Consider the following 144,179-nt stretch of genomic DNA (forward strand, 5'->3'; position numbering starts at 1 on the left):
TGGAGCAGAAGACTTACTGCACAGGTCTTTGCCTCCCTGGTTTCTAGCATGGCGTCTTGTGCATTGTGCACATTCAATCAACATTTATTGAAATGGTGAGTGAAACTTAAATCCTGAACTCCTGTATGCACGTTGTAACCTCTCTGGCCTATGTGAAGTCACTTCCCACCACAGCCTTACTTCCTGTGAGGTGAGCCTGTGTACCATTCAAGCTCCATGCAATCATTCATACCATTTCATTGCTATGAATTACCTGCTGCTATGTAAGTTCTACCTCCTTCAAAGCCTAGCCTAAGTCTCATTCTGTCCACAAATGGGTAGATTTCTTGACTTCTCCAGCCCTCACAGATCTCGATGACCTGTTTCTCAGGTCTATGACCTTTATTCAAATTAGTCTCTAATGATTCATTCTTCTGTTGTTTACCTCCTTTTAAATCCCTGGGTGATTTTATTATATATTTACTTATCTTTGACATCTCCCATATGTTGATACCACCAAGATCCTGCATCTCTAGCTCAAAATTTGAAGTTTCACAAGTTCTCAAGCTCCAAAATGTTTAAAAATCAGATCATATTCTTAAATTTTGAAGGTATGTTAATTGATTTTTTTTGTGATGAGTCTTTTTGTTGGCCTTTTTTTTTTTTTTTTTTTTTTTTTTTGTGGTTCATGGGGATTGAACCCAGAGCCTTGTGCATATGAGGCAAGCACTCTACCAACTGAGCTACATCCCCAGCCCTGAGTCTTGTTGTTTATAGCTATATATCAACATATGTATGGATGGAATGATATGTTGTCTTAGATTTATTTCAAAATAATATGGAACATGATGAAAGGAAGGGGGTGCTATTCTATTTGCTAGTGCACTTGTTCGAAGTTTTATAAAATACACATTTTAAAATACATGTTTTCATAGTCTTTCTCTATCATCACCTTCCACCGCTCAAACCTGACCATCCTTTGCATAAATGCATCATTGTCCCCACAGTCTCAAATTTCTGGGACACTCTCTGGGGGGAATGAGATTGACATGTGAAGGTGAGTCAGTTCATCTGCTCAGGAGATAAGTAACCAAGATGATCCTGGTACCAGGTCAAGTAATTAAAAAATATATATATTTGAAAGTGAAAAAAGAGATCACCTGTATTTTTAAAGAAAACCTAGAGAGTTGAGAGTTGCCCCTTTACCCTATGACATCCCCAATTTCGTGATGCTCTAAAAACAAGATAGGAGAAACCCCAAATCCATGGTCACATTGTTTACTTTACTTGAATCACCTTTCCCTCCTCTCTACTTAAGTTTCACTCAAGACTTTGCTAACCTTCCTCTTTTGTAGCATTCCAGTCTCTCATAGGCAGAATTAAATGCTGCTTCATCATTATTCATACAAGACTTTATGCCTACTTCCTTTTTTTATATCAGTGTGAAACATAGTTATTCATTTATGGGTTTCAGTAATAGTGCTACTGTGCATAGAGGACTCATTTAGATCATATTCTCCCAAACTCTAAGCTCGGATTTCAGGGACCATTTTCCTTTCCTCATTTACTATACTTTATTGAAGAAAAGTAGATGTTCCATGAAATTCTGAAAATGAATCAGATAGAATCTAATTTCTTTTTACATATTTCCCCTTGTGTCTGCCAATACCATCATTGGAAGTCTTCTTTCCTGATATCTTCCACTCATGAGTGCTCCCTCTGCCTCTGAATGCAGAGGTCTTTGTCAGCTTCATAGCATACTCCCTGGTCTGCTTTGATTTTGGTGAGGTGCATCCTATCTCCTTTGCCGTCCAAGACTTGTGAGAACAATGACCATATTGTTTCCCCTTCTACACTCTACAGTTCCTGAGGATACTTGTAAATGCATTGAATTGAATATTTGAGTGCAAAAGACATAAGAATCCCTGTTTCTTATGTGTGATCAGCAATACTGAACATTGGTGTCCATGATTTGCCTAGGTTCATAAGCGCCATTATTTTTAAAGGGAATAAAAAGGTCTGTAAACAGACCACCTACATTCACAGTGCAAGTATTCACATGTTCTTCAAGGTTTCCAGAAGTATACGTCAACCATTAATCTGTTAATGTTCACAAAGACACAATAATTAAAGATTTGTACCTCCATTTTAGAGTTGAAGAAACAAGCTACATTTAAAGAGCAATTTAAGAAACAGAGCTAAGAATATCCCAAAACTTCTGAATCAAATATCATTGTCTGACCTTTTTGTAACACAGCTGCCTGTGTGTAAATGATAATAGACGTATCTAAGACTTATCCCAGGCAGGCATTTTAGAGGGGCATGATAACACCAAGAATTAGACCTCTCCTGAAGCCAGACTGTGTTCAAATCCTGACTCTTCCTAGCCACATGACCCTGAAAGTCTCAGTCCATTTAGTGCTGCAATGACAGAATACCACAGACTAGGAATTTATAATGAACAGTTCTACAGCCTGAGAAGTTCAAGACCCAGAGCCCACTCTACTGCATCATAACATGTCAGAAGGCATCACATGGGTGAGAGAAAAAAGAGAAGGCAGAGGTCACCTTCTCAACAAATTCACTTCCTCATGATGTTAATCCATTCAGGAGGGAGCCCTCATGACCTAATTACAGAGAGGCTCCACCTACCAACATTGTTGAGCTGTGGATTAAATTTCTAAAACATGTACTTTGGAGGACACATTCAAACCATATCAAAAACCTTTCTGGAGAAGGAAAAAAATCATTTTGTGAACGGAAGCAGTGGAATTAATGAAAGAAGCATAGAAGGCCATTGTGGAGTGTTTCTTACTATCTAATTTGCTCACTTTGTGCCTAAGTTTCCTTATTTGTAAAACTACGATGACAATAATAACCTCTGTCTATATGCTGTACAAGGTTAGATGAATATATATACATAAAGCATTTAGAATAGTACCTTGCACTCAGTAGGCACTTTATGTAGTGGTTTGCTTTCATTACTGCTCGGATCATTTTTTAAAAATAAAGCAAATGTAACGCATTTTATGGAGTAGAAAAGGAAGAACTATTCAACAGTTTTTAGGGATCATTTTTTGAGACTAGTACTAAGATATTCATGACACTAGTATCTAAAATCTCTTTTATATTCTCCATAATCTTTCCAAACATTCTTAGTTTGCAAAATCAGATTGGATATTGTACAGAAATAGCTTTTCTCATAATATTTCGGTACTTTCAGTTCCATGCCAGTTGGAATTTGAAATACCTTGTATGCAGAAATTTGTAATTATGTGAAAATGAAACAATCCAAACTTTATTTATTTCCGGTGGTGTTGGTTGACATGTGGAATAAATCAAAGATTGACGTTTACTTGATATCATTAGACCATGAATTAACCACCTCAATAACAGGGAAATATATCAGGAGCTACAGTGATGTCTGACTGTGAGAGAAAAATCAGCAAAGATGTAAAGATGACATATAACTTAATCATTTGGTCTATAAAAATCTGCTGAGGACTTCATGTACCAGGTAGTGTTCTAGAGAAGGCACACAACCCCTGTTCTCTACATCAGGTACACCTACTAGCATAAGGAAACAGAAAATAAACAAGTAAACAAAGAATAATACTGTGGAAGGAGTGTCCAGTGTGATATGACCTACTAGATTGTGAGGGTAGAAGGGTGACTTTACCCTCTACCTCTGTGCTAGGGTAATCTGGGACGATTTGAGCAAAAACCTGCAAGACCACAAAAAGTCAGCCACCCCACTCCCCAGAGGAGAGTATTTCAGACAGCAAGAAGAGCGGGTACAAAGGTCATGTGGTCTAAGCAATTGTGGACCAAGTGCAGATGAGAAAGAAGGTTCCATTACAGGAATTTAGCAAGCAGAGGGAGCAGAAAAGCTGAGGCTGGGGGCAAAATCGGAAGTTTTATTTATGCAAAACCTTCTAAGCCATGCATAAAGTTGAGTGACATTGTATTATGAAAAACAGAGGAAAGAAACACCACCCATAAAGAGGAATACTACCAACTACATTTTTCATTGTCGTTTGTTTTTTGCTCACTTTTTATTTCTCTCAGTAAAATTTCTGATTTGGTTCACATGTAGTTAAAATAGCTTACATCAATGACCCAAAATACATGTGGTTTTATGTGACATTCTTTCCTTTTAGGATAAAAGTAATACTACTCATTAAAAAAAAAAAAAAAAAAAAAAAGGTTGGAAAATACAAGATTTCAAGTAAAACATAATTTACTCACAACCCAAAAAATTAACTATAAATGTTACTAATTAATATGTTAGTTTATTCCTGAAGCCAACTTTTGTTTTTTAAAGTTCTGTTTGTGGTTATCTACCTTTGTGAACTGAGGTTAAATGAAAGAGGCAACAGATTCAGTTCAGAAAAACAGAAGTACCAAGGTCATACTAGTATCAAGTTCAGAGGAGTTCAGATGGAATTGAGCATGTTTTGGCTTAAAAGGTACAATCGATCAAAAGGGGGAAAAAAAGGGAGTGGGCAGTACAATGTGACCAGAGGTGTTTCAGTTTCAAATATTGCTTAATCCATGGAGATAGATAGCTCTATCAATAAGACATAAGGTCCCCTTTCACTCTGGAAGCAACAGCCTTGAGAGAGAGGGGCCCTTGAGAAATTTGCCTTGTTCTGATGGACATGTTGTGCAGGAGGTGACAGAGGTGGCAGTAGAACTGGGATCATGTTTCAGGGCCCGACTGGGTCCCAGCTAAGCCCCAGTAGAGTACAAAACCATGGAACTCATTCACATCAGTGAGATCCAGTGTTCCATAACTATCAACATCATATTTTCCTCCTCTCCCTTTGGTTCTCCTTCAATTCTCAGACTCAGGAGCCTACAGGTTTCATTCTGCTTTGTGAGACAATACAGAACCTGCAGACCTCACAGTCCCCTTCTGTTAGGCAGCATCAGACTCAAGCTCCAGGGGCTCAGAACATAACATCCTTCTTTATTTAAACACTAGAAATGAGCAATGACATTGACCATAAAGGCCCAGCATCAGTCAAGTCTTTGAACAAGAGGACTCTATCGACATTCATTCAAATAAGAACATGCTGATTCAAAGAAACTTTTGGGAACCAGGGATGGAAAATTCAAGGTGGGGAAAATTAGGTCACCCTTGATTGCTCTCTTGTTTTTCACTTCATTCAATAATGTGACTTTTTCCTTTTGCAGTGCCTAGTGTCCAAGAACCCATTATTATTTAATTAAAAGTACCCTATTGCCAGGTGCAGTGGTGCACGCCTGAATTCCATTGGTTTGGGAGACTGAGGCAGGAGGATCATGAATTCAAAGCCAACCTCAGCAAAAGTGAGGTGCTAAGCAACTCAGTGAGATCCTGTCTCTAAATAAAATATAAAATAAGGCTGGGGGTGTGGCTCAGTGACCAAGAGTCCCTGAGTTTACTCCCCCCGCCCCAAACAAAAGTACCCTATTGCTGAACTGGCAGCGGGCCTCCAATATTATAAATGATGCTATAATGAACATCCTAGGTAAGATGCTAATGCTTTTCTAATTGCCATTTTTATTGAAGATAAATCCCTAGGCATAGACCTAGTAAGATCAATCTTCTGAATATTCTTTAGGGTTCGTGACCCATATTATCCAACTGCTCTCCCTTCCACAGTATTTAAGAAGATCCTTCACTAAACTCAGAGTATTAACTATCTTTGAAAAATATTTACTGGCATTAATTTTAATAAAGTTTAGGATATATGTCAGAGTTACTTTTTATTTTTCTATTTTTCATTACTTCTAAAGAAAAATATCAAAAATAGGATTCCTGATAGAGTTAAAAAGTACATAAAATAATCAATCACAGTTAAAAAAAATAAGAACATGTAGTTCTAAAAACGAACACAAGATCAGCCCACGTGTTTATTTTCAGCCACTGCTTCCTTAGGCCTTTCCAGTGACCATGGGCTAATACTGCTTTTGAATTCCACATGGTCAACTCTTGACTATTTTTGATCAGAGAAATTCCTAGACCTTATTTAGGCACCTAATATATTTAAAGTAACCTGAACTACGCATCGACACTATGTATTGAAGTTATGAAGAAGAATATCTTGGTAAAGAGTCTGCTTTACGCATGGCTTAAACACTTCGACTTGCAATCTAAACTATGTTTCTTTCAGTTAACTATTTTTAAATGAAATTATTTACCCTTTGAAATATTTTGGAAAGACTTCATGTTACTAAAATATAGAATTAAAACTGCCTCCATTCTGTGGGATTTCAACTGAAATTGGTTAAAAAAAAAACATTTTTTTTTTCATAGCCAACAAATCAGACAGTTGTTTTACTTCTAATATTGTGTTATTCTGTTCATATTGGTCATTTCCTTTGTGAAATCATAAGATAGATTGATCTGTCTTTCCCCATAATACCTATTTTCCTTACTGCCCATCTGACTACCTGTAATTTATTTTATACATACTCTTCATTTAAACTTCAAATATTATAAACAAGGTTGATGTATTTTTAACCATAATCCCTCATTCTAGTACTGCTTCACAGAGGCAATCATTGCCATCAAGTTAGTGTGAATACTTCTAGGCTATTCTATGCATTTGTAAAAACCTATAGTTAAAAAGAAAATATCTAATGCTCTTTGGTCTTCCTCCTTTATAGAAGTGGTGTAAAATGCCTACCACAAAATCTGATTTTTTTCCTGTCAGGGCCTCTTTCCTTTTAACTGCTGCATATCCTACACCACAGGTCATGCATCTTTCCTCTCTGTACATGGGCATTTTGTTCATCTCTAATTCTCTGCTGTTAGAAACAAAGCGTTTGCCACAAGCAAATTTGCAGATCCTCTTTTTGCCCCTAGACAAATGGATCTGAAGATGGATAATATAAAGTGAAAATTCTGTACCTCGCATTACGGGTATTCACATTTTAATAGACATTCTATAAAATTTCCAGAATGGTTGTACTATTTTTGTTCTCATCCATTGACTGAATGTACCCATTTCCCACACCTTTGTGCATCCTAGATTTTATCAAATGTTTTTATTTTTTCCAAACAATCAAAAGGGCTGTAAACAGTGATGTTAGGCATCTTTGAATATATTTATTGGTCAGTTATATATTTTTCTTTCATAAATCATTGGTTCATTTTCTTTGCCTAGTCTTCTACCTGATGGGTTAACACTTTTTATTTCTCTGTGGAAGTTTATATGTATTCTGGCTATTAATTCTTTGTTATGCACATTGCATTATTTCCTTCTGGTGTTTTTAAAAATTTTGTTTATGCTCTATTTTCTAATTACGAGTTTTAAATGTGGATAAATTCAAATTGCTTAGCCTGCTACTGTGTCTTTCTAATTTTTAATGAGGAACTTGTCAATCTCAACATCAAGAACTAATATACTATAGTTTAGTGTGATACTTTTATTTATGCTTAAATTATACCCATCTTAAATTTACTTTTATGAACAATATGGGATAAGAACTATGTATTTTTAAATAAGTCGGTAATTCTCTCAAGGTTTTTTGTTTAATAATATGCTATTCACCTGTCTATTTAAAATGTCATTTTATCACTTATTAAATAATCACATATGCTTCAGTCTTTTTATTCCTGTTCAGTTCCATTCATCTAAATACCAATTCCTGTTCCAGTACTATATACTGCATGATTTTTAATAGAATATATTCTAAAATATGTTTGATATGTAGTAGACAAGGTCACCTCTTCTTGGTTTTCTTTTATAAATTTATCTTGCTTCTTTTTACATATTACCTCTTTATGAATTTTAGAATATGTTTTAAGTTTCCATAAGACATTCTTCTTATTTTTTAATTAGTATTATCTTTAATTTATAAATTATTTTGGAGAGGACAGCTTTAAAACCTTGAACCTTCCCATTTATAAACAAAGTGTTATTCCCCATTCATTTGTGTTTTCAGTAAAGTTTTATTAGGATTATTCCTAAATATTTGATATGATTATGGTTATTGTATATAGAGTCGAGGAAGTTACTCCATATTTTTTTTTTGTTTTATGAAAACAAAATAGCATTGTTACTGTAAAAATAGTATTTTTATGATTATAAACATGTTGAATTCCTTTGGAATACTCTTTCAAAACCAAATGAGATTATCAAACAGTTATTCCTTCTTTAATATATTAATTACAGTGAAAGATCTTGCTTTTCCACTGAAAGATTTCTGATGTTGAGCCATCTTGGCATTTCCAAGATAAATCCCCACTTGGGTATGCTGTATTTCTGGTTTTATAGTGAGTTTCTGGTTTCAATGTGTTGTTTTATTTAAACATTTTGTATTCATAGTCTACCTACTTAAGGCAGAAATTTCCTATTCAAGAAGATTTGTTTATACTTGCTCATAAAATAATCTGGGCCTGGAAACTGATAGAGGCTGGTGGGAGGCAAGTCACTATTTCATTAGGGTATCAGTAACTGTACTTTTGTTGTGGGGGCCTGTTTACTTAGGTTTCCTGTTCTTCTTTCACCAATTATAGTAGGTTTTAAATTTTCTGTAGCTGTAGTCCTCTTTCCAACTATTTTTAAAAATCTGTTTTTTCTTAATAATAATTTCAAAGGTTTATCTATTGTATATGACCTTTCAATGAATTAGCTCTTATTTTTCAAATCATGAAAGTTATGTTGTTTTATTCATTATATCTATATATTTACCTTTATTAATTTTTTTAAAATATATTTTTGGTTTTTTTTGATTGTTGAATTAATAGTTTAGTTCTTTTATTTTGAATCTTTCTAATTTACTAGTAGATGCATTTAAGATGACAGATTTTCCTCTGGGCATAACTTTTGGCTACGTATCACAGGTTTTGATATTTAATGCTCTTATTTCAAATCAATTCTCAACATACATTTTTCAATCTTTGCTAATACAATTTTCATTTTCTTCAGTAACCTAATAGGCTCTAGCTTTATTACTCTCTTTATTCCTTGTATACTCAGGAGAACTGTAATATTTATTCCCCAAAAATAAAAAAGCCAGACAGTCTAGTATGATCATACAATATAACTAGTATTTCATTCCTGTGAACACAAATTCTTATGCTGGTACCTAGAACAAATGTTATGCATTTAATGGCCTCTGTTCTTGCAAAGAGATGTGACACTCTGAGAAAAAAGAACAAGGGCTACTTGAAACAAATTGAATTCAAAGGCACCAAGCAGGTTCATATTATTAATACCTTATTTCTAGGCTCCAGAAAAATGCTGCTTCTAATTAGTCTCAAGGTCCAGTAAAATCCCTTTCACTGATTTGGGTTTTTTAAGATTAATGGTTCCTTCCCGTAGACCTTGTCAAATATGAAACCCTAAGTTGGTAAGGAAGTTTTTTGGACTGGAAATATAGGAAATAATTCTCAGTGCCTGGGAAAGGAAGAGTTGGTCAGATGGTGTGAAATTCAACCGTGGGACTCATAATCATTGGCAGGTTATGCTGCTTCTAACAAAAACATTTGTGCACACTCATATCCTCTCTTTCACCACCTTAACTCAGAATTCTGCTAATGTAACTGTCAACGGTGTTTCACACAAAACCCAATCTTGCAGACATTTTACTTTTTTAATGTTTTGATGATCACCTTTCAACTCAAAGGATGTCAGAACTAGAAACTTCAGTTTCACAGTGCATGGACTTTCTGTTTCTCCTTTCCATACACCTTTCTAAAGATGATTGGTTATGAATGAAGTCATGTTAGCACCATGACTTTTTCACCACTGAAATTTTTTTGGACTTTATTTTTATTTTTTATTTTTACAGACTGCATTTTTATTCATTGTACACAAATGGGATACAACTTTTTGTTTCTATGGTTCTACATGATGTAGATCCATACCATTCATTGTAATCATACATGTACATAGGGTAATGATGTCTGTCTCACTCCACCATCTTTCATACCCCTGCCCCCTCCTCCCTCTTATTTCCCTCTACATAATCTAAAGTTGCTCCATTCTTCTCTCACCCCCACCCCCCATCCCCATTATGTATCATCATCCACTTATTAGGGAAAACATAGAGCCTTTGGTTTTTTGGGATTGGCTTATTTCACCACTGAATTTTAAGAACTACCTGTCAGACTACTGCATAATATCACGAGCAAGTAACATGTATGAAATATATAAACCCACCAAGCAGAATAGTACTCCTTCCCTATTGATATATATCTGAGAAATCTAACAAAACATTACACAGAATACTTTCTACCTACTTTAAAGTATTTGGATTAATTCTTCCTTTCATTCTAAGATAAGTAATATTTACATTTCCATGAAGTTTTAACTAAATTTGGCAAGCTGCAGAAAGTTCAAAAGTTTGTGAAGGTTCAGAAATCTTTTATTTTATTTGGATTGGACACTCACTTTTTAACCTTAGCTATAAAGCTTCAGTGGTCTATTTCCCACTTAGAACTCACCAGTCATTGTACCCTACGTAAGAATTGGTAAAGTAAATGTGACACTGGAGTTATTGATGTGATATTGTCTTTAAATGAAGAAAGAACATTTACAAAAAATTCACCATGCCTGTAAAGAATTTTTTGCATTCTGAGTAGTGGAGGTAGATTGTAACTCTGTTTATTGATTTTAATTAGATAACTGCTGGATTCTCTACTTAACCCTTGACCCTATGGTTTTGTGCTAGCTTATACAAATTAAGCATAAGTATCAGGCTTAATTTGTAACTATTAATGGTTGTTCTAAACAAAGGACTTTCATTTTAAGAGTAAATCCTAGATTAGAAACAGTAGCCATCAGCTGGCAAATAATAAATCCCTGTCAATAAATATTAAAAGCTTTAAGTAAACAACTCTATGTGAGTTTTCATTTAACCAGAAACCCCTGTCTTTTATTTTTATTAATATTACGGGTTTTTTTTTAACCAAGTTAAAATGTTTTGTATTTTAATTTCCACTTGTGTAAAACGTTTTGCTGCCTTAACTTTTAGTCAAGACAATGACTGAATACCAAAATGAAAGTTTAATTTCTTCCACCAAAGTCAAAGAACATGATCCTTATCTTCAGGTGAATTTTCAGTGTGAAAGCAAATTATCTTAGACACAGTCATATCCTCTATGGTTTAATAACCTAGTTTTGATGAAAAAGGTTGCAGTGGTGTCCAAGGAAACTTGTAGGTGTGAATTAAAATGTCTTTGCTTCCTTAATGTAAACACTTCCTCCTATTTTCCTACTGTCCACTTATTAATAGAGGTAAATTTTCTTCCTTTCAAAATATCTTGGTATTGTAGGATAGATGAGGGGGAAACTGGGGAGCAAACTGGGAAGTACTGGAGAATGAAATTGACCAAATTATATTCTTAGGTGGATGTATGAATATGTAATGACAAATTTCACTATTATGTATAATTATAATACACCAATAATTTTTTTAAAAAAACAAAATACTCTTTATAATTTAACTGAAACCTCAGCCTATCTGCCTTCCTTCCACCTGATAATTTTATATCACAAACCCTACCATAGAAAATAACATGGGAAAAAGCATTATCTCTTCCTCAGTCATGATTGACATTGGGTTTACATGAAGCCAAGTAAACCTAAAATTGATAGAATCAAGCAAAGTTATGTCACCGTCTTCCACTCCCCATTTTTCTTTCTTTTTTTTAATTTCAGTTTTTGTACACAAAATAAATTATGACTGAATTACATTTACATGGTTCACAATAAAAAAATCTACATTTTAAAAAAATCTAAATTTCATCCATATTTTTGGAAATGTATCATGATCAGTCATTAAATAAAAGCTAATATTAATAGAATTTCATAATGAGTCTGTAAGGGATAGATACTATAATTCTGAGTTTTGTTTTGGAAATAGGCATGGAGAGGTTAAACGACTAAAGTCATACAGATGGTAGTTAGTGAAAACCAAGATTCATCTGAAGTATCTAAATCCAGACACCAGGCACTCAAACATGCTCCCTCTTGCTCACACTCTCCCCCTCTCCATATATTATGTGTGTGTGTGTGCGCGCACACACACACACACACACAGATATGATCTACAGTGCTTTATTTGACAATCCTAATGATGTTCAAAGTAAGCACAAATATGTGTTCTCTAGAGAGAAGAGAACTGAAACAGTGAGAAGTTAATTAACTTGCTCAAGTTTTGCTGGTAGATGAATTGGGAATCCAAGCATTTAGCTGCTGACCATAAATTAATCACTGATTCTCTTTCTGTGAAAAAAGATCTTAGCAAAAACATGCCATTTCTAATAATAAAAATCTATCTAATGAAGACACATTTGCAGAAATTGAATGTAGTTTTTTTGGTCAAAAGTTATTTTTTATCTGTATTTCCAATTCTTTTCCATTGGCAATTTCCCCAAACTGGCAAAATCTGTGAACATTTGCATTGTACAAATTCTACATGGGTTACAGATTTACCCTCAGTTAATCATGCTTAATGTGTTTACTAGTCCTTACATTTACATTTGGATTATTTATTCTAAAGAAGAATCAAATAAAAGAGATGATATATTTAAGGACTAAGAATGGAATTAAAATGGATAGCAACTTCAATCTTAGGAAAGAAAAAACAAACAGAAACAGGAGTTAAAATACAGAGTCTGACCACACCCAGGATCACATTCACATTGTGAGGTGCTTGCTAATTGATATAAACATGCCATTGATGACAACAGAGTAATTCCAAACATAGTCCCCATAATATTATGACTATAGGACCAGTAATGAATTAGTCATTGTCATTAAGCAGTTGAGAGGACCATAGTAGTTTTATCCAGTGTGACTACTTGATTTATGTTTGTCATCACCTCCGTTCTGTAAATACCATGTTATCAGGGACCAGGCCTGTTTAAAATCACTAGTGTATACAGGTAAAACAGGTAATAGGCTTGTTTTAGATCACTAGTGTATGCTCAGTGATGGGCGCAGAGAAGAATCTCAATAAATATTAAATGAGTAAATAAAAAATACAGATGTAATAATGATTGACTTTACATGGAAGTCTAAATTCAATCCCTTATACAGCAGATTTAAAGCCTAAATGCACCAAGTGTAAGTCCGGCTGTCTAGCAGATGGACCAGTGTAGTACTGTAACCCTCACCTTAGTGGAATGGCTAAGTCATGGCTAGAAAGGCAACTGTGACCAGAGCTGGAAGAGCCTAGAAACACTGGTCTGTTTACTCCCTGACTCAAAACCAAATAATCACTCCCTGTCGGCAGCTTTGACACAGTGGATGGCTCCTTCCTTGACACAGTTTCTTGACTTGGCTTCCAGCACAAAACACTCTCCTGGGTTTTTGCTCTAGCACTGTTCACTCATTCAGTCTCCTTTGCTGGTTCCTCCTCTTCTTCTCAACTGCTCATCTTTTCATTCTTTTAACAATGTCTTTATTTTATTTATTTATTTTTAGGGGTTAATATCTGAAATTTACTCATTTATTTTTTAACCTTATTTGTTCTTTTTAGATATACGCGACAGTACAGTATATTTTTACATATTTACACAAACATGGAGTATATCTTATTCCAACTAGGATCCCAGTACTGTGGTTATACATGATGTGGAGATTCACTATGATATACTCATATACGTACATAGGAAAGTTGTATCAGATTCTTTCCACTATCTTTCCTATTCTTATTTCCTCTCCCTTCCCTTTACTCCCCTTTGTCCAGTCCATTGAACTTTTATTCTCTGCCCACCCTTGATATGTGTTAGTATCCACATATCAGAGAGAACATTCAACCTTTGGTTTTTTTGGAACTGGCTTATTTCACTTAGCATGATAATCTCCAGATATATCCATTTATCTGCAAATGTCATGAAGTCATTCTTTTTTATGGCTGAGTAATATTCCATTGTGTGTGTGTGTGTGTGTGTGTGTGTGTGTGTGTGTATAAATGTGATATATATATATATCACATTTCTTTATCCATTCATCTGTTGAAGGGCATCTAGGTTGGTTCCATAACTTAGCTATTGTGAATCCAGTTGCTATAAACATTGATGTGGCTACATCACTATAGTATGCTGATGTTGAGAACAGGGTGATATCTGTGCAGCTAACTGTCTCAATCACCCAGATGCAGGCAATACAGGACAAACAGGACTGCTGGGCCCCTGTGCTTACCAAGGTTGTTAAGAGATATTTGTCTGAGGAATGTGCAGCTGCCTGGAAACCTTATCTATCAAGGACTGGGGGGGGGCCTAGCCCCGACTCATCTCCTGCATAGTTCACCCCTTCCCTCCTCCCTTCTTCCACTAGGATCGTTCAGTTCTGGCGGGACCCAACAAGAATCAAATAGATTGGCAGGACCCAACCAGAGGAGGACTAATGTTTAGCTGTTCAAATGTTAACCAATAATGTACAGGTCTTTGTGTGTGAATGCTTGGAAATCTCTTAAATAGAGGGCTTTCTCGCCCCTCGGGGCCGCTCCCCACTCAGCCATTGCAATGGTCTGAGAGGCTGGTTGTGGTCCAGGCTCGAGCTTGCAATAAAACCTCGTTGTGTGTCTTGCATTACCGTGTGTGCACTTTGACTCTCTGGGGATCAGTTGATATCGGGGACCAGTCGATATCAGACCCTAACACTGATTTTAAGTTCCTTGGATATATACCAAGAAGTAGTATAACCAGGTCAAATAGTGATTCCCATTGCTAGTATTTGGAAGAATCTCCATATTCCTTTTTTTTTGGGGGGGGGTGCGGGGACAGGTACCAGAAGTTGAACTCAGGAGCATTCCACCACTGAGCCACATCCCCAACCCTGTTTTGTATTTTATCCCCCAACAGAATCAATTGTCTAAAAGAATAAAAAGACAAGTTGTCAATAGAGAGAAAATATTTGTTAATCTACGTATCTGACAAGGGACTTGCATACAAAATTTAAAAAGTAACACTCAAACTACAATAGTAAGAAAGCAACCCAATTAAAAAATGATTGTAAAAAACTTTACCAGGCACTTCACTAAAGAGGATATTTAGAAAGCAAAGAAGCACATGAAAAGGTGTTTGACATCAATAGTCATTGGGGAAATACAAATTAAAACATGGTAGTTCACCATGACACATGTTTAAAGAGCTGAAAAAAAAAAAGTAATGAGATCATCAAATGCTACTAAGGAAGTAGAACAGATCATACATTGCTGGTAGGAAAACACAGTTGTGCTGCCTCTCTGGAAAACCATTTAACCATTTCATATCATGTTAAACATATATTTTAGTAATTCTATTCATAGGTATTTACTGTAGAAAACTGAAATCTTGTATTTGCACAAAAATCTGGCATGTGAATATTTATAGCAGTTTTTTTTTTTTTTTTTTTTTGATGATTAACCAAACTAGAATCAGCCAAAACATCATCTACTGGGTGAACAGGATAAACAATTCTTGGTTTATGTATATAATGGAATACTACTTAGCAATAAAAAGGAATGAATATGCAACAGCATGGTTGAACCTCAAAGGCATTAAGCCAGTTCAAAAGTTATAAGAGTATATTTTTATAACATTCTCAAATAAAACAAAAAGACACAAAAACCCTGGGTTGATGGAGAACAGGTCTGTGGTTGCCAGGAGAAAGGAAGGTGGAAGAGGGGGCAGGAGAACATGACCATAAAGGGACAACATGAGGAAGTTTGGGGTGGTGAAAAATGTTATGTATTCTATTTTACATGAATCTATACATTTGTTAAAATCCATAGAAATATATTCAATGGACAAAGGACGATTGTGAATTTTGATGGACTCATGCTCATACATGTATTTAGTTATACTTTGGTGCCATTTTTTTCCTTGGAAAAAACATTTATATCTGACAGTAGATGGAAAATTAGAAACTGGCCCAAACTGACATTACTAGTAAAGTATTCAGGACTACATTAACTTGATACAATGCATTTTAGTATAAATCAGTTATCTTACTGAAAATTTTAGCTTCATTTTATTTTTGTTCATTCCACAAATATATACTGAGTGTTTACAATGGACCAGGGAGTGTTTTAGGTCCTAGAGGTGGAACAGGGAGCAAAAAGGCAAAGTGCTTGTCCTCACATATCTTACTTTTTACTGGAGGCAAATATACAAATAAATAAAAAATTGAAAAAACAAATTTGTATAGAAAATGCAAGGGGAAAAAAATACTGTGAAGAAAAAAAGCAGGATAAAGAGATAGAGAATACAAGTGGCTGGGGAATGGGAAGCATTGTTATTTTAAATGCTCTGGTCCAGGAAGGACCATTAAGAAGGTGACATTTACTGGGTTGAAGACTCCCCAGGGTGAGGGATCAGTCAGGATGTTCCAGACAGAGGGGAGAGTCAGGACAAAGACCTGAGGGGCGACTGGGGAGTTCACAGAACAGCAGGGAGACAACAGCAGCTAAAGCAGAGTTCAGGAGGGAAACCAAGGCAGGGTTTGGTGGCTGCGGGCCACGTCACACAGGCCTTTTAGTCCATTTGAAGAGTGCATGAGATGCTAAAGCAGTGGAAGTCTCTGACCAACGAGACACAATCTAAAGTTATATTACAAATACTTGTTCTGGAAGTTAGGTAGAGATTAGATCTTAGGGTGGCAGAGAGAAAGGGTGTTATTAAAATAGACTGAAAGATAACAGTGGTTTAATTCAGTGTGGAAAGAGAAGGATCAACAAATTATCAGATTACAAAATGCATTAATATAAAGACTTACATTGAAGAAACATTATAGTGTAATAAAAATATTAAAATGCTAATTTTTTGTTCCTTGACTGCTTAGTTGCCATTCCAAAAATGACATTTATTTTTTTCATTTTGATTTTATTATGAAATTATTGTATTATTTGCATTATTAGGTTAAAGAGATAATCTACTTTAAATGGAAAGATACAGCACATATTAAGATCTATGTAGAAAACCAAGGTCATATTTTGGAAGTGATGTTTATCAGAAGGGAGATTTAGAAGAAATGAGATTGGTTATTTTCCCCTTGTGTCTTACTACTGGAATTATTTGAGGATAAATAGATCTTTAGAATAAGCAAGACAAACAAGATCCTCCTCATTGCCAAATCAGTGAACTTCTCAAGTTCAAAAGGACTCTTCAGCTATTGCCTAGAGTCATTTCCTCATTTTTGATGACAGCAAATGAGTGGTTCATTTTCTCTTTTACAGTGTTATGCCCTTTAGCTAATTCTGAATAAAACTGCAGCGCTTGTTTGGTGAGAATTTTTTCAACATTCCATGCTGAACATATTCACTGTTCATAACCAGAGCAGATAAGTTCAAAGCCTAAAGCAGCTTCCAAAACACAAATGAAAAATAAAACAAAAATATAACTATGTGAGATATTCATATTAAGTAGTCAGACATCTCTCTTGAATGCCTTACAGCTTTGATTTTACCTTTTTACTGACAACCCAGGGTAGGTAATGAGACTTTCAGAAACAAGATTCTGAACAGCCCACTCATGCTTCTCAGGGTAAAGATCAACTCATGATTTAAGACTTTTACTAAAGGCCTTATCCCAAAATGATAACTGTGTGAAGTAACATACTTGGCAATTAACTAGATTTAATCACACCACCATGTATGCAGACTTCGAAACCTCATATTGTATGTTACAAAAACATCATACCTGTTAATGTAAAAGAATGAAAGTTAAAAAAAAAAAAAAAAAAACTACCTTAGAATTCAATTGTTCTTTCCACAGATCAACACGTCTTCTAGTGTGCTATTCACCTGACATATGGAGAAAAAGTCATGTAAAACATAGAATAGTCAGGACAAATGTTTGATACTGTCAGCATAAATAGTGATCCCCGTTTCTCCTGGTTGTATTTGGTGCTAATTCTGGTAAGCAAAATAATGTCCAATCATAAAGCTCAGCTACTTGAAATTCAAGCATAAAAATCTTTTCCTGGGGCCGGTTTGTCTCTAAAGGCTACTGGTGTCTGTGTGTCAGCATTCTACCATGACTTCAGTTTCACATAGACGAAACTCATGCATAGACCATATTTATCAAATTATTTCTTATCATGGTCTCATTGAAATGCAAAATGGTTAGTGCTTGGAAAACCATATAAATCAATTATCCTAATCTGGAGCTTGCAGACCGAATATCAAATCAAATTTTAAGGTCTTATTTTATCTGCATGTATAATTGAGAGTGCAGAAATATGAGTCTGTTTAGAATATTTTGGTTGATAAATTATAAAACAATACATGCTTATGAGAAAAATTTCCTATTTTCTCAGGTATGAGTAATTTCTATTGAATTTGTCATCTTTATTTATGATAAAGGTAAAGTAGGAAAGAAAGAAAATATAAGAAAGGAGGCATTCAGATTTGAAGAATGAGTGTGAGAGGAGATGATATGGGAATTCTAAGTGGAAATCCAAAAAGGATCAAATGTCTGAATGTGATAGTTTAGGAGAAAAGTGTGGGCTAAAGATGCAGGCTTTTACTAAAAGCATGTTAATGGTAGAAGAAGCTATAAAAGTGGAAGAATAAAGACATGTAAGGAAAAGTCCTGGGTATGACAATCCTGGGTAAACCCATAGATGTTGCATTGGGATTGTATTTCTTAACACGAATGTCACATCACATGTGTTGTTATCCAATGTTGATAGATTTATATTACAGATAAGAAAGGATTAACTTAAAACATTACAGTTAATTATTATTCCTAAAACAGACACAAAGGAAATAACCTCTCTAGAAGTGCCTTTGCACTTATAGTTCTCTTTGCTCAGGATATTTCCCAAGATCTGCCCATTCAGCCAGGTTCAGCTCATTTGCCATTTTCTTATGAGAGTTTTCCCTGTCACCTAACAATAATATTTTCCTCCTCCTATACCTCTGTTATAGCACATGGATTCTACCTAGTTGAAAATGTCTGTTCTCCCTGCTAACCTAAAGGTTCCTTTAGGACAAGACTATGCTTTCTTGCTCTTGGTATTTATCAGTCACATAGTACATGCCCAGTCAGTGGTGGTTGTGTTGAAATTCATTGATTTGAATTCATTAGAATTGATTTTCCTTGATTGCTGGCTTTGCTAAACATTGTTTCATTGTAATTTTTTCTTGAATGTTTCATTCATTTGGAAGAAAGAAACTAGACACAGAAACTTACAATTGGATCTGGCCATTTCATGAAGTCATTATAGTTGGACAGATATTTCTTTGTCAGTATCTTTCCTCAAGACTCATGCATTTCTTAATTCTGTACTCTGAGATTAGTGGCTAATCAATTTGTTTCTTAATTTAAAACAATTTTTTTTTTTACTTCTTTTGTCTCCTTAAGTCTACTCAACATTAGTAAAGCAGTTCAGTTTCTTCACAAATACTATATATAGAACATTCATTGAGCAATATACTTTCTTTGCCTAGCCTAACATTCTTATTAAAATAGATTATAACCTTCACTTTTAAATGTACAAATTTTAAGTTTCAGAGATTTTCTTACTGTGGCTTTGAAGAACATATTCTGTCTGCACATTGCCTTTGGGAATATTTTCCCTTCTCTTTCCGTTTCTGCTGTAATTCACGTAATTTCCCCTAAATTTCCAAGTCTGACAATGAAACAGTCTTTCACAAGGAATGCAAAACACATAAGCTCATTATATTTATCAAAATATTGTGTCTGTTATACCTAACCTATCAGAATTCTATTCCTTTTCTAAAATGTACATAGATATACTTATTTTATATATGTATAATACTTCTATGATGTATAAATTTTTAGTAAGAAAAAATTGGAATTTGTTAAATTTTTGAATTTCCAATGCCCTTTCTTTTCATTAACGTTTTCATGTTTACATATTCTTCCTGGTAACAAATGTTACATTCCTTAGTTTTTCTAGTGTTCTAAAAACATGTTTACTTATAATAAGTAGTTCATATTAATTTCTGCATCTCAAAGGTAAGAAGTAATTGAGTTTGTGAAAATGTCCCAGCATTCACATGCTGCTTGTGAGCTTCACTGTGTTTGCTTATTCTCCTTTCACAACTTCAGTTCATTATGGTGATTTTAATCAAAAAGTTTACCTTTCAAAATGCTGGAAGGTGAATAAAATTCAAACCCTAACTCTTTGTAGAACATTGCTTGGTGCTCTCTGCAAAGTTCTAAAGAATTTTATTTTTCTTATGTTGTTTAATTATATTTACCTATTGATTGTTCAGTTGTAAGACAGGCCCTATGAATTATAATATGCATGTTTCAATTTTTTTCTGAACTCCTTTTAGTAGACGTGGTTCTACTCTAGTTGTTTTTAAGCACTTGAAATCTGGGTACATTTTTTAACTTTCTAATTGGAGATTATATGCTGAAAGCTTCCGAGAAAGTAGACCGAAAATTCAACTATGTGATTTCCTCATTTTATAAAACAGTAGACACAGTTTTGACTGAAAATACCAGTCATATCGGGGGGAAAGGATATTCGAACAAGAAAGTATAGACACAAACTCATTTTAATTTCTGTCCATCGGCCTTCACTGATTTACCAGATTACCATGTATAGCAACTTGCCATTCTGTGGTTACTCATTTCTAAGTTTGTAAATGTCGAGAAATGCCCGACTATCACCTTGGGCTCCAGAGTGTGATCATTTTGTGTGAATGTGGTTTTATACCTAAATGAGTCACTCTGCCAAAAATCTTCAGACTATCAGTCTAGTCTAGACATTTTAATCTTAGTGACTGAAACCCAACCTTGGCATAAGAACATCATCATTAGAAAGACAGTGTAGGTGTAGGATGGTTCTGTGCAAATACAAACATTATATACTTAAACCCACAAAATCTTGTCTAGTCATTTCCTCTGATAAACCTTTCCATTTGCCCGTTTGTATTATCACTGTATCAGCAACTGCTCATCAGTAAACCTCATATCTCTAGAATAATCTCTGCCTGTCCTATTGATATTTCCAGCATGTCCTGTGATGCCTGTCTTAATAGTTTCCATAGAAAATCTGCTGAATGAACACTGACTTCAAGAGACTCAGGGGAGAGCCGTCCTCTACACATCTCTGATGCTTTCATCTAACAATTCTTTTCCTCAGTATCCTCCCTGTTTCTTTAGTTTCTAGGTATTCATCATTCACTTTCACAATGTTCTCCTAGTTGGTCATTCAGCAGATAGGATGATAGGAATGATCATATAAATGTCACTCTTGTTAGCTTTTTGCTTTATAGGACAATCAAACAATTTCAAGTTACTACTTAAATTTTGGGCAGTATCTTTGGGAACATGAGTCAATTAAGACTGAATAAATTTGCTAAAGATGGTCATAGCAATTAACATGGAAGTTTGCAAAACTGTGTGTCAGTTTTACCCCAAATTACTCCTTTGAGCCTAAATCTTTAGAAGATTTTAAGAGTTTGGAATCAAACTTGTAAATACATTGCGACTCCAATATACTACTATAAATCCTTTTGGAATCATAAAGGGTAGCATTTGGAAGGGTAGAAACAGGATGGAAAGCTCCTATTTATCTAGGGAGAATGTCCTCTGAGGTTTGAGAATTGAAAAGAAAAACTCCCAGGGCTTTATTGAGCCCAAATCAGGGCTCAACATAGTTTTGCTTTACTTGCTCTCTTCTTTTTACTAAAAACTGATAAATGCCTCTAGAACCCTTCTCCAGTGCTGGGGCTTGCTTTAGTTCTGACTTATCTATACCCATACTGTAAGAACCCAGAAACCACTCTAGACAGGGGAACTCACATAGGAGGGTTTATTAAGCAAACAGAGTGTCTCCCTGCAGGGTAAGAGAGGAAAAGAGAGAGTGCGTGCACACAGGAGAGAGTGTGAAAAGCAAGGAGGAGAGAGAAAGAAAGTGAGTAGGAGAGGGAAAGCATGAATGTGAGGAGAAGAGAGAAAAAGCATGAAAAAGATGGCAGGGAAGCTATCCTTAAGCAGTCAAATTCCACGGGTTAACAGGGGACCAATAACGGAGAAGGATACTTGCAAGCTGACTGATGAACCAATAGCTAGCTAGGATGTTCACAGACTGACAAGAAGTTGGGAGGCAGGGAAATGACTGCAGCATAAAGGGTGGGGGAGCAGCTTTATATTATATTACACATACAATATCATCTGCTGGAAAATTTTTGGTTTAAGCCTGCCAAACATAATGTGGTAGAATCTATTCATGACAAAGAGCACCTGTAATAAGAATAGAGAATGCAGTCCTAGCCACTAGGATCAAGGTGCAGACTGGGTTACATATTCACCCTCTAGTGCTCCACCAGAGGGATTCTGTGGCCACTCACTTCCTCAGACACAATTGCCATTATGTTTTAGAGTCACTTGCAGCAAATTCATGCACATAGCATTGGTATGCCACAGCCAAATCCTCATGGTGTAAGCATTCCCCTTCATACCCACAAAACTATAGGGAACAGAAAGACCTTCAGCCTAAAGAGCTGAGGTGGCGACTATCTGGGAAACATTCCACTGTGCATAAAGCTGGGAGAGATCTGCACCCATCCAGGAGTAAATATTGCTGGTAACTTGGCCTTCAACTTGCCAGGCCAATCTTCACTCACCCACCACATCCTCTCTTTGATAGGCAGGGTTCCATACAGGAACAAGTCAGCCTGAACCGCTCCTTCAAACACACAAAAGTATCAGTAAACTGTGAACAATTAAGATATCTTATTTCTTCCTGACCTTCACTTAAAACTATTGTCAAGCAAATAATCATGCTTTCATTTGTGGGAAGAAATTTTGTTAAATCCTCTGTTGATCATTTTTCAACTTTCCTCTTTTGCCCCCTTTGTCCAAATTTTTGTTATAGCATCTTTTACCTGACTTTTAGTACCTTATATTTAACCAAATATGTTGGAAAAAATGTCCACCCAAAGAGGTCCATGCCCTAAACCCTGGAACCTGTGAATACATCACGTGTGTGGCAAAAGGGAATGAAAATTGTGGGTAGAATTAAGGATACTTATCATCTGGATTTAAGATAGGGAGATTATCTTGAACTACATGCATGGGCCCAATCTAATTACATTCCTTAAAAAGCAGAGAATCCTCCCTGGCTTTCTGCTAAGAAGGAGAGATATGATGATAAAAGAAGGGCCAGAACAATGTACCTTGAAAAGGATTTGACCCACCTGCTGTGGTTTAAATGTTCCTGTCCCTACAAAGTTGAAGTTGAAACTTCATCCCCATTGGGTTGGTATTAAGTAGAGCCTTTTGGGAAGCGATTAAATGATGAGGGAAGAGCCCTTATAAAAGAAGCTTCAGAATTAATGAATGCCCTTTTAAAGAGGCTTCAGAGCTGCATGGTCCTTCAATCTCTTCTGTCACAAGAGGACACAGCATTTGTCCCTTCGTGTCCCCTTTGGTCATGTGAAATGTAGCAAGAAGATACCATCTTGGAAGCAGGAAGTGCAGGCTGTCACCAGTCCTTCTGCTGGCAAATTGATCTTGGACTACCTAATTTACTGAACTATGGGAAAAATTTTTTTCATAAATTATAAATTTCCTAGTTTATTTTGTTATAGTAATGGCAAGAGACTAAGACATTACTATTGCTGGTTTTAATGATGGGGGAAGGGAACCACAAACCAAAGAACATGAGAAATCTCAAAACATTGAAACGGGCAAGGAAATGCATTCCCTCTAGTGTCCCCAGAAGGAATGCATTCTGATGGAGCTTAATTTTAGTCCAGTAAAACTTGCATTGGACTTCCAACCTATAGACCTATAATAAATATCTTTTACTTAAGCAATTAAGTGTCTTGTAATTTCATACAGCAGTAGTAAGAACCTAGTAAAAGAACTATCAAACCCCCCAAATACTAAACAAAAGAAATTTATGATTTTTAATAACATAATTCTCTGAGGCCATAACTTCTGGAGCAAAGAAAGGAGAAGGCTCTCCCTCTCAATTCTCTTTCACTTGAGAAACATTGTTCAGTTGTTAGTCAAAAGAGCCTAAGTGAATAACACTGCAGTGAATGCAGGCGTGCAGATGTCTCTGCAAATTTGAGATAGTGATTTATATCTTTTGAACATATATTCAGAATTAGAATTGCTAGAGCATATGGTAACTCTATATTTCAGGCTTTGAGGAGCCTCCACATTGTTTTCAATGATGTTGTATTAGTTTGTGTATTTTGGATACTAATCCCTTATTGCATATAGGGATTGCAATATTTTCAGTTATTTCATGGGTTGCATTTTCATTTTTTCATTGTTTCCTTGACTCTGCAGTAATTATTTTTACAGTAATATACTCTCAGATGGTTATTTTTGCTTTTGTTGCCTGTACTTTGGATATCAAGTCTAGAACATCATTATCAAGATCAATATCAAGGGACAATTTCCCTGTTTACTTCTAGGAGCTTTATTGATTTAGTCTTAAATTTCATCCTTTAATCCATTTTGAATTGATTTTCATATAAGATAAGAATTCAATGTTTACTCTTTTTCATGTGTATGTCGTTTTTCCAACATTCTTGCAAATTACTTGACCGTATATGTGACAGTTTATTTTTTGGCTCTATTCTGCTCCATTGGTTTTGGTCTGTTTTTATGCCAGTACCATACTTTGGTTAATTCAGCTTTGAAATATAATTTGAAAATAGGAAGAATGATTTCTTTAGATTTGTTATTGCTCAGCATTGCTTTTGCCATTCAGGATCTCTTGTGATTCTGGATGAACTTCAGAATTGCATTTTCTATTTTTGTGAAAAAACATTGAAATTTTGATAGGTACTACATTAAGTTTATAGATAGTTTTGGGGAGTAAAAACAATTTAAACAATATCAATTCTTCCGATCCATGAACATGGAATATATTTCCATTTATTTGTGTCTTCTTCAAATTTTTAGCAGTATTTTAGTTTCTGATGTACAGATCTTTCAGTTTGTTGGTTAAATTTATTCCTAAATATTTTACCTTTTGATAGTACTGTAAGTAAAAATTTTTCTTCTCTTTTGGATAGTCTATTGTGAGTGTATGAAATGAAACTCATTTTTGTATGTTAATTTTGTATTGTGCAGTTCTACTGAATTCATTTATTAGTTTTATTTATTTTTGGTGGAGTCTCTAGTGTTTTCTATATATAGGATTATGTAATCTCCAGAGACATTTCCTCTTTGGATGTCTTTTATTACAGCAGTGTTACTTACCCACAGGTGAACTTATCCATGTTCTAAGACCTGAAACCACAGGTTGGAACAAATTCTATATATATTATGTTTTTCCTACATATACATACCTTGATAGAGTTTATTTTAAAAATTAATCACAATAAGATATTAACAATAATCATTAATAAAATGGAACAATTATAAAAATATACTATAATAAGGTTATATGAATCTAATGGGTGGGTAGCGTATATAGTGTGATTACACTGGTCAAAGGGATGATTCATGTCCTAAGTGGGATAAAGTGGGACAGTGAGCAATTTCATCAGGATGAAACCTTTGGATTTCCTCAGAGATCACTTGGGACATGAATCATCCCTTTGACCAGTGTAATCATGCTGTATATGCTACCCACCCAATAGATACTTAGTGGAAATCTCAGTTATTAGATCTGTCATGGTATCTCATCAAGTAACCCTGGATAGGAGTCTAGTGCTAAATAAGTCACAAATTATTCACCTCACTTCATCTAATCATTTAGTCATTGAATCATGTCACATCATCACAAGAATGATAAGTGCAATAAAATATTTTGGGAGAAACATATTCATATAACTTTTATTATAGTATATATTTATAATTGTCCCATTTTATTATTGGGTTATTGTTAATCTCTTACTGTGGCTAATTTATAAGTTAAACTCTATCAAGATATGTATTATGTAGGCAAAACATAGTATATATAGGGTTTGGTACAACATGTGGTTTCAGGCATCTACTGGAAGTCTTGAAACATGAATTCATTCCCCTGTGCATAAAGGATGCTGCTGTAATCCATAAATAACAACTCCTAAACTCTAATGGTTATGATGAAACTTCTCTAACATGTGGTACCTGTTCTGCTTTCCAGACTTGTTTCCTGATATAATAATGTTCCCTGACCCCCAACTTTGCCCCCAATAAACCTATTTAACCTGTAAGCATTCAAACCTTTCTTGTATCCTGTTGATTCCATATATAAAGAGCTTGATGTTTTCCTTTTTAAATTTAATTTAATTTAATTTTTTGGTGTTGTAGACCAAATTTAGGACTTTGCAGATGCCAGGAAGCTATCACTGAGTTACACTTTCAATCCAAACTTGATATTTTTCACAAGAGGATTCAATTTTTAGTCCATCACTCACTATACTTGACTTGTGACAAGTCATTTTCCCTCTTTCCTTGATTTCACCATCTTTAAAACTGGGAACTAAGATGCATTGCTTACTTTACAAGACAACGGTCAGGGTCAAATGAGAATTATGGTCACAGTACATTTAAGCTGTAAATTAGCATCTGGACAGTAGTTATGATGAATGTAGCCATTCCTCTTCCCTGTTATATACTTAACTACTAGAAGTAATTTTCTTACCTTCATTTTAATGTCTCAGAAGTTTCACAAGAGTAGACCCTCAACAAATGTGTGCAGAATTGAATTAAAACATCCCAAATTTTAGGCTCCAGTGATTAATTACTGAGTCTGCATCACTAAAGGTTTACATAATGTAGGGTTTTAGAGGACAATAAAATTCTCACACCCTTCAAGTAAATCTGAAAGTAAGAAGTTTGCAGATAAGAAATTCCATTTCCTTAATATGCATTCTGTTTTTAAATTTTATTAGGTCAAAGGAAATAATATTATTGCAAGTTTATTTTTACTACTTTTCTAATATTGTTGCTGATAATAATCCTATTTACAAGGATCCAAATGAGATAGAAATTTGGGGGATATAGCAAGAGCACTAAGTATCTAAAGGAAAAAAATATTCCCATTAAGCTATAGAACAAACAACTCATAAATAACTCATGATTCAGACAATGGAGGCTACGGGACAGAAAAGGACCAGAAAGTAAGTATACTAAACAGTCCATAAATTGCTTTGCAACTTTCCAGTTCTTTATAAGTATATATATATATATTTTTAATATAGCAAAACTGGAGCAGGACAATGGAAAGAGACTATTAACCTTGTGAAGCTTGGGGCTAATGTTTGATTGAACCATGACACCTGATTGACCACCCAACAGCCACAGGCAGTGATGTATGCTGAAACTTTCATACCAAACCAGATTCCCTAGTGGGGAAACATGGTCTTGATCACTGTTTCCCAGCAACAAGATGCCCAGCCTCTTCGGAGTATACATATTCAACCTAATTATGTACCCTCATTCAGTAAAAACTTGACCTGAAGCCATGGCTGCATGTCTCACTCTTGAGATTGCACACAAACTGTCTGACAGCGTACACTTTCCCCTTCCACTTTCTAAAACAGCATTTCCCTCTCTTTGTTAGACCCTGACTCTTCCTTTCCTGTGATGGAGTCAAGAACCTGGAAGTTTCAAGTAAGGGTCTCCTTTGCTTCTGGAAACCTCCTTGAACCCTCAGTGGACACTATGAGCTACCTGATATATAAAAAGTCAATGACTGCTCTGTAGATATTTTCATAACTTTAGCATTCATAGGATCTACATAGAGTTTTAACATTTATAGGATTCATGGGGAGGTTTTCAAGGTGCATTTTTCAGACTGAGGGGTAGAATCTGAAAGGAATTAGAGAAAATGAAGACAGACATTTCCTTTGTTTTCTTAATTGCGTCATTGCATTGGTGTCATGGTTACCTTTCGTTTCTTCATGGTCCATGATGTTAGAAGGGAAGAATCAGAGAACACAGATTTTTGAGGGCTAAAAGTTTCCATCTAGGCCATCAACTCCAAACTCCTTAATTTACAAACGAAGAAATTGAGGCATAAAGATGATACAAGAATGGTCCTGTGGCTTTAAATATGAAATTGGCAGATTAACTTTTTGCTGAAGGACTTGACGGTTATTTTCAGGTATATATTTCCCTAGAAAAGCAGACTCTGATGTTTCTGTCACTTAAAGTGGTGTCTTTTTTTTTTCCCTAGGGAGTTTCTCCAGTGGACAGGAAGTGATTTTCCTAGCGCTACGAGTAATAGCCTCTATGCTTTGTCAAGGCAGGCGGTGCAGCTACAATACACGGAACAACACCCTAGTGCCCCTGCAGGGTTAATGAGCACCCCAAGGCTACTAATTTATCATAAGGGAGTAGCTTAGAATTCAGAAAGATTAGATTCTTCTTTATTATATCTCCTCCTTTTTAATTTTGTTAACCTAATGCCCTTAACATTTCCCACCATTATGCTTCTTTCCTTCTTCTTAAATCCACAGTCCTTGCACGAGCTGTGCATGCTTACCACCTCCCTTAACCTCGCTCCACTGCTTCATCACCTTTCTTCCTGCTTTGCATATGCCAGAATTCTGCATATCAGGGACTTTCCTTCTAGATAAATTCAAATATTTTCTTAATCTCCCTTTTGATTCTATTCCTAGGAAACAAGTTTAACTATTGCCCGGCTTGAATCATTTGACTTCTTTAAGTTCTGAACACAAACTTTGTGACTACCACTGATCATCCCTGTAATTACAGTGCATCCACCTGTCCCCCTTTTCTGTGGGTGTTCCTAAACCTTCATCAGATTTTCGTTCTTCTCTCTTAACAAATTTAACTATTTTGATGCTTTCAATCATCAAGTCAATGTTAACGATTCCCCAAATCTTGACCTTTAGTCCTGATCGCTCAAGAATATTCTAATCTTATAATTCCTGTTGTTCTTTTAAATCTCTTGCAAGTGTTAATTTATATGCAAAAACAGCCTGTCATCACACTGACTAAATCATATTCATCCCCAATCTACCATTTTTAAAAAACCTACAAATTTCTAATTTTTATATGTCAACCATAGTAAATTTTGCTCCTACTTCAAAAATATATTTGAAAAATTATAAAATTTTCTATTTAATTCTGGGTTTTCTTAGTGAAAGCTTTGATTTCTAGCCTGTTTGTCATCGCCTGAGTCTATGCCTCCATCTGTCCCTCCATCCACCCTCTATCATTTCCTGCTCATTCTTCTTCCAGACAAACTTTATAAATGGTCTGTACAAAAACCATCAGTGCCAATTTTCACTTGATTAAGTATGCCAAGTGTTTTTGAGTATATTAAGCTGTTCCACCTAGTTGAATGGCTAGTCCTTCCCTGCTTTTACCCTCACTTCACTCTAATAAATCAAACACTGTGCACCCAGGGTTGTGCTCTGTTAATAAAGGGTGAGCGTGTGGTTAGTTTATCCTAACCAGCTGCACTGAATCCTGTTTGTTCTTATTGGGGTAGGGAGCAACTCCCAAAGAAATAAAGAAGGTGGAGGAAAAAGATCCACCACAATGACAGTTTATTTAAGAATGTCCTGATGGCAGGGTCATTCTCACTCTTAAGTAGCATTAATTCATAATCTCCAGTTGTCATTTTAGATTTTGCCAAAGAGTTACACAGCTTCAGCCAACAGAGAACACTCGACTGCTCTACTTAGAGAAACTAGCTTAATGCCAAATATATGTATCATTCTGTGGACTTTATAACTGCAGCCTCTTTGAAAAGCCAAGTGTGGATAATCATGTCAAAGAATGGGAATCTGTGTTGTAATCCCTAAAGAATGTTAGCAATCTATTATTTTTTTCCTTCATTTTTAAATCCTGTTGTTTCATAAGTTTATTGATTTTTTGACTCATGGATTCATTCATTTGACAAGTATTGTTGAGCTACTACTACTGGATGCCAAATACTTAGTTTGGTTCTGAGAATAAAATGTTAAATATGCGAGACCCAGACTCTGCCAGAAATAGCAATTACAAAGAAATTTGTGGAGCATCTGGAAATTTGGGGAACATCATGAGGAAAGTAGAGAGTACTGTGCAGGCATGCGGCCTTTGGTATCACCAGTTCCCTTCTACTACCTGTCGGGAGTGAGATCACAATCAGTTTGCTTAACCTTTCAAAGGCCCATTTCCTCAGAAGTAAAATTCTGGTCAATAACAACATCTGATTAAAAGATTTGTTATGTGAATTAAATTTTACCAAGCATTTAGTATAATATTTGATACATGGTGAGTATCATTAAATGTCAATTGCAATAGTAACACAACTGATCTTATGTTACAATTTTATTATGTTAATTTTCACTTCTTTAAATTCTTTTTGCCTTATTTCTGAGGAGCTATATTTTCCACTTCTGATTCAGTCTAATGAGACAGATACACATTAAACAAATCATCACAGGAAGGAAGTACAGGATCACAAATGGTCTCAGCATCTTCATAAATATATTTAAGGAAAAAATGTTCATTTATCACAGCAAAAACAATAAGGTTTAAGTTATGAATTTTAAACAAATTAGTCCCAATATCAGGAAAATATTATGCTTCTTTCCAGAGCTCCAAGTCCTAAAATAAGAAAAGAATAAAGATTAATCTTAAAATTTAGAATATGTTTCTAATAGCCTTCTCCCTTGTTCTATGAAGTAGCTGGTAAAAAATATTATTAATTACAGTTTTGTGACAGGCTACATTATACACATAACAATTTAAATATTGTCACACCTTTCAGATTGCAAGTCATGCTCAGTAGTGGGTTAGCATTAGGAATATTCTTCTATTTTCAGTCTAACAACATAAATCACAACATAGTGTTGTTGTTGTGTTGGCCAATGAAGGAAAGCAGGTGCAGCAATAAATACACTTATGATTTGCTTCATTTGTTTCTAGTCTTAGTGCAAAGTGCTTAAGGAGATGAATTCTGGAATCTGTCTTACATGTGAGACTTGTGTCCAATTACTCATACATACTTTCAGCACCCAGGTTCTTCATTAAGTGGGGTTAGTAATAGTGTCTACCTCAAATGGTTACAAGAAAATGTGGCACACACTGAGAACCCAGACTCTTAAACAAAGAAAAATGAACTATTTGAAGCTATTTGGGCTTCTGATTTGCCAGAAGGGAGTTGTTAGTAGGGGGTTCACTGGAGGCAGGCCTTTCAGTGAGTCTTGGGAACCAACAAAGAACTATATGACAAATCAAGGATCATACTAAGTCATGCCTAAACTCTAGCATTCTTGCTTTTTTCCTTATTCTTCCTGTGTAAGTTCTATGTATTATCTGAATGTCTTGCTTATCTTGAAAACCTTGCAATTTAATATAATGTCTAGCAAATGTTAGGGTCTCAACAATAACAACAAAAATGTTGAATCAAATATTCATTAAGGCAGAAGAGTTTTTTTAATTTTTTTTTCCTCCTTACAAATCAGTACCTATTGCAAATTTACAGATCAATTCAAAGAGAATTGGAAATTTCTAGTCTTAGCTGCCACACAGATGAATTTTCAGGTTAGTATTTATTTTCTCTAACCACTCTAACATCACTTATACACCCTTAACAAATCTAGCTCTAGGATATGACATAGCCGGTTTCCTGAGCTCATGCTTCACTGTGGATATAGTTATTGCCAATTGTTGTAATGTTGATATGGAAAAAGCAACTACTGTATTTAGCAACTGTTCCAGTAAAGCATTCTCCAGCTGTCTGGGAGTCACAATCCATAGTCTTAAATAGATAAATATGTCATCAGTTTTATTAGCTTCAGGCTATATGTGTCATCTGTTGGTTTTGGATGTGGGAACTGGTGTGGGCAAATGTTTTTCTCAAAATATATTTTTTAAAACACATACAATCACTTGTGTATTAATATCATTCCACAAATTCAGAATCCACAAATAATTTATATTTTAATTATATAGTTCATCTATTATATTTTCATTTCAGATTCCATAGTGTTCCCATGATAGTGAGAGATGTACAGAGGTCTGTTTGACGTATATCATTCCTTAGTTGCCTCTGAGTGTGTGGTTTATGAAGAGTTTCAGTGGAAGAAGGAAAGTCTTAAACTACTGGGAAAACCATTATTTCCATTAAAATGAGAGATTAAGGTTTATGCAATCAATATAATATATTCAAAGCACTATAAACACAGCTATTCTAACTTGAAATAATTACAGAAAACAAAGTGGAGAAAGAGGAGAAAAGCCATATTGAAAGATTTGACACAGGAAATGCTAAGAAGGACACTAAGCTGTGAGCTTCCTGGTTCACAAGAGCTAAAGGGAAACAAGACAGTTTAATGTTTGAAGCAACGATTTCTAGTTTAGTACTCCTTAAGGAAGAGTAAGGAAAAGTAGTCAGGACCTGGGCAAGTCTCAGCTCTGAGTTAATCAAAGCAGCTCTGCATTCACCTGTTTTGTACATTGGGATAATATTCAGGCTTTAGAGTGACCACAGTCTATAGGTCTTTATTTGTTGTTGTTGTTTTATTTGTAATATAATAAATGATTGATCTAATTTGAAGACTCATAGAGTTTCAATGTAAAAACAAAATGTTTTTTTTCCCTAGTTCAGACTATTGAAAGTAATTTTAAAACTATGGAATTAAAAAAAAAAAGTTGTTTAGAAAATACAGAGGCACACACAGTGACGTCTCCCACAGATGTTTCTCATTGTCTCAAGTCCAGGGCACAACACTGAAGTGTGATCCTGTAAAACAATTACATGTGGAGGTGCATTGATATGATGTAGGTGTGTTGTTCCTAGTGATTAATTTATAGTTTGTAGATTTAGAAGATCAATTAGAATCAAGTTTTATTTTGTTAGTTTATTTTATTATTGTTTTTATTTTTGAAAAGACAATATAGGTGACAAAATCTACATAATAGATGATAAAAAGTATCCATTGTGTCCTTTAATTTCTCTTGACACAGCCACTCTTTTTTAAAAAAAAAATTATCTATAAATGGACACGGTATCTCTATTTTATTTATTTTTATGTGGTGCTGAAGATTGAATCCAGTGCCTCACACACACTAGGCAAGCACTCTACAACTGAGCTACAAACCCAGCCCAACACAGCCACTCTTAAATAGCTACTCATGGAGCTTCCACAAGTATGAGAGGAAACACTGGATACTTTTCTACTTAGGGGATAAGAGGCATGTATGCATAAATGGAATATGATGAGTGTTAGGTAAGTGATTTCAACAAGTGTTTTAGGGGAAGGCTGCACAGGGAGGTCATATTTGAAGTAATTATGCAGTATGTTGAAAATTTTGGGACTTACAGGAGATTTAAAAATTAAAAAAATTTCCCTCCAGTGTTCATATTTTATTGAGAATTGAGGCATCAGACACAGACAAATAGAAATATGTTAGTTATGTGCCTGATAAAACGATTAGAGAAAAGGGTTTTACTTCCATAGCAAAACAGTTTGCAAATTCTCTCCCTGCCACTCCCCTTCCCAGCTTTGTTTAGAGACAGCCAAAGGAGTTATAAGTTGAGTCTAAAGAACAGACTGTCCCAGAAAGGACATCTTTCATGAATCTGGGGCACAGAAACAAGGATAAATGGGTAGGATTACCTATTATTTAATCTGGTTGAGAACACAGGTCAATAGATGTTACATATTATCATGTAATCCATTTTCTATCTTTCATCTTTCATTAAGAATAAGAAAGAGGTGAGGCCAGGTGTGTTACTAAGACAGCGTTCCTTCTTTGTGGAAACATGAGATGAGCAGAAAGGAAGTTCCGTAATCCTTACTTACAAAAAATTCAGGTGATCTGAAGGAATCATTTAACAATAGATAGAAGCTCTCCTGGGTCAAAAGCAAAAAAGAGTAATACATGATGGTTACCTAACTGGTAATAAATACTATCCAACAGGAGAAAAAAATGAATGTCCGTAAGTTATATGGTCAAATCAAGAGCATAGGGATACAAATTTGCTAAAATGGAGAGAGACAGAGACACAGAACACACAAATGGGAGAGAGTGCTTGATGAACATTTAACAGGTCAAGGAGTGGGAAGAGGGGAAGCTCTAGTTTGAACTGTCTGCTGATTTCTATGGTGTAAATATACCCACTATGGCCTATTTTAAGCTATCAACATGACATACCTGAACACAAAGCTGAGAAGAAATGTGTACAGTCGGCTGTCACAAATGGATCCAAGCCAGTTCCAACACACCCAGGGAGGAGGAAATACTGAAGTGTGAAGACTTGAGTGCTTCAGGAATGTTAATGGTGTTTTTGGAAGTAGGGTGGATGTTTTTAGTCAGCTTTTTTGATGCTGTGACGCAAAGACCTGACAAGAACAATTAGAGGAGGAAAAGTTTATTTGGGGGCAATGGTTTCAGAGGTCTCAGTCCACAGAAGGCTGACTCTATTCCTCAGTGTGTGAGGTGAGGCAGAAAATCATGGTGGAAGAGAAGTTTAGCACCTAAAACCACAGACTGGTTTTTGGTTTTGTCATTGTTTATCATTATATTTTAAGCACTTTCCTAGAACGTAGTGATCACTGTGTGATTTTTAAAACAATGATTTGTTCATAGTAAAGACTTAAAATAAAGAAAATGGAAAAATATCCCCTGAAAAGAGAATTTAATTATCTGACACAGAGATTATTTATTCCTAAGAGTCTGAGAAAACTATGAATCAGCCACATTTTCTGGTTCTTCAATGTTGAAAACAAAATACTTACCTTTGCACTCATGGTGAATGTAAAATAAAGCCACTCTAAATACCTGCCTGGATGACCAGTTGGCTTCTTTACTGCATCTGTTATGCAAATTACAATTTACTACCAGTTACAGATGGAGCATTGCTAATCCAAACACCTGAAATTTTAAATGCTCCAAAATCTGGAAATTTTTGAGTGGTGACATGGTGCCACAAATGAAAAATGTCACTCCTGATTTCAGGCACAGTTTACTCAGCATCCCCAGGAGGAAAAAAAAACAAAAACCAAAATACAAACCTCTTAGACTCCTCAGCTGTCACAAATTTTAATGTCCACAATTATTAAAAGTATCATATAAAATTACCTTTATTAAAAAGCTTCTTTATAGCAAAAGAAACAATCAAGAACATGAAGAGCGAACCTACAGAAGGGGAGAAATCTTTGCCACCCTTCCATTAGAAATAGCATTAATTTCCAGGATATATAAAGAACTCAAAAAAATTAACACCAAAAAACCCCAAATAACCCAATCAATAAAAGGGCCAAGGAACCAAACAGGCACTTCATAGAAGAATAAATATGAATGGTTAACAAACATGAAAAAATATTCAACATCTCAAGCAATTAGAGAAATGCAAATTAAAACTACCCTAAGATTTCATCTCACTCCAATTAGAATGGCTCTTAACAAGAATACAAGCAACAATAGGTGTTGGAGAGGATGTAGGGAAAAAGGTTCACTCATACATTATTGGTGGGACTGCAAATTGTGTAACTACTTTGGAAAGCATATGGAGATTCCTCAGAAAATTAGGAATGGAACCACCATTTGACCTCTTCTCCCACTCCTCAATTTACACCCAACGGACTTAAAATCAGCATACTATAGTGCGCAGCCACATCAATATTTACAGCAGCTCAATTCACAATAGCTAAGCTATGGAAGCAACCTAGATGCTTGGATAAAGAAAATAATATAATGAATGGATAAAGAAAATGTGGCATATATACACAATAGAATATTACTCAGCCATAAAGAAGAATGAAATTACGGCATTTGCTGGTAAATGGATGGAACGGGAAACTATAATGCTAAGTGAAACAAGTCAATCGCAAAAAAACTAAAGGCTGAATATTCTCTTATAGGTGGATACTAACATGCAGTAAAGGGGTGGGGAGGGAAGATACAAGTTTAGTGGATTAGAGAAAGGGAAATGAAGGAAAGAGAGGGGTATGGGAACAGGAAGGACAGGAGAATGAATCAGACATAACTTTCCTTTGTTCATATGTGAATACATGATCAGCAAAACTCTACACATCATGTACAAATGAAGAATGGGATCCTAATTAGAATAAGTTATATTCCATGTATGTATAATATGTCAAAATACACTCTACTGTCATGTGCATCTAAAAAGAACAAATAAAAAATTAAATTAAAAATTATCTTCAGTATATGTGTATTAGCCCTATATTGATACTTAAAAGAATTTCATGTTTAGACTTGGAATCCCATCCCCAAGAATCTCATTATGTATATGCAAATATTGCAAAATCTGAAAAAATCTTAAATCCAAAACACTTGATCTCAAGCATTTTGGATAAGGTTTGCATAACCTAGAAATGCTAATGGTTCCAAGTATATATCTCTGGCTTAACTCTCTCTCTCCTTAGTCTTTAAAATCATTTTCCAATTGCCCATTGGATATCTTTTATATTCAGCAGGTATTTATACTTAATAAATCCAACGCCAAGTTCACCCTGCCTGCCCTGAAACACATACATTCCTAAATTCCCTATCTCATTAATGGCATCACTGTCTGCCCAGCTATCAAGAAGATAACACCAAGAAAATTATGGGAATTGTCCTAGAAGTCTTCTCCTACAACTGTTGAGTATCAAGTACTACCTATTTTATCCACACAATACTTGTCAAATAACTCCGATTTTCTCTTTCCTTATTTGTATGTCTTTAGTTCGGGCTTTTAGTTTTGTATTATAGTAAGCTCCCTACTGTTTATATATATATTTTTTTGCTATTTATTTCCAAATTTTTATGAGTTATTTTGCCAAATATAGTTTGTATAACATCACGGTCACTGATAACTATTCAGTGTAAATACACGGACCTCACAAACACTACAAGATGTGTTCTCATAGTTTCACCTGATTCAGTTTGTATGACTCTTTATGCTCTGTTCCCAGCCTGTTATTTCAAGTTTCATCTGACAATACTTCTTCCAGGATAAGTAAAGATATTTTAAAAAAATAAACCAAGAAAGAAAACCAAAAACATGAGTCTGTCCATTCTCAACCACAAGCCTGAGGCAGACATTGCAAATTAACCACAAACTTTTCACGTGGAATATGGATATAAATTCAAACTCTCATCAATCAGTCATAGCTTTCAAGCAAATACCTACAAACTCATGGGAATTTGTTCATGAAATGCAGCATACTGTGTGTGGTAACTCATTTCTACCTCATTCCACATTTTTACACCATAACTATACTTATAATTTCAGGAACATACTGAGTGTGTTTATGCCATCATGCCTTTGAACATATTGTTCCCATTACCTGAATTCTCCTCCCCTTTACTACTTTTTTTCCCCTGCTTTTCAGGTAAATTGATATTTTATCTTTCAATGTTTTTTCTTAGATATTACTTTTTCTTCGATGACATCTTCATGTACCCCTTCCTGAAAGCACCCAGAAACCACTCCAGACTTGGGAACTCACGCCTGTCTGCCTGCTGGGAGGGAGGGAAGGAGAGAGAGAGAGAGAGACAGAGAGAGAGAGAGAGAAACCAATGGCTGGCGAGGAGGTTTCAGGCTAACAACGTGGACCAATTACTGGCTAGAAGTTCCTGGGGCTGACAATCTGGGTTGTAAAATGGTGTAGGGGAGGGAGAATATGGCGGCAGCAAAATACCAGATCTGATGCCAATACCTCCCACCCCATGGAAACTAAACTCTTTCTCCTCTATGCATTATCTTATTTACATGCTGATTCCTCAACCAGATTAAAAGGGAAATTTCGCTCAAAGAAAAAGTTTCAAAATCAACTCTATTTTCTTAACAGGTAATGCATTTCTTAGGACACAATAGGTTCGTAATAAATGATTCCACAATTATTAAAATACACAAAAGCATGCACACAAACCTGCCACTAGCACATCCCTTTACTCCCAATTCAGCTCCTCAGACCGATTAATTTTAGATGTGTTAAGGAAGAGAACAAAACTCAGTTCCAACTTCAGTCCCTATGATAACTTTACGACCAGTTTAAAAAAACAACAACAACAAAAAAACAAATGGTATGCCTTTACGCCATGTACAAACACAGAAACAACATGTATACCATTTGTTTACAATAAAAAAAAAAAGATGAATACTTCAGCACTTCCTACAATGGATTAAAAATGGGTTAATTAACAGAGTTCAAGCCCAAAGAAAGTAGAATCTAATCAATCAATAAGAATATCCTTAATATCAATAGGAACTAGTTAGAAATATAAATCTAAATCCCTTTCTTCTTTCTTTCCATGTCTTTTAAAAAGAGGCAACATGATTGAGGCTGTAAAGTATGGAAAACTTTTTTTATTTGTTCTAAATAGTTGTATATGACAGTAGAAAGCACTTATACATTTTGATAGAGCATACATAAATGGAGTGTAATTTCTCAAATTTCTGATTATACATATTGTAGGATCACATCGGTCTGGGCAAAACAGAAAACATTTTTAAATAAGAAAAAGAAATATATGCATACTGGGAAGGTTTTTTTCTACATTTATATGTATATTTTATATTTATCTATAATGCTATGTCAACAGAATTTTTTCATAAGCTTGAAAATTAGAAAACATCATTCTCTGAGTATTTTATATAATTGCCATTTTAATAGTGATGAGAAACATACATTTGAAAAACAATATGGGTACAATATGCTTTCTATAATGTCTACTCTCAGAATGTGACTAGTGTGCTTGGAGGAAATCCATGTTATGCTAGATCATAAAGTTGTCAACACAGCAAGAGGATTTTCCTTACCCAATTTAAGGCTGCCAGATAATTGGTTTAAACTAGGCTTTGTAGACAAAGATCTCTGAATAATTATTATCTTTGATTTGTATCCCATATCACCAGCAACAATCCTCTGTTCTTAAAGATATTAACCAGTAATACAACTTATGTTTATATATATTACAGTATGAACTTTCCTCATTTATACTCTCCTTCCAAGACTCATACATTTTATTCTATATTAATCCTTCATTTCTTAAACCAGAAGTTCTTAGGATAAGTTCATGGTGTTCATGAACCCCTAGAGTTGCATGTAAAACATATATATGAACATTTCCTTGAGAAAGGATACAGTTTTATTAATTTTTTAAAAGATTTTTATGTTAAAGAACATGCTCCAATAAAAGTTGCCTTCCTCCCTGTATTCTCTCCTGAATAAGATTCTTTTTCATTATCTGCTCTGTATGTACAATCACTACAACTCTCAGAGCTTCATTTCCCATTTATATGTGGCTGATATCCTGACACAGAGCCAACAGCTACCATACACAAACTCATAAGTTCCAGATCTATATTTCCAAATACTACTGAACGTGACTCCTTAAGTACATAATGAAATCTCCAAATATCGATCGAAGGCCCTCACTGCATTTGACACTCTAGAGACAAGGCAGTCTCTGCCTTCAAAGACTTTTTATGTAACTGTGATTTCTGGGCACATAACATATCCTAGGAATTGTGCTAAAGATTTTACCTGCATCATTATGGCATTATTACAGCATTCGCACAACATCTGTGAGTTTCACAAATGAGGAAACTGAGGTTCAGGGAGATTATATAATCTACTTAAAATTGCCTGCCTACTCAGTCAGAAGGACTGAATTTGAATTGATTTTTTTCTGTCTCTCGGGTCTGAGAGGTTTCACTGCCTCTCTCACAATAGCAGTTCACGGTTGGAAGCAGCTCATTGCAATGATGTACACACCAGGATAAACACAGGATTGTCTCCTACTTGGAACCCCTCTATGATATCTTTAGTTCTATTTATAATTTGGCCTCAACCTACCTCTCAGTCCTCGATTGACAGCACATTTCCCATCTCATTCTAGCATTAGTAACACAATACAAAGGAAAACTGTCCTATGGAGGAAATGTTAAGGTGATATATTTCTAGTTTCCTTGCTTGATATAAGAATTAGTTTGTACAGAAATGAAATTTCAGAAAAGACATAATAAAATGCAAGAAAAGAGTTGGAATAAGTCTGATAAAACTAGTGACAATCTGTTTAAAAAGAAGATGGCAACAATTAATATTGGAGGGTGTCAATGCACTTCAATGGAAGAAAGAAATAGTCATTTTAATGGAAGTTCTGGGACAATAGGATACCCAGATGCAAAAGAATAAAATTAGACCGTTACCTCACAAAATGTACAAAAATAGACAAAATGTAGGCTATCAACACATTAAAATATTATTGTCACATAAGAAGAGAATGAAGTACTGATATGTGCTATGACATGGACGAACTTTGAAACATTATAATAAGTAAAAGAAGCCAATCACAAAAGTCAAATATTCTATGATTCCACTGATGTGAAATTTTCTAAACAGGGAAATCCAGAAGAATAGAAAATAGACTGGCAGTTTCCAAGAGATGACAGAGGAGGAATGTGGAGTGATTGCTGATTACTATGGCATTTCTTTTGGGCATGAAAATATTATGGAATTAGATAGTATTGATAGCTTTATAACTTTGTGAATATACTGAAAACCACTGAATTGCCCTTTAAAATGGCGAATTTTACTGCACATGAATTTTATTTAAATTTTTAAAAAAATACCTGTTTCATAGGGTTAATATAAGACAAACAGAAAATAGAGTACATGAAGTGCACAGCACCTATATTTGATAAATGCTAATCCTCATACTTTTAAAGGACCAAGTAGAAAAGGTGGATTTTACTCATTTTTGAGAATTCAAAATAATTAGTTTATTAGTTAATAATACTTGGAAAGTAGATGCAAATATAATAAAACCTTTTTTGAATATTTCTTATAGGGCTAATGACACAAAAGGATAATGGACCACATTAGTCACATTTTTCTGACTAGGACAACTGCTGCTAATGTGATTACACCAAACTGATTACACTCATTTTAAGTATCACTACAATAACACACCTAGGGATAAACACAGCACCCCATCCAACAGTTGAATAAACTAATTACTAAATTTCTGTTATGACTATGTTGGTTGCTATATCACATAACAGATGTTTAAAAATACAATGCAACCACAATAATAATGTCATTTTTTGTATCATCATTAATACAGCCACTACCTGCAGCAAAAAAATTATTAGAATTAAATTATGGCAGCCTATAGCCTTTTCACAGGTGTAATAAGTAGTGGTGAGCTTTTAAATTTAAATGGTAGTGCAGCACACTGTAAAAGTCACTTTATGTCATAAGAAGTGTATGCAACTGCATTCCTGAAAAATGTACATGTTGCTCTAAATGTTTAATGTGTCCTTGTCCAAAAGAGAATATAATTTCATTCTGATGACAAGTTGATGTCACATAAACAAATGTAATTTAGGTAAGATAGTTTTAGGAGATCCTGTTCCATAGGTTATGCATTTCTAAGGAATAAATCTTTCTCAAGAAGATCATTTCAAAGGATATTTAATACATTCATCAAAGTATAATGATGAAGAAGCAAAATCAGTGTTACATGGTTCATGGGAGGGTATTCTATAAATGTCAGAAGTCAGAGAAGACTATAATCATGCGAAGATCCACAAAGTTTTAGGTGAATGAAAAACAAAAAACAAAACCTAAGCATACCCAATCTCCTGAAATAATTTGTCTCATCCATGTTTCCAGGTTTAACTTTGGTTCTCCTATGTTGGGTAGTCACAATACTAGGAAAAGAAACAAAAGGAAAGAAGGAAGAGAGGGAAGAAGAGAGAGAACAATGTAAGAGGGAAAAAATAGAAGAAATCAAAGAAAAACCATATGAGGAAAATAAAGGAAACAGACTGAGGTTTTGTATTTAAAAAAGAAACATCATTAGCAAATGTAAAATAGTTCACAGGTGACTTTTTCTTCCTGATCCAATGGTAATGCTGTTTTGGCAGATTTCTAGTATATAACCAACCTGAATAGAAAGGTCTCTATTCTCTACAAGACTGAGACTCAGTTAGATATATAGTATACAACATGTTTATTTGCCTTTATTCTTTAGACACTATTCTAAAAGTACTTTTACAATACATGAGTATAACAGACATTTGAAGGAAGTTTCTTTTTTTTTTTTGGTAGAACTCAAAATCCCTAAAATGTAAGAAATAAGATTGAGAGGGTCCTGTAGGTTGGTGTTTTCCACCCACATTCCTTATGCCAACTGTGGCACATCCTCTCCTGGTTCTCTGTGTTTTGGGGGCAAGACTCACAGTTTCTCCTCTTGGGAAATTTCCTTGTGATTTGGGGACTTCACTGTATCCAAAAGGTGATCTTCCCTTCCCTCCTCCAAAGCAGAGCCCAGATTTCTTACTTTGGGAGTTGGTGGGACCCTCTCTGATGCAATTTGAGTTCCAGAGTTGCCTACAGGATCCAGCTGTCACCATACTCCTTGCTCTATCCTATCCTGTTTCCCTTTTCTTTTTTTCCTTAATTTTTTTTTCAGTTATCAATGGACCTTTATTTATTTATATGCAGCTCTGAGAATCAAACCCAGTGCCTCACACATGCTAGGTAAGCGCTCTACCACTGAGCCACAACCCCAGCCCGTTTCCCTCTTTCTGAATGCACCCCCTCAACCAAGCTTTTGGGAATCTAACCTAAAACACAAAGAAAATAATGTTCCTGTCACAAACACTTTATCAATTGTAATTGTTTCTGAAATTATGTTTTCAAAATGTATTTATCTCAGCATATTCTTTTGGTTTGAAGTAACTGTATTGGCTTCTAAGATGTAAGTTAAAATCACATGAAATCTGAATCAGAACTGAATATACCAGCAGAAAAATTTAAGTTATTAAATAATGTTTTCCTGTACCTTTAAACCTGTTGATCAAGACTTCCTTTCACTGCCTTCAGAACTTTCCCTAGTTTTCTCTCACCTTCTCAAGTCTTGTTGGCTGGGGGAAGGCTTACCCTTCAGGGATTAGTTCTCACTTCTGGGCATTCTCCCTAGGGGCTTACAGAGTGCCACTTACTTACATCATCCTGGATTGTCACACTTCCTGGGGATCCTGTGCTACATTCCTCCCACCCTCTGCAAACCTGGTACATTTTCTGAAAGCTAGGCAAGGACTAGATCTTTTTTTGTATGTAACCTCCATTTTCAGCATGGTGCCTGGAGGTACTTAAATGTTTTTAGAATGAAGGCCTCCTTTATGTCTATGAAGTGAATATTATACTATATTCTCAATGAAATATTCTGTTTCGAGTATATAAACCAAATTACTTAGATCAAAGAAAGAAAATGTCTTCCCATTTTGAATTATAAATAATATATCAAACTTGCTATTGACCACTGAAAAAGAGACACTATTGTTGAGAAAAGTTGGGAGTGATCAAATCACAAGATAAAATAACGAGAATGTGATTTTTAGGACATTTAATATCAAGAATAAAATATTCATGCTATTTTTGGATTAAGTATATAAATTCAAATCAATACATATTGATTAAACACTTCATATTTCACCAGCACATTTTTCAATTACTTGTGGAACGTGGATTATTAATGAAAAAGTCATAAACAATACAAGATAAAATCTAAGTTAACGTGAAGAATATATGGCACATACAAGTATTTTTTGAGATGGATCTTATAGGATCAGTGCAATTTGAGTAAATGGAGCATAAGTTTTCTTACTAAACATGATAAAGAGTGAAGTATGCATTTGACATAGGCAGTAAGTCATAAGAAAATTGGTCTGATTGAAGTGGAGGCCATGGGTTAGGGAATGGGGAAGCTAAAATTAGATAAGAAAGTAAAGTTAGACTAGATGATAGGAAATATTAAGATGATATTTAAAATTGATTGATGAACAAGAAGAAATGACCAGGTTGTTGAGATGCAAAGTAGCATGTTTACTGAGAACAAAGAGTTTCGGAATAGTGCTTCTGCTAGTATTTAAGATCAGATGGGAAAATTGGAGGTAAATCTGAAAGTTAGGAACTATTTCATTAAAGTTAGAATTTGTCAGTAATGACATGAAATCATGAAATAGGATTATATGATGGAATTGTGTACATTTGGAAGTAAATAAGCTTTCTATATGAAAATTCAATGTGGTTTATTCTGATATATGTGCATATATATATACTAATATATATATGTATATATATAGCACATATACATATATATGCTATACACATATACTAATATTATATTAATGTTATTAGAAAGCAATGAGTAATTCATGTAATTCTCTTACTTTCTAAATTTACCTACTGAGAAGAATTGGAAATTCAAGTGAATTTAAGTAAATTAAAGACCTGAGATAGCAAAGGTTAGAAATTTAGATGTCTAATTATATATATAAATAACCAGAGAGATTTATGGGAAAGAAAAAGATGAGTCCTTACAGGAGAGGCAGAATATAAAAGTCATTTCACATCTAAAGGACATAGAAGCCACAGGGAGAAATGGAGACAGAAGTCACAAGTCAGGTCAAAATGGAAAAGCAAGTCAAAACATAATTGATTTTAAGAGTTTTGATGCCTTAGTGGTAGCTGGGCATGTGGACTGGTGTAAAGGTAAAACATCTGTTCGCTCCACCGACAGAACAACAAATACTTATGAAAAGAAACCCATAGAATAAAAGGAGGGTTAATTTATATCTTAATGTATGAGGTAGAACACGGAACAAAATTTTTCAATTCTGTTGAAAACCTTCAAGTATGTCAACTCACTTACATTTAAAGAGTTAGCCATTGTGCTTCTAATTATAACCACTGCAAAAAAGTAATAATAGTAAAATATAAAATCAAAGTAGAAACTATCCATTTCCGTGATAAGAAATATACCCTAATGAATACAAACTCATGAATGTCCATCTTTCAAAAGAGCAAGTAATATTAAATATAGCTATTGGGCTTCTCAAAGTCCTTGTAAGGTAAGACAAAAATTTGCTTATGTGTGTCAACTAGGGTTCAGCAGGAAACAGAATAAGCTCCAGGTATTTTAAGTAGACAGAGATTTACTACAGGGAATTAAAAGCTTATAAAATAATTAGAAAGGCTATAGATAGAGGCTCTACTCTGGGCATCCAGGAATGTTTCCACAACACTGTAGAATTATTAGGGAAACGATTACTTCTGCTTCCATCAGAAAGGTGAAAAATCCATAAGTCACTATGGTATTTACTGGAAAACATAGGGAGTCATCACTGTTTCACCCCAAGAGCTTCTCAAACCCTGCAACTAGAACTTCAGTGCTGGAACTTCACAGAAGCACTTATCATGCTTCCACAATCTCAGCAGAAAACAATGGAAACAGCAGGAGATGACAGCCACTTGACTTTTGCCTTCAAATCTTAACAAACGCCTCTAATTGGCTGAGCCTGATTTGCATTTGGAAATCTGGGAAATGCCTTCCAGCCTCTGCAGTACAGAAATACATACTGTAAAAATGTAAGTATGGTTACCAATTGGCTATACCCATCACAGGAAGATTCAAAGATTTTGGAAATTTCTTATTCAAGGTCACAGAACTTGCAAGTGCGATAGCAACAATCCGGGATTCAAAGATGTTGGCCACTTGCCCAGTGCTCTTTCCACTACATCAGTCTACAGCACTGATTACTCTCTGAAGACATTTGCCAAAGGAGACATATTTTCAAATCTTGTGCTAATTATATTTTTCACTGAAGCATTAATTCAGGCATCTGTGAATATTGTTACCTTTTAGTCTCATGTCAAACCTACTTCTTCTTCCAAACTCAGACTTAATCTTATTTTACAGTACTTACAGTTAAACCAACACTGCTAGGGTTTAATACCTTTGAGTATTTTTCTCAGCAGGATTGCTGCTTAATCCATTTAATGTCAGCACAACACAAACCTTCTTATTAAAATGGGGGAAAGGACGTTATTAGAGGCTGTATTAGTGGCTTTCCTTCTGCTGGGTAAAGCTTACCAATATGGCAATATTTGCAATCTTTTCTTTATCTTAATTTATGTTTTCTGCTAAGCATACACAGAAAAATATTTAAAAGGAAAAATTTGAGATGCCAAATCATCTTGAATTTTAATCATACATAAAAGAAAAATGGAATGGAGACTTTTTCAAGCAACTCTTCCTACATTTGTAGTTTCATATTGAAATAAAAAACATAGCATATGCAAATAAAATACTTGGATGAAATGGAAAATTTAATGCATCAGTAATATCAGATTCTTGCTCAATTACATCATAACTTCCATTTCAAATATGATTTCAAATAACTTTGGGGAAATATTTTATATGTGCATTTAATGATCAAAGTGCAAACATTCCTAATCTATACCTTAAAAGAAAAATTTAAATTATCGTATACTCTTCTTTTTAGACTTTGGTAACAATTCTAGGTTAAAAATTAAAGAGGCAATTAAATTCATACAAAGGAATAAATGAAGGGCAGATAAACCACTACAGATAGTTATAAGATTTATATGCTCTTTAAAAAAGGAAATAACAGAAGTTGTTGGTAGAAGTAAAGCTAGTAGTTTTGTATTAAGTATATAGAAAAGAATACACAGTAAACAATATATTGTGCTTAAGGATCAACTTATGAAGATCAAGTTACCTAAGTCTTGAATAGTTTAGGTTATATCAAAATCACGGATAGTTCTCTCAACATATTAATTAGAGATAGAGAATTTTAAGTTTATAACAGTTGGATACTTTTTTTTTAAGTCAAAAGGAACTTTTATATTCTGCATACAACAGTGAAGGTTATTATTTTCCAGAGATAAGTTTGGGGGGATTACTAGAAAAAGTAATTGAGCCTGAGGAAAATCTGAACATTCCTGTTGCAGGAGCTCACCTTTTATAAGGAACTAGTGTTTTCACTCCTAAAAGATACCGTATACATTATACATGGGTTCATTTGTATATGTAGCATATACACAAATAATTGTGGAAGTGTGTTAAAGAGATCACAAGAGATGAGGGGTTTTCCTTTGTTGTTTTAGGTAGGTAAATCATAAGTTCAATTTAACTTTTACATTCGAATTAGAAAATAAGTAAATAAATTAAATATTACAATAGCATAACATTAAATTTTTTTCTTTGAAAAATTTTCACAGCCAAATCTATTATTTGATAAATGATCTGGATAATATCATTTTACAAATAGGTCAGTATTTCAGTTATCCCAAATATATAGTATTCTATCAAAACTGATCAGAAACTATAAGCTGTAAATTCATAAAAGCTAAAGGAAACTTGATAATGATTTTTATATATGTATATATATATACATGATTTTACCTATATGTGAATATATATACATATGTATGTATTTCTTTGCACATGCTTTATAAACTTGCTTTAAGACAGTCTGTTATAATTCAGTGTCAAAACATTACTTTTATTATTCTTTAGGTAGATGAAGTTTAGACTGGGATTATTTACATTATAAAATATTTACTTCTTCAGATACTATATTAGTTCTTATTAATAAGAACTAATTAAAATTTACAACATTTGTCATTCCTTCTGTATTTGGTTTCTTTCTTATTGTCTGAGTATACATTAAGAATAAATGTAGAAAATATGGAAAATCAAATATTAAAGTTCTGTAGTGATAATATACTTGCTACTTATTTCTTTTCCTGAGCACAATTAACATGGAAACTAGCAATACAGAACCCAGGAATTACTTGCTTAAACAAGTCATTGCTATTATTTATCACCAAATTATCCATTATTAGTCACTAAACTATATAGTTTCCCAGCAAAAGTTAAACAAATTGCTAGAGACTTGACCCTTAAAATGTAATGACATAGAGTGCTTAGTTTTAAATAGTATAATATTTCACTTTTAGTACTGATATATTTTTCTCCTCTTTTGGAGTATGCTAAAAAGATGAGGAAAGAACTGTTAAGTTTCAACTATTCAGTATTGTTTCAAGTACTGCTGAAAAGAATACCTTCCTTAAATTGACAGATAATGACGACACTTAGTAATAAAGACTGAAAGCTTCTGTGCCTAAAAACCACAACCTGCTTTATTACTGGTTAATAGCTCGAGTATGAACAAACTGACTTTTTAATCTGCTGTATCTAGGCTGTTTCCTTTATTAATTTTTCATGTAGGGCATGTTTATAGATACTTCAGGAAATTCTTTCAGAATGTCAACATTTTATGCCCTAAAATAGACAAATTCTATAATTGAAACAAAACGGTTTGGGGGATTGTGTTCTCCTATACTGACTTCCATTTTCTCATCATTTTGTTAATAATGTATTTTTTGCTGAAGTTAACATTTGTCTAAGCTCTTTGAGAGTAATTAAAAAGAGTCAAAGTTAGCATTTTATTTCTTTTGTATATTTTACATATATAATCAAAGCACTCTAACAGGATTTAGATTGGTGTTTTTCTAAAAGAACATATGTTGACTTTTTTCCTGGTGCTTTGTTTAAAAAGTCATATAAAAGTTCAGCATAAATATAAGCACTAACAACAAGTATTTAAATGATTAAATAATAAAGGAAATGATACACAAATATCTAAAAAATAAATATTTGAAAAACCCTGGATTCTGGAGTTTAGACAGGAATTGTTGACATTATAAAATAGTCTACTTATTTCTTCAGATACTATTATACTCCAAAACAATTATTCACATGACTTTTCCTGAAACACATTTGCGTTATGTGATTCTTTTTAAAATTATTATTATCACTATTATTATTGTTGTTATCATTGCTGTGCTGAGAATTGAACCCAGGATCTCACACGGACTAAGCAAGCACTCTGCCACTAAACTACATCGGGTGCCCTATGAGACGCTTTATATATAGACTTGGATAACCAGAATGGATTTAACCCAAAGCAGTGATGAAAAGAATCTAAGAGATTTGTCTAAGAATTTGAAACAAATTGAATGCTTTTAATCCATTTCCATTAGAACTCCTTACTTCTGTAAAGGCAGATGGGAATTCTAAGTTCAGGCAGGAAAGTCACTCAGCTAAAGCATGGAGTTTTACAAGGGAAATTCTTACAGACTGTTTTAGGAGGGAAGGGTGGAGAACATGCTATTTTACAGGACACTCCACCCTCAACTACATCCCCTTGATTAAACATGTAACCAGATCTCCTTTATCATTATCAACTTACCAATCAGGTAATGGCAGATTTTTCTGATGCTTGGTAAACAGTTTGACTGAGGAGGTTCTAAGGATATTACTTATAGCACCTGTTTTGCAAAGCACTAAAGTGAAAAGATTTACTAGTGGTACGAGTTAACTTTTTTTTTTTCCCCAAAAGGTTAAAAAAAAGTATTACTTTAGTAGGTAAGTCTTATAAATCCTGACTACTTAGGTATTATAAAGTCTTAGAAAAGTCTATGATTATATACAAAGATAATGGATAAAGGAGATATTTCCAATGTATAAGAATAAGTAAAAATTTTCATAAGTTATTAGAAACTATTGGTGTTTTATTATTTGTAACAGACTATATAATACAGGAAAATAATTAGCATAAACCAAACAAATTCTTGAAATTTAACTAGGCATATATTGTTCATCCTATGAATCCTACAAAATGGAGATTGTGGTTTCTAACTTTGTTCTTAGTTTGAATACATACAGAAACTGTGTGTATTCTTTCATTTGTCTTCCATCTCTTTCCTGAATTTCCTGATTAAGTATCTTCTCCAACAGAACCAAAATACAACTATCACCCTAAGAATCCTAATTCCCAAGATAACCCAGACAAATCAAATCAAGACATATATAGAGCCTGGGCAACTGTATTTTATAAAGTTCCTAGGTGATTACAATATGCAACACAGGTGGAGAACTGTCTACAGAGTGATTATATTTAAGTTAAACATTTTTTAAGAAAGGACACATTGTTGGGCAGTTTTAATATACTAAAAATGTGCTAGTCTTTTAAAGTTTATCAAATTTTGAATGTAGATTTGAGACCAGCCTTTCATAGTAGTTTACACTTACTTAAAATTTTTAAAAATCAAATTAATTTGCTCTTTTTAAAATAATTGGATTTGATCTTCATTTGGCTTATAATGATTTAAAGTGCAGAAAATATTGTTATATATACCAAAAATATATTTATCTCTAAAGTTAAATGACTTTACATAAAATTATATTTATATGTATCTTAATAAAATGCAAAAATCAGATATGAATCTTAGCATGAGAAACATAAAGTTTTTAAATAAAATTTCCCATAATCAAAAATCACATTGATGATAAAAAGAGGTCCAGAAAGCAAAAATCAAAATTTAACTTAATGCATGTTGACATTTTAGGAATATTCCCTAAGTAAATGAAAATAATTTTGACTATTCCTATATTTTATTGCATATCTCTGTCACAGTTAAGACTAAAATCAGTCTAAAACATCTTTACACAATTCTTCAACATCTGTTAATTACTTACTTGTGGCTTCTGACTGTGATATTGTTGTAGAATATCTAAGCAAGAAAAGACAGCATTAAGCATTAAGAACTAGCCCTTAGATGTATATGTCTGTGTTAGAGTTGTAAGTGCTAGAGTCAAAACAACTGATAGGTAAAGTGGTTGTTTTTAAGGAATGAACTAAAACAACTCACAATGAAATAATATCTTTTAGACTGGAATAGAAGTCAGAAGATCTGGATTATAAGTTTTATCTCCATGAGCTTGAGATTTCTCACCTGTTAAATGAGGAAATTAACTATTTTAAGGTTGCCAGACTTTCTTGGTTCATGGGATTCTTAACATCTCAGTAATTTTTTCATGGGTACAGGCTAGAAAAATTACTTAATAGTTCCATTTATTAGATAGTTAGATTTAAAGTCACGTATGTCTATCCTAACATAAGTTATTTTAAATAATAATATACATATATTTAATTTCATTTTATTACTAATGAGATAAACATCTCTGTTGGACACTGTACAACTTTTCAAATCTTCAAATCATATTTGAAACCACCATCTTCATTTCCTCTTCCATAGTAATTTCCCTGATAATTGACTTTATCACAACTTAGAGAAACCCAGCTTCACAAAGATCTAAAGGAATAGAATATAATTTAATGAATTTCTGAACTACCTCAAGCTAGTGGTTTGCATAGAATCCAACTGATAACACAGTGTTGGTGTTGAAATTTTAAAGCATCTCATGATGATAGTACCCCTTTTGAGTCTGTGTTGGTACACCTAGGGAACCTCAGTACATAGATTGGGATACATGGGCTATGATTTCTAAAATACTTGATAGCTGGGCATGGTGGTGCACACCTGTAATCCCAGCAGCTCCGGGGGCTGAGACAGGAGGAATGCAAGTTCAAGACCAGCCTCAGCAATTTAGCAAGGTCCTAAGTAACTTAGTGAGAACCTGTCTCAAAATAATAATAATAAAAAAAAATGGGGCTGGGGACATGGCTCAGTGGTAAAGTGCCCCTGGGTTAAATCTCCCAATACCAATAAATAAATAAATAAATAAATAAATAAAGTTTTAATGTGTGATATAAGATGTAGACATAGAGTCTGAGTTAAAAAAGAATTCTGAGACCCACGGGTAAGGAGCTGTAGGATTGAAGGAGACAAAAAAGAAGAGATATATTTTCTTTCTTCTTGGAATAACCTTCCCTCTTCACTTCACCTATCAAATGCCTACCCCTCCTTTAGGACTCAACTCAAGCTTCTTCAGAGAACTTCCCCTTTGTCAAATCTACCTATTAAGCATACTCAGACGATTTATCTTGCAGCACTTACCACAACTGAAATTATACATTTACTTGTGTAGCTATTCTCATCTTTCTATTACAATGCAAGTTCTAAAAGGACAGGACCATGTCTGATATCACCACGTATCACATAGTGTCTGGTATATTACAAGAGTGAAAATATTTTGTTCATCAAAATGAATGCATACAGGGGCTGGGGTTGTAGCTCAGTGGTAGAGCACTTGCCTAGCATGTGTGAGGCACTGGGTTCGATCCTGAGCACCACATAAAAAATAAATAAATAAAATGAATGCATATATTGTGACAGAAAAGGTTTAGCAGTTGTTTTCCTTTATACTAGAACAGTTGATACTTATAAGTCCTAACATTTCTTTTTCTCATTTAGCAGGAGAAAAGAAACCTATAGACATATAGCTGCATCTGAAATTTCAGAAGTGAAACTCATTTCAACTAATTAAAAGAGTGGCATTCTCTGGTTAAGGCAGTCAAGTGTGCGTGAACCCTCATAAGCAAATAGTTAAAAGAAAAAATTATGTTGCTACTAAAAATTGATCAGGGTGAACTTAACAATCTTAGTAGATGGTCACAAACCATACTTTGAGAATTATGTTCTGGTAATTAGACACAAAAAGCAATAGTTTCTAGAAAGTGCCAGCTCATTTTTTTTCTATAAATAATTTTTACACTAAAAACTGGCTTTATTAACATACTCAGAACAATGTTAAAGGGAAATTCACAGTGTCACTACTGAAACGAAGTGCATTCTGGAAATTTGACTGACATTGTATTTAATCCTAGCTATTCAAGGATCTATTACTTAACTGAAGCTATATTATAGAAGCTACCATGATATTACTTCTGGATAATGAAAACAGTTTTAAAGTCAAATACAGAAAATAAGAGCAAGGAAGCAGGAAAAAATAAAATAGACATCGATTGAATAAAAGGCTAACGACCCTAAAAAGGGTAGACATTAAAAAAAACCTGAAACATCAATTCATTGAATCTAGTACATAGAATATACCCCTTTTCTAATGAGGAACTATAAACTACAGAATTAATAAATTATGTTTTGATGTGCATTTTTACTATGCTGGGAGGAAATTATTCTTTTATACTTTATGCACTTCAGATAGAATGGCTCTGCAAGCTTATACAGAAATGAAGAAATGGAAAAGAAGGTAAGATAAATTGACTCTGTGCCCCTGGAATTGCTAATCTACTAATCCATAAACATTAAATTCCCCCTGTATGCACTGTCTTTTTGGAGATTTGCTTTTTTGTATTTTTTCTTTTTGCCTTAAACTAAAAGCTGGCTCTCCAGCTCTCCAGAAGGATATTATTTCCTACAAGCCTTCCCAGATGGTATGTAATTATTTTCTCTTCTGACATAGCTCAGATATAGGGTTGATGTTTACCTTCCTGTTGCTTCTTCCCAGATTATTTTTAATTTATGCTTCTAAAATTAAAACAATAACTATAAACCACAATATACACACTTCCTTTGAAGCTCATGCTAAAAAAATCTCCAATCACATCTTCATCTTTCTGATCTAAAATTTACTGGTCTAGTATATCTCACTCATTATCCTTTCTTCCAGTGGCTTTAAAGCATGGCTCCTCAAACTTTATATGCAGTTGATTCACCTCAAAGTACTTGTTACAGATTCAGATTTTGACTTAGTAAGGACACACAGATTCTGCATTTCTTATAATTCCCCATTAGAAGCAGTGGATCATTTTTAAGAAAAAAGCACTTAGGAAGTTATATCCACTATTATCTAATGTGCTATAGTCCTAATCTCCTATACTTTGATACTCATTCCCTCCTGCTTTTATTATCAATATCTATTATTCCTTCACTGCCCCTTGTCTTTCTTACATAGTCAGTTTCTCAGTCTCTTTCACCTCTAAAGTCTCACCCACCAAAAACGAGGAACAAAACCAAAACAACAACAACATCATCATCATTATCTTCATCACAGGGTCTTGCTATGTTGCCCAAGCTGGCCTCAAACTCAGGATCCTCCTGCCTCATCTTCCCATGTGGTTGGAACTATAGGTGTATGCCAGCATGCCTGGCTTCAAAACAAAACACAAAAAATCCCTCAATTCCCCTACCTACCATCCAGTGTTTTTCCCATTTACCACTAACCTTTTAAAAAGAACTATTTGACAAGGATTGTTGGTGCATGCCTGTAATCTCAGCTACTCTGGAGGCTGAGATAGGATAGTAAATTCAAGGGTAGCCTATGCAACCTAGTGAGACATTGACTAGCATGCATGGGGGTTCAATCCCCAGTACCACCTCTTCCCTGCCCCCGCCCCAAAATAAATCATCTGCTTGTAGGTACTACTTTCTGAATTCTGAATGTCAACAATGTACCCACTTCAATGTAACTCACAGACCCATTGCCTCCCAACACAGCATTCACTGAAGTCATCCATGACCCCCGGTCAAGAGGTAAAAATGACATTTTCATTTCTCATTTTATTTAAACCTCTCAACAGCATTCAACATGGTTCACATCTCTCAACATTTCTGCATATTGTCCTCCATGACACTATAGTCATCTTACTTTGCTGTTACCACCTAGGAACTCTTTTTCCAGTGTGTTTTGCAGGACCATCATCTTCTACCCAGCCATTAGATACAGAATTCTAATATGGGGCTCTTTAATTTTTTAGGGCTCAGTTTTACTCATTCTTTTCTAGTATACATTCATGAAATTTTAGTATACATACATGGCACCTCCAAATTCTCTTGCCTAAATGTAAGTAACTTCTGAATTTATGTCTCCAGCTTATACCTTTTCTTTGACCTAATCTACTCAACATCTTCTCTTAGATGTCTGAAGGATACCTCAAACATAAGGTTTGAAGCTTAATTAATAATTTCTAATTCCACCAGTAGATGTCATTCCCCAGCCGGATCCATACTACAGAAAACTATGCATTTCATTCTTGACATATCCTTTTCCTTCCTGCAATGTATCCGCTCATCTGACATCTCCCAGATATCTACCAAATCTATTATATTTCTTTATCTCCATCATGACTGCCACTCTAGCTTTGGTATTTTCATCTGTTGGCTGGGCTATTGCAATGGTTTCCTAAGAAGCCACCATCCATTTCACTTTTCTTCTCCCTCTTTAATCTGCTCCACAGCCTGTAGATCAAGTGATTTTTCTGAAATACAATTTGATTATTTCTCCTCCTCTCTGCTCATCCTGAACTTCTTTTAGTCCCTCATACTTGCCAGGTTCTTTCCCACCAAAGGGTCATTACGTATACAGAATGTTCTTCCCTTAAGTAATCCTATTCAGACATCAACTCAATTATTTTCTTGGGAAAAGCTTTCTTTGCCTCAATGACTGGCAAAATTTATCCACTGGAACATAATACAAAATCTTGTACTTTCCCATTACATTTATGACATTCCACATGTTCTTAACTCCTGAGAGCCTGGTATATTTCTGGTTTTGCTTGCTACTAATTTTCCAGTACTAGAATTATTCCTGGCACACAGTAGGTGTTCCCACAATATCTTTTGAATGGATTAATGTATGAAAGGGAATGATACTATAATAAGCGAAAGAATTCTGAATGAGTTGACATTTGAGCAGGGCACTATCTTTCTTTCATTATTGGAGAACAGGTGGCGGGAACTGAATTGTGGATAATGCAAAGAACAAAAGTAAATCGTGTTTTCTAGATCCGTGCACAGTGGTAGAGGAATTTAAGATGATTCCTAGGTTGAGTGGAGAACATTAGGGCCAATGATAGGACAGCTAAAGAATACAATGAGTTCAATTCGTTTGTTGCACTGAATTTTAGGTGACAATCTCACAAAGTAGACTGATCTGAAGATACTTTAAAATGTGATATTTTAAAATGAATATGGTATAAGATATCTAGATAACCTGGGTGCCCTCTGGCTCTGTGAGCAAACATATTCCTTGTCTCTATTCACTATCTTGTTAAACGGAATAGTCAGAACTCTTGGACCCAGTCCATTATTTTCGCTCATCCCCTCTTTCCTTATCCTTTTCTATCATCTTCTATACTTTCTTATCTCATTCCCACTGCTATTTCCCTCAGCTTTCACCTGGACTATTTTGTCAACTTCTTAACTATTCTCCTTGCATGCATTCTTGCTCTCCTGTAATCCAGTTTGCAAATTCCTCCAGGAGTGACTTTCCAAGACACCATAATGTCACTTCCCTGATTATAATCTTTAAAAGACTTCCATTATCCATAGAATAAAATCAGAACTTTTCATCAAGACTTTATCATTTGTTTCTAGAATTTCTGAATATCATCTTCAGTTTTTTTATTCAATTCTGTATCAGAGTCCTTATTCCAGAACCTGTTCTCCAATCATACAAGACTACTTAATATCCCCAAATACCTCACATCCTAGAATGCTCTCATGCTTTCTTCCTTCTAATCTTACTGAAATCTGACTGAGGAATATACATTGTATTGGCTAGTGTAGAGACACACTTAAAGGAAAAAAAAAAAAAAAAAAACCAAACGACTCCTACTCTTCAACGCAAATGCGGCTTTCTGAAGAGTTCCTGCTAGAACACTTACAGTTCCCTTGGTTATCTGTCAGCTCACTGAAATTCTTAATAAGTTGGCAGATTCAGTATCAAATAAGTGAAATTAAGCTCACAACCTGGCATCCTTGATGTAATAAAAGATATATGGCTACAAAAAAATTTAAGTGTAATTCGTTGACACCCTTTTCCCAGTTGGAAAATAGGGCCATAGGAAAAACAAAAACAAACAAAAAAAACCCTCCTCTGGACCTCACGAAGATGGCTACAGGAGGGCGTCGTTACGTCCTACGTCATCACGCGCTGGGATGAGGGTGTGACCCTCTAGGGAGACGGTGGTGGGGCGGGACCGAGCAGGTGGGCGGGGCTACGAGGGATCAGGGTAGGGCGGGGCGAGGCCGGTGAGGGGTCGGGGACGCTTCTGCTATTCAGCCGGTGCGCGCGACTGCGGGAGGCAGCGTCGGAGGAGTCCACTCGACGCTTGGTCCCGAGAGCGTGCCCTGGACCGCCAGCTTAGTCCAGGAGCAGGCGTATAGCCGAAACGGAAGCAAGTGGCAGCGAGGACTGGTGGCCGGTGCCTGAGCTCCGCGGGCGGGAAGCACCCAGGATCGGGGAAGCCCCGGGAGCTGCGCTGCGGCGCCTCCCTCACCCTAGGGGCAGCAGTGACGGTCACGGGGCGCGGCGCCACCGCGCGCGACCCAGGCCAGGATTCTAAACAGACGCCCAGGCTCCTCCTCCGTTCGGGCCACCTCACCTTCGGGTAGCACCACGTCGCCTCCGCGGGTGTAGACGACACCTGCGCCTCCTCGCTCCGGGTCTCCGCCCCTCGCCCTTCCCCCCCGCACACCCCCTCCCTGGAGTGCCAGCCCGGGCAGCTCACCTGGACTGGCTCAGGCTGCGGGAGCCCGGCGCGAGGGGCGCGGCGCCCTAGTCACTGTCCCAGGAGGACGCAGGTGGAACGAGTGCGGTTTTGTGGAGCGCGCCGGCGGTCGCCGCCTTCCCGGCCGCCACAGAGTCGGGGGGACCCGGGCTGTTTGTACCGGTAAGGAGCTGCCGCCGGCTGGGCACCATGAACAGCAGCAGCGCCAACATCACCTATGCCAGTCGCAAACGGCGGAAGCCGGTGCAGAAAACGTGAGTGTCCGAAGCGCGTCCTCGGCACGGGGGCTGGGCGCTCAGGCTCGCTAGTGCGGGAGGCGCCCCTCCCCGCCCCCAAATCCCCGCGATCCGGGGGGATTAGGTTCATTCCCCACACAACCCGCCGAATAGAGTTGAAGGCCAGTGGAGAGATCCAGTTCTTGGATTCTCTTATTTCCAATTTTTGCATTAAAATAAATTGCACCCCGGTTTACCAGAGCACATGCTCCCTCTGACATTTGCAACTCTGTGATCTCTTCTTTGGTACTAATTTGTTGACAGCTTTGACCTGCTTTGTGGTGCTCCTGGATTAGTTAGCCTAAACCTGTCTCGAAATCCCTCTCCACTCTAAATATCCTCCTGGGTTAGGTTAGAGGACAGTCTTAATTCTGATTCTTGGTAGAAAGCTTGGTGAGGTGAGATATTTTAAAGAGCCAAACACGTGCTGTCTTGAAGGAAGATGCAAAGTGCTGCTGAAGGTATTTTTTCATCCACAGCAACTGGCTTTATATGTTGCGCCACCGTATTTAATTATTAGGCAGTAATTTTGTAGTGACTATGTCGTTAAAGAGTTACAGTGATGGGAGCGGGTAGGAGTGTGCAGTGGGCAGGTTCGGCGGGAGATTGTATTCTCAGCCATCTTTGGGAGCTGCTTTCTTATCACTTTTGAGTTGATTTTAGGGTCTGTAATGTAAAAGATTTAGAACTGGTTTTATTGAGAGAGAAGTTTTCATTCTTAATATCTACCTGTAATTCCCTTTTACCTTACTTGAAAGTTTTGAATTTTTCTTTCTTTCTTTTTTTTTTTTTTTCTTTCTTTCGGCTTGGGGGGGTTTATTTTGGTGGAATATTTGTATGAGATGACAAATAAATATTTCAGAAAATCGTTTTCAGAAAAAATGGGCGCTTCAGACAGATTTCCTTTTGTGAGTCGTATTGATGAGTTATTTTAAATTATTGTCTGAGTTTCATCAGCATTTTTCAAATTTTCTTAAACAATTTTAAGAACACTTAAACTTTCATAGGAAATCAGAAGTGTGCTTTTCACTTAAAACTTGACTTAATTGTCACTATATGGGAACCCAGAAAAATAACTGTTTCAGATTTATACAGTATTTAAAGCTACTTATTTGAAGTTTCATTTTTGTGGAATTTTAATTTTCTTTAAAAATTTTGGTTCTTACAAGTCTTCAGATTAAACTTATAATTTTGCAATAGCAGAGGCTGCCCACTATAAATAGATTGGTTATAATATAGAAAATTTATAGTACACTGTATCTGACAGGAATATTGTCTAGTCAGCAATTTTCCATCTTGGCAATTCTGAGACATTGGTTTACAGTATTTCTATTTTGTAAAGTAAATCATATTTTTCTAATTTGACTTTGCCCTTGATGGTTAAAACTGAGAGCCATTCCATATGCCTGATCCATGTGTTTATTAATATAATACACTTAGCATATTTTATAATAGGCTTTTGTGAGTATGGTAAGATAATTTGAAGCCCTGAAGGGTTTTTAAGATACTAAGTTTCAGTCGGTAGGTTCCAAAGAACATAGATTGCTTTATAAACAAAATCAAATACCTTAATATTCATTATCAAGTTTAACATTGGAATTTCTAGTGAATATTTTATAAAAGATTTTTCCTTTTAATACAGTACATTTTTCTTTTGAATGAGATATTCTTTTTATTACATTATTTTAATGTACTTCCTTAGACCTTATTTATATTAATTTATTTTATTCCGATTAGTTATACATGATAGAATGGATTTTGATAGTTCCTTAGACTTTAATATCCTTGTATTTAATACTTTCTTGTACTATAAGTATTCTCATTCATACACATTTTATTATAGATATTTATTTTAGAGGTTTATCAAATATTTACCAATAACCATGCATTGCTTCTAATTATGCAGATGTGTTAAGTGTCACCAGTTTGTTCTATAAGAAAAGCATAGTTCTGGCATTTAAATTATCCAAGTGGAAGTGTTTTAAGTTATATTTACCTGAATAAAAAATGCAGTTAGTCAAAGTTTGCTCAAAGAATGAGGCCATTAAACTTGATAGTAAATTCAATATGAATTTTTAAATTAAACTACTAAAACATGCCAACCTTGGGAAAAATACATATTGAGTTGAAAATGCTATTCTGATTTGCTCTACTTTGACTCCTTAAATGATAGCCGTTTTATTTTATGTACAGAGAAAATGTGCTATGGAATTCATTATAGAACTGTTAAAAAGGTGGCCATTTAGGTTATATTAATCACAGTTTCCATAGAGTTTTGGAATAAAGTAAGTCACATAATTTTAACCTGAAACTCTTTCAGTCAATTGAATTTATTAAGCAAAATAAACTCCCTCTAGTGGTAGGTCTCACATTGAAAATTATTTTTATTAGTAGGAAATACATTTCGCATGTATTAAATTTAATCCCACTAAAGCATCTTGTACATAGTACCCTCTGAATAGATGTTTCCTTTCTTTTTGGAGTAATGAAAGTTAGGAAATTATAGAATCTGAAACAACCTTGCATACAATCCATGTTCCTACCTTCAAGAAGAAAATCTCAAAGACAATATTAGGAGTAGAATCTACTGTAACTCTTCTTACAGAGTTGTTCCATGCTTAGTAAACCTCCTCAAAAAAAAGAACATTTTTATTTACATCCTGTTCTTTTATTCTCTTTGGAGTTGAAAGAGTTTTGTTGTATATGTGTGTTTTGTCTCATGAAGAGAGTTGAAAAGCCCACTATAGAATTAAATAGCATCTGTTTTTCATCTAGTGACAATAAATTTGAATATATTTTTGAAGTTTTACTAATACAGAAAAAAAATGGCATTTCAGTTTACCACATTTCTAGAAATTTAGTACTGAATGTCGGCAAAGAATAGGTGTGGAGTTGATAACTACAGCACTTAGAGATGATCCCCAGCAGTAGTGGGGATTAAGCCAGACAGTGCGAGGTGAGATGTCAGGACTGGAAGTAACTTCTGAGCATTGGAGGATCCTCTGTTAAAATGCACCCTGATGAAAGCTTTTACTTCATTAACATACTAAAAAAAGTGGATATAAAAGCATTGTCTTTCTTGCTATTCTTGCTAAATTTGCAGTTCCTTCTCCTTAAACATCATGAACCCCATTTGTACAATACAAACTCACTGAGATTTTATTACTTCCAGTATATTAGCCTCATTAAACGTTTCATGTAGATGTAGTGTGATGCCATTTTCTAACAAGCATTTGAAATAAAAAGATAGGTCTTTTCAATTACATAACTATTTCTCCATCATCAATTTTCTCAAATAGCTTTATTTAGAAAGTTTTATATGTTGTGGCTATGGATGCTCTCACACTTTGAAACTATAAAATGAAGTAAGTGGAAATGTTTATGTATAGGTAACATTAAATGACAAAATGAGAAAGAAAACTTACTGTGTAAATTGAGAGCACTGGATCTAAAGTAAAAGATGAGTTCTAATTTCCTCACTGTTATGATGTAGTCAAGTTTTATGAATAAAGCAGAACATTCTACTCCTACACTACCACTATCACTATTAAAACTAGCAGAACCTCAGCATTTTATAAATTGTGAAGACTGCTAAAGATACAGATGAGAAAGGACCATAAGTTCTATTCTTTAAATAATTTTAGCTTATATTTTCATAGAACAATCAATTCTATGACACAGTGAGAGGTAGTAGATGATTGTGTTCTGTTTCAGATGTGTCTGAAATGTGTCACTTCACTGGTAAATAAACTTAGATACCACATTTTTGTTCATGAAGTTAATCAAGGCAATTACATAAAAATAAAAACCATACAAATCTTTTATTTATTCATTTATTTTGGTTCTGGGATTGAACAACAGGGGCCCTTTACTACTAAACTACGTCCCATCCTAGCCCTTTTTATTTATTTATTTTTTATCTTGAGACAGGGTTTCTTAGGGCCTTGCTAATTTGATGAGGCTGGCATTGAACTTGTGATTCTCCTTCCTCAGCTTCCCAAGTCTCTGGGATTACAGTAGGTTGCCAAAGCACCTGGCAGAACCATGCAAATCTTTAACAATAGTTCTTTTCTACTTCCACACTTCTTTTTTTTTTTTTTTTTTTTTTTGCCTAGTGGTTTAACATAGCAATCAACTGTTCATTAGCACTTATTCTGACACAAAACAGTGTTGTATACATACCACTTTATTTCATTTTATAATAGTACCAAGGGAATAATATAGATAGGGACCTGAAGTTTAGATTCAGAATTGGTTGGATAGTACATGAAAAACACGTTTGGATGGTGGATCCCAGGTCTTTTGGTTCCAAAGCTTATGTTCTTAACCAACTTCACAGTATTGTCTAGTGAACAAGTTCAGCGATGCATGTGGTACACCCATGTCCTAGGGATTTCCTGTTGTCCACTGTTTCTCCTCAGATAGCATTGTGGCTGAAGTAAATTATTTGCCATTTCCCATCATGATTTGTACTTGCTCATCCCATGCTTGTGTTCATGTCCTTTCCTCTTAGAGTCTCTTTTTCCTATCTTGCTGATTTGCTTCCTACCTCCTTCGTTTAAAACATTGTTTATAATGGTTGCATAGTCCTCTATTCCATGATTTCACTGTTTTAATTTGGGGGGAAATTCTGTTACTCCAATCTATTAATATTTTAACTAGTATTTTAGAGAACATCATTGAGATATATAAATTCTTATGCTAATTATTAGTTATTTCCTTAGGAAAAATTCCTATAATGGGAATTTTGGGGTAGAAAGATATGTATACCTTTAAGGTTGAACGAAATATTACACTCTAAGAGGTAGTGTCAAATTAGTTGTGAAAAAGATTGCTAATAATATTCTAATTGGCAGTCTGTGGACATGGTTATATCCTTTCATTTTTGCTTGAAAAATATTATCAAAATCATAAATATACAGCCAGAGAATTGAGAAGTTGTGCTCCATTTGTGTACAATGAGTTGAAGTGAATTCTACTGCCATGTATAACTTATGAAAAAATTTCATAAGCAAATAAAGGTGGAGAAAGTAATTGCACTTATATGTTGGGTTTACACTTGTATATAATAGTAGGGATATTTAGGTTTGCAAATTTCCTATTGGAGGTGTCCTTTATATATCATTTTTAAGTTGTTTTTCAATTTGTTCTGTTTTCTTTTTTATTGAAATATTGTTTTAAAAAGTTGCTATACTTTATAATAATACATGCATATTTAAAAAGTCAGTTATATATATATATATTTATCTGTAGTATGTGCTTACATGCATAAACGTGTGTGTGTTTATAGGCTGTCTTAAATTAAGCAATTTAGGCTTTGTCCTTTGATGTCTTATTGTGGTAAAGATCTTAGCACCCTTTGAGCTCTCTTTAACCTTTTTCACCTTTCTCTATGATGGCAATTTTGAATTAAATTCACTTTCATTATTTCATTATTTTTGACTACATATATATATATGTGTGTATATATATATATTACTTATTTACTGCTGAAATAAGTAATATGCTTATTGTCATATGCTGTGATTACATTTTCCTTCCAGTTCTGTGCTAACACTGATTTTTTTCTACCTGTTTTCCATCTTCATATTTATTTGCATCTAGGTTTAGCTGTTTATTAGGTTTATTAGAGACAGTTTGTGTTTCTTTCTCTTTGTTTTCCTTATTTTGGTGTGATTTTCTAGAAGAGCAGGATAGTTGTGGGAAGTTAATGTATTCTACTGTCATGAAACCAGAAATGTCTTGCTTGTATTTAACACCTGATATAAATGCCTATATCTTCATCTAAGCATCTGGATCATCACTTTTATAGCATATAAATTATCGAGCAATATATTATGCTTATTTTGTCTTGTTATAGAATGTATTTCCTTCTGGTAGGAAAAGTAAGCCCTTTAAAGATAGAATCTTCTTTTGTCTTTGTAGCCATCAGAGCACCATGTAGTACCATACACATAGTAGGCATTTGAGATTCACTAATTTAACAAGTTTCTACCACTTAAAAGTTTTGGGGTCATGTTTTAGTGATTCTGGTATGACAGATCCAGATTTATGTAGGTTCAAGGGGTATTTTTTTTTTTTAAAGGTGAACATGCATAGAAAAATGTAGGTAAGGGAACATTCATAATTTTTTTTAATATTATGGGAAGAATAGTGATCCCTAGGGCATATTTCATTTTTCTGGTTTTTATTATTAATGTGTTGTGCTAGAAACTATGCTTTTTCTTATCTCATAGGGAAAGCAAAGAACCCATCACAACTAGAAAGCAGCAACAGGATAGTGACAGAATTCTAACTTATTCAAAGTGACTTCTAGCCAGAAATTTCAGAAATTTTTGTAAATTATGTTTTCTTCCTATGGGGAAGAAAATATCCAGCAATATTTACCATAAAAATGAAACTTGACTTTATTTGTGGCATATATCACCTCTATAATATTAAAATAAGCACATGATTTATAAACACTTGAGCTTCTTTTTCAGAGTAAGTATGTATGCACTGGCGCTCAGGGGAGAAAGTACAGAATAACTGTGGGTTAAGAATGGGCTTCATTGGATGTAGTTTGTTTGGTAAAGGGATTGTATTGAGGACTACTTGATATTTCCTAGCTAGTGGATGGAAAGTAGGACCATCATAGATGCTGTGAATAAAGATATACTGGTAGATTGAAGCAGCGGTAGTAGAGGAAAGAGGTGTCAAAACAAGCTCCTCAGTACTGAGAGCTAATTTCTAGTTAGAAAACATTACTTTAATTTCATATGATTACTGAAACCATGTCTTTGCATGTCATTTTTGAGACTTTATAATAAATATATTAAAAACTTCAATTTAAATTTTTATTAAACTGGATTGTCAGTTTTTTTTCTGCTTTGCTTCAAACAGTGGGCACAAATGATGGCTAACATTTAGATTGGGATGTTGCAAAGGCTTTGAAGATAGCATTCAGATTGTTGTGGGACATACTGTTGGGCCTCTTACCACCAGTAGAAACTGTGTGAAAGGTTTCTAAAACAGAAGCATGGCATGCAGTCAGCCTGAGCCTTCATTTCACAACAGTTTTGATTTACAAGTTGGGACAGAATTTTGGGGTTAAGGTTTAAAAAAAAAATAGTAAGCTGCTTCTTTGCCTCATCAACATCTTACATAGTCTCTCTCATTTCAGATTTCTGATCTCTGGATCTCACAGTGATGTTTATTTATATTTGAATGTAACCTTTTATTTAGACATTAGTTGTGATTATATTGTATAGATTTAAAGACATTATGAAAGTAAAAACATTAGTATAACCCATGATAACTGCAGTTGGTTATTTACGGTTATTCTGTGCAGCTTTCATTTATGTGACTATATATGAAATATTTCCACAAAATGATTCTGAATATTTCTCACCAAATCAGTACCAAATGAAGTACTTTAACAATCCATTTGAAAGCTTGAAATCTGGTGGAAACATACAGCAGATTTGAATTGCTGAGTCTGGGGAGTAATTATTGACCCTGACCTTACTTAATTTAACTCTGTGCATTTCACTTTCTTCTGTGGCCTACAGATACCCTGGTTCTTCTCTAGTCTGTCTTATACTTCTCCTGGGTGATAAGGAGTGATAAAGACAGACATTGCTGCCTGCACCTCTTCCTCAGGCCTATACCTAAATGCGAGTATCACCCATGGCACTTTACTCCTTATTTAATACACCTCCCATTAGGAAACAGTTATTTTTCTAAGCTAGAAAACCCCAAGTCCTTTGAAACCGCTCCTCATTTAGTGTTTTCCTCTCCTTTACATCCCTTACCAACTTAGTTCTTTGAACATTTGAATCTGGGTTGAACCTTGCTTCAAGCCACTCCTTTCTTACCATCACTGCTTGGGGGCAGGCTCTGATCATTTATTTTTTAAACACTTCTGCCTGGCAAACAAATCGAGAATTCACTCTGTATCAAGTACTGTGTTGAGCACTGGGGCTACAAAAATGATGTTTCCATAGTAATGTGAGGAACAGACAAGTATATAGAATTAAGTTGCTCAACTCTTGACTTTTGGAAATTTGATTTCATGCTAAATATTTCATAAGGTATACAACCATATATTAGAGACGTGGGCAGTTTTGCATTATATAAAGGAACAACCTCCGAATCTACTGCAGGGTTGACTACCACAAAAAGCTGGCACTAGACAGATAGTACAATAGACAGATAGTACAATATAGAGAATGCTTTAGAGCCACCGTTGTTTCCCCTGTATCCTATCAGCTTGTCTTGCTTCAGTGTTTGTGTTACTTTCTTCTCCCCAGTGTTTCGTAATCATCACTGGAAAGTTGCCAAGAGTGCAGGACTAGACTGTGTACACATTTTCAATTTATGTGAAGTTATTTGTATAGAGTATTCCTTAACATAATGGATGTGTAAAACATTTGTTCAAGATACAGAAGTTCTTTGGGAGTATATAATCCACTATAAAGCAGGTCAAGGAAGACTTTTTATAAAAGTCTTAAGCAAGGACTTGAAGTGGGTAAGATAGAACAAAGAAGTTGCCTGAACGCATCAAAGTGAATGTTGTTAACTTTAAGATTAAATTTCTTATTTCTGGGATGTAATGGACAAGGAAGTCTGATGGAGGAAATGAAGCCAGAGGGTAGACAGAGGCTAGAAAGGTTATGAAGAGTTTCATGTGCTAAGCTAGGGAGTGTGGACAGTTCAGAGCTACTGAGAGGTTTTAATCGGAGGAGTAATATGGGCAGATGTATGTTTTGGAAAGAAATTTCTAGTGATGAAATCCTAACTTTAGCAATCCCTGCCCTGCTTTCCATATTCTGTATCACCAAAGGCAGCTTGGCAAAACAGAACTGATTGTGCTGATCCCAGCTCAAAGCTTAGGATGACTCCCAGACAGTTTTTCTCCCAGTTTTCTGTGTGGACTTTGAAGAAACCTGGTGTTTTCTCCATTTTGAAAATGTTTTCATCAGATGCCCACACACTCCTCCTTCATTTCATACACACCTGGGCTGAAACATCACGTCAGGGAGACTTTTCCTGGCTGTCAAAATCAGCACCTCCATCACTCCCTAACTCCTTACCCAGCTTTATTTTTCCTAATACCTGGAAAAACTGTATATTTGTTCATTTATTTCCCTGTCCTCCAGCTGGAATTTGTGCTTCATGAGGGCAGGAATTCTTGTCTGTTTTGTTCACTACTAAGTGTTCTACACCTGGCTTGTGGTAGATGTTCAAGGATTGTTGAAAGAAAGTGGCCACAACAGTCTTCCTCTTTTTTCTTTCAGTCTGTGCTTTACACTGCAGACAGGGACTTCTGCAGTACCTTCTTGTACCTCCTCATGAAATCCTATCCATATTTCAGGATTTGGCCTTCATGCTGCCTTTTTCTATAAAATCTTTTTTCTTTAGAAAGTTGTTCCTTCTACTTAGCCTCCACAACATTTTTTGACTGTGTAGAAATGTTTTCCTAGGCTATGTAGGAAGTGATAAGTGGGAATAAAGTATTTGTTAACTATTAGTTTTAAACAGTAGAGAATTATACAATGTGGTAAACAAGCATTATAAGTAAAGGTCGAAATTCAGTAGTTGGAGAAATACAGTAAGTAGGTGTGATTTGAATTTGATTATAAATGTAGCATGATTATAGGAAAATAGGAGATAGTATTGACTCTTATCTATGCACTACTTTTGTTACCCCTTTAAAAGTAAAAATAACATGAACTATTACAGAGAAAAACAGAAATAAGGTACTGAAGAAATTACTTGCTAGGGAACAGAGTAATTAACATCTTAAAATTCCATGTTTACTTTTAGTCATCTTTGTACATAGAATATTTTCCATGTATATCATTTGAAATATAAATTATCTAAAAATGTCTTGATTTTGAATCAAATTAATAGCACTATACCCAGGCCATTTTCTACTTTTTAAGAAATATAATTCAATATAATTTCATTTGGCTTGTCAAATGTCTTTAAGAATTCTTTGGAAAGGTGTAGAGAGATATAGTCTAAAAATCACTTTGGTTTTATATTGTCTTCTCTGTTTATATTTCAGCATGGGTATCAGATGATCTCTGAATTGAGCTGAAGTGGGGTTTCATTGAACTTTATAATTGAGATACAAACTATGAAAGCTAATAATTAAGTGGAGTTATTGCCCAGTCATGAAAGCAAAATTTTCTGGTAATCACAGTTAAACTCTAATATTTGTCATTGAACAAATGTGAATAACAATGGTTGAATTTATTCCTGTTTTAATATTTGAGGACCACATTGGATGGCTACAGGAACATCTTTAGATACCAGGAGTGCTTGGGAAATCATTACTATTGGAGTGATTATGAAAATATATAAATAGAGGGAGCTGGGAATGATGAAGATAAACTTTTTAAATAGGGTTTACCTATTCATCTACAACATAAATGATGCTAGGATACTTCATGTGGAAGATAGCAAAGGAAGTGTGATTTTCACATAATTTAATATACATTTATTTTCTTTCCTCAAAAAATGACTGTCTTTCAGTGAGGGAAAATAAATTCTAGTAGACTGGTCAGTTGGGAATTACAGCACTTCGTATGTATGAAGTTTAGTAAGTAAGTGTTTTCATATGATATATTTAACATTTTTCCTATGATGAGTTCATAAGCTTTTAATAAAACATTATGAAGAATTTTACCCTTTCCCCTGTTTTTCTTAATTAAGATATAAAAGGAAGATTTGGGTAAGATTTATGTAAACTTGAAGTAGATTTTTAAAGTTTGTTTCATTAGAGAAATATTTAAGAGATGTTATAATGTGATAGAAATTTTTGTTTTATATTTTTAAAGGATTTTTATGGTATTTTGTTTGTTTTTCAGAGTAAAGCCAATCCCGGCTGAAGGAATCAAGTCAAATCCTTCCAAGCGACATAGAGACCGACTTAATACAGAATTGGACCGTTTGGCTAGCCTGCTGCCTTTTCCACAAGATGTTATTAATAAACTGGACAAACTTTCAGTTCTGAGGCTCAGTGTCAGTTACCTGCGAGCCAAGAGCTTCTTCGATGGTATGAGAGCAGGGTTTAATTTTTCTATAATAACTTATAAAATATTTATATTAAATATGACTATTTCTGTGTTGATAACTGTAAAAAGTAGCTATTTGTGGAAAAAAAAGTTTTGTTTACTACTATATAGAGAAAACTTAGGTGACAAACCTGAATTTAATTATTTCTAAAATCAGTTTTACAGTTTCATTCATCAAACAGATGCAGCCACTTGAAACAATGTTATGGTGCCTTTGAAATTCCATGTATCTAGAAGTTATGCTCCAATTATATGTTCAAGTTCTCCATCTTCCAATTTGATTTTCAAAGCCACTCTCTTTTTTAGAAGGCAAACATTATTGCTGGATTTTTTGTTTTTGTGGATATGCCATTTCATTTATCCTTTCAAAACTATATATGTATTTCTACTCCTTTGTATTAATGTATTTACTGCCAGAAAATATAATTGAAAGTTTTTCTCTTCATTGGAAATAGCTCTTCAGTGTAGGAATTAATAGAATTGTATTTCATTCTCCATTTTGCCACTGACAAACTATTTGACTTTAACTAAATCAGGTCGCATCCCTGCATCTCAGTTTACTCAACTATGAAAGTTAGGGTTTGGAGGTAAGTGCCTATATAGTATCTGTGACTTTTTAAATATATAGTATTTCATAATCATAGAGTGTTTTAAATGGACGTTTTTGTTGAAAATAATTATTTCACATTGAACAAATAAAATTAAAAATTTTAAAAATTTTAAAATAAAAATTTATTTTTATTTCACATTGAAGCAATTATTTTCAATGTGTTTTTTAATGTCTGAATATTTATTAAATTGTCTGTTTTTTTAAATTTTTAAATATTTTAAATTTTTTATTTGTTCTTTTTAGATATACATGTCAGTAGAATTTTTTTGGCACATAACACATACATGGAGTATAACTTATTCTAATTAGAATCCTATTCTTGTGATTGTACATGATGTGGAGTAACCCTAGTAGTTTATTCAAATACAGGGCTAGGAAATTTTTGTTCGATTAATTCTGTCCTTCCACCCCCTGTCTTTTGTTCCCCTTTGTCTAATCCAGTGGACTTTGTCTTGTAAAATAATTCCTTATTTTCTCTTTTATCTGTTTATAAATTTCAAATAGATTTTTTTCAGGGAAATTATCTTTTAAAAATGTTGTTTTACAAAGTATAGTAAAAGAATTAATGAGAAAATCCAAGTGACCTATATACCATGCTTCTCAAACTCAGTGTGCTTGTAGTCACCCAGAGATAATGTACAGATGCAGATCCTTATTCAGTAGGTTTCTTTGTGACCAGAGATTCTGCATTTCTAACAGACTCCCAGATGATTTGATAGTGCTGGTCTAGGTCACTAGGCAATACCTAGACAATACATTTACAGATACCTGAATTTGTTATTTGTGTTTAGAATATTGCAAGACAATTTCCCTTTAGATTCTAATTTATATGATTTGATGTGTTTAGTCTGAGCATTTTTTTGCTTGCTTGCTTGCTTATTTTGTTTTTTCTTTTGGACAAAAACTTGTGGTCTGGGCAGTATACACCAATTTAAGGATAGTGATTTCAGGAAAGATTATGTATTCAAAAATTTCCTAGTAGACACTGTTTTCTCATATTTGTATAAAAAGTCTTTGAATATTCAGTTTCATCTTATCAAATCCTTCATCTTGGAGATTACTTATGCAGTATGCAGTGATGTGTCCATGAGTGTGTGTGTTTTAGTTATCTAGTCTTTTTGTGATATAGCTGAAACTAGAACTCAATCTGGATTCCTTATATTGTTTTTCCTAACCATATCTCAGTTATTTCTTTTTTCTGGGAACCCTTATATAGTAAAGCTCTGAGGACTTTTCACCTGGATCTCTAGTTTTCAAGAGAAGTACCTGGAAAGCAATTATCAGCATCATCTGGGAACTTGTTAGAAATGCTAATTCTTGGGCTTCCCCCTAGACTTATGGAATCATAAATTGCTTGAGGGGCCAGGTGCATGTTGAATTTTGGGAGCCACTGCTGTAAATTGAAACCTTGCAACCAGGCCCAGCTTCACCGAATTCTATCCTGATCTTTATCATTTATCATTTATTCACATAATGAACCTACCGCTTCATTATGTAGTGGGGAATTCCATCCCATACAAGATGTCATCTATGCCATTAGAAAGTTTTAATGTTTGAGTAACAAGTAATCATACAATCTTGTTTGAAAGGAAACTCAGGTTTTGCTATCAGTAGATATTTTGCTAAGAAAATACATGTATTGAAAACTTAAAATATTTCAACTTAGTTGGAAGTCTTTAGTTCTTAGATTCTTAAATATTTATTGACCCGAGTCATTTTTCTTTTCCTTTATAATAAGGAATCAAACTATATATATGGAAAAGAGAAAAAAACTTGAAGATTTTCCCTATTTAGAAGTAGGGGAGCAGAACTGAAGTTGTTTAGAATAATCAGTGTGCCATTTAAGTACTAACATAATTATTACCCTCAAGGTAGATGTGTTTATGTAAAGATGTAGAGGTACACATATGTACATTTAATGCATGTTATATATGTACATGTGTAAACACACACACACACACACACACACACTTATGGTTAGCCTGGTGTCCTGTCATTTAATGCCTCAGAGGAGATTGCAGAATCTACCTTTAAAAGAATGTTATATTGATAACAGGGCTTACAATGGAGTTCTTATTTGTTAAAAAGTATTTTCTCAGCTCTTCATTAATGAGTTTTTTTTTTAAATTCTGGTTTAGTGTATTTGACAGTAGGATCTTATTACCTATTCATTTAATCCCTTTATCAATTTTATTATCTTTAATTTTAGATCTTTAGCAATACTAGTTCCAGACTTCAGTGTGCATGAGAAGTACCTGGAAAACTTATTAAAGTACACATTATAGGGTATACTTCTTATATGCTGATTCAGTAGGTTTTATGTAAAACCCAGGAATCAGTATTTTAATAAGCATGTTACAGAGTCTGTGACAGTGTCTTAGTCTGACCTTGATTATCCCTTAAGTAGTTTTAAATAATCATTTGCTTTCCTTTTGGAAGAAAAAATCTAAACATACAAAATTTTAGGAAGACTCTAAATGTATTAGCTTGGATTTTAATGGTGTACACATACCTGATATAGTGCCTTAGCTTGTTCAATACAGGAATGTAGAGTTAGATGGAAAGCCAGGGAAAAAAAATCGATTAAAAAGTGAAAGAGATGCCAAAGTCTCCTCCAGATCACTATTGGTCTGGAAAGACAACACAACATTTTAGAGCACAAAAAGAATAAAATTTTGAGGTTTACCCTTACAAACTGAATAAACACTAAATGCAAACTAGGAGATTTGAGCATGCTGACAGTGCTTGGGATTTTGTGTCCAGTTGAACCCTTTCTCCCACTGTTAGGGAAACGGTATATAGAAGTGAAGGAAACTCAAAATGAATAACAGGATGCAAACAGGGGGTGTGTAAATTCCTGCGGAAAGAACAATATAAACGAGTAATCATACAATCTTGTTAGAAAGGAAACTCAAATTTTACTACAACAATAGATATTTTTCCAAGAAAATACATCTATTTATTGCACGTTTAAATAATCCAACTTGGATGGATCCTCTTAATCTCTGGAGCCATGACTATATTGCTGTTACTGTCTGAAAAGCAACACTTCAGATTTAAGTATAGTGTTAATATTTACCTACTTCTAATTAATTGAAAAATTCTAAAATATAACTTTGAAGTACTTGAATAGAACTTAGTCATTTTTCACTTATGGCAAAGTTCAAAGCAGTCTGTTTGATACTATTTGAGTGTTAAGTTCAACCATCACATTATCTCTGAGGTGGAAAGTATTTAAAAAGTTTAGATAATGACTGTGATCAGTATTGGTTTATTTACAGAGATGATGATTTTGGTGGTTTCAGCCTATCCTTTGAAATTGTTGGTGTCAAGGGAAAGAATTGTTTCTTCCTATGTTGTGTCTCTTAACAATTGTCAGACAGTTGACATTGGGCTTATTGACCAGTCTAATGAGTATGACAATGTTTTATTCTTAGTAAGAGTAATTTCAGTATATATTACATTTTTAAAATTAGGTTTTTATTACCTTTGGAAATGCTCATCATCATGTAGGTATTATGTTCAAATTGTTCTGCTTTTTTGACAGCAACTCCCAAAATTAAATTTTGGAAAGCAAAGTAAACACTTGGGCGTTACTATCTTTGCTTTTAAAAAAACAAATATCTAACAAGATAAAAAAAAGGCAGAAATAGGGGCTAGGGATGCCTGGGGCCCTGGGTTCAATCCCCAGCACCAAAAAATAAAAAAAGGCAGAATTGTGTTTCTTTCTGTGACAATAGTATAAGTTACGTGTCATGTAGAATTTATTAATTCGGTAAAATATTCATAGTAAAAATTAAAATGTAATCATTAACTGTGAAATCTTTTATATCTTCTTTTATACCTGAGTCGTGGGCTATTTTTACAACATCTTTCTAATTGAGATGTATGAATTTACTTTGTGGAAAAGAACTTACAAACAAGAAAAAGATGATGATTTTGTCTTGGTTACCTTTAAGTGTGACAGAACTGAGTTTGAGGATCTGAGTTTCTAATTCTAAAGCCCTATATTTATAACTGTCATAAGAAATAGTTTCTGCTTAAGAACTAGGAACTGCAGAACAACATCTGAGTCTTGATTCATTATGCATGCTTAAAATAATCCCACTTTATAAAGTGTAAAGTTATCGATGTGCTAGAATATTTTAAATTAATGAAATCTAAAACTGCAAAAGGAAGGGAGGATACAGTTTACTTATTAGATGTGATGTTCTAACAGTTATTAGGTGTGATGTTAGATGTGATGATTGAACTTTTTTTTTTTACCTCATCTATCATGGATCTTAGTGGAATTTATTTTAAATTAAAAATCACTAATCTTTTTTTGTCATTCTTTTGCAGATTCTTTGTTTATTCCCAGTTCCTTAGGTTTTGAAAAGAGAGGATTGTGTTTATTAATCTTCAGCTTGTGCATTTATGTGAATTTCATTCCTGTATCACTTTAAACTAGAACAGTGTTCTTGAAAACTATATGTATATGGCGTTTGTGTGTATATGTGTGTGTATATATACATACACACACACACACATATATATATACACACACACACACGTGTATACAATAAGAAGAAACTTCAACAATCAGTAAAAATGAATTAAATAATAAATTGCTCTCAAGGATTGATGTTTCCTTAAGTCTAATGGATTTATACATCTACTTCTCATTCATGTAAAATTCTGTCACACAGCAAATGTGGTTTCAAATTCTAGGAATGTACAAAGTAGGTTTGTTTGCATAACAGTTTAGCATATTTGAAATCATTAAATGTTTGTTGAGTTTCATTCACTGTTAGCATTATTGTCCTGGAGATTGTGATTTAACCATTTATTCACATTCTAAGACATGAAAATCTAATTATGAGATTTATGATAACTTCCATATGTAAAGTTAAATAAATCTAGAAGTTCTTTGAGATTTTAATTTATGGACTTTAACAAAATCTAACATGAATAAATAAAAGAATAGTAACATACTCTTATTGAGTGAGTATTCAAATCTTGGCTTTTATATTTAACATTCTGACCTGATCAGGAACTTAATCTCTCTTTTCCTCAAATATCCCAATTAACATTATACAGTTCATTATGTTCTATGAATGAGTATAGTGTTTCATGATATAATTTTATACAAAACACTTTCATTCTTGATTGTGTTTTATTTGTTTGCTTGCTCGCTTGCTTTGACATGTATTTAAAAAAACACAGTGACAAATACCTATCTGAGATTCAGACTCAACCTAAATGGGTTGCATTGTATCTTGTACATTTTGTTTCTTTCCTACCTTAAATTTACTAATCTATAGGTTCCCTTTGATTGTTACCTCATGTTATATGGTTCTAAGGTCATTGATTGGCCATGAAGAGGTTGAGTTAATCATAAATTTTTTTTTAATTTTTTTGATTTTTTATTTTTTGTAGTTATAGATGGACAGCATGCCTTTATTTTGTGTTTATTTTTATGTGGTGCTAAGGATTGGGCCCAGTGCCTCACATATGCTAGGCAAGCACTCTGCAACTAAGCTATAGCCCCAGCTCCAGTCGTAAATTTTTGCCTTTACAGTTTTCATTATTTTTAGGGAGGACCACCATTGGGGTTGGTATAGCCAGTCAACTTTTAGAAATCTGTCTTTTTCTTAAATTTTCAAATACAGACATTTAAATATCTATTTTTATTAATCTTTGACCTTTTGTGAGGCATCATGAACTGTTTGATAGTGTTTTAGAAATTGTATTCACATATAACATTAATCATTTTAAAGTTTGTAAGAAAACAGGTACATTACCACTGATCATTTTTTTGTTAATAGTATTTATGCATTATTTTTAAATCCTGCCCTACAGCCCTTTGACTTTGATCAATTTATTTTAGTTAGTAACTCAGACTCATTTCTTTGCTCAGAGCTGGAGATTTAGATTTTGGAGGTTTTGAAATATAGTTTATTAATATTTCAACCATGAAAATGAATAAATTATTCCTTTGGAGATCATGTGGACTAAGAGGAAAAATGTCAAAGCTAAGATATTCTAACAATGGACAGAGGTGGGGAAAGCAAATCTGTGGAGTAAGAAACTGTGCTAAGATGCTAATGAGTTTACTTAAGATGCTGTCATTTGGTATGTCAAGTTCTTAAGTTAACAGGGCCAAAGAGAAAATTGTCCCTGAAAATTTAACCAAATGAAATTAAAGTCATGCTGAAGAATAAATACAAGAGAAGGTATTTTCTGGTCCTTGGTTGTCATAAAATCATTCTGTTGTCCCCATTGGGAGGTTGAGAGATAGGCAAGCAGTCAAATTGGATTAGTTGACTTAATTAACCTAAAATTGTCCATACTTCTTCCTGTTTGTTGTTTTTATTCCCCCCTAACCTGAAGTTTTCCCACATGATATGGGGACACCTTTTATTGTCAGTTTCACAGAATATGCTATTGTTAGTTGAATTCTTGATCATGTCTGATTACAGGTGCCTGGTTTCTGTGTTCTAAGGCAGCATCCCATCTCTCACCTCTGCAGGTCAGGAGGAGAGAGTATCTTGTAGTGAGAGCAACTGGTGGGCAGGAGATGCCAATGTCCAGCTTACTGATTTTGTGACTTCCAGTAAGACCTTTAACCTCACTGTTCCTCACTCTTCAACCTCTCAGCATGGATAATAATAATGCTTGCCTGCCGTTTTAGGTTTGTAGTAGACTAGTCCTAGACATAAGAGATCCGTGAAGTAAATTTTATAATTAAAATGGTATTTGTCACATAAATTATAATTATTTTTTGCAAAATACTGTTATTTTACTTGTTTTAATGGAGAATTTTCTTCTTATTGTAGTTGAATATGCATGGGGGCCTTAAAGGACCTTGTATATAGCATCCCAGAATCCCTTTTTTGAATTCATTTTGAATTTTGATTAGAGATGAAAATTTGCTAATGAACTCTTCAGATTTTTGGTAAAATATGTGGTAATTTACTTCTCCATATTGTTTTGTTTTATAAGAAATGGCATATATCAAATTTAAACACTTTGCTCAGGGGAAAAGAGACATAGCTTACTATTTGGTGAAAACATGAACTGTGGATATAGAGTGCTGTTGTGTTATTACCCTGCTTCAGTCTTAAATTATGTGCTTTGGTTCTGTCTTTGTAAAATTGTTATTAGAGTTATTTTTCCTAATAAGTATCTTCTTTAAACATTAAAATTTTAATTTAGTAAATATGGGGAAGTTAGATCCAGAATATTTCTGTTATTTCCTGAATTCTTATAAGTCATTATTTTCAAAAGAGTGGCACCTGGTCCTCTGTATCACTTGGGAGTTGTTATCCATACAAATGTGGGGCTCCATCCTGAACTTAATGAATCAGAAATTGTAGGGAATGGGGACACAACAACATATTTAATAAGCTTTTCAGGTAATTTTGATGCCTTGCAAAGTTTAAGAATCACTGTAATAATTGATTAGTTATATTCTGTTAGAGTGCAGTTTGGACTCTACTCTTCTATATGTGAAAAGTTAAATACAACTCATTCCCACACTGATAAGCTCAGTTAACTGCTCTTATTGGTTCCATTAATGCAGAAGTAAAATAGTTACAAAGGAACTGCATATAATTAAATATGAAACTGGAAGAATATTAAAGTAACATCTCTGAAAGTCAGTTTTCACCTGAGAGTTACAATAGGACTAACTTTTAAGGGATTTTTCAGAATGAAAATAGTGGATTTTTTTAGTTTTGCTGCAGAGACAATCAGTCTACAATCACAAATGTGTAAACTAGTGTTTGTGTTTTTAAAAAATTGAATTTACTTTCATTCCGCATTGATGATAGAAATTTGTAGGCAAGAAAAAAAAATCTGTCAATATTATCAGAAGCTATTGACACTTTAAAGATATAATCTTTGTTTCCTAGGAATTTAGCAAATAACGTTTTTTTTTAATTTTAGTTTCTTCCTTCCCTCAAAAGAGAACACTTCATTTTCAAAGGAAAAAAATGTATTAAAGTGAAACATGTATTTTTTACTCCAAAGTATGTTATAGAAACTGTTTAGGTACACTTAATATATTATTTGGAAATTATTTGTGTATACTCATTCATATCAGACTGAATTGGGCATGTTTTCATTTAAGAAATTTGCATTACTTAACCCTTTTTCTTGTACAAAAGTTTATGTATTAGGTTGAATTTTATAATAAGTCCCTGCTTTGCTCTCTTTTATTCTTGTATCAAATGGAAATGAAATTTAACTTTCCCTGCCAAAGTAATAATGGGAATGACAAATATTGTAAAATGAATTGAATTTATATCAGTGATTAGGGATTAAAAAGGCATATGCTTTTCCTTGGCAAAATTTATCATGGAATCTCTCTGTTTAAATGCAAACTATAATAACAAAATGCAGATATAGCTACCACAGTCCAGTATTTCTTCCTCATGAATTTTCTTTTTTGAACAATGCAAAGCATGTTTTCTAAAGAGGAGTATTTGGCTAATGGGGAGAAATGGACATCTGAATTTAGATGTATAAGGAAGTAAAGTAGCTTATTAAGAATCATGGATATGGCTAAGTACATGCAGGAATAAAACTTTAATCATTTGAACATGGTGTATTTGTTAATGCTATAATATATTTATACTCTAAATCCAATCATCAAGTAGATTAAATTCTTATTTGTATTAAGCAATTGCTTCATAGACCTCTCAGTGAGGAAATAGTTGAAATATATTGGCATTTCACTATCTGTATGTTGCACTGTCTGTATTCCTTTCACTTGGGAAGGTGGGATGTATCCCACTGATGGGAAACATTTTAATAAATGTCTGTGACAGTACAACAAATTCTTCCCAAGTAGTAGAATTAGCTAATGACTTGATTTTTAGATGTTATATTTTATTTCTATCAACTGTCGTATGTTTACTTTCAGTGGTGTAATGTTTAAAATGTATTAAACATCCTGTTATGCATATGATTTATATAAAAGTTTGCAGTTTTGAAGTACTTTCAGATTCATATCACATAGTCATCATAGCAGTCCTATGAGATGAGAAAGTACTAATGTTAATCATGACTCCTGGTGTTCAGTTTATTATAAGTTTTCCGTGATGGTTTCAGCGTGTGTAACTCAGTTTAGAGTTCGTTATCTCTGTCTCTGACTGTCATTGATTGATTCAGGCAGTGCCCAGGTACTCTACATACTATTTTATCCTCACACGAATTTAAGAGGTAGCATTGTCCTCACTTAAACACGAGGAAACTAAAGGTGAGAGATGGTCAGCATAGTGAAAGAAATCTGGGAGGAAGTTGAAAAACCCCTACATGCTGGGATCAGGCTAGTTGGGGTTTTGTCTACATTCTGTCACTTAAGGCTCTGTTTATCGGGGAAAGAGTCTTAACCTTCCCTAAGTCTCAGTTTCCTAAAATATTCAAAGAAAACAATGCCAGTGTCATAAGGCATTAATAGATATTAAATAAGACATAATGCATGGAAAGTACTGGACATAGAGTGTGTGCCCAGAGTCATTTGTTGCTACTGAATAATAAAATCAAAGTTTTACTCTGATGGTCAGAAACAGCCCTGTGACAGAATTCACTGTTACTCTTCTATTGCTTTACAAGCAAGGCAAGCAATATATACATGAAAGTGAATAGTATAAATATAGCTTCTGATAATTTAAGAAGGAAGAGTAGTAGATATAAGATCAAGAACAAGAGGGAAAGCTTATGGAAGGGTAAAAATCGCATAGTCTGGGTCGAGAAGCCAGGGCAAGTTCTTAAAATGTCCCAGTTGTGTTTTTTAGATGGAACTATCAAGGGAGGGCACCCTTCCTGAACTCATCTTTGCCCCATATTTGCTTAAATCCTTTACTAATGACTAACAAGAGCAGCAGAAATACTTACTTGTGTGTTTTTTTTGACCTAACCTTCCCAGCGATGACTCCCAAAATGCACTTATGCACTTGTCACTTTTCCTACTTAAGCTATGTATAAAAATACATGTGTGTGTATTGCCCTTTTAACATTTAGAATTATAAGAATTGTTTTATATGGTTACATTAATATTAATTTATATTAAATATTACCCTTTCAACTTTTAAACTTTTAAGAATTATGTAGAAAGAATTTGCTCTTTATTATTTTTCACCCATAAGTTCTCATAATACTTTAAATTCCATTCTAGTACTTAATATTTTAGCATTCTTTTTTAGTTCTTCATTTCCTTAGCTTATATGTCCTTCTTAAATGGTCTCATATCTAATTCCATTAACAAATACCTTAGTACAAGCCCCAAAACAAATCATAAGTTATTCTGAGGTCAATAGTCTCTTTAATTTCTTATTGGGATGGTCAAGAAGTTATCTCCCAATGTTATCTTTTTTCTCCTATCAGTGACTCTACTTGGAATTGACATCAATTCCATTGATTAAAATGATTTTAAAGATACTCCTATTGATAATCTAGCCATTTAAATTTGGCAGTTATCATCTATCCATTTTTAGGGTGATTTTGTAATGTGAAGGTGGGGTTGTGTTATTTTCTCTTTAACAGTAAGTCTTATTTGGTGTGACTTTAAATCATGCCCCATACTGTAGCAGCTGGAGAAGCAACAGAGTTTAGTTAACTGGCATTGTAAAGTTTTAGTAGATTCAAGCCAATTTGGCCATTAAAAAGCAAGAAACAACAACAATGTAACTTACAGAATAGAAAGGGGGGAAAGACCATTCTCTCTGCTATCTTTCAATGAGAAAAGTTTAATTATTTCCTTTGGTCTTGATTAATTGTTAGATCAGTTTATTTCACCCTATTTTTTGACCTAGGGAAATCTGTTCTCTGGCCTTTTCAAATTCTTACATTCAGAGGTCAAATTCTGGTCTCTTCTTTCAGTGAGATGTCTTTCAACTTCTGCAAAGACAAGAACTTGGCATAAGATTCTGGTATGACACATGCATTGATTTACCAGAAAAGACACTGCAAACATGAAAATACTTTGTGTGATGCTTTACTGAAACTGAGAGAAAAACCTGGTTATTAGTAAATTGAGTTTTTCACTGAGCCAGACTTTTTTAGCATATAAAAATCTAATGAAATAAGGAGTCTTCAGAGAACTGCCAAGGTGGTTTTGTTTAATGGTTTCTTTTATTTAAATATCACAATATATAAAAGGGTCAGAAAAATGGAAAGATAAAAATTTGAAGCATTGAAAATATTATACTTTATAATAAGGAGATTGTTAAGCACTGGGAAATACTACTAATAATTAAAGCTACAGTTTACTGAACTGTTCATCAAGTATGTGTCAAGAACCTCACATTTATTACTCTTCACAGAAACCCTACAGGATGGATTTTTTTTAAATTACCACTTTCATTAGGAAATAGGCTCAAAGAGTTTACACATTTGGTAAATAGCAGAGCTAAGATTTGTGCTCATCATTTACCAATAGCCATATGCTTTTAAATGAGTTAAAACTTGGAAATGTTTGATAAAATGCCTAAGTAAAATGGTAGCTATAATTATTATTTCTGTTCAGTTGTGCTGCTTCCCAAACAAATGCATGGGTGCGCACACACACTTATACACACATAAAGCAAGAGAGCATTACAACATGCTGCCTCCACTATGCCATCAAACTTCCCTTATATCTGCAATTTACAGGCCATTAGAAACCGTAATGAAGGAAACACCATTTTACAAGATGTAATACTTAGGAATAAATGTAAAAATAAAGATGCCTATTGTTTTTGTGAACAACATTGAAGCCCTCTAGCAGGACAAAAAAATCATTTTAACAAATGGGAAAGCGTGTATGTTCTTGAATAGGATAATTCAACATCATAAAGATATGAATGCTCCATGAGTTGATTTATGAATGTAACATGAACCTAATAACAATATTAATAGTCTTTTACCCAAAAACTAGACTAGTGGATTCAAAAATTCTTAGAGATACATCTCTTAATAAGAGACGATTGATTCTTTTTGTTCACGACTAGTTCCCTGATATTTAGACATTAAAATTATTTTTTTAGGTTACAGTCTGAGGAAATTTAGTCTCATAAATAAGTGAATAGGAACAGGTTGCGGGGAGGGAGAATACTTATGGCAGCATCATGCAGTTCTTTGGAACTTCTAAGTTATCTGGTAAAAATCATATAGTAAACTCATGAGAAACTTTTTTAAGTCTATCAGCTGACAACTCGATTAGCTCCTTCAGTTTTTCCATTAGCGTAAAATTAGAAACCACCTATTGTGAAAAGGATTATTTACATCATGATTGTTCCTGTAGACACTAGTATTCCACATTGTCTTTTTGGTGCTCAGAGGTTTTCCGTTACAGCTTTTAATAGTGCTTATTTTAAAATCTACTTACTATGTCTTTGGTTTTGTTCGTTTTTTTTTTTTTAGTTGCATTAAAATCCTCTTCCACTGATAGAAATGGAGGCCAGGATAACTGTAGAGGAAAATTCAGAGAAGGCCTGAACTTGCAAGAAGGAGAATTCTTACTACAGGTAAGTATAGTACCTTAAAATAAGAGCAATTGAAAATGCAAGATTCACCAATTAATATTTATTTATTCCCAGTTCATGTAGCATTTGTGTGGTGTTTTTGCTACTTTATTCTGAACTGCAAATATAGTAATGTGTACATGACCAAGTGGGAGTCATGTGAAGTAGATTAATTAGAGGTCACCCTCTAATCACTTTCCCTGTTAGGTTCTACAAATAGGAAGAACTCTAGCTTATTTTAAAGATTTTCATTTAAGACATTGGATTTATAAACACTTCTTCAGGAATGTGGCTCAATTAAAATAGCTAACTACATTTACTTAATATTTAAAAATTATTCTTAACCCAAATGTATGTTTTTAAATATATTTTATAATTTATATTTAGTTTTAGTAAGTGTGTGTGACTTATTAATATGCTATGTAATTTTTCTCAACAACTGCAAGCCTTCTTTCTATGCTTTAGGCCTGGGAGAGTTTCTAATAGATTTGTCTGTAAAAGCATTTTAAATAGATTTTTTTTTAAAAAATATAGTGTTCTTCTCTTAGAACTGATAGTATGCTAGATTCTCAGCATTCTCAGATATTTATTTTGTTGAAGTAAGATAGACTGAAGCTGTGTGCTAGATCTAATTATCATTATTACATAATAATTTACAGTTCCATCTAGTGAACTGAGTGGAAGAACTCAGTTTACTATTGTAAAAAAAAGTTGACGTTAAGTTTTGGTAATTTCATAAATTCATTCACTGAATGCTGCAGTCTAGCCCAATAATGGGTGATGTTTTTAGTACTCTTCTGTAATTGTGTCCAAATTCCTGACGGCAAAAATTAACTCGGCTTCCATTATCTTAAATAAATTGAATATATTGAAACATAATTCTTCTTTCAACACCCAGCTGAGAATCTTTGTGTTTATATTGACTGATACATAAACTCTCTATTTAGGTCAGAAGAAAACATTCTAATAATTGCCACTTAATGTGATGTATAACACATTTGGAGTTATATAGAAGGTGATAATAAAATTCTTTCTTTCAAGTGAATATATGAACTAACTGACTTAACAGTTGGTAAATTGGTTTAAATTATGGTTCAGTGAATTTAATATTTTCCTAAAATGTTTAGACAAACTATAATATATCCTATGCCAATGAAACAGTATAAGAATAATACTAATGGAAAAATAGAGATTTATGTATTTGTTTATTATCCTAAAATAGGAAACCTCAGGCAATTAAAATAAGTCCACCTGTTATGAATTGTGTTGGGTACCATTTTTAGACTGCTGGTCAGTAGAAAGCATCACGCAATGTGATTTGCTTAGGGCCATGCTTGTCTGTGAAGAAGATGGACAGAAACATTGAAGATGTGAAAATAGCATATTTCATTGTATACAGTTATCATAAAGCCATCTGCTTCATATTTTTAACCTGCAGTTATCAATAAAATGTGGATAGTACCAGAGGTGCAATACACCAAATGACCTGACACTTTAGATTAGAAATATTTTTCTTTGTTTTTAATAAAGGCAAATAAAGAAATGTTATGAAATATTTTATGAAAAATTTAAATATTTTACTTTCTAGATTAGCTTAAACTTATGACTATTTTGTAAAGAACAAAATGAAATAATAAATTAATTTTGTTGCTATTATATTAACTGTTATTTATACATTAACTGTTATTTTATACATTTAAAACAAATCCTATCTGGTGCTGTTTAAAGCTCTGCTTTTTATAATCCTATAACTTCACTTTTTGGTTCTCAGGAATGAAAATTACATATAACAGTACCAATTGTAGTTTATTTTTTATTTATATACTAAGGAAACCTTAACATGATTTTGAGATACATTGGGTAAACTTTTGTGACTAAGACTGAAAAAAAAAACCTTTTTATTAATATTTACCAAATTAGTTCCTTCTTTTGGTTTACTCAGATAATAATTCAATATAAATAATGACCTTGTTTTGCATGGTATTTAAGATCATTTGAGCTCTATGAAAAATTGGTATGCCTCTATTCTTTTGCTTTTTATTTTTGATAATTAACATTTACCTAAAAGAATTTGATACTGTATCCTAATTTATTCTTTTGTCCTCTGGCATGCACTGATGAGTTTCACTACTGAATTTGTTTCATTGTGTAAAAAAGCTCTCCAGAATAATATGAATGCTATCAGTGAGCAGTATTGTCTAAAAAGAAGGTATTTTAAGACAAAACAGTACAGTAATGGAAGTATATACTGTTACTGCCAACCAAATTTAAAAACATTCAATATGGATATGTTTATGATGAAATATTCAAGTTTCCAATCTGTGGAATCTTTATCCTGGGAATATTGTCAGGTTTTATTTATGACCTCTATAATAAAGGACCTTAGATGCCAGCTGTAGTTAAAGAGTGAGAGCCAGGCCACAATCTGCATTTGATAACATGTAAAGGCAGCATATTGTGATAGACTATAGAGTCAGACTGTGTTTAACTTTTTTCTGGCTTTATGACCTTGGGCCAGTTATTATATAATTGTTTACCCCAGTTTCTTCATTCGTAAAACTGGAATATAGCACCTGCCTTAATGGATTTTGGGGAGAATTAAAACCACTCAAATACATGAAAACATTTAAGATCACTAAATAATAGATAGTGTTATCTTTGTAATCAAATTCTAAGAAGTATAATGTGGAACAAGAATCTTGAAGGTGAAAGAATTGGAGTGAAGTTAACTGCATTTCATTTACCTCATCTAATAATGAGTGTATTCACCAAATTGTGTGCACATGGTAAGCACAAGGGTGATGGCTTATTAGCTCAGCCCCAGGAATTAGCATCTGTCCTTTTTGGTAAGTGTTGGATAAACTCATTATTTATGCACCTCTTTATAATTCTCCAGGCACAGTCATGCAAGTCAATCTTTGCTCATTTCCACAACCTTATAGTATTATACCTATATTGAGTGCCAGTTCTACGCCATGCACTGAATTAAATGAGTCCCCATGCCATCCAATAGAGTGCCAGTATGTGAAATGATGACACTAAAACTTGAGGGGGTAAATAACTAAAGCAAAGCTGCACAGCTAGTAAGTGACTGAGACAGGGGTCCAGCCCTAAACTGTCTGACTCCACACTGAGTGTTTCTTACATAAACCTACCACTTCACCACTTAAATAAAAAACAGTCTCAGAAGGGTTAAGGCCTGGCCAAGAATACAAATATGAATTGTACTCAAGCAGGAAGTAGCAAAGGCTTTTAGAATTAAAAGTATGTAACAATAAACACTGAAAGTGAACTAAGATGCTGTTGTTATCCAAATTAGAACAAAGGCATTAATTAACATTGAACTTGAATGACACTAAAAGAATTTTTAAAAGGCAATAGCTTTCAGACTAAAAGAAGAAAAAATATGGAACAGAAAAATAATTAGCCAAAAGCAAGCAAGAGAAAGGGGGAAAAGCATGGTACAGAGAGAACACATACAAAATGAATGAAACATAGATTTATCAGTAATTATATTAAATTTTAAAACATATATATATGCTGTATATCTTTATATCTTGTATTTGTATTATATGTGCCTTACATGTATTATGTTTTCCAATAGAAGTGTTACTATGTTTTGTAATTCTTTGGAAGTATCCAAATTTCAAATTGCATCAGTGCTTAAAATGTCTTTATACAAAAACTACTCTCTCCTACTTAGGTTTCTCTCTTTTAGGATCTAAGTCAGTGTCTTTTTCCTTGTTTTTTGTTTATTCTTTTTTTTATTTGTTCTTTTTAGTTATACATGACATTATAATGTACTTTGACATATTGTACATACCTGGAGTATACCTTCCCATTCTTGTGGTTGTACATAACATGGAGTTACACCAGTCATGTATTCATATATGAACACAGTAAAGTTATGTCTGATTCATTCTACTGTCTTTCCCATTCCTATCACCTCTTCCTTTCCCCCATAGCCTTCTGTCCAGTCCAGTGAACTTCCACTCCTTGCTCCTCAACACCTATTGTGAGTCAGCATCCGCATATCAGAGAGAACATCTGCCCTTTGGTTTTTTGGGATTGACTTATTTTACTTAGCATGATAGCCTCCAGTACCATCCATTTACCAGCAAATACCATAATTTCATTCTTCTTTATGGCTGAGTAATATTCCATTGTGTATATGTACCACATTTTCTTTATCCATTCATCTATTGAAGGGCACCTAGGTTGGTTCCATAGTTTAGCTTTTGTGAATTGAACAGCTGTGAACATTTATGTGGCTATGTCACTATAGTATGCTGATTTTAACTCCTTTGGGTATATGTGGACAAGTAGGATAACTGGGTCAAATGGTGATTACATTCCAAGTTTTCTGGAGAACCTCTATACTGCTTTCCAGAGTATGCACTAAATTTGTAGTCTCACCAGCATTGTATTCATGTACCTTTTTCCCCACAATCTCACCAACATTTATTGTTACTTGTATTCTTGATAATTGCCATTCTCACTGGAATGAGATGGAATCTCAGTGTGGTTTTAATTTGCATTACTCTGATCACTAGTGATGTTGAATTTTGTCATACATTTGTTGATCATTCATTCATATTTCTTCTTCTATGAAGTATTTGTTCAGTTCCTTTGACCATTTATTGATGGAGTTATTTGTTATTTTTTGTGTTAAGTTTTTCGAGTTCTTTATATATCCCGGAGATTAATGCTCTATCTGAGGTGCAGGTAGCAAAGATTTTCTCCCCTTTTGTAGGTTCTTTCTTCATGTTCTTGATTGTTTCCTTTTCTGTGGAGAAGCTTTTTTTTAGTTCAATACTATTCCATTTATTGACTCTTGATTTTATTTCTTGTATTTTAGGAGACTTACTGAGGAATTCGGTTCCTAAGCTGACATGATGGGGAGTTTGGCCTACTTTTTCTTCTAGTAGGGTTAGCGTCACTAGGCTAATGCCAAGGTCCTTGATACACTTTGAGTTGAGTTTTTTGCAGGGTGAGAGACGGGGGTAATTTCACTTTATTACATATGGTTTTCCAGTTTTTCCAGCACCATGGGTTGAAGAGGCTATCTTTCCTCGAATGTATGTTTATGGCACCTTTGTCTAGGATGAGATAACTGTATTTATGTGGGTTTGTCTCTGTGTCTTCTCTTCTGTGCCATCGGTCTTCATGTCTGGTTTTTTTTTGTTGTTGTTGTTGTTTGTTTTGTTTTTGTTTTTTGCCATTCTTCTTATTATAGCTCTGTAATTTAATTTGAAGTCTGGTATTGTAATTGCTCTTGATTTACTTTTCTTGCTAAGGATTGCTTTGGCTATTCTGGTTCTCTTATTTTTCCAAATGAATTTCATGACAGTTTTTTTCTATTTCTATGAAGAATGTCATCAGAACCTTAATAGGAATTGCATTAATGTGTCTAGTGCTTTTGGTAGTATGGCCATTTTGACAATATTCTGCCTATCCTAGAACATGGGAGATCTTTCCATCTTCTAAGGTCTTCAGTTTCTTTCCTTAATGTTCTATAGTTTTCATTGTAGGGGTATTTCACCCCTTTTGTTAGATTGATTCCCACATCTTTTATTTTCTTTGAGACTATTGGGAATGGGATAGTTTTCCTAATTTCTCTTTCAGTTGAGTCATCACTGATGTATGGGAATGCAATTGATTTATAGGTATTAATTTTATATCCTACTACTTTGATGAATTCATTTTTGAGTTCTGAAAGTTTTCTGGTGGAGTTTTTTGGGTCTTCTAATATTCCTGTATTCGTGTTGTCAGCAAATAGGCATGGTTTGGGTTCTTCTTTTCCTACTTATATCTCTTTAATTTCTTCTTCTGTCTTAATTGCTCTGGATAGAATTTCCAGGACTATGTTGAATAAAAGTGGTGAAAGAGGGCATCCTTTCTTGATCCAGTTTTTAGATGAAATGCTTTCAATTTTTCTCTGTTTAGAATGATGTTGGCTTTCACTATGTTGAGGTATGTTCCTATTATTCCTAGTTTTTCTAGTATTTTGAACATAAGTGGATGCTGTATTTTACCAAATGTATTTTTGTCCATCTATTGAGATAATCATGTGATTCTTGTCTGTAAGTCTATTGATGTGATGAATTACATTTATTGATTTTCATATGTTGAACCAACCTTGCATCCCTGAGGTGAAAGCCACTTGATCATGGTGCATTATCCTTTTAATATGATTTGTATGTGATTTGTCAGTATTTTATTAAGAATTTTTGCATCTATTTTCATCAGGGATATTGGTCTGGAATTTTCTTTCCTTGGGGTATCCTTGTCTGGTTTTGGTATCAGAATGATACTAGCTTCATAGAATGAATTTGGAAGAGTTCTCTCATTTTCTCTATTTCATGGGATAATTTGAGGAGGTTTGGTGTTAGTTCTTCAAAAGTCTGGTAGAACTCAGATGAGAATCTATCTGGTCCTGGGCTTCTCTTTCTTGGTAGACTTTTGATGACATCTTCAGTTTCATTACTTGAAATTAATCTGTTTAAATTTTATATGTCCTCCCAATTCAATTTGGGTAGGTCATATGTCTCTAGAAATTTGTCAAGGTCATCAAAATTTTCTGTTTTATTAGAATATAAATTTTCAAAATAGTTTCTGATTATTGTCTGTATTTTAGTAGTGTCTGTTCTGGTATTTTTCATTGCATATTTTAGTAATTTGAGTTTTCTCTCTCTGTGTTAGCTTGACTAATCAATGTAATTGGTTTTTTTTTCAAAGAACGAACTTGGTATTTTGTGATTTTTTTTTTTTTTTGGACCGTTTCTTTTGTTTCAATTTCATTGACTTCATCTGTGATTTTAATTATTTCCTGTCTTCTGCTGCTTTTGGTGTTGATTTGTTCTTCTTCTTCTAGGACTTTTAGATGTAATGTTAGGTTATTTATTTGATGATTTTTCTATCATTTCATGAATGAGCTCAGTATAGTGAACTTTCCTCTTAGCACTGTCTTCATAGTGTCCCGGGGATTTTGATGTTGTGTCACTATCATCATTTACCTCTCTATATTTTTTATTTCATCCCTGATTTTTTTCTGCTATACAATGATCATTCAATAGCATATTATTTAGTCCCCAGGTGTTAACTTCAATTTTTTTATCATTGAATTCTATTTTCATTCCATTATGGTCTGATAGAGTGCAAGGTATTAGCTCCATTTTTTTACATTTTCTAAGAGTTACTTTGTGGCCTAAGATATGGTCTATTTTAGAGAAGAATCCTTGTGCTGCTGAGAAGAAAGTGTATGCAATCATTGATGGCTGAAATACTCTATATATGTCTGTTATGTCTTAAATTATTGATTGTAGTATTTCGTTCTGTAGTTGCTTCATTTAGTTTTTGTTTGAAGAATCTGCCCAGCGGTGAGAGAGGCACATTAAAGTTACCCAATATTATTGTATTGTGGTGTATTTGATTTTTACAATTAAGAATAATTTGTTTGATGTATATAGGTGCTCTACTCTTTAAGCATAAATATTTGATTGTTATGTCTTGTTGATATATAATTTCCCTTGTTGATATATAATTCCCTTAAAGCAGTATGAAATGTCCTCCTTTGTCTCTTATGATTAACTTGGACTTGAAGTCCACTTTATCTAATATGAGGATAGAAAGCCCTGCTTATTTATAAGATCCAAGCAGAGAATGATATGGTTTTTCCCATCCTTTTACCTTCAGTCTGTGGATGTCTTTGCCTATGAGGTGAGACTCTTGGAGACAGCATCTTGTTGGGTCTTGGTTTCCAATCCTGTCTGCTAGTCTGTGTCTTTTGATTGATGAGCTTAGGCCATTTACATTCAAGGTTATTATTGAGATATGATTTATATTCCCATTCAATTTGGTTCATTTCTGGTTTTTAATTTGACTTGATTTCTCCTTTGATTGTCTTTTCCTTTGGTGTAGTTCCTCCCTTTGCTGGTTTTCACTTTTATTTTTCTTCTTCATGAAATATCTTACTAAATGTGTTTTATAGTGCAGGCTTTCTAGGTTTGAATTCTTTCAACTTTTAACATGGATAGTTTTTATTTCATCATCAATTTGAAGCTTAATTTTGCTGGGTAGAGTAATCTTGGCTGGCATCCATTTTCTTTCAGAGCTTTGTATATATTATTCCAAGAACTCCTAGTTTTGAGGGTCTGGATTAAGAGATCAGCTGAGATCCAGATTGGCTTCCCTCTAAATACTACCTGTTGCTTTTCTCTGGCAACTTTTAAAGTTCCGTCCTTATTTTGTAAGTTAGGCATTTTCATAATAATGTGTCTTGGTGTATGTCTGTTGTGCTTTTGTATATTTGGGGTCCTGTAAGCCTCCTGTATTTTATTTTTCATTTCGTTCTTTAGGTTTGGGAAATTTTCTGGTATTATTTCATTGAAAAGATTGTGCATTCCTTTGGTTTGTATCTCTGTACCTTCATCTATTCTGATAAATCTTAAATTTGGTCTTTTTAGCCCATATTTCTCAAAAGTTCTCTTCCTGGTCTCTTAACATCTTTTCTCCATGGTCAACATTTTTTTCAAGATTATATATTTTTTCTTCATTGCCTGAATCTCTGTCTGCCACATGATCTAGTCTGTTGATGGTGCTTTCCATTGAATTCTTAATTTGGTTTATTGATTCCTTCATTTTGAGGATCTCGGCTTGATTTTATTTTTTCAGAATCTCTATCTCTTGATCTTTCACTTCCTGTATTTTCTCTCTGATTTCACTTCTTATACCATCCTTTATTTTGCAGATCAGTTTTATTATGTGTATTCTAAACTCCTTCTCTGACGTTCTTCTACTTTGGTGTCAATGTATCTGTTATTAAAGTATCTTGGTTGGTTTGGGGTCATTTGTTCCCTTGCTTTTTCATGTGTTTGTGTGTCTACCCATCTTATAGTGTGGATCTGAGACAGTAGAATTTCTACCCTGTGGACTGATAGGGTTGCTGAAAGTTTATAGTACCTCACTGTTAAGGGGGAGACAAATAATAACAACAAATGCAAACAATATACAGCATTAAACCAAGTAGTTCTTACTGTGATGTCTACAGTGTTAATTACATAAATAACAGAAATGATATGATCAGTTATTGCCTGCAATAAAACAACACGTTTTCAAAAGGGTTTACAGTTTCAAATGGTAGTCAGGGAAAGGATGGAAGTGATATAGGATATGATGATTATGAGGGAGGAAGAGAGAAGATAGAAGTAAAATATAAAGGAAGAATAAAAGAGAGAACAATAGAGATTGACTCTTAGCAGAAGAAAAGAGAGAATCAAGAGAAACAGGTAAGAGAAAAAAATATAAAGTAAAATTTTAAAAAAATAAAATAAAAGAATGGAAAACAAAACTAAAATATACTAATCAAATGTCCTAGTCCTCAAAAACACTGATTGATGAAAAATAACTGCCCTCAAATTGCTAGAAATGGGAACAAAAACAAATTTGAGTCTATAAATGTCCATGTACCATTAATGTCACAGTTAAACAGAAAAGAAAGAAAAAAATGATAAAAGAAAAAAAAGAGAGAAAAATAATTTTTGATGAAAAAGAATTCTTGCTGTTGGAATTGAAAAGATTCTCAGATTCTCTTCTCAGCAGTTTTTGGTGGGGTCATCTGGAGCATGAGGCTTCACCCTCTGGATTCCTGGAATGGGAAAAGTAACCCCATAGATGAAGTTCCTGGAATGCACACTTTAGGCTTAGGTGAATGCTCTTCACTGAATGCCACTTGGTCTGGAGATTTTAAATTAGCACACTTCCAGGGCCCAGAAATTGCAGGTCCACACTGGAAGACTATACCCCAGGGATCTCCCCTGGGTTATGCTTGTGTGGTGGAGGAGCCGATTCTTAGTCCCCTATATCATCTGCAGCCCCTGTGTTTCCTGGTCTTGGTTTCAGTCTCCAAACTCAATCTCTCCTGCCCCTGCCCTTCTTAATTCCCAGCCAGGAGCATCTCTCCCAGCTGGTCCTGCAAGCCACCAGATTAGTGGGAGATAGGTAGAGCCAGTTGGGTTTCCATGACCAGTTGTCCCCTGTGTAAACCTCTCTTTTCTCTTGGTCACTTAAGCACACTCTATGCTATGCAGTGTATTTACTGGGCCTATGTTTTAGGCCAGACTCGCGTTTGCCGGGAATTGGCTCCCTCAGCTGCCGGCCCCCTTGCTGTCGCTGCCTTTGTCCTTTGCACACTGCCTGCACACGCCCCCCCCCCCCCCTCAACACACAAGAATATTGTGCAGTGCCTTTTAGTTTAGTTGAACATTGTCCTTGATCTCTAAACTCTGTACCCAGACACACCTCAGGCTTCCTAAAACTGTCGATTCCTTTAATTCCCTTTGCTTCTAGAGGGACAGCTCTTCTGGCCTGGCTGTGGCAGTGGCTATGCTGTGGGGATTTCTTCCTTATCTTATTATAGTCAACCTCCTGAGTCCTGATCTGCTTTGAATGTCCAGTTTTATTTTTTTATTTATTTTTTTATTTTTTTTTATTGTAAACAAATGGGATACATGTTGTTTCTCTGTCTGTACATGGCGTAAAGGCATACCATTTGTGTAATCATAAATTTACATAGGGTAATGTTGTTTGATTCATTCTGCCATTTTTTCCCTTCCCCCCCCACCCCTCCCACCCCTGAATGTCCAGTTTTAAATTCCAGTAAATTCCCTTCCCCCCCGTTTTTTGTTCACCCACCTTGCTGAGAAGCAGCCTGTCTGCTTTCTTGGTTTCACACCATGGAGCAGCCAGGAAAGCAACCTCTTCTATTCTGCTATCTGGAAAAAAAAAAAAAAAAAAAAAACAAGTCAGGATCTTTACTTGCTGTCTTCCTCTAAAGAAAGCAGTGTGATGGATAATAGTGAATGAATTCTGTACACTTTATGTTTCAAGAAATGATAGGAATGATATATTTTAAAAGAAAAAAGCTGAAACATGAGGGAAAATAGGAAAGTTACTGTGGCTTAGTTTGAAATTTAGCTGTTCTATTTCTCCACCAAATCAGAAGGTATGAATTTCTTCTACCAAGGTATATGGTGTGTTTGTTTGTGAGATATAACTTTAATCATTTTGAAGAGCTATTTCAGAGATAAAATAATAGCCTTTCTCTGACAGTATTACAATTTTAATTTCCATTACTAATTTTTCAACTTTTCTTCTCTTTTAGGCTCTGAATGGATTTGTATTGGTTGTCACTACAGATGCTTTGGTCTTTTATGCTTCTTCAACTATACAAGATTACCTGGGCTTTCAGCAAGTAAATATACTTTTTTCTTATTTAAACTACTTCTGAAGAAAATGAACTTTCTGCTTTTATTTTGTAGTTTAGGGACAGTTAACCATCTGTATATGTCAAGTATCAGTTAAAATATAGAGAGAGTATAAGAATAAAAAATGTTATATTTGCAACCAGTATATTATTTCAAATCCTAATAATTTATAGCACTATGATTTCTTAAAATTTTGTATGACTCATGGTTATTGTGTTTCTTGTTTCACTTATCAGTAATCTCATAAATAACAAACTTTCAGGCAGGTAGAGATTAGTGGAGCAGACAAGAAAACATTTGCCATAAAATAACATGGTTCACAGAGGCATATGACAACTAAAATTAGTGAGGTACTATGAAAAGTATAAATAAAATGTCATGGTTTGTGCTTTTAATTCTGATTTATGTGGATTATGGCAAAGAAATGGATTGAAGCCAAACTAAAAAACGCGTAGTGATCAGATGGGTGTACAAGGGAACCAACTGGGTATGGAAGAACTGTGAGCAGTGATCTGGAAGTCATTGGAGTAAAACAATATTTAGCTCATTTAATAGCATCGAAAGGAAGGGTGAATAAGTGGATTTATAAAGTATTTTGCATATTTGATCATAAGAACATCTGATATGATTTGAGAATAAATTTTAATTCTTACAGGCTGCTGCTCTGAATAACACTGTCTGTATAATATTATTATATATAGACTGGGTTTTTTTTTACTGTATTATGAATATAATAGAAGCAACTAAAGATTTTTATTAAAGGGAATATGTGTGCTTTAGCTATGATTTAGATGATAATTTTGGTAATTGCCTAATGGATGACTTAGAGGTAATTTAATGCTACTAGATTAATTTTCTAGAGAGATTTAAGGTGACTAAAGTAATAGAATCTGGCTACTGTCAAAATCTAAATTTTAGTTTTCTGTGATTATAAAATAAATATATTAATATCCATAAAAAGTTTGTTTGAAACTTAATGAATTTCTTAATTATATTAATCATGATTTGACATGATTTGTATCATTTGAGGAACTCTTACCTGTATTCCATTTTTATTTCTCAGAAATGCATATAGCCTGGATTTAAGAAAACTTTAATACCTGACACATGGTAGATTAAGTCACCATTTTTAAAGCTGTTAGTTGTAACCCATTAGTGGGTAATGATTCAGTTTGATATAGATCACCATCAGATCTTTTTTTCAGTTTCTTAGAATGGAATGAAATAAAATAATATAGAACACACAATATCATCACGCATAAGATTGTTTCATGAAACTTTTACGTGTGTGTGTGCTCCTATATCTGGTGACAAATACATTTCATACCATTAGTTGCATTAAAAGAGAGAGAGAGAGTGAGAGAGAGAGGTAAAGCTAGGAAAACTAGTTTAAAGGAAGAGACTCAGCACTGAAGTAAATGCAGAGAGGCAAGAGGTGTGAGGGACCTGATATGGTAAAGGCATGATCCCTTTATTCAAATGGAGTCTACCTGTACCGAAAATTTAATACGAAGAAAACTTTTAGGGAACAGTGAAGGAAATAACAAAATGAATACAATTAAGGACAGAAAAGTCAATGAGAACTGGGTATTAATGGAGGGATTCATGAGTTCAGATATAAAAGATCAATAAATGGATAAAAAACATAAGCAGATCTGAATATCGTACATTTAAGGAATGGGGAGGTGACCTATTTGAAGAAAAGGTCACCTCCCCATTGTTGGAAAGTGATGGCAAGTAGCATTGGATTTATCAGTTATAATGCTAGTCTCTCTTTCCAGCTTTTCCTATTTTGAATGACGGGAACTTTGACAATCATTTAATTTACATTCATCACCATTAACAAATAGGTTTTGAAATTACTTCCATAGGCCATATAATGTTCTAGTCAGTGCTTTTATTTCCTTGTCTTTTTTCTTTAGTCTGATGTCATACATCAGAGTGTGTATGAACTTATCCATACTGAAGACCGAGCTGAATTTCAACGTCAGCTGCACTGGACATTAAACACTTCTCAGTGTACAGACTCTGGACAAGGACTTGATGGTAAGAGTGTTTACCAAAGAATGGTATTGGTGGTTTTTGAATGTTTCTGTGAAAGGAGGCTGGGGACCTGTAGGGTATAGAACTCCATGATAAAGGTACGAAAGAGTAAAAGAGGTTAAGCTGTAGCTATAGGCAAGAGCCAGGTCACAGAGCTGTAGCTTTAAGGAATATTTGACAGATGAGAGCTATTGAGGAGTTTCATGTAAGAGAGTAATATGTTTTATAAAAACATTTTAATAAAAATAACCGACAACATCATGAAAGATCAGAAGAATGTACAAAGTTGCAGTTAGAGTACCTGTAAGTTGTTCTGATTAAAATGCACCAAATAAAAAGTAAAGTAGCATATGCAAATATAGAAAAGCCTTTTATTTATTTATTCTTTAATTATTGATACATATTTGAATTATGTTCACACGTAATGCTATTGTAAACATTCTTTCACATGTTGAACATAGGTAGGCATTTCCATTGGGTATGTGCCTGATCATTTCTTTTCTTTGTTGATTTTAGATATACATGACAATAAGATGTGTTTTGACATATTGTACCTACATGGAGTGCAACCCAAGTTGCTTGTGGTTGTACATGATGTGGAGTTACACTGATTGTGTACTCATATATGAACATAGTAAAGTTATGTCTGATTCCTTCTACTGTCTTTCCTATTCCCATACACCCTCCCTTCCATTCATTCCCCTTTGTCTAATACAATGATCTTCTGTACTTCTCCTCCCTCCCTTCCCTTGTTATGGGTTAGCATCCACATATCAGAGAGAACATTTGACTTTTGTTTTTTTGGGACTGGCTTATTTCACTGAACACAGTAGTCTCCAGTTCTGTCCATTTACCAACAAATGCCATATTCTCATTCTTTTTTATGGCTGAGTAATATTCCATTGTGTATATATACCACATTTTCTTTATCCATTCATCTGTTGAAAGGCACCTAGATTGGTTCCATAGCTTGGCTATTGTGAATTGAGCTGCTAGAAACATTGATGTGGCAGCATCACTATAGTATGCTGATTTAAGTCCTTTGGATTTATGCCAAAGAGTGGGATAACTGGGTCAAATGGTGATTTCATTCCAAGTTTTCTAAGGAATCTCTATACAGCTTTCCAGCATGGTTGCACCATTTTGCAATCCCAGCAGCAATGTATGAGAGTATATTTTTCCCCAGAGCCTCACCAACATTTATTGTTACTTGTACTCTTGATAATTGCCATTCTTACTGGAGTGAGATGGAATCTAAGTGTAATTTTAATTTGCAATACTCTAATCACTAGTGACGTTGAACATTTTTTCATATATTTATTGATTGACTGAATTTCTTCTTTTGTGAAGTGTCTGTTCAGTTCCTTCACCCATTTATTGATTGGGCTATTTGTTTTATTGGTGTTAATTTTTTTGAGTTCTTTATATATCCTGGAGATTAATGCTCTATCTGAGTTGCAGGTGGCAAAGTCTTTCTCCCCTTCTGTAGGCTCTTTCTTCATGTTGTTCTTAGTTCTTTCCTTTGCTGTGAAGAAGCTTTTTAGTTTGATACCATCCCAAGTTTATTGATTCTTGGTTTTACTTCTGTGCTTTATCTTATTAATGAAGTCTATTCCTGAGCAGACATGATGGAGTGTTAGGCTCATGGTCTCTAGTCTAATGCCAAGGTCCTGGATCCACTTTGAATTGAGTTTTGTGCAGGGTGAGATATAGGAGTTCAGTTTGAATCTACTACATATGGATTTCCAGTTTTCCCAGCACCATTTGTTGAAGAGGTTATCTTTTTCTATTTTTAGAAAAGCTTTTCCTGATGCAAGCAGTTTTTTCAGAAATGTGTGGAAGTGTTAAGAAAACAGAAAAAGACATTAAAATATGGAAATTATTGACACAGGTAGCTCAATAAAAATGTAAACAGAAATTAAGTTCTGTGCGTTAAAAGAATTGCACAGTAAGTTTTGGTTTTTTGAATCATTTCTGAAAATGAGTTTTTAAATTCAGAATACAGACTCCAGTTTACAAGTTAACATATATTATAACTGTTCAAACACTTAATTTTACCACAAAATGGAAATAAAATTTGTGTTGTTTTTATTTTTACAGAAACTCATGGCCTCACACAGCCAGGAGTCTATTATAGCCCAGACCAACTTCCTCCAGAAAACTCTTCCTTTATGGAGAGGTGCTTCATATGCCGGCTAAGGTGTCTGTTGGATAATTCATCTGGTTTTCTGGTATGGTGCAAAATCTTACACTCACTCTTTCTATGAAGGCATATGAAACACAAAAGAAAAGTTAATTGAAACCATTCTTCTTTGGTCATATCTGAATTCAGTCTTAAAAGTTTACTCAGTGATTTGATAAAGAAAAGTAATTTTTTAACATCATTATTTCAGATTTTGAATATCTTCCATAACTCAGAAATCCTATTCTTTAGGTTTAATTTTTAAAATTAGGGCAATAACAAAAATTCAATCGAATAACATGGCACCCTATATTTTGACTATTTTTAGGGTGTTTTAGGTCTAACAGAATTAAATAGCCTTTCTTTAATAGGCAAATGCTTACTATCTTGGAGTTTAATGCCTGCTACACGGGAAAATTATGTCCTTGTCTACACATCCTGAAAAATGATTGTATTTTGATGATTATAGACTCACGTATGACATGAGATGATGTTTCACTGTGTAGTCTGAACACCTGTGTGGTTTAACAGAGAGAACAGCTTAGGCAGAATACTCAGAGTGAAAGTGGTCTGTTCCTTAACTGTATCCTTAACAGTTCACTCTACAAGTTCAGGAACAGAGAATATAAAACAAGTTGCTTATTCTTTTGTAAATTATTGGGAATTTGAAACAGATAATCAAAACTTAAATTAAGAATTACTAAACGATGTGTGTGTGTATATGCGTTTGTATTTCTGAAGACAGTTTTTCTGACCCTGTTTTAGAGTCGTGCTTTGAGATAGGATTCCTAATACTAATGCTCATGATCAATTATATATTTCTAAGTTGAAATTTCTATGTGCAAAAGAATCTTCTGACTTGTGCTGCTATCAAATTGATGTCAGAATCATCCACTGGGATGATAGTGTTTTAATCAACCAGTTGATCTTTTTCTTATTTAATTGTCTTTATTTCCTATCTTTTAAAATCATTCTTAAATAGAGCTTTCCATTCACATGATTTCATAATGATTCATTTTAATGTTTTAATAAAATTGTATTTTGTCTCCATGAGGAAGATTACTATGATCTATGAAACATACCTTATGCATGTTTGAGAACTAATCTTTTCTTGATGACTTTATCACTGTTTTTTCATTGAGGAGAAATATAGCAAGTGCCTGGTATGCAAGGAGCAGTGGTAGGTGAAAAAGATAGGGCAATTGCAAGCCCAGAAAGTGATACAGATACTCTTCTCAGGACCATTGGAAGCATGGAGTGGTTTTTAGTTTATCCCTCACTCCTCCTTTTGGGATAGTTTTAGTGGGCTCGCTGTGGAGAGAACAAAGTAAATAGCAGTTCCCAGCCTCATGAGCTTGTATGCATTGCTAGGAACCCTGAAAACAACAATGCTGGAAACTTTGAAATTGCAACCGTTTTATATTGTTAATTTTAATGAACTATTTTTGATTTTTTAAGGCAATGAATTTCCAAGGAAGGTTAAAGTATCTTCACGGACAGAACAAGAAAGGGAAAGACGGGTCAATACTTCCTCCTCAGTTGGCTTTGTTTGCAATAGCTACTCCACTTCAACCACCATCCATACTTGAAATTCGAACCAAAAATTTCATCTTTAGAACCAAGCACAAACTAGACTTTACACCTACTGGTTGTGACGCCAAGTGAGTGAAACAACTTTTTCACTTTTATTTCATCAAATGTATATTTTGTCTCAGTGTAGGTTATAATATTATTTATTGTATTAGCCATTATTATTTTACTTTTTTTAGTATATCCTATTAAAATAAGGTACTTTACTTGCAAGGTTCATTCTTCTGATGACATTTATCATTTGTTTTACATTTTATACAAATATTTAATTTTTAGCTCTAGAAGTTTAGTAGTTCTCTAAAAATTATGTAGTAGAGTACTGTTAAGCATTCAGATATCATGTCAACACTATCAGTGCTTTTCTCATGTCTAGTATGGAAATGCAGAGAGGTAATTTGACAAACCCTATCCGCCCAGTGTTAGCATTCTGGATTATTATTGAAGGCTTTATTTTACCTTTTCAGTCTGATCTATCAGATTCACTTTTAACTATACATGTTTTCATAGTTTTATTCAGGAGAAGAGAACAGGCTAAAAGTTAAATTTATGACTATAAGTAAGGGAGCAATTTAGATAGACGTGGTTAATTTTTCTACCTACTGAAGTGAAATTCTAAATGTCAAGTAAAGAATATTTTAGAAAATAGCATATAACCAATGTATCCTGATTACTTATGTTAAATTTTAATTAATTCTTATTCTACTTCTTTTTTAAACAGAGGACAGATTGTTTTAGGGTATACTGAAGCAGAGCTGTGTTCAAGAGGATCAGGATATCAGTTTATTCATGCTGCTGATATGCTTTATTGTGCCGAATTACACATTAGGAGTAAGTTGTAATTCCTTAAAAATATACCTGAAAAAATGTCATATACCATAGTGCATGTTTAAACTATTATGTTAGGGACTATAAAAAGAAACTGAATAAACTACTACTTAATATCATTTTGATTAATGAGAATTACTTTTTGTTCATTAACTCCTGCACACCTGCTGCACAGGAACATTGTTTAATTACTGTAAAAATGGCCGTATTTGACCCATAAAGTTTTGCTCAGAAATTTTTAAATGGCATTAATAATTCATAATCTATGTTAATATAGATTTAAATTTAAAAATTGTCAAGTATTGTGGCATTGGAAAACATTCCATATATAAAATGAAAACAGTTTTCCATCTTTTCTCCCCAAAAAGCTGCTCTCTAGAATTGCATGTGGTACTGAAATCTTTTAACTGGCACTTGCCTTTCCCTTTTTAACACCTCAGATGTTTACTCTTGACTAACATCAAAATAAGTCCAAAGAACTGTTTCTGTGCCTTTGAAATTTGTCAAGATATTTATCAGAATTGGTGATAAATGAACTCTATCCAGAGAGATGTCAGAGGGACCTTGTTTCAAAAATTTTCTTTAATGTATTGATTTGGAGTTTGATAACTTAATTTTTAAATTTGATTTTAGTGATTAAGACTGGAGAGAGTGGCATGACGGTTTTCAGGCTTCTTACAAAACACAATGGATGGACATGGGTCCAGTCCAATGCACGCTTAGTTTATAAAAATGGAAGACCAGATTATATCATTTCAACCCAGAGACCTCTAACGTAAGTACAAAGACTTAGAATATCTCCTGATTTTATTTTTTAATAACAACTTGGTTTATAAATCCTCTTAAGTGATTCCAAGACAAATGAGTCTAGAAATCATCATTGAAAAGCTAAAATAATATGTATAGAAAGAAGAGGGCATAGGTGAGAAGATAAGATCAACACACTTTATTGTGCTGCTGAACATGGACACTGCAGAAAAAGAAACTCCTGAGATTTTCCTGGACATATGAAGGAAAGGTGAAACCTAGTGTCTTCGGTAAAATATAAGGAAAATAAAACAATGCTTCCTTTAAAATGTATTCTTTGAACACAGCAGTGATTTGTAAGGGTTTTTATATATTCTATAAATGAGTCCCTTGTTAAATATTTGCATTGCAAATGTTTCTCCAACTCTGGAGACTTGCTTTCTGTATGTGGCTTGAGGTAAAGATCAAGATTATTTGTTCTTTTATGTATATCAAATTTATAAATAGCATTTATTGAAAAGACAGTTTATTGACAAGTAATCTTTCCCCTACTACACTGCATGTTGATCAGAGAATTTCGTTAGTGGTTTTATTTCTAGACTCTCTTGGTCTAGTTCCATTGGTCTAGTTTTCTATTTTGTGCCATGATTTGCCCTAATTATCATATCTATATGATAAGTTTTGATATCTGAATGCATGTCTTCATCTTGCTTATTTAGCTTTTTTTATTCTTCAAAATTGCCTTTACTTTTCTTTACCCTTTTGTATTTCCATATACATTTTGGAAATAAGTTATCAAGTACCACTAACACATCTGTTGGAATTTTGAATGGGATTATATTGAAACTATTGATCATTTTGGGGAGAATTAACATCTTTATAATATAAAGTCTTCCATTCCATGAAAATGATGAATGTATGAATATATATATGTACCCATGAAAGTACATGGGTATGTATGTACCTATACAGATTTGTACCCCTCAATCAATATTGCTAGAAGATCATCAATTTTATCAGCCTTTTCTAGGATCCAACTTTTGGTTTGTTGATTTTGCTTATTGTACATTTGTTTTCTATTTCACTTATGTCTACTCATTATTATTTCTTTCTTATTTTTATTGTTCAATTGAAAATATTTTTGTAATTTTCACTTTTATTTTTTATTCTTGGATTATTTTAAAATATATTGTTACTGTGCTATTTGGTGTTAGGGGAATCTTTTAGCTATTGTTTTATAACAATAGTAGTGAGAGAACATTCTCTGAATGGATTTCAGTCCTTTGAAATATGTGATGACTTGTTCTCTGATCTCTAGTATGTGGTCCATACTATCCTGTGATGAACTATCCCGTGTGCTCTTGTAAACAATCCATGCTGTGCTGCTTAGGAGTGTGGTGCTCTTTATGTGTCAGTGATCTAGTTTGTTCATCTTGTCTTTTGGTACATTTGTTAATATTTTGTATGCTTGTTCTGTTAGTTAGTAAGAGATTAGTTGTTTTCACTTCCTTGTTACTAATGAGCAGGGCATCTCTTCATATCTTTCTAGGACATTTCCTTTATGAATTGCCAGTTTTTGCTAGTTTTTCTTCTGAATTGTTTGTCTCTCAGAGTCATTGGAGCTCTCTACCTATGCTAAATATCATATTCATATATTAAATTATAAATACATATGTTAAACTATTTCTCCATGTTATAACTTGATTTATGAATTATTTTGCAAAATTATGAAAAGTTTTTGTTTTCACATTGCCAATTGTGCCAGTCTTTTCCTTTAGAGCTTCATTGTTTTATTTTATTTAGACATACCTCTTCTCAGATTCTAAATTTTTTCAGTTAGTTTTTACACTTCAGAAAACAAAAATTTATTATTTCTGCAGGATATCAGGTTAGGCATATGACATAAGCATGAAATTAACTACTATACTGAGTTTTGGGAAAAAATCTAAATCATTTAAATATATTTATCTAAGACACAATATTATCGCACCAGTCATGAGAATAATTTAGGTCAAATAATAAAATCCATGTTCTCTGCTGTGAAACTCAGTTACAGTATATTTTACGTGCTATTTATCTTTTCTAATATCTTCATTTAAATGTTTATGATAAAACTCTTCCTAATATGTGCAGACTTTCTTGTATACAATTTTAGAGATGAAGAAGGAAGGGAGCATTTACGAAAACGAAGTATGACTCTGCCTTTTATGTTTACTACTGGAGAAGCAATGTTGTACGAGATGACTGGCCCTGTTCCTCCTATAATGGATTCCTTACCAATAAGGACTAAAAACAGCACTAGTGGAAAAGACTGTGCTACCACATCAACTCCAGATAAGGATTCTCTCCATCCCAGTTCCATCCTATATTCCATGATGCAACAAGACGAGTCTGTTTATCACTATCCTGCTTCAAGCACTGCATCTTTTGAAAGAAATACTTTTAATGAATCTGTGAATGAATACAGTAATTTGCAAAGCAATATTGTACCAGTGGGAAGTGATAATATCCTAAAACATGAGCTAATTGGACATTCTCAGGAAACAAACCCAACATTTTCTGGAGGTCACACAGGATTCTTTCCAGATAATAAAAATAATGAGTTGTACAGCATTATGAAAAACCTAGGCATTGATTTTGAAGATATCAAACGCATGCAGAATGAAGAATTTTTCAGAACTGACTCTTCTAGTGAGGTTGACTTCAGAGACATTGACATAACAGATGAAATCCTAACATATGTTCAAGATTCTTTAAATAAGCCTACCTTCCTGAGTTCAGGTTACCAACAGCAACAGTCTGTGGCTCTGAACCCAAGCTGTATGGTACAGGAACACCTACAGTTAGAACAGCAGCAGCATCTACAGCACCAGCAAAAGCAAGTAGTAGCAGAGCCACAACAACAACTGTGTCAGAAAATGAAGCATATGCAAGTTAATGGCATGTTTGCAAATTGGAACTCTAACCAGCCTGTGCCTTGCAGTTGTCCTCAGCAAGACCTACAGCAGTACAGTGTCTTTTCAGACTTACATGGGCCAAGTCAAGAGTTTCCCTACAAATCTGACATCGACGCTATGCCTTATACACAGAACTTTGTTCCCTGTAATCAGTCTGTGTTACCACAGCATTCCAAGTGTACACAGTTGGACTTTCCTATAGGAAATTTCGAACCATCCCTATACCCTACTACTTCTAATTTAGAAGATTTTGTCACTTGTTTACAAGTTCCTGAAAACCAAAAGCATGGAATGAATCTTCAGTCAACCATAGCAACTCCTCAGACATGTTATGCTGGGGCCATGTCCATGTATCAGTGCCAGCCAGACCCTCAGCACACCCATGTGGATCAGATGCAGTACAATCCAACAATCCCAGGCCCGCAGGCATTTTTAAACAAGGTAAAGGATAGAGCTAAATAAACCCTTTCCATGATTCTCCCTACCTTATAAATAAATAGATACGTTAAAATATGTTACTGATTTTAATCTATTATCTTCTGTGTTTATAGACATAGACTTTCTCATTATATCTGTGATATAATTATATCTTGTTACCCCTGCCCACATTCTTGAAAAAGTAAACTGGCTGACTTTTTGTCATGAGAATCAAGATTAATGTCATAATTCAGATATGTCATCAGAACCCTTCTAGCAGCAAGGACACTTCAAATCAAAAAGTGGTTATTTAAAAAAAAATATGATGATAATATCTGCTCTCTATGACTATCCAGGAATATGTTTTCATTGATGCCTTTCTGTTAGAAAATATTAAGTTCATTTTAAAGTATATCTAAGTTAGTTTTGAAGAATATCTTGACCACATTAAGTTCATTGACCTCTCTTTACTCTACATTTAACAATTCGCAAATGTCACTTGAATCTTTATTCCTAATTGTTTCATCTGGCTTTTTTCATACATTCAGTTTGATTGTATATGAACTTTTTAGTAGAAAATGATGGTGAAGGTTTTTCTTATTCTCATTTCTGACATCCTTTAATTATATTAAATTTTAATATTCAGGATATGTACACAGTGGAATATTTTTCAGCTATAAAAAGGATGAAATCTTGTCATTTGTGTCAGCATGAATGAAACTGGAGGACATTATGCTAAGTAAAAAAAGCCAGACATAGGAGGATACATACCACATGATCACAGTCACATATGAAAACTGAAAGCATTGATTTCATAGAAGTAGAGAGTGGAGTAGGCCAGGATGGAAGAATGGAAAGAGGTTGGTTTTTGGGTACAAATGGACAGATTAGAGGAATAAGTTCTGGTGTTCTGTAGCACAGTAGGGTGACTTAATTAACAATAATTTATTGTCAACTTCCAAATAGCCAGAAGAAAGGACTTCAAATATTCTCATCACAAATAAATGATAATTTTTTGAGGTACTGGTTATCCTCATTGCCCTTATTTGATCATTATGCATTATATGAATGTATTGAAATATAACCCATAAACATGAATTTACAAATATGAGTTTATAAAACTGTAGAGAACTCTGTATTTCCATGTCCTTCCTTCTTTTTTTCTCTTCGAATTTGTAATAGCAGTTCTAGGCATGGAACTAGCTTCAGTGTAAAAAGATAAGAAAAAATCATTTGTTTGATAGGTAACTTGATTCTGTAATTGGGACAACGCTTTTAGTGGTATTCACTAATTAAAACATATTACAAATAAGAAATTGGTTAAGGAAATCATATCCATGGTTTACTGTTTGGGAATCTGTTTTGAAAATCAGAACTTGCCACAACCCTGGCAGCATCAACAAAGATCTCCAGTAGGGGCCTTGGGAGATGGAGAAAAAAACAGAGTCAAAGAAAACACCAAGACATTTTTAAGCAAATTTGGGGCCAGGTAGGACAGTGCTCTCTGATTGGAGGAACAGTGATCCAGAACTATATAGGGTCTCATAATCAGGAAGTTAAGCTATCAGGCATTGTAAATTGTCCAAGGCTTGTGAGTTATCAAGAACCTTCTTTGTGCACTAAAAAGTTACAGTGCTAGAAACATTTTTGCAACTATCCTACTGTTAAAGTGCTAGGAACATCCTGCTGCAGCCAGGAAGCCCATTGTACTGGAATGTCTGATAACTGTTAGCATCAGAGCTGAGTTTCAAGGCTGTCAGCATCCTTGCCTTGGCAATGTCAACAAGAACAATTTTTGGAAAAGTCCTACATCACCTGCAATCCTGAATATAATAAATTAATTAACCAGAGAGTCTACTGAGATAAAGTCCAGTTAAAGCAAACCTACTGTGACAGATAATATTTAATGTGATTAATGACTGTTGACTCTTTGACCCAGCAATTGCTGTCTGACCTAAAGGCAATCTGAAGTGAGACAGTTGTATCACTCATCTGTACCATCTTCAAAATTTGTCAAATTAGTGTAAAAACAAAAAGATTACAAATTAACTAATACATAAGCAATACATTCTTTCACTGAATGAAAGATTTAAAATTCACCAGCAATAAAGGAATTTGAAGTTTAACAATATGCAGGATGAAGTTTTTTAAAAAAATATATGTATTAATATATTATTAAATGGCTTAAGACATTTGGAATATCTCTCCTAATAAGTTGCAATGCTATTTTTGTTTTCAGTTTCAGAATGGAGGCGTTTTAAATGAGACTTATCCAGCTGAATTAAATAACTTAAATAACGCCCAGACCACCACACATCTGCAGCCACTTCATCACCCATCAGAAGCCAGACCTTTCCCTGACTTGCCACCTGGTGGATTCCTATAATGCCAAGCCCAATTTTTACCTGGATTTTTGGATCAGATTAGTTTGTGAAGGATCATAAAACAATAAAACTGTAAATGTTGGGTATCAGCAAGTTCACTTGGAGGCACTGATGCATGTTATCTGCACTGATATCCCAAACCAAAGTTTAATCTTTGTTTTTACAAAAGGACTTTTAAAAACATATCAACGTGGCATATTATCATCATTATGATAGAAAGTGTGGTGCCACAGAGTAGTCAGATGCCAGCTACATTTCACATCACTTGAGCACTGCAGAAGACACAAAACTTATTCAGGGGAACTTTAATACTCTCAAATTAGAAAACTTTATGTAAATTATTTGTCAGAATAAAAATGAAATGCTTTCAGTTTGAACTTCTGGGTTCTCATTAGTATACTAAGTACAGAGTTATAAGACTAACCTATTTCCCCATATTTTTAGCCTCTGCTTTTATCTCAGATGTTAAAATAAATGGTTTGGTGCTTTTATAAATAGATAATTTCAATGCTTTCCTCCTACACTGTTAATCTAAGTGCCTCACATTTTTTTCCTACCTATAACACTGTAGGATGTATATTTTATATAAATATTCCTTTCCTTTTTTAAATTAATGTTCTTTCTGCACATAAATATTATTTGTTTCCTAAATCCAATCATTTTAAGTAATTCAGGCATGTTTTTACTGCACTACTCACCCTCTGTCTTCAGGTAAAGGGCAAATAATGTTTGAAAAGATAATTAATGTTTGAAAAGATAATTATTTATTATGTAATCTAGTTGCTTCTAGACTTTGAATATTGCTATGTGCCTTATGTTGAAAATTTTTGAAAGTAAAATGTCTTTTCAAATTATTTCTATTATTATATAAATATTAAGACTGTAGCACTTAAATTTCAACAGCATTTTCAAAAGAAAGCGATAACCACTGTTTATACTTTACTAGTCTCCACAAGATAGTTCATGTCGCAATGTAAAAAAAATTTGCTGTTAAATGTAACCATGTTTATTGAATTGCAATGAAGAGAAGCAGCTTTATGTCTAGCTTTTTAATTATATTTAGCAAAGCACTCATTTCAATGTATATAAATTGTCTTTAAAAACTATATTAGATCTATAATCCTTTATGATATGTTGACTTTATAAATTTCACTTTTAGAACAGTGGAAACAATTTGTTTTTCTCATATTTGAGGAATGTTAAGACTGAAGATAGCAATGTTTGGTGCAAAGTATTGTAACGAGTGAAAGGAATGGTGCATTGTGTAGATATGATGAACAAAATTATTTGTAAAATACTTTTCATTTAAGAATAGTCCATACCTTATATACGCACATAACTAATTTGTTTGGGCTTTTCATATTTTATCATTGTATCTTGTTACATTAAATAATGAAATGAATCTTTATGTTGGTATTAAGAAAAAGATAGCCACACAGTATGTTTACCTTCAAACATTGGGTTGTTTTTATGCTATGATAACCTGTATTCCATAGGGCAAATTAATCACTTTACCAGATTTACGGTCCTCAAATGATTTAAAGGAAAGAATGCCACTATTTGCCATTCTTTTTGTTTGTTTGTTTTATATAACACCTGAAGGGTTGTAGAAACATTTAAAGATCTGATGGAATCCCAAACTTGAATGGAGTATTAAAGTACATTATTTTTCATTTCGTCTTATTTTTTTAGTAAATTAATGTATATAAATATAGCTTCAAACAAAATCTCTTTGGTTCTAAGCTTCTCAGTCAAAATTTTGAATTTATAGGATTAATTTAAATGTTGAAAAAAATTTGTCTGAACATTTCATAATTTGTTCCAGCCTGAGGTATCACTAAGGATTTAGACCATTGTTCTAGATTAATATTCTATTTTTTTGTTTAAACTTTTCATTGAAGTCTTCTTATAAACTATTTTTGTTAGTCTCTTCCACATGTAGGGGATGAATTGTTTAGTTGAAAAAATAGGCTTTTAAAATTGTGAATATGATGACAATCAATTATACACTTATAAAATTTAAAGTTTTTAAGCAGTATTGTATATTTTTAACTATATAAAATAACTAAAATTTAAGAATAATAAAAATCACATTAAACCAAATATACCTTTGTCTGTATTGCTAAGTGCCAAAGAAAGAAAGAATGCTAACTAACTGCTATACTGAGGTGTTGTGCACATCTAGGGCTGTGGCTAACTCATGCTTTCCTGTACCAGGTTGTTGTTATGGTACCTAAAGATTTATAGGTGTTTCCATGTATTATGAAGCTTTCAATCATTACTATGTGCAAACTAGCATTTTTCACTATCAGTTTGGGGTGAACGTTTTCTTGGCTTTTCTCTATCCTTCAAACTGTTACTGCTTACATAAGCCACGTACAGATTTTTGTTTAGAGTATGATTTATAATTATCCTTCCTATCAAAGTTGTATATAATAATATATATGGTAATAAAATAGTCACCAAGTATGAATAATGTTTTAATGTAAATTCTTCTTTCTGGTTCATGTAAAGGAAATGATTACAGATAGCATAGTATTATATTTACATTAGATAAAGGCAGTCTACAATATTTAAGGATGTGTAAAGTCAGTAATTCATAAATTTCTTTTCTAATTCTGCCCCTAGATATTTTGACCTTTACCCGAATATAAAAAAAAAAACTTTCATAAATTAAAATGCCTCTGAAATGGACTGCTTTTTAAAAAACATTGTATTGCCAGTATTGTAAGTATAAGTGTAGTGGTGTTAGATCTGAGACTAAAATTCAAAACCCCATTTTAATAAATAAGAATTTAAGAATAATTCTGAAGAAATTTGAAATAACCCTTTTTAACTACATTTTATGCTTAGTTTAGAAAAAATATTCCCCACACTAGTCTTTCTCATTAACAAATATAAATGACACAGAAACCCTTGGCCTTAAGTTCATGACTGTTGAACATTCTCCAAGAATTCTGCAGTTGGAATTCATTGACGAATGATTTCTGAGATAGGTAGTTTTCATTCCAGTAACAATTAGTTTTACTTTAGTTTTATGTGTGTGCCTTCAGGTATTTCTCACAAAAACCAGATCATAAGTTAGCATCACACTTAATTGTGCACATTTTAGAAAGACTAATAGTCTTTTGTTTTAAGAATTACCCAAACTGAGCACAGTGGCACATGCCTGTAATCCCAGTGCCATGGGAGGCTAAGGTAGGAGGATCGTGAGTTCAAAGCCAACCTCTGTAAAAACAAGGTGCTAAGCAACTCAGTGAGACCCTGTCTCTAAAAAAAATACAAGATAGGACTGGGGATGTAGTTCAGTGGTCAAGTGCCCCTGAGTTCAATCCCATGTAGTGCCCGGCCCGCCCCCCCCCCAAAAAAAAATGAATTACCTAAAATATTCAGGGTTTTCAGGCTTTGGGTGACTCTTTGTTTTATTTTGTTTTGTTTTTGTGGTTCTAGAGATTGGACCCAATTTAGCAATTAGGCATGCTAAAACATTTGGTTTTAACTATTTGATCTGAAAAAAAAAAAAAATGAAAAAATCCAGAAACAGTCTTGCACTGCATAACAGTGTTTCAGTCAACAACAGATTTTATTTATTATAGAGGCTGTACAATGCAGCTCACGTGTATTGGGCCATACTACACATACATAAGTAATAAGTATACTTAGCAATATTCACACAACGAAATCACCTGACATCTCATTTCTCACAGTGTATCCCGGTGGTTGAGCAATGCACCCCTGTAATCTCTTTCTGACCTCTGCTTAGCCCTATCCCAGTGGCTTTCCTCACCATGAACAACTTCAGCTTGACCCAGCTCACCAAATCTGCTAAACTGACCCAGTGGTGTTGGCCACTCAAAGGATTGGGTGATACTTCTCTAATTCCTCTCTAACTCTGCAGATGCCTATGCTTCCAGTTTGGGTAATAAAGTGGAAAGGTTCATCCTAAGTCTCTCTGTATCTTCTTCTCCAAAATCCTTCACCTCTTCAGCCTCCCCTTCCTTTCTCATTCTCATGCACATACCTTCTTCATACTTCTTCGTAGTCTCCTCTGTGTATAGGTCTCTCTCCATTCTGAGGAAAATACACTTGGAACTCCATATCTTTTCTTGACTAAATTACCTTTTGACTCCTCTCTAAGAAACAGTTTTACTTTTCACTAAATGATTTTGTTTTTTCTTTTTCTTTATATTTTCTTCTTTTTTTTACCATAGACATTATTTTTATGACCCTGTAACCAGATTTCACCTTCAAAGAACATTTTTCTTCCTTTAAGTTACCTAATATTATTTGTCCTTCAACCCCCTAACATTCCTTTCTCCCCTGACCCCTCTGTTAGTCCCCTTTCCCTCTTCCCACCTGGCAAGAGGCTTAGTTTTAGCCATTCGTGGTTCTTTCTCTGTATACTCATCCATTCTGCATCTACTGTCTTTAAGATGAACACCCTCAAATGTTATCTCACCTTGTGAAAGGAGGTGATAAGCTGTCTCACCTCTGACTGGCATTTATGAAGCATCCTTTCTCTTGCAAAGCAGTAACAAACTGATCACAGACTGGAGTGAGAGTATGAGGAGCAAACCCTGGCTCCAACACATGAAGAAATGAATCAGTAGGAAGGTTTCTTACTTTCTCTGAACCTGAGTTTCCTTTTTCACAAAATAAGAATAATAGTTAATACCTGCTTCAGTAGATTGTTGGAGGACTCAACAAATTTATGTAAAAACACCTCTCAATGGCCAAAACTATATTAATTTGAGCAACAAAATATATAATGATAGCATTGGACTATAAAGAATAAAATATTCATTAGTGTGTCCTCATATAAGTAAATGCCTAAAAAATTGGAAAGAAAGAGCAAATCATTCCCATAGAAGAATCCCCAATAATATCAGTAATTACCATACCCTCCAACATGTGGACCTCAGTTCCCCTAACTCCTTGAAGTTATTTTTTCCTCCTGTAAAAATACTTTACAGTGTTGAAATCTAACAAACACTATTTTAACCAAGTGATCAAGTTCAACATCACCAATGATACATGAAGCTAACAATATTCCCTGCTAAGATACTTTGAGACATATGTGTCATCTCTCTGGTATTCTTTCTTTTTTTTTTTTTTAATTTATTTTTATTGTAAACAAATGGGATACATGTTGTTTCTTTGGTATTCTTAAAAGCACAAAACCACCAATCTAAGCATGAGAAAACATCAGACAAAGCCAAACCCAGGGACCTTCCACAAAATTCCTGAGGGCATCCTGTAAAAGGTTAGGGTCATGAAAAAGAGCTAAAGAGAGACCAAGAAATTGTCAAAGATCAGAGGAGACTAAGGAGGCATCATGGCAGTATAATGTGGGACCCTAGGTTGCATCTGGCAATAGGAAACAAGCACTAGTGAAAACTGAAGAAATCTAAGTCAAGTTATTGCACCTTTGTCAGTTTTCTAGTTTTCACCAAGATATCATGGTTATATTAGACACTAACAATAGAGAGACTAAGTGAGAGGAGTAAAGGAATTCTTTTCATACCCTTCCAACTTCTCTGAAAAATTTAAATGATTTCACAATCGTTTAAGAATTTTCATATTAAAATGTTTTAATTGCCACATAGCAAGTACCCAGTAAGCATCTGCCTTTGATATTTTCCTATGGTAGCTCAATAGCCTCTTCTCAGTTGTAGATAATCCCACACCCTACCAAGTCCTTCTCATTCTGTTGACAGTTGATTTGATGAATAGTTGGTTTCAATTTCCTAAAAATGTTCCTTTTCACTTTCATCTCCAGCTATCATCTTTATTAGTGATCCATCCAGCTGGGTTTTCAGAGCTCTACACATCAACTATAATAACCTATTTTCCATTCCAGCTAAGTACAGCCACACCTCATACTTCTGCTATTTGTAAATGCCTTGCTTCTGTCACTTCAAAATTTCCTTTCTAGTCACAACTGCTTCTTTCCACCTTCCCAATCATTTCTATCTTGTTCAACTAACTCTTCAGCCTCTGTGATCTACACAACCTTGAGTTTACATTGCCTTTTTTTAAGTCCATCAACCTGGACCTCGGTATCAGGATTCGAGCAGTATTCTTACTTATATCCTGAATTTGTTCATTTTCTCATTGGTAACTGTCACTCCATCCCATGGGCCTAGCCAAAACATTTTATTTTCCTGGTGAGCAGTCTTACTAGACAGAAATCACAAGGCTGAAGTAATTAACCTCACCAGACTCCTACAAGGACTGTGGGCAGAGACTGGTGATTGCCGATACCTTAGCATCTTGCCCTCCTTTAGCAAGAGAATCATGACGTTTTGCTGATTATATTGGCAGGGGGTGGGGGAGACATTTGCCATCCTCCTTTGTGGATAGATGTACCTTACATGCCCAAATATGTGAAAGTAAAAGTTTTGTCTAATACTTCCAGGAAGGCTTGCTCAAAGAGACCTATTGCTACTGGAAAGAGCCTTTTCTGCTTCTCTTTCTAGCCAAAGCATGTGGATGTGATAAATAAGAGTTCCAGTAGCTACCTTGATCTACATAACAGAAGCCATCAACTATGATGGTGAAACAAAAAGAGGATAAGCCAGAGTCCCCTCCTGGCAGAACCACCAGGCAAGCCCTGATCCATAGAGATAAGTGGATTCTCTGCCCCACTACCTATCCCACTATACCTCCGTCTTCTCAGTCTTCTCACTCTACAATGGCATTATCTCCAAATGAGTGAAAAGAGTCTCACTTAATCTCCAGGATTCCCTTGTTTTGCCTTTTACATTTATTTCTACCAATTCTATCATGAGATTTTGCTTACCCTTGTCTTCTTACATCTTTAGTCATTGAATGCATTGATTTCTTCAGCATATGAGCATAATAATTCTTTACTAAAAGGAAAATAAATAAAATCATAACTTTTTTTCCCTTTTTTAAAAAACAATTGTTTTACATGTGCAAATGGCCTATCAAATTGAGAAATCATTCCTTAATACGTTTTTACCTTGACTTTTATAACACTATATTCTTAATTATTTTCCCAATTACTCTTGGACCTCTTCCTCCTTCTATAATCCTTGAAAATCACAAGCATTTTATTAAAATGCTTAAAGCAATTATACAAGGGAGGCCTGATCCAGGCTACATTGTGCTTTGAGTGACCCTACACTCACTTGGCCAGAGTTTAAGTTGGCTCCATGAGCCTTCCTGTGCTATTGAGTTTATATTTAAAACTCCACCCTCAGGCACAACCAGTCCTGTATACTTTGACTTAGCCAACCCACTACTCCATGTCACTGCCTTCTATAATTCCAGAAAGAGAAAGAGAAAAAAAGAAGAGGAGACCAAATTCCTCATGCCCAGAACCATTGATAGGTTTGCTCCTATCAGACTGATAGGTTGAGGAATGTGGACTGTGGCAGCTGCCCACCTTACCCTTCTACCTCAGGAAGAATGAAGGGGCGAAGCAAGAGGCTGGGAACATTCATCCTTCCTCATGGAAATGTCAGTAATAGGAAAAAGATTTTCTGTCCAAAACATCGCTATCATCACCACCATCATCACTATCACCATACTCACTATAAAGAAAACAAAACAACAAAATGAAAAACTTCTGTTAAGGGCCCTTTACATTGTTCATTATTTTGTTCAATTACTTGTAAGTAAGAACTGGAAACTCTGTAAATCACTCTTAGAAAAATACTGCTTTCTTCTGGAACAGCACTATCATTTATTTAATTTACTTCTTTGCATTGTTAGGAATCACAAAAATGCAGTTGTGTTCTTAAATACAGCAGCTTCCCTTGTTATTTTAGGAAAAAGCATTTGTACTTCTGCATTACTGCTCCCCCTATTTCACGTTACTTCCCTCTTGAAGTGCCACAAAATCTTTTAATTTAGGATATGAAAATCCATGTAAAAATGCAGTCAGTAAATGCAGTGAAGGAGAGAAAATATTGGGAGAGAAATAAACTATCCATGAATGTCTTTAGGTAAATTGTTGGCCAATAAAATTTAGCAGGCTTTGTAGGAGGTAGATTGACTCGGTGTAGAAGTGTTGTCTAAGGTACAGAGATAATCACTAATGAATAATGAGTACAATCTTCTCTGTCTCTCCAGGTGCTGTGACATTCTTTCCATGCTCATTCCCTTTCTTCCTGTCCCCCTCTGCGTGCGCTCTCTCTCTCTCTCTCTCTCTCTCTCTCTCTCTCTCTCTCTATATATATATATATATATATACACACATATATTAATTTATTTATTTTGTGGTACTGGGGGTTAAACTCTGGGACTGTCTATCAATAAGTTTCACATCCAATTCTTTTTATTTTTTGTTTCGAGATGGGATTTCACTGGGTTGCAGAGGCCAGCATTGAGATCCTCCTGCCTCAGCCTCCCAAGTAGAAGATGTGTGATACTATCAACATTGCTCATTCTCTTTTATACTGCTTACTTAAAATTATTTAAGTTATTTAAAAAACCTATGGACTTTTTGTCTTTTGGCTTCTTTCATATTCCCAATTGTAGTTGTCTTACATCTATTGTTTCCTATCAGACATATTATCATTTTTCTTTGCCGAACCAGAGTAAACCAAGGGAGCCAGAATGGAAAAATTTGAGGGAGTTTATTGTGCTGATGCATTTCAAATACCCCCTTAAAACACTCATCAATAAATGAATGAAACTGGGGAGGAATTGTAAATATTTTCTTTTGTGCGTGGGGTCATATTGAAATTTGAGTCATTACTGCAAATTCACACAAGCTGATGAGAAAACTCAAGTTATACCCTTAGAGATGAGGAAACTGAGGCCATAAAGGCAAAGTGACTTCCGGTTACTCAGGTCTTGGTGGAAACAGATCTAAGCTTTGTTTCTGCTAATTAAGAGTAGATCTTTGAGCAGCCATTGTGTAATGACTTTACTCTGCCATTTTGCCTGTTGCTTAATTCAGGTTATTTCCTTTATTCCCCGTATTTCCATGAGATAAATATAATTATCCCAATTTTACAAATAAGTAGGCTAGATTTTTTAAATGCAATCAAAAATGACAATGATGATTATAGTAAATAAAACAATGACCTGCCACAGATGTTCACATTCTAATACCCAGAACCTATGAACGTATTGATTTAGGTGGCAAGAGGAACTTTGAAGATGTTAGTAAGTTAAGGATCTTGAGATGGAAAGGTACTACAGTTTGGATCTTTATATCCACCAAAGTCTACAGCACTGTTGGGAGGTGGTAGAACCTGTAGGAGGTGGAGCCTAGTGGAAGGAAGTTAGGTCCTTAAGGGTGTGCCCCTGAAGGGGATACTGGAACCCTGGCCCTTTTCTATTTTTCTCTTTACTTCCCAGCTGCCATAAGGTGAATAGAACTCCTCCACAATGCCCTCATGCATGATGTACTACCAAGAGGACTCAGCACCATGGACTGAAACTGAGTCAAAATAAGGCTCCTCCTTTATTAAATTTATTGCCTCAGGTATTTCATTGAAGTAAAGGAAAGTTAACACAGAAATTACCTTAGATCATCTGGGTAGACCCAGAGTAATCACAGTGGTCCTTATAGGAGGAAGGTGGGAGGGTCAAAGAAAGGGGTGTGATGACTGATGGAGAGAAGAGAGGGAGGGTGTAAGGAGAGGAAAGTTATGATACTGGTATTGAAGATGGAGGGCCACATGACAAGGAAGTCAGGCAGCTCCTAGAAGCCAGAGAAAACAAGGAAACTAATTCTTTAGTGCTTCCAGAAGGAACAAAGCCCTCCTGACACCTCGACTTTGGGGCTTCTGACTTCTAGCTCTGTTAAGGTAATAAATTTGTGTTGTTATAAGCCACCCAAGTTTGTGGTAATTTATTAGAGCAATAATAGGAAACTAATACAATGGTTATATATTTTTAAGAACAAAGGGATGCATTTGGAAAGAAAGCATCTACTCCTCCATTATAATAATTTCTAGAGAAATGGAAGTTATTATCTGTGCCTTTCCTTGACTATGACAATTTTGCTATTGTGCTACAAAGATCCAGGAAGATTTGGCAGTACTTCCTGTCCCTCTTCTTTGCCCTAAGGTGTCTCTGGACCTGCAAAAGAGCTCCCACCTTATGAGGCTGACAGTGGTGCCTTATGCACCCCAGCCTTGCCTCAGCATTGGAAAGAGATGTGAAGAGCACATTACAGTCTTGCCTTGTCCAGATGTTTATCTCATGTCAACAACCAGGAAATGCATTGCTCACAGCCTCATATATATTTCTGAAAAAGGGTCCTGGTAATGTCTCTGGTTTTTGCACAAAAATCTATAATATTGGCCCTTCCAAGAAGAAAAATACTTTATTACAGTACATTACACAAGTAGTGTCATTTATCCATCTTAAAATGTTGTGGGGTTTTGTTTTTTGTTTTTTGTTTTTTGCATTTAGAGGCAGCAAAGCTGTTTTTGGTATGCTTTATACAGCTATACATCCAAGGTGCTTGTGTATGAAAAAAATATTAAATTTTTACCTGTATCAGTATAGTATCACCCAGTAGGATCTAAGAAAAGGCTATGAAATGAGCATAAGTGACCAAAACTATCAGAATGCCTTTTTTATGAACATAGTACAGCATATATTTCTCAGTGCTTTATTTGTACAGCAACATCAGTTCTGTTATTGGAATTGATTTTGAGCACTACATTATAAGGTGAGTTTTTATTGAAAAGGAAAAAATCAAGATTGTTCAACACTACATAACTACTAACTGGTGCCATCAAAGATTGGACTCAAGACATCTGATTTCCAAGTTCAACTATTTTGGTCCACTTATCCACAAGGGATGTGTTCCAAGACTTCCCATGGATGCCCGAAGTCACAGGTAATATATACATACATACCTGTGGATCAATATATCCAGCTCCATCCATGTGTATATAATTATAGACATATGATGTCTATTTCTTATACGTACATACCTATGATAAAATTTACTTTATACTATGTGTCTCTGCACACACACAATTCACAAAAATTATTCTTATACTAGCATATGTATCAAAAAAGTCCTTAACTACAAATTGAACATTTAAGAAATTATGAGACTATTTCAGTTTAAAACAAAATTATTAGAATATTCAAATAAAAGACTACCATAGTTTCCTTAAATTGACAAACCACAGCACTTAAAAATTCATTTCAAAAGTGAAGTTACCAAATAGATTCTATAATATGGAAAGGAATATCATCGTATAACTAACATTCCATATGTAAATTTTCATTAGCCTTTTTAGGGAAGGTTTACTTTCCTTTTTTAGTTGTTCAAAGTCAGCCTACCAGGATTCTCTTCTGGCTGTGGGTATGCAAGAACTTTGAGTTAATGTCTGCTGTTTTTCGTCCCCTGACATTCTTCACAACATTTTCTTAGGGATTCTCATCTCAATAGAATGCTGAGTCACTGTCTTCAGAAACAAACTACAAAATTTTTTTAAATATGTGTTTTATAGAATATTAGTAACATAAGATGTCAACATGTGAATTTGGTGACCAACAAGTTTGGGAAACATTGGACAATGGATAGTTAATCAGATTCCTTTACAAAGATCTTCAGTGTTAATGTACATTGTGATTTTTCTGAAAGGCCTGGTATGCAGTATTTTCCAAAGTTAACACCAAAACCATTTTCAGAGCTCATCATATGGTGCCAACATTCCAAGAAAGATACCTTGAGAAAAATCTTATCTGAAGTAAAAGATCCCAGGCTCTTCACTTGTATTTTCTGTGCTCAGAGTCCTTATTTTCTAACATGCTTCAGAAGAGATATGATGCCTCTGCCCATGGTAAATTTGTTTGTCATTTTGCTGTCCATGTGCAGAAACTCAAGAATTTCCTGCACACTTCTACCTCATTCCCCAATCCAGCTTTTCACTTGGTGGGAGATTGAATGCTACCTTCATACCCAAAGTATTCACTGTGCGGTTTCTTTCCTGAATCATTTATAAAAACATTCTAAAATCTTCTTTTGATCAAACTTGACCATCAGAAAACTCTTTGTAGTTCAGCCATGTTATTTTGGCCATCTGCAGAAAGAATTTGCCTGAGTTTCTGGTGTTTTTATCTTAGTTTTCATAGAGGGTTACTAGGAAAAGTAGTCTATAGAAAAATGAATATAGGGATCATGCTTAAACCCCTTAGGCCGTGTGTTTTTATTGTTAGAACTAGGAAAATAGCCTGTTTTCTCCTCATCAGACTGTAAATGACTCCCTTTTCGTTTGAACAAAAGTAAACTTAAAACCAAATCAGAGCACAACTATGACAATGCGTTATGCCATTACAGCCCACACAGTTATATTTTCACCTCTTACTAGCTTACATTAACCTCCTACTCTTTCTTTTCTCTGCTTTATTTTGCATTAATTTTTTCTGTTCATGTTATTTGATGTATTTTTGTTCTAATAGAATTCAAGTCTTCCCTCCCCCACCACCTATTTTGTAACGATTTGGTAAGGAAAAGAAAACAAAGAATGAAATGAAAGGAAGAAAATTTATTTTGGTCACAACCCTGACTGCTAGAAACTATGATACCAGATATAATGAATGCTGGGACATTGTTTAACATTCATAGTTCAATTTGGAATCATGCTGACAAAGTTCATGGTAGCTGATTTTTTTTCTTTTTTTTGTGGTTCCACAATGATGCCATTATACACAAGGGAAGATTCAGGCCTGGTAACTCCCTTGAAATGCTCCGATTAAAAAGCCATGAATGTCTAAAGGGTCTGACATAAGCCATCAAGACAGTTATAAGTGGTACAAGCTATGAGGCAATGGGTACAGGCTATGAAACCGTCTACAGAGGACCAGGCAGAAGCTGGATGTGTGTGGGGCTTCAGTGCCAGCCAGACGTGTGCAGAGCCCAGCATTCTTAAAGAATTGTTCTGGGTCTGCGATAACACCCAGTCAGGGTGCCACCTCCAGACCTCCCACTTGGAGACCAGAGAAGCAAGGCACAGGCTCTCAGGGTCCTTGATGACCCAGTGAGCAGAAGTAATGCTGGACTTCTGCTATCTGGTATGTGGCAGCTGAAATCAAGTCTATCTTGGTTTGGGAAATGAAGAAATGTTACATTATTCCCATCTCTAGATCATAGAACCGTTTTCACTGGCTAACTATACAATAATAGCTTTTTTAAATTTTTCCTGTGCTTTGGTTTATAGTAAAAGTTAAATTTTACATACCTACTTTAATTATCCCATTATATTAAAAGGCAAAGATTTTGAGGGTCTTTCCTGGACTTTACAGAATAAAGGTGGTGGCCTCTGTGATTTGGCTTGCAGTATGGTCTTGTTCCCCTTGCCCTTTCTATTTTGTACATTCTTTAAAAAAGTTTTAACCAATAAAATATTTTATTAAGACATTAAATTACTGGAGAATATCATGCTAAGTGAGATAAGCCAATCTCAAAAAACCAAAGGAAGAATGATATCGCTAATAAGTGGATGATGACACATAATGGGGGTGGGAAGGGTTAGTGTTGGGGTAGGAGTTGGGTTTAGGGAGGGGGGCAGGAATGGAGGAAGGAAGGACTGTATAGATGGAGGGGAAGGGTGGGAGGGGAGGGGGGGAAGGGAAAAAATGGCAGAATGAATCAAACAACATTACCCTATGTAAATTTATGATTACACAAATGGTATGCCTTTACGCCATGTACAGACAGAGAAACAACATGTATCCCATTTGTTTACAATAAAATAAAAAAAATTAAAAAATGAGGGATTAAAAATAAAAAAAAAAAAACAAAGACTTGCACACAGGATCCTAAAGTTAAGTCTTATGACCAAGTGACTTCAGCTTGTTTCAGCATAACTCAGATCTGTCTGTATAGACTTGGTACTTACATTATCATGGTGCTTTTGTCTCATGGCTAAAATTTTAACATAGCAGATCTCTGATGAATGGGTTAATATAAATTTGTTAGAGAAAATAAAGATGTCTTCAAAACTGTAAAAAAAAAATAAATAAAATAAAATAGGATAGAAAATAAATGATATAAAACAGCAAAAAAAAAAACAAAAAAAAATTACATATAAGTAGCACTTTTATATCCTAACATATGGACTAATTCCTTTATGTTTTTCAGCTTCATTGAGGTATAATTGTTGGAAGTATTCAGTGTGGTATTTTGATATGTGATTACTTTGTGAAATGATCACCACAACAAGGCTGAGGTACCATCTCCCCAAACCACTTCCCAGAAGTATTTCTTGAAACAAGGTGAGTTATAGAGCCCCTTTCACCTCTGTGAGCTATGATTCAAGATCCCGCCACACTCGGCTTTGTGTTTTCAGACAGTGTTGCCTAGAAGGTAGCTGGGAAATCTCTGCTTCAGATGAGAGTATCCAAGAGCAAGTAGGCAAGGCATAGGAATGCACACTGACATTCCGGAGCAGGGCCTGCTTCTTCAGGCTATGCTGGTTCTTGGTAGTAGGTCAATTTATACATAATTTCCTGACAACCAGGGTGGCAAAGAATACCTATGTAAAGAGTAGGCCCAAGGCACACCCCTTCAGTAGGCTGTTTCAAGGGTGGAGGTGGAAGTGCATAAGAATTCAATGATTATTGATATAGCTCTGACCATATCCTAGACAATGGACAGAGACTGTGCTTCACACATTTACACTCACTAGGATAACCCAGACCATTGTGGATTGTGTTACACTGGAGGAAAACATAATAGTTCCTACAGTATTAGAAAAGAACTCAGAGATGCTCTCAGCTTCGCTCCCTGTTTTCACAAATAAGAATACTGAAGCCCAAGAGGTAAGTTAACTTTTTCAATGCAACATTGCTGATCATAAGCAAATGCCCACATTTCTAGATAATAGCAAAATCCTTTTATTCACAGTCTCAACCAAATAGATCCTTATTACCATGGAATGAGGAACATCAGCAATGCTTCTTGGTTCTCATATGCATAGGAATCCCCAAAGGATCTTGTCGCAATGCAGGCTCTGACCAATAGGTCCAGGCAAGTCCTGAGAGTCTGAATTTCTAATAAGCTCCCAAAGGCACCCAAATTGTGGGCTCTCATTTTGGAATATTGAGTATTTTTAGGTAACACCCTCTCCTAGTTGTGTGTACACAAGTTTCCAGCAGAAAAATGTTCAGGATTTTCCACCATTAATTATTTAATTCTTTTGCTATGCCTGAAACAAATAGAATTTCTTGCAAGTACTTATTTCAGGGGCAAAGTAAGACTAAGAAGATGGACTATTGACATGTCTTCTATTTGCACTAATGCACAAATTTTATTCTCTGAGTATCCTTGGCAAAGGAACTTATGATTAAAAAGTTCGCATCCATGTCTCCCACTTGGAGTATGTTTTGCCTCCTCTTAAATAATAATAGACATTGCAAAATTGCAATTAGGCAAATAGCAAAATATTCCCTGGTAATACAACTACTAGCTTTTATTCATTACAAGTTTCCTTCCCTAACCCACATTATTCCCTTCTGCATGCACTCATTCATGAGTCTCTCAACCTTGGCACTATTGACATTTGGGGATTAGTTCTTGCTTCCTGTGAAGTGCCAGCCTACACACACGGGATGTTTAGCAGCCACTCTAGACTACACCCACTAGGTGCTAGTAGCACTCCACCTCAGATATGACAACCACAAATGTCTCTATAATGTCACCAAATGTCCCCTTGGAAGCAAAAGTACCCCCAGCTAATAACCCCTGTTTTGAAAAATGATTTATGCTATATGGGAAAGGATAAGTAGCTTAAAATACAGCATTATGTAGTTTTGGGTATGAAAGTGATTTTAGGAGTCCACTGAGTTTAGGGGTCACACACTGAGTTTAGGTTAAAAAGAGCTATTGGGTACAATCCTTTCTGTTCAAATAGTGAGGTTCTATCAATGTTTTATTTTTACACAAACTTCATTTAAGCACAAATCCCAGATTCCAGGTCTAGCTTGAGTCTCTGCTGAAGGAGTAGGCAGTGGAAAGCATCAGTACTTATCTCCATTGTTATCAGTGCAAGCTTAGAAAAGGTACGACAGGAGCTGAACACAGCCTCCAACACGGGTCCTAACTCAGGGAATATCCAGCTGGGTGGTGAGAAGTCTTCCATCTCGTGTAAAGTGCAAATGTGCCAGCATCACTTCAGGATAAGCTTCCTGTCTCCTGCTCACCACTTCAGTCATCTAGCAGGCCAAACTTGTATTGATAGCCAATGACTCTTAAGCCAGCTTACACTGTGGTCCATTTGAATTTGAGGAAGTTTTTCTCAATGCAGTTTTAGTGGAAATGTTTCACTGATATTCAGTTGCCAAAAACATGAAGAGAAAGAAAGAAATTAATTAAGCATTTGCTTAAATATCAAACAAAATAATCTATTAAAGTAACTGTTCATTCTGTTAACAGTTCTTTTACTGCTAAGAGAATTCTGAGGTAAAACATATGTTAAGTACTTAGAAGTTTCTTATTCATAGATTCTTTGACATCATTAAGACATGATGGCCTAGAAGCACGTCATACAGATACACATTAGTTATGCTAGCTTATATTAATAGCTGAAGGCCAGGTTTACGGTCAGAGTGAAGAGACCATTCTCTCTTTCTTCTGTTGAAAAGAAAAGCTGTCGTCCCTCAGTCCTAAGCTGAGGCTGACATCCATCGCCTTCCCATAAACATGATCTGCTCTGCCGCTGCCACCCACCAACTGTGTTCATACTCAGCTAATATTTCCTGTGTACCTGCCATGTGCTAGATGCAAATCCAGCCACCTGTACATAATTCATCTTATAAGAACTCAGTACATTTGCACACTAATAGGGAAAGTAAGGAAGAGCATTTAATTAATAATGCAAACCTATTTTAGAGTTCTTCAGGCTTAAAAAAAATAAACAAGTGAGTACTTGAATGAATTTGAAGTGTTGATATTAGGGAGGCTAAGGTACCCCTGGGTGGTTTAATCCCCAGTACCAAAAAAAAAAAAAAAAAAAAATATATATATATATATATGTATATGTATATATATATATATATATATATATATATTTAGTGAATCCTTTTCAGTTTTAAACTTTTAACATGTTTTTCATAGATACAGTAGAATTTCATCTTTGTATTTATTTCATTTGCAACATTTGTAGTTACATATTTAGGACAAGTAAACTGGCAAAAACAAAAGTGCATGAGGCTAAAGTGGTCTATTGGTCATAAATGATCTGTGTTCTGCACCTTTGGTCTGTATATTTTAGACAGAATGGAAAGCTTTGCGTAAGTCATTGACGAAAAAACAATAGCTAAATGTATAGTTTCTCATAAAAAATATGTAGCTAAACTTAGCAATAAAAACATTTGAAGGTGTCCATTATGGGTTGGATATCCAAAGTTCCTGTGTTATTGCAGGAAGTGAAATGATTTGATTATGAGGTTGTAACCTAATAAGCCCATCCTAATTTGAACTGTAGGCAGGCTGGGCATGGCTGGAGGATGTAAGGATGCCATTGAGATTATATCTTGTCCCTGGCTCCTCCCTCTCGCTCTGTGCTTCCCTTCTGCAATGAGCTGAGCAGCTTTCTGCCACCATACCCTTCCACCATGGCGCTCTGTCTCACCTCAGGCCTAAAGCAATTCAGTCACTGACCATGGGCCGAATCTCTGCAACTGTGAGACAAAATGAACTTTTCCTCCTCTAAGTTGTTCTTTTAGGGTGTTTTGGTCATAGTGATGTAAAGCTGATTAATGTGATATTCAAAACGTGCAAATATGGAAAGGAAACATGAGGATCATTGTGGGTTAGTGTGTGTGGGTGTCTCAGCATGTGGATGTGAGTGCTCTCCCATAGGTGATGACAGCATTCTCCTCGTCCTCTCACAGTATTGCCCTTGTAGGGACCTGAGGGTACCTTTCAGTGAGTTGTCATTTCTAGAATTAAGGCAATTTCAGTTTTTATTCCGGTTCCATATAGTTCAGTCATTTCCTAAGATGCTATTTTCTATTCTTTAATGTTTCTGAGAATACTTTAGATTTGTATTCCAAATTTCAAAAATATCATAACACAATATGCTGAAGAGGACATATTCTCCTCCTCATGACTGCTTTTTAAAATTATCGTGTCTCAACTTAGAGTAAATAATATTGACTTAAGAGATTGAATTCATAAAATAATGGATCTCCTTAGGACAGTGGTAGATTTATCACTGACAGCAATAAGAACTACTAAATATTAAGTGAAGGGTTTGAGTTCTACCCTCTCTGCAGCCAGGTGTGATGGGAAACATGTCATTTCAGGACTCTCATGGAAAAGAAGTGCTTTTCTCCCAAGCTGGGAGGATGAGAACTGATGATGGGCATGGGATTCTTTTTGGGATGCACTCATTATGAAAACCATTGAAGGCAAGAGGTTTTATCTAATAGCCATTAAATCAATCACATCCATAGAAACAAATTTTAAGTATATTTTAATTATAGTACTTGGACCAAGAATAGGCACCTGCAGGACTTTGGTGTTGGGGGCTGTGCCAGCCAGAACAGTGCCTGATCACATCGGCAGTGAGGAGGTTAATTGACATAAGCGCACTCAGGTGATTTATCACTGGCCGTATTCAGTTAAGTCCCCGCGCACAAACGAGTGCACAGGTGTTCTCGAGCTCGCCTGTTCGGGCCTGCTCATTTTGACCCTTGCCGTGATAGGGCAGCTGGCTCCTTGCCTGATCTCAACTGGCGTGGCCCCGCCCTCCGCCTCCTGGAGGGAATATAGGTGGGCAGTAGGCCGGGGCCGACAGTAAGGAGCAGCAGCAGGCAGAGCAGCAGCTAACAGAAGGAAGCGGAGAAGCCATTAGCAGAAAGGAAGAAGAAGCGGCAAGCAGACAGAAGCAGCGAGTAGGAAGGCAGATCGCAGAGCGGAAAACTGGGAACACATCTTTAGGTTGCAGATCACAGATAGATCGCAGTACGCGGGATGCATCACTAAGAAGCACCTCAGATAGACGCACCCTTAGTTCACAGGATGCAGGATGCACCTTTAAGAAGCAGCAGAACTAAGAAGATATAGACTCTGAAAGTGTAGTCTCTCTCTCTTAAGCAAAGTCTCTCTTTCTCTCTTATGCAAAGCCTCTCTCTCTCTCTCTAAGAAAAGCCTTTCTTCCTCAATAGCCCAGGGAACAAGCGAATAAGCGAGGAAAGCAGCCCACTAAAGGAAAGATAGAAGTAGTTCGTTTCCAGTCCACCACCGATAAAGACCCACGCAAATTGTTGCTGCAGGCGGTGACAGATACTTGTGGATTTGGCACCACGAAGAGCCAGTGACACTTTGGTACGCAAATTATTCAATTTTTAAAAGCTTATTTAAAGGAAAGTAACTTTCCCAAGGTTACCAAATAATGAAGCACAGGAATATCTTACCAGAGATCTGCCCTCTCTATCAAGAAGGCACACATGCTCCTAGATCCCTTTGTGGAGCCACCTCTGCCTATCTTAATAATTAACATGACAAATAAAAAAGGAAGTTTGTAGTAACTTAACATATTTAACCATATTAATGACAAAATTCAACTGTATGTCCTCCAGTCTTTCCACCCTGACAGTGTGGTTGCAGAGGTCACTCAAGGCTCTGGAGCTGCCAGAAGTATGTCTGAGAGACTGTGCTCTTGTTTGAAATCACACAGCTCTCAGGTGTGGTGTTTTATGGTAAGTCCTAAGATTTATCCCAATGTACTTAAATGAAACTTTCAGAGTGTTAATATGCTATGGGTGATATATTTTCATTAATAATGTCCTTCCATTAATTATAAGCTAGTTTTATGTCCCCAGATACCTTAAACATGGAGAGAAATGTTGTCTTTAGGCAAATTTCATATGATAGTCACACATATTTATTTCTCTTCTCCAGAGACCAAAGGATTAATATAAATATTTTAAATGACCAATGTTAAGTAGTCATATTAAAGCAAAGTAGATCATTATTCAAAGAAGGAATGTTGGATGAATAATTAACATTGTTTGGATCAGAGCTTAATGAATAAGACATGGACTTAAGAATGATAGTGGTCTACTGGGTGCCATGGCACACGCCTGTAATTCCAGAGGCTTGGGAGGCTGACAGAAGAATCTCAAGCTCAAAACCAACCTCAGCAACTTAGAGAGGCTCTAAGCAACTTAGTGAAACCCTGCCCCTAAATAAAATATTTAAAAAGTGACTGGGGATGTAGATCAGTAGTTAAGCACCCCTGGGTGTAATTCCCAGTACCAAAAAAAAAAAAAAAAAAAAAAAAAAAGGAAGAAGAATTATAGTGACCTGATTTTAGAATTTAAAACCTAAAAAACGCCTACAAGCATTAATCTCTGTGTATGGTTCTTCCCCCGCAAGAAGTGTACCAGAGAGATCCACTGGGATAAGGAGAGTTAACATCAGAATTTGGAAATTTAAATTTGTATATGAAATAGGAACAAGGAAAACTTTACTGGTATTTGGTCCACAGTTCAACATCATTGTCATGGCCGTAATGCATTTCTGAAGTCACAAGTCGTAGACTTCTTGTAAGTTGTCCTGGGTAGAAGGGGAGATCTATAACCTACAGTGGGGAGGTAGTAGCTTCCCCAGACATGCTCTATCTTTTAAATTTTAGAGTCTTATAGAAGTTCACCTATGAAAAAGTTTTGTTTCAGTCTTCTTCTAGATGCCAAAATAATTTATCTTGATTTTAGTACTACACTGATTTTGTTTACATTCTCATTTTATCTATATTTCACTTAGTTATTTAATAAATAAATCTAAAGACAACAAATGAAGATAGTTCAAAAATGGGAACCTGCAGTTTCTCATCCGTTCTATTAAAATGTTCCAATTTATCTTTATGCATTGCAGGGTAAAACAACGTATATTTGAACTTCATCAACTTTTAAAATAAATATTTTATCTAGTTTGCATTTGAGTTTCTCACCTGTGTCACTGAAAATACATTTTGAAGAATTTAAGATATCTTCCAAGGCCTGAACAACTTTGCAGTGGGTGGGCTAGCTTGCCATTAAATGCAGATTATTTAAAGGAAAATCCAATTAGGCATGTGTGGTTAAAAGACTCCATCTCTGAGACAAGCCTGAAGTGATGGCATAAATATATAACTTGTTGCAATAGTCCAGGTGGTCCTGGAGATGGACTCTCCTCTCTGAAACTTTCAGAATGAACTGCTCATGAATATACCATATACTTGCAAATGCATTTAAGGGAATGTTGTCTTTATTTTTCACTGTAGTTCTACTGTCAAAATACTGACCACAAATGTTACTAGTTGTTCAATGTCAGGGTTTAATTGCCCAGAATCACTCTGGGGAGTAAAGTCATAGACAAGAGGTTTTTAGTTGGAAGAGAAGAAGTTATAAATCACCTTTTGCATTGCCCGTTTTAATAGTTGCACACATTAATCACCAATTGGTTGGGGTTTGTCACATTCAGAGCAGAATTTGTAACAATGGACTTATGTTAGACACTTGATTTATTTATCCTACTCACTATTAGTTTGTCAGTGGTATCTCATGTGTCTTTGTGTTAAGGACTTTGGTCCCCTGGGGTGGTGCTACTGGGAGGTGGTGGAGTCTTGGAAAAGTAGAGCCTAGTGGGAGGTCCTGAGGTCACTGGGGACACACCTAGAAGGGTATCCTGTGGCCCCGGTCCTTTCTGTCTTTCTGTGCTTCCTGACTGGTGATGAAAGTGGTTTGCTCTGACACATGCTCCCTGCCATTGCCTTACTGGAGGCTGATAGCAATATGGCCAATTTGATCTTGGACTGGATCTTGAGCTTTACATAACCCTTTTCTCTTTATAATAAGTTAATTTCCTCAGGTATTTCACTTTGGTACCATGAAGTTGATTAATATACTACTTAATTTTGTTCATGATTTCCAGTTATTGACTAATTCCCATAAGTGTTATGGATTACTAAGTCACATCTGTTTTTTAGATCTTAACTTTTTACCAGCTACTTTTATGAAAATAGATTCAAACCAGCAACTCATTTAATAGTTAAACAACTTCCATGAGCTTTCCATTATTTGTTGAATACCATATTTTTATCATACCCTCTAAGAGGAAAACCCTTCTTCATTTAAAAATCTAAAAGCTGCAAAGATCCTTTTCAGAACTTAAAGTTAATACTAAATATTCTATCTCTTGTTATTTAATAAATTAGCCTCATAGATTACTTAGTTTACATGTAATCTAAGCAAGAATAGTGTTCTTTATCATCTGTCCTACTAACATGTTGTGAGGTCCCTTGATCTATATAAAAACAGAGATTTGTCTGTTTCATAAATTGCTTTAAACTAAAACTTGTAATATCTTCAGAGAGGTTAAAATTTTTTTAACAACAGATGCATCTAAAAGAATACTGAGTAGACTAAAATATTAATATAAATATCATTGCAAACTTTCAATTTTAATTGAAGTTTTTACCCAGTGAGCCCCTTTTGATGCTGAATCTATTCTGCTTTTCATTAAAAGGTAAAGTCTAATAGAACTTCAGAGATCAGACAACTCCTAAAAATCCCTTAGGCAGAGCCAATCTAAAGCAAAATTTTGGAGAAAATTATTTTCTCTCTCCTGATCTTCCTCCAAAACTTACAGCCCTCCTTCTTGTATATCCCCAGATGTATACTTAAACCAAATCCCACACATATTTAATTTCAAGTTTATGGTGCAATTGCTCATAAAATTTTAGCCCAGTGAAGGTCAGAGCCTCTTCTTTTTTGTCAAAGAAAATTGCATTGTTAAATTTACATTATTCACAAAGGAATAGCTCCATATTCCAAAGACCTCTGTAACTTCAGTGAATTAACCAGCTCAACTGTGTGGTTCCAGTCACATTTCCCTCCGCTGCCACAGCAAATAAACCAGTGTTTGGAGATCGAGTCAAATTGATTTAAATGAAAAGAAATGAGAATAGCTATACAACGTGATTTCAAACAAATGTTTTCCCTGGATCATTTATTAACCTCTTATCAGAAAATGGGACAAAGACCAAAGCTTTTATTTCACTGGGAAGAAATGTGATGATTCAATGAGTTCCTCCCTATAGAATCAATAGAAAGCAGATGTTTCATTTGCCCCCTACCTCCACAACCCACAACCAGTGCTGGTGCCTGGAAGCCCTGTTGTAAGATCAGAAATGGCAAGCCCACGTTAAGCTGTGGCTTTGCTCTTACACGTTGTGTGTGAGAGATCGCCTCCTCCCATTTGCTTGTGCATAGTGATGATGCACATGTACATTGTGTAATCTTCCAATCAGGGTAGGCATATCACAGAAGTTGAGAGTAGAACAATGGTTCTCAGAGGCTGGGGAGAGTAGGCAGAAGACAGGGATGGTGGAAGATTAGCCAATGGGTACTAAGTAGAGTTAGTAAGAGAAATAACTTCTGATGTGCTATTGCACAACAGGGAGACTAAAGATAAATACTGTGGCGTATATTCCACAAATCTAGAAAAAAAAGATTTTGAATGTTTTCACTACAAATAAATAAATAAATAAATGTTTGAGGAAATAGGTATGTTTGCCTCATTGTAGACTAGGTAAGTAGACTACACTTTGTTTATCATAATTTTGAGCCAAATAAATTTTCCCTATCCTGTGCAAGGCTGTCATGTAGTCTAGACCAAGTTTCTTCAGCAAACATGCAATCTTCAATTATCCTTATGCTTCCATAGAATTTCTTATCATGTCAAATTAATTACTTCTCAATTTTAAAAAAGCATATCAAGATAAGAACAATCTATGAAACAGATTGTTTTTATCACACAGTTGGCAGAATGATCCCCACTGGTTTTCTAGAGTAAGATCTTATCTTTGTTACTGTGGGCAATGATTTTGGGAAACTATCACCTATAAAGCATGCTAAAGTGGGCACTTTATTACTTTAAATTTTTTTTTAAATTAACCATGTAAATTATAGAAAGGTAAGATTATACATTAGTAAATATAAGAAAATACAAACTAACCCTGCAGTAGACAATAAACATCAGTTAGCAATCTGATAGACATATTTGCAGAATTATAAGTTTATTCCTATCTGAAGCCCTTTGCACTGCTATTTCTTCTCCCAGATCTACATGTGGTTGCTTTATTCAGGTTTCAATTCCAAAGTCACCTCTGAAGAGGACCTTCCCTGACCAGTCTAGAAAAGCAGCCCATCCCACCCTTCAATTGCTGTCTATCACAGTACCCCATTTTATCTTCTTCATAGCCCTTAGCAGTACCTGAATTCATTTATGTGTGTTGCAACATGTTTGTTGCCACTTCTGTGTCACATGTCAGTCATCTCCAAGCCTACCATAGTATCAGACCCCTTTTCATTTCTTAGGAAGTACTTGTTGCTTTGTTGACTCCAACTGACCACAGTGCAAACATTTATCCTTGTCAGTAACTGTTTCCCCAGAACATTATATGGTAGCTACATCCATTGACTAGGAGCATATATATGTGTGTGTGTCACAAATACTTTCATCAATCAGCTTTTTGGTAGTTCCCAGTTTTGTACTATGCTAATTGTACAGTGATAAGCTTCTCAATAGCTACATGGATAAGCACATCCAGAATTATTTTCTTAGAAAAATTTCTAGAAGTAGAATGGCTGGATTAAAGGATATATACTTCTTAAGGCTTCCAGCAATATTTATCAGATTATGCTTCTGAAACATGGAACCAGTAACATTCCACTAGTGATGTAGGAAGGTGATCATTTGCCACATTCTTTAATCCCTGAAATACCATTATTTAAACACCTTGCTAGTATAGTGTTTTTTTTTTTTTTTTTGGGGGGGGTGTTATAGTTTTTTTTGTTGTTTGTTTTTTGGTACTGAGGATTGAACTCAGGGGCACTCACCCACTGAGCCACATCTGTAGCCCTATTTTGTATTTTATTTAGAGACAGGTTCTCACTGAGTGCCTCCCCATTGCTGAGGCTGGCTTTGAACTTGTGAGCAATCTCCAGTCTCAGCTTCTGGAGTCACTGTGTAGTGTTGCTTTTAATTTAAAAATGGAATTGAAGTTGCAAGTACTTCCTTATGTGCAAGCTTGCCTCTCACAAGCATTGAGGAAGTGACAATTACTGTACATTGGAACATTCCTCATGGCATGCCTTTAATTAAACATTCTCTCGCTGTCAGCTAGACTCCTGTTGTTTTTATATCTTTCACTATTAATTGCAAAACTGAAACCGAATTTAACTATAACTAAATGCACTGCTTTGAACTGTAAATATTATCAAACACATTTAAATCCAGCATGTTCTAAATTTAGATCTCCTTTTTTTGTTGGGTTTTTTTTTTTTTTGTTGTTTTTTTTTTTTTTTTTTTTTTTTTTGTTTACATCTAGAAATCATTCAAGGAGAAATAATTCAAGGAGAAATTCTTGGGCTAGAAACCAAGTTGGTTTGGCTATGGTACTTGGAAATTTTTGCTAAATATCTAAAACTCTTCCTAAGGATTGTAGAATGCTAATAACATCTGCGAATTACAGGAAGTTAATGAGAAATTAAGTGTACTTCTGACAGACCTGAGTAGAGACAGAAGGGAATAGATTAAGAGAGCTCTTCTTGTATCCAGGGGGCTCACAAATTCCTTTGCTGAGTAATTGATTGACTTGGTCAAAAATGATCCAAGGCTTGACTCAATGTAAATGCATTGTGATATAGAGGACACAAAGAAATGTCACAATTGATTTGAATCCACATGTACTTTAATTCCTAAAAATGAATACCAGGGAGGATTAAAAAAAGAAGTTTCAAGGCAAGAATATCAAGAATATTAAGTGATCTCAGGTAGAACTTGACAGACAGAGGTTTTGTATCTTGGTAAAAAGCACACCCAGAGGGTTGCAGAAGACTGCAGAGGTAAAACTGAGCTGGGTGCTAAAGTCAGCTTTGCAGGCAGTCACGTAGGAGGAGAGGGGAGTTTCGGGACTAAAGCTGCTTAGTTGGGGAGGAACATTTGTTCAGGAAATGGAGAGTAGACTGCCAGATGTGGTGCACTCTGAGAAAGGGTGGGGGCGATAGGTTAGGCAGCCCCAGAGGGCCTCAGCTACTAGTGTGAGCAGTTCCTGGAGAGCTCATTCACTAAGAGTCAATGGTTACGATAGTCTTCAGTTTCAGTTTAATATCCTTATGTAGAAGACAATATTTCAGTAAGAGTTAAAACCCCATCTATTCTCCTCTAGATAGATGTTTGCAAACTATAGAAAATCTGAATGGACCCAATTGCCTTTAAAATGGCCCAATGTATAACTGTAGTCTAAGACCTTGCTACTATGGATTCTAAATGGTCCCAAGTATCACATGTTCCAACCAATCCTGGCCACTTCCTGGTCAGCCTCTCCCATGGTTGCCATTGCCCTCTTTGTCTTCTCAGTCTGAAAAGGTGTAGGTCCTCACACATGCTAAGGCCTCCTGTCAAAACCCAGTGTGGCCAGGCCTTAGCCCAGCGCACCTTCCCTGTTAAGTGTCTTCCATTCTCTGAAGGGTTCACTCCTAATCTTTGTGCTAGCAATTAACACATTCTGCCCTAATTCAGAGTTATTTCCCGTCTTAACTTTGGGGTCCAGTTGAATTCTAAACTTGCCGAGGACAGAAAACCTGTCCTTCTCTGTTTAAAATTAAGTCAAATGTTTCAACAACCCCCCCTTTAAACTAATACCTACTTAAGTATAAAGTCAAAGACTACCCATTGGTCTACCAAGTTAAGACATCTATTCACATTGTGGGATACTTAATTTTAACTTTTTATGCATATTTTCATCATTGTGATCTTGTCAAATATAAATTTTAGTATATTTCATATATAATAAAAATAGCTATTTTTCATTAAATGCTAAAAGAAGCCAGATAGTGCTTTGAGCTCATTTATATATTAATTAAAAGCTTTCACAGGAACCACATGAAGAGGTTAGCATTTTTATCCCCCTTTATAGAAGAAGAAAATGGCCCAGACATGTTCTGTCACTTGCCCAAGGACACATTAATATACAGGGGTGTGAAAAATAGCAAGCAGGCACCAAGATACCACTGCTTTCTAAAAGATTCAATATTTTTTTAAGTAGAAGCAAAATATTCCATCACATTGATGTGACTAACAATTTCCCTGATACTGACATTTAAGTTACTTTTACTTTTGTCATTTAAAGTGACACCATAACCTTCTTTTTTAAAAAGATGAATAACACAGGTGAATTTGTGGGTCAGAAATGTATTACTTGAAGGTCTATGATGCACATTATCAAGTTGTTGTCAAAGATAGTTGTAAAAATCACAAGTACTAGGCAATTCATGGAAAAGTACTGTAGTGACCACATCTCACTAACACTGAATTTTTAAAAAATATTCATAATCGTCAATTTCAAGGGAAAATATATTGTCATAATGTTAATTAGTACCTCTTCCATTTGATAATACTTTTATCTATCAAATTACCTTTTGGTATCTTTTTGTGGCAGTCTCTTTCAATCTCTGCCTATTAATTTATTGAACATCTTAGTATACTTTTTATCAGCTTGAAAAAACCATTCTATAACAGAACTAGTAAGATAGACCTGTTGGAATTGCTACCAATTCTATCTGTTTGGTGGTGTATACACCTATTACAATTATTTCCAAAAATATGCTTAGAATTTCGTATTTTAATTTTCAATTATGATAATGTTTCTTCTAAACCTTTTAAAAATGCCAAGCCCTTCTTTCTTCAGAGAGTTATCAAATACTCCTTTCAATTATCTTTTAATTTTTAAAAAGTGTAGTTTTTTTAACAACTAATTCTTACTCTACCTTATAGATCTGGTAGTATGGTTGAGGTGTTTGAAGGAAAATAATTTTTCTCTAAATATTTAGCCTGTGAACACCTCTGGCTCTGGCCCAGTCCTGTGTGTGTGTTGGGGAGGGCCCCACACAGAGTCCTACAAAATCCAGGCCCCAGATGAAAGCTGGTTACCCTTTGCTTAGGACTTTGGCTTTCTACTATTGACTGTGAGTTGAAGAAACAAAGCACATGGTCAACATGAAGTCCTTGGTGTGGGTGCAGTGTCCTACGGAATGTCACAGCCTTGCCTTTGCTGGGTCTTTGGAGAGTCTTAATGAAAGTTAATGAAAAGTTGTTATTTTCTTTCAAGAGAAGAAATAAAATGCCTAAAGAAAGATTTTGATATTTCTGGAAAACATCAAAGTGCAGAACATCCTCTTAAAAGGGCAGGAATCCTGTTGTTCTTTGAGTTTTCCTTTCACTATCATATGCCATAGCAAAGACATATTTAAATTATAACACATTCAGGTACAGTGGCTTTAACACTCTTGCAAAATAAGCAAAAATTTTTATGAATGAAAAGCCACATGACTAAAAGTGAAACATCAAACATTTTTAATAGCACTTATACTAAAATTAAATAATACTCTATTTAGAATACAATAGAATTATAAAATCTGCTAGTCTATTTTCAATATTATGAACATTTACAAAAATATATGGAATGTGGGTAGTATGGTACATTTATATTTGAGGTAACCATCAAATACATATAGGTAAGCTATATGTAAATACTTTAAGGAACAACAGCATCAGTTTATAGTGAGCACTTAGAAGGTACAATGCTCATTTTAATGTATAAATTCTAAAATTTTATTAAATACTAACCATAAGAAACTTCGGTATCCCTTGGGTATTCTTATTAGAACTTTTCCAAATATTCTACCCTAGGTTTTTTTTTTTTTTTATGTTAAAAAAGAATGCAAGGTGAACATTATATCAACAATGGGTCAATAGTTCTGGGTAAACAAAGGAAAATCTCATTCTTTATCAAGATCAAAGCAGAAAAAAAATTGAAACCTGAAAATGAAATGACACATAAAATTCTAAAAAACAGAGAACAGATTTATTGTCGCTCTTTAAATGAGAATTTGAAATCAGATGCCCAAAACTGATTACTCTTTATATTGTAATGGAAAGACTGCCATATAAAACACACTCCCAAATGAACACACATAACACCTACACAAATCCATAGGAATGTGTGTATTCACAATCACAACAAAAGAAAAGCAATTTAGGCTTGAAATTTGTTGACTGATGTCTTGGTCAAATAAAATTCTCATCAGTGGTCAAAAAATTAAGACAGGTAATTTCTTGGCAGAACTTTTAGTTTGGGACCCATTGGTACCGAAAGGCATTCTCCTAGTGAATGTCATCGAGTGTGGCTCACCCTCCATGTGCTCTTGCTTCCCTTATTTATAATCAGGGGTTGACTTCCGAGGAAGTTTGTGATATAAAATGACCCAGGCTCTTTCCCCCAGTTTTGCTCTGACTTCAGTTTCATTGAGGCCTAGATGTGCTATCAGCAGCACAATTCGCCTGTCACTTTTTACTCTCAGTAGAACACTCTTTTAAAAATTTGTGTATCATCACCATAAACTATCTGAAAACTGAATCTGTTGCTGCCATCTTCTGAAGTTTAAATTCTGTTCTAGATTTTTCTATTCAGGTTTTATATAAATGGCTTTTTATGTTGAAGGTCCAATGATTTTCAAATTAACTTGTTTCATTTTGCTACTGAGTCTGCTCTGTAAAATAGGATGCACGTTACATGTGCAAGTTCTCTGTCCTAGCTACTACTTTATTTCTACTGCTTGTTGTGTACGTATTTATTTAATCAATGAAGAAAAGCACCAATGATGTGGCAATTGGCTGAGCATTCTTAGTGGGTTGTCCTAACTCTGATAGCCAGTCTTCTCACCGAATATAGGATTCTTTACCTGCAAACACTAACACAATGCTTCTTTCCTCAACCCCTCCTCACCCGAAACAAGCAGGCCTCAGAGTATGGTCTGTGACTCCTAAAGCTCCATTCAGGAGATTCATGATGTCAAAATTATTTTTATGACAATAACAAGATCCTCTATGACTTTTTCACTTCTCTCCCAAGCATTTAAGAGGCTGTGCCATGTGATGATGTCATTGTTCTGACACAGGTACTTGTGTACTCTTGTGTACTAAAAATCTATTTCAGTATGACAAATATCAATAAATGGGACCCACATAAGCACAGGCTTTTGAGATCCTCTTTGGATCTCATGCATGATAAGTAAGCATGCTATTTAGGGAACAAACTCCATGTTCCTAAAATCAGTATCTGACAAGTGGACATTAGAAACACCACTCACAAACAGGGAATCTGCTGTTCACTCTGGAATAGGATATTAGATTAGCCTCTTTCTGTTGTCAAAATTCAACAGAGGACCCTAAAATCAATAAGTACCAAGAACCCCAAGATCCTAAATGGTAGAGCAAAACTATCTATCTATTCAGGAAGAACATGATAAATTATGAAATTGATCATCCATGTCCATATCATGTAGAATAAATCTTTTCACAAAGATGAAGGTAGTAAAGATTCCTTTGAAGTAAGTAGTGAATGTGTTCTGTTTTTTTACCATGGGTCAGGGGTAGGATATTCATCCCATTCATCTCAAATCAAGTAAAGGGAACTTTGCAAGAACATATGAAGAACTTGCCATATTTTTCCAGGAGTGTAGGGACAGTTTAAAACTGGTTCAGAAACAATAAGGTGGTAACATTTTGAGAAGGTGAAGTGAAGTGAGAAAGTGCTGCTCTTTGCCCAATAGTGAATAATACGCATACATTTCCCATATGCCAGATAGGCCCCAAGCTCTCCTGAAAATTGATATTCTATGAGCATAGCAAATGTCCATTACAATAGTGCCCCCTTATCCATAGAGAATGTATTCCAAGACTCCCAGTGTATGCCTACAACCTCAGATAGTACCCAAACCTACATATATACTATGGTTTTTCCTCTACATATCTACCTATGATAAAGTTTAATATATAAATTAGGCACAGCAAGAGATTAACAATTATAAAATAGAATAATTAAAATATACTGGAATAAAATTTATTTAATACTTGTTAATTGTTTATTTCAGGAGTTTTCTATGTAATGTTTTCACACTACAGTTGACCTGAACTGAAATCATGGAAGTGAAACTGTAGATAAGGGAGATAATGGTTCTGAAGCTGAGGGTAGTGTGTGAGTTGAGGGGGCTACAGGGGAAGGCAGTGGAAGGTCTGAGAGGTGATGGGGTACAGGGCCTATTGAACCCTCGAAAGCATTCCACAAGAGAGAGTTAGCCTTGGGCATCTGCCATGACTAGAAGGTTCCAGTGCCCTATTACTATACAAATCAAGTAAGACTTTGCTTTTCTTTCCTTTTCTTCCTGCTGTCCTTTTCCCACCAGAAAATGCAGCAGAAAGTAAGGAAGGAGGTAGTCCAAGTTAGAGAAGAAGCCAGCCTCTCTGTGGTACCCCTGCCAGATATCAGCCTAAGGCAGAATGGAAGTAAATTGGATGACCACTTTGAGTTTTCATATCACACTGGATAAGGCTTTAAAATACCTGAAAAAGGTTATTGCTTATATATTATCCAAAGAAGCTAAGAGATCTGCAGAAGATTCCATTCAGGTATGGTAGAAGGAAGTGCACAGAGTAGATTGGAAAGGACAGATTTTAAAAAGCCATCTTCCTTTAGGTCACAGGAAAGCCCTCTTGGACATGTGCTCAAGTATAAATGCTAAGGACTGCTGAGTGCTGCTAAATTTATCACAACTTTCTCATCCTGGTTTGCAATATGCCCCAACCTCTCATTTTCAGCACTGTCTCTCTTGAAACATCTTTAAAGTTTACATCTTTTTTTCCAGCTAAATACAACTACCCAAACTCCTCCACTCTTTCTGCACACCTGCTTATACACAATTTCATCCTTCTAGAAGTTCCTTCCTCTTATTTCTACCAGTTGAAATCCTTAGCGACTTTCAAGGTTCACTTCAAAAGCTCTTTCATAAAGCTTGTAAAGAAAAAACAGCTGGGATGCCGAATCCTAAAATCCTTTACGAGCTGCCAGCGGCATATGACACCACCTCTGCTTGGTACCTCAGGGTTAGTTTCATGAGATTTAGTTTAAAAAGTCTCCTGATTTCTAGATAAAGATTAGTAACAAATCCCAAACTCTCTCTTGCTCTAACACAGGGTTGGGCCATATGTACTTCCCCACTAAACTCTCCTTTATCACCATACCAGCAGTAAAAGGTGCCTCACTTCCAAAAGGCCCCATTGGATACTGCTCCAGAACATGGTGACTCTTGTAAAAGCCACACTGGCCATCGGAGATGAAAGAGAGCATCACAGAGAAGAAAATTAGTCTTCCACCCTCTTATGGTAAGAAAGCTCCACTTACTGCTATAGGATCTTAAATACACACATTTGAGGACTGATTTTCTCCATCCTATACTCATTATCATATTAATCTTTTGTTTTTGGAGAAGGTGGCTTTCTTTCTTAGTTCATGTTTTGATGTTGGTTGTGAGAAGGGGTTAGCTCTCCCATGGAGACTAGAGAGAGACACCAGCAAAGCCTTTTCCTAAGCCATTATCAAGTACACAGGACCATTTTATCTCTTATAACACTTCAATCACCTTACCCTATAGACTTGTTACAGCTCTGTGCTTATGTGGGAGTCCATGAGAACATAAATTGTAGAAAGGCAGGGTCTGACTCTTGCCACAACCTGCATGACTGAACCCCAGAAACCAGCAAGGGGCGAGGGGGAATTAAGAAAAACACACAAAAAGCCAGGTGCGGTAGTGCACACCCATAATCCCAGTGGCTTGGGAGGCTGAGGCAGAAGGATCTCAAGTTCAAAGCCAGCCTCAGCTGCTGCAAACAGCTCGACCAAACTCTGGGGTTCGGCAAGGGGCAAACAGGGATTGGAAAATAAAAAATTCGCAAACACAGATTTTGAAGATTAAGCTGGGATCAGGTGGAACTCTGCTCTTTGTTGGAGATGCAGATCTAAAGAGTTAAACCAGCAATCTTTATTTATATATGTTTCATTATCAGGTTAAGGACTATGCAACCATTGCTCTTTGTACTCAGGAAATTTACAGAAATTAGAACATCTATGTAACTTTCCCACAGTTGCAAAGTGCAATATTAGGAGCTTTCTGTAGCACTCAAGAAAGTCCATTGTTTTAAGCTACTGTAAAGTGGGCAGGAACCGGAGAAGGAGAAGCAGAGCTGGTGAAACATTGTGGTTGTCTAGCATAAGAATTCCTTCCTTCCCAGGAGCTGTGTGCCTGAGATCAAGGTCAGAACTGATAGGACTCTTGCACAGACCCTCCTCATGCAGGGCATTGCCACAGCAGCTAAGCATCCTGTGCCCTTGCACAGAAACATTCCCAGACACCAGGCATGCCACAGCCATGAGGTCATCAGAGATCAGAGACCCCCCAATCTCAGCTACTCCTCTCCTATCCCCTGTCACCACTCTCCACACTCAGCAACTTAATGAGGTCCTAAGAAACTCAGTGAGACCCTGCCTCTAAATAAAATATTAAAAAAGGAATGAGGGTGTGGTTGAGTGCCCCTGGGTTCAATCCCTGGTGCTAAAAAAAAAAAAAAAAAAGAAAAGAAAAAGAAAAAAGAAAGAAAGCAAGAAAGAAAAACACAAACATTTAGAGAGAAAAGCAGGATCAGGTAGGAAATTGACCTCTGGTTGAGAACAGTGACCCAGAGCTGGCTCCACATGTTTATTATATAGGTTTTATTATCAAAAGGTTATTTGTGAGAAACTTTCTGCAAAGCAGGCAGGCCTGAAGGTCACAGTGCTGACAAGACATCACAGTTATCTTGCTATGCCCAGAATCCTCTATCCCTAGGAGTTGGTGTCTGAGTTTCAAGGTTAATACTAATAACTCTGAGCTTTTGCACAGAGTGACCACAGGATGGTGTTGCCATAGCAACTGGGCAATGTTAACCCATACTTAGGCCAAGGAAGATCCCAGCACAAGCCCGGCACAACCATGAACCGATCAGACACCTTGATCCACATCATCACTGCTCCCCACACTATCTTGTCTTTCTTTCTAATATTTGTATTCTCTGGAGAAACCAGCACATAGGAAGCATTTACTAAATATTATCAATGTTCTTATAATTAAAATATTATATTGCAGTCTCTCTTGGGTATAACAAGTATGACTTTCTTGAACTACATTCAAGAGGTTCACTTATTGATGTTCTGGGAACCATTCTCTATAAAATAATCCCCCTTTAATATTCTTAATATGGGGATCCTAAGAATGCTACAGTAGGACTCAATGCAGTAAGTTGCTTATCTCATTATGTACAATTCTTAGAAAGTCTGTTCTGAATTGTGAAAGTTCTTGTGAAAGTACATGGGCCAATTTCATTTTATGACTCTTTGGCAAGTTCAGAACCACAATATCTTAGAAGCTTTATTTTTCTTCCAAAACACCATAAGTTATTAAATTATATTATGCACTACATACTTGCCAAAGCATTTCAGCCAGACTATTTTTGTTACACAGGCACAAAAGCATCCAACACTAATAAAACCCTACTTCTTTTCATTTTTATATAAAGTCAAAGAACCAATGGATGTTTCTTATGCCCTTAGATTTAAAAAATTGATAGCCTTTAAAAAGTATAGTTTTAAGCTAAAATTGTGAGATAGATTCCTCAAGTGACAGAAACTTTTTTTCTCACATGTAAAGTAGCTGGTACTATACAAGTTTGGTAGCAATTTTTCTTTGTAATCCATCCGAAATGGATTGCTTTATGGATCCAACACAGGGACTGTTGTGTTTTGTTTGCTTCCTTGATTTTCTAAATGCAGTATGTTTGAATCTCAAAATTGTTTGGGTTTTGTTCACCTAGCTACAAATTTAATCCTGTGTATCCAATTTTTAAAATTAAAAGTTACCAGCACACAAAGATTTGAATGATGATTTTGAAATTTTCCTAAACCCCCTAAAGAAAAATCATATGAAATTTTATATCAACAAATGTAGCTTTGTAAGTGGTAGTCTAAATCCTGCCTAAAGATTCTGCATAAATTTCTCCAATGTTTGTCCCCTGTGTGACTCCATTTTTCCTATACTTTTTAAAAAAATATGAAAGCACTAGTTTCTCCTTTTTGAGACTTGCAAATGAGTCTGAAATTGGACTTACCAAAAGAGAATGATCAAGGACTATAGGACCATAAGCAGGAAGAGAGTTAATGATAGCTGAAGCTATTTACTGAGAAAGAACAAGAAGACAGCATTTAGGTCAGCCCACCATATCTCAAATAGGGTTGGAATTCTTCCAGAAATACGGCATTGCTGGAGATACCTCCTTAATTAACCTGTGGTTTTTGTATCTTACAGGTACACCTACAAATTAGATGGGCACCTCATATTACCTTACTTTGTTGTAAAATGCAGTATAATTTCAGAGTTTCTTGTGAGATACTAGAGGACAACAGTGAGGCAAAAATGGAGGAGAGGTAGAAGTTTAGAAACGATTTTTATTGCAAAGAATTCTGTCCATTGATTAAATAAGATCAATGTATGCATGCACAGACACACACACACCGGCACCAACGGATGTGCTGGCATCTGAATACAGGTGGCAAATGAAGCAGGTACAGTTCCTTCTTTCTTATAAACTGGCATTCAGATTTAAACAAGGAGATATAGACACATTCTTAGAGATTACAACAAGTGTTGTTAAAGGAAGAGAACAGGGTGTCAGAAAGGAATGGTAGTTAGAGACTCACTTCAAATTAGGTGGTCAAGAATGTCCTTTATGAGAAAGAATTAGGAAAATGAGAAGAACTAGGCATCGTGAGGAAGAACCAGCCAGAAGAGAACATTTCAGGTGGACAAAAGGCCCAGAGGCAGAAAGAAGTTTGGCCTGTGGGAGAAGAACACAGGAGGCTGTGAGCAGAGGGCTGTGAACTGCAGAGGTGAGCAGGGGTAAATCATGCCAGACTTCAAAGGTCACAGAGAAGAATGTGTCATTTTTCCTGAGTAAAAATGGAAGCCAAGGAGGGCATGGGAGAGGCATATTTTGAAAGAAATGTTACCAAATGGGGAGTAGGAAGATAATTCAAAGCTGAAAGGTGTGTACGTATGTGTGTGTGTGTGTGTGTGTGTGTATTTCAGAGGTAAGAGAGTGTGAGCACATATGTATGCATGGAGACATGGGTTTTTTTTGTGAAATTTTATCATCTTGTTTCAAATGATCCTTGATTAAAATTTGTCACAAAAATAATATATATTTTAATAGAAATGATAGCAAATTTTAAAAATTAACATTGGGGTATTTTCTCATTTTTTCTTTACCAGATTAAAAAATTAGACTTTACATAATTTTGATTCTCCATTTGCATCTTGTCATAAATTCATTTTGCACCCCCATTTTGCCATAAATCACGATAGCTGTTAGTGTGTGAAGGTTTATGTATACATATTTGTGTGTGAGAATGTGTACACTTGTGTGTATCCTACTATATTCTTAGTTTTCCCATGCTATTCCATTAGCTCTGTCCCTCTGTTGGTCACACTGGTTTTTTTTTTGCACTCAGGAATGTTAATACATTCTCCAGGTCCTTAGTGAAATTATTTTTGTGTTTGAACATTCTGAATGTCATACCATCATGGCAAAGAGCATCTAGAAGAGGGAGGCTAGACAAGAATTTTAGAGGTTCAGTTCCAGGGATTTCACCAATCACCAAGAGCTGCAATTCCGCAAAACAAGGCTACACTGATTTGATGCATTATTTGTCCTGCCTGTCACATAACCAGCTATCTGATTCTAGTAACACTCACCCATTTCCTCTCAGGATGTTTCCCATGAGGGAATGCACACAGCGGGTGGTTCACTCATGTTGACTTCCACCTTGGTCAGTTTCTCAAGCAGTATTTTCCCTTTATGCTTTAGGCTAAAAAGCTTGCATCACCATCTTGTCTCCTGCCAGGTAATGCCAGTCAGGAAAGTGTGTGGGAATGTTTGGAGGGAGGCAGTGTTCAAGAGGATCATTTTGAGAATTGCTTAAAGTTAGTAATTTGAAAAAACTAAACTCTAGTGTCTTTTAAGGCTTTAGAGTATTAAAAAGACTACTGCCTTAAAAAAATAAAGCAATGTCTTATCACATGTGAATGCATGTGTTTGTGTGTACACATTATATTCAATGACGTATGTGTACATATACATAACCATGGGGGCTTAGAGTAGAAAACTAGAAGGCATATTTGTGTGTTTATGTGTATTTAATATGCATTAAATTAAAAGGGAGATATAAAGCCATTGAAAACTTCAAGCTCTAAAAGAAGAAACACCCTTTTATTTTACATGTCTGTTTATTCTCTAAGCACCTGGAAGAACATGATTTTTAACAGTCTACCTGCTGATACACAAAAAACAAATTTTGGAGCTAATGAATCAGTAGCTAAGAATAAAACTTCTTGTTCTTTTTGGTCCATTCTGTTGAATCTTGCAGGTAACTGATACCACATTTCAGGACACAACTTTCAAAGGTGACGACAGGGAACCTCTGGGTGTCAGACTCTGGGGTGTCTCCTGGATCTCTTAAGTCCGGAAAAGAAGGAAATAAGTGAATTTTACAACATGAAATCTTCTCATTGAATAACAAGGGTGTATAGAATAGTCGTAAGGAGAAAGTAAACATTTTAAAAATTCTAACCCTTCGTAGTCATGTCTCTTTAGGAGGAAGCTCTAGTGACAGGATCAAAGGTATCATTTTTTCTCCCAAAAGAAAGCAATATAATTCCCAAGGAAAACCGAGTCCAGTCAATTTGAAGACAGGATTTCACCATATATTGTCCACAAATGTGTTTTTAAGAATCAAACCTGTGCAGGCGTGGTGGCACACACCTGTGATACCAGCAAACTGGGAGGCTGAGACAGGAGGATTGCCAAGTTCAAGGCCAGTCCTCAGCAATTTAGTGAAGCCCTCAGCAATTTAGTAAGACGTGTCTCAAAAATAAAAAAAATTTAAAAGGCTGGGGATGTGGCTTGGTGTAAAGCGCCCCAGGGCTAAATCCCTGGTAGCAAAAAAAAAAAAAAAAAAAAAAAAAAAATATCAAATGTGTTTTAAAATTCTAAATCCAAAATTGTCTTCAGAGTGTAAACCATATACAGACAGAGCTATTGCTCCTTCTTCAGAGCCATGTTGGTACCCTATAGCATCCCAGGACCATCCAGTCCACTACCGACATCCACTACCTACAAAGTACAACTCAAAAGCAATTTTAATTTCTCTAATTGAAATATCTAGAACAATGCTGACAATATTCTGCTCATAACAGAGAAGATTTTTAAAATACTCTTTTCCATTATTCCTATAATTATCCAGGAGGAAAAGCAATTGCCAAGTTGGCTCCTATCTCTTTTCTTGCACAGAGGCAGTTATTCTGGTTTTCCAAATTCAGTAACCTTCTGCCCTCCCCAGTGCAAATCAGTCATGCTACATTGTACTGTTTGGAACTAACACACACCACCACACACACACACACACACACACACACACATATGCAC

General features: G+C 34.8%; 1 protein-coding gene and 1 long non-coding RNA gene across 2 annotated transcripts; one reads left to right on the top strand and one right to left on the bottom strand.

The window, feature by feature from the left end:
- Positions 1 to 30,273: 30,273 nt before the first annotated feature.
- On the bottom strand, positions 30,274 to 57,314 carry LOC124991105 (uncharacterized). The gene is made up of 3 exons (XR_007109873.1): positions 56,928 to 57,314; positions 33,971 to 34,158; positions 30,274 to 30,415 (listed from the first exon to the last, which is right to left on the bottom strand). It is a non-coding gene; the product is annotated as an uncharacterized LOC124991105 (long non-coding RNA).
- Ahr (aryl hydrocarbon receptor) lies at positions 56,457 to 108,349 on the top strand. Its single transcript, XM_047561858.1, has 11 exons — positions 56,457 to 57,181; positions 68,059 to 68,246; positions 81,263 to 81,366; positions 92,525 to 92,614; positions 94,550 to 94,673; positions 96,771 to 96,901; positions 98,311 to 98,513; positions 99,161 to 99,270; positions 99,901 to 100,042; positions 102,170 to 103,412; positions 105,628 to 108,349. The coding sequence occupies exons 1-11, from the start codon at positions 57,117 to 57,119 to the stop codon at positions 105,772 to 105,774; spliced, it is 2,547 nt and encodes an 848-aa protein (XP_047417814.1). The 5' UTR covers positions 56,457 to 57,116; the 3' UTR covers positions 105,775 to 108,349.
- Positions 108,350 to 144,179: the final 35,830 nt, after the last annotated feature.

This window comes from Sciurus carolinensis, chromosome 8, assembly GCF_902686445.1.
Source record: "Sciurus carolinensis chromosome 8, mSciCar1.2, whole genome shotgun sequence".
NCBI lineage: Eukaryota > Metazoa > Chordata > Mammalia > Rodentia > Sciuridae > Sciurus > Sciurus carolinensis.

Excerpts from the sequence above, each read along its gene's own strand:
- Ahr (XM_047561858.1), top strand. The coding sequence starts at position 57,117 with ATGAACAGCAGCAGCGCCAACATCACCTATGCCAGTCGCAAACGGCGG. Across the intron at positions 81,367-92,524 it reads AAGGAGAATTCTTACTACAG|GCTCTGAATGGATTTGTATT; the intron begins GTAAGTATAGTA and ends CTTCTCTTTTAG. Across the intron at positions 92,615-94,549 it reads ATTACCTGGGCTTTCAGCAA|TCTGATGTCATACATCAGAG; the intron begins GTAAATATACTT and ends TTTTTTCTTTAG.